Genomic DNA, 144,179 nt, shown 5'->3' with positions numbered 1-144,179 from the left:
GAGCAAGAGGACAAGTACATCAGAGTGTCTAGTTTGAGAAACAGACGCCTAACAAGTCCCCAACTGGCAGCATCAGTACCCGCAAAACAACAGTCTCAACATCAACAGTGATGAGGCAACTCTGGGATGCTTGCTTTATAGGCAGAGTTGCAAAGAAAAAGCTATATCTCAGACTGGCCAACATAAATAAAATATTAAAATGGGCAAAATAACACAGACACTGGATGGAGGGGGGGGGGGGGGGTGCTCCGGTACCACTTGGCGCTCCGGTACCACTTGCCGAACCGTAGCAGAGAGAGCAGTCTATTACCAAGGTGGCTAGAGTATTTGGCAATTTATAGGGCTTCCTCTGACACTGCCTGGTATAGAGGTCCTGGATGGCAGGAAGCCTGGCTCCAGTGGTGTACTGGGATGTACGCACTACCCTCTGTAGTGCCTTGCAGTCGGAGGTCTAACAGTTGCCATACCAGGTGGTGATGCAACCAGTCAGGATGCTCTAGATGGTGCAGCTGTAGAACTTTTTGACGATCTGAGGAACCATGCCAAAACTTTTGTCTCCTGAGGGGGAATAGGTATTGTCTTGCCCTCTTCACAACAGACTTGGTGTGTTTGGACCATGAAAGTTTGTTGGTGATTTGGACACCAAGGAACTTGAAGCTCTCAACCTGCTCCACTACAGCCCCGTCGATGAGAATGGGGGTGTGCTCAGCCAGCCTTTTACTGTAGTCCACAATCATCTCCTTAGTCTTGATCACATGAGGGAGAGGTTGTTATGCTGGCACCACACTAGGTCTCTGACCTCCTCTCTATAGGCTGTCTCATCGTTGTCGGTGATCAGGCCTACTACTGTTGTGTCATTGGCAAACTTAAAGATGGTGTTGGAGTCGTGCTTGGCCATACAGTCATGGGTGAACAGGGAGTAAAGGAGGGCACTTAGCACGCACCCTGAGGGGTCCCCGTGTTGAGGATTGGTGTGGCAGATGTGTTGTTACCTACCCTTACCACCTGGAGTTGGAAGTGAAGTGCAGGATCCAGTTGCAGAGGGAGGTGTTTAGTCTCAGGGTCCTTAGCTTAGTGATGAGCTTTGAGGGCACTATGGTGATTAATACAGCAATACAGCAGTTAAAATATATGTTTTGGACCATTAGGGCACTGCAGAGGGAAACATTGCTACTCAGCGCTCTCTCGTTCTCGCTGGCTTAATAAAAACAGGAAGTGGTGTTGTGTTGAAAGGCCTCCCCTGAGAGAAGCTGTAAACAAACAGGCCTGCTGGAACCCTCTACAGCACAGCACCATGCAAAGAAAACAGGAAGTGAGATCTGCCACAGTGGGAAGCGCACCATAGGACTGACGTCTAGGAGTAGTGTGTGTGTCAGCATGTATGACGGTGGAATTTAGGAACAAGTAGTTCCCAAAGCCCCATCAACCTTCTTCTTTGGGCCCATTACAGGAAGTTAAAGGATAAGTAGAATAAAAGCAGAGGTGGAAAAAGTATTACATTGTCATATGAGTAAAAGTAAAGATACCTTAATATAAAATGACTCAAGTAAAAGTAACCCAGTAAAATACTACTTGAGTAAAAGTCTAAAAGTATCAGATTTTAAATGTACTTAAGTACAGTGGTGGAAAAAGTACTCATTTTCATACTTGAGTAAAAGTACAAAGTAGAAGTAAATCCTACACATCAAATTCCTTATATTTAGCAAACCAGACAGCAACTATTTCCTTTTTTATAACTTTTTTTTTGACAGCCATGGGCACACTCCAACACTCAGACATAATTTACGAAGGAAGCATTTATGTTTAGTGAGTCCACCAGTTCAGAGGCAGTAGGGATGACCAGGGACGTTATCTTGATAAGTGTGTGAATTGGACCATTTTCCTTTACTGCTAAGCATTCAAATTGTAACTAGTACTTTGCGTGTCAGGACAAATGTATGGAGTAAAAAGTACATACTTTTCTTTAGGAATGTAGTGACGTAAAAGTAAAAGTAGTCAAATATATCAATAGTAAAGTACAGATACTCCAAAAAAGTATTTAAGTAGTACTTTAAAGTATTTTTACCAAAGTACTTTACACCACTGCTTAAACGAAAACACGTGATTTGCATTCGTATGCGCATCAAACTCCCAATGCAAATGTGCACCTCCCTTTTCTATTTTTTGTGTTATTACATAAAAACGAATCAGAATGCCGAACTCATGCCGGAAAATGTTTTTGCGGGGTGTGACGTAAAATGGAAGGCCCGGCATGCCAGCCTATACCCTATAACGTAAACTCAAACAGAAATAACTTCAAATGTGTAATTTCAAATTAAACCAAATCGTTTGAACTAAGGATGCATGATATATCGGTGAACACATCGGAATCGGCCGATATTAGCTAAAAATGTGATGTCTAATTTAACGCCGATGTTAAAAAACAATGTCAAAGACGCCACGTACATTTTGCACTACACATGTGTAGCGTGGTTCGTTCTGCGTTGTATGATTTACTTAGGACACTGCCACTCAAACACTGTCCCAGGTACTCACAAGTTACAATGGGTGCCCTAGTTAGCGAGCTCAGTGAAACTTGTTAACATAAATCTTTATATTGTCCACATTGTGACAAAACTTATGGTTGCATAACAGCACATTGTGTAACATTACCACGGTTTTATATTGAAAAAGTGCAGAGCCAAGGACAACATACCTCGCTAGCTGAAGGTCAGGAAAAAGAGAACAGGGGGTATGGAAATACAGATGGACCAAACCAAAATATACAAAACTTTTACAATCAAGTGTATTTACAATATAGATATGAAAAAGTGTTTGTACGCCAAAAAATTATATTAGCTATGCAGCTGTAGTTAAAAAAAAGAAGTAAAAACACACTGAATTATTATTATTATCAAATTATTAACATCCCCTCTTGACTTGGCCTATTCGAACTGGTCCTTGTGTGCAACTTGGTGCAAAATCTAGGGGAACAACATCACACATGCAACACAGCATTCCTAACCTAGCCCACACAATGTCTGCTGTGTGGATCGAGCAGTCAACAAGTTGAGCAGCCATTTGAAAGAGTAAGAAAACTTCAGAGAGACAACTCAAAGTCGAAATCCATTGAAGCCAAGATAATGGAATTCATTGCCCTTGACAGTCGTGGGTGATGTTTGTTTTCGCCGACTGGTCGAGCACTGGTACACACTACCAAGTGCGGTATTTTTCAGATGTTGCCCTATCGGAGTTACACAGTAATAGCGTCACTACTATTAGCTTCACGACATACATACATCTTTGCGTGTCAAAAAAGTCTGTAAACAAGCAAACACCGGCCACGAACAATGTGTTTACAATACCGCATTGGTAATAAAGCATCATTTGTTCGACCGCAACTTCTGGGGTAGCTAGCTTTAGCTTGGTACCTAGCTAGCACCAATACAACCAGCCTGAAAACAATGAAGAGTAGAAACTGCAGTCATTTTAATTATTTTTAGCAATGATTTAGGAATCCTTGTGAGTATGTATTAGATGGGTTGCCACTTGTTGTTTTACTATTGAATTTGAACTTATTAAATAGCTAGCCAGCTACTTAAACCTGTTGCCCAAAGCTAACGTTATAAGCAGCCAGCAAGCGTCATCTGGCTAGTGAGGCTCGACCGGACCGGGTTATGGGTTGTGAAGCTAGCCACAATAAGGATTACGCACAATAGTGGAATTTGCAGTTTGCCTTCAAAATGAAAGTACGTCATTGACATAGATGCAAATGAATACAAATAGTAGAATTATGCCATACTTTTATTTTAAAGGCTAAGCGCAAAGTCCACTACTGTGTCTAATCCTTATTGTGGCTAGCTTCACGTAGAAGCTAGGGTTAGGGTTATTTTAGATGATGACACCTAGCTATATAATTAGCTAGCTATCTATAACTATTGAAACAGATGTCATTTTGCTATGTTTTTGGGGAATAATTTTTTTTGCATCCATGAGCTAGCACTGTAGGTGTGCGAGACAACTTTACCAGCATCATAGCATATGTATCGATGAATCATTGACTTATGAAATAGAAGTGATAGTGTAATCAATGTGTAATAACTACATAAAAAAATTATGAACGCATTAAATGATAATGTAAAGTGCAGTCATATTCATGTCCTGACTGGTCAACAAGCTTATTTAACACTCAAATAGTGCTATTTGACGTCTATCTTTTTTGACACGCAAAGACCCAAACGGCGTTCCATAGAAATCCTGATTAAGAATGAAATGACGGAACAAATGAACAACGAAACAGCACAGCAAGTGAAAGCAATAGGTTTTGATTATGTTTAACTGGTAATGGGGACATACGTAAACGCCAACAAAATAACTTTTTGGTCAGTGTGGGATGTGTGTGTAACCTTTATTTAACTAGGCAAGTCAATTAAGAACAAATTCTTATATACAATGGCAGCCTGGACAATGCTGGGCCACTACTGCCCCACCCTATGGGACTCCCAATCACAGCCGAATGTGATACAGCCTGGATTCGAACCAGGGACTGTAGTTACGCCTCTTGCACTGAGATGCAGTGCCGTAGACAGCTGCATCCATGTGTGTGTGTGTTAACTATTTAACTGTACTAGAATGCTTAAAAGGCTGCAAAAAATTTTAATAACGGTTATCGATATCGTTTTTTTTGGCAAAGAAAATATTGGATATTGGTATCGGCCAAAAATGTCATATTGGTGCATCGTTAGTTTGAACTCATGACTACTGGTTTCAATTTAATTTTCAGCCCAACTTACAAGCAAATACTTGATGAATTTATTGTTACAAATCAGCTTGCAAGCTTGCTAGCCAACTAGCCTGCTAACGTTAGCACCACCTGCTAACGTTATCCCTACATTTGAGTCATTTGGTAGATGCTCTTATCCAGAGCAATTAGGGTTAAGTGCCTTGCTCAAGGACACAGACAAATGTTTCACCTAGTCACTGGCCCAACACCCTTAACCGTTAGGCTACCTGCCTCCCTGCCATTAGCACTACATGAGTCAGCCAGTTGCTATCAATACCTACCTAACAGCTACATTAAAGTAAACCAACGTTTAGGAAATACATAATGCCATCTAACCAGTTATCAAATAATGTTACCTGTATATGCAGTTATCTTAGCCAGCAAGCTAAAGTTAGTTATTTTAGCCTGCTAGCTAGCCTAGCCAGCTAACTAACTAGAGACTTATGGCATCAGCATGCTTCAATTCGGATGCTGGCTAGCCAAAGTTGTTTGGTGCAGTATTTTTCAATTAAAAAATGTGCATTATAATGAGTCATCTCTTGTTCAATGACAACAAAGACTTTATTAAAGAATCCCTACTGTTGACCGACGAAGGGGCGTATACTTCGGCTGCGAACTTCGCCTCCAGAAAAAATGTTTTTTGACCAAACAGCCAAAATAACCCTCATGGAAGTCAAAAACGAACAAAAACAAACAAAATGTAGTCAAAATATAACACAAACTCTACCGAGCTGTTTCAGCAGGGAAGCAAGTGGACGTCTTTACCGATTGACAGCTGAGTTAGCTGCCAAAGAAGAGCCAAGGACAGAGGTGCTTCGGAGAGAGAGGCTGTTTCACCGTCCAAGGGAGAGTCAGCTAATCCAATAGCGATATAGTGAGGTAAATTCAAAGTAGATAGATTCCAGAGGCAATAATCTAGAAACATTGGGCACAGGAGACAAGGAGAAGAGTCAACAATAAGACAGCCATCGGAGGAAGGCTCCAGCAGATGGAAAAGATCACAACAGCACAGTCAGTCAGCTACTGTAGCGTACTAGTTTCAAGCAAAGGTTGAAAAACTGGTAGCCTAGAAAAGTAGAAAAGTTCACTAAACAAAGTGGGGGACGAAAAACAAACAAAGAACAGATGAGGTACTCAACAACTAGATGAGGCAGGAATGATTTTCCACTTTAATTTTGAGCTAGCCTGCAGCTGCAGGAGAAGTCAGTGTTGCCTGGAGCAGCCGAGCAAGATCATGCAGCCCCCATGTGGGGAATCTGATTGGTTGTTTCAATCACACCTCCTCGTGATTGGTGGTTGTTGTTCACTGCCAACACTCGATCTGCATGGATAGTGGCTAATGTTATTCAGCTCGAGCTAGCTAAAGCAGAGTAGATTATTCAAATGGCGTTGAGAAATAGTGCATTGTGGGTAGTTTAGAAGATATTTGTAAATACGTTAATAAATATGTAAAAAAAACAAAAACATAAACATGTTTGTAATTATAGGTAACCAGATTGTTACTAAGTATTTTACCACACAGTGTTGTGACTTTTTTTCACACCAGAATATCTGGGGATCTCATTTTTATCCCAAGAATTTCTCGCAACCCCACCTCACGACAAACATAATGTCACAACCTTAAAATGGGAAAATTTAGATTTTTACATCAATAAATAACCTTCAATTCATAGGATTTTTGGTCTCTTATCAAAATGAAAAGAAACCAATAAATACATTTACTCAATAAAATGTTTTTCAAATGATCTTTCTCAAAAACATTTGTATATTGTGACACACCTGTACTCTTAATTGTATGATTTTTTGGGGGGCGAGCCCACTGCAGTTCCCCTGTGACCCCACTAAAGTCGCGACCCCGACTTTAAAAACCACTGCTTTAAAGGATGTGTAGATACTGGAGTTGTTAACCCATGTTATGGCATGATGTGTCCTTTCCGCTCTCACACAATACATAGGGAAGCAAATGTGAATTAGACTCATCCAATGTAAACAAACACACCTCACTATTCTCACTGTGTTGTTCACTATTTCCACCCCAACCAGTAGTGTTGTGCAACATTCTCATTGTTAGTAATATGGAAAGCACTGTCCAGTGTTCTGAACTATTATCACCCAATAGGGTGTGTCTAGTCTAAGTGTTTCACACACACACAAAGGTGCATTGTAACACCCAATCAGGTAGCATTAAACACACGTCACCACAAGAACCCCAACACATTTACCTCACAATCCAACCCAACCTCTAAGGAAATAGCTCCTTATAAAATGGGCCTCCACTTTTTAAAAACATAACAATTGGGCTTCCTCAACATAACAACATATCCTGATGATGATGAAGTCTCTGCATAGGTCGCATTCTGGCGCCGTGCTAGAACATCCATGACGGCCGCTCTGTCTATCGAAGCAGTTAGCGCATGCCAGGAAACTAATCAAGACGTACATTTTGTACAAGCTCCGACATGACCTCCTCCACTCCTCCGCAGCTGTTTTCATCCCCCACGCCCTGCCTCCCATGCATCCCTCTCTCTGCTCCTCCCCAAATTGGAGAAGTATGGGAGGAATTTAGTAAACACTGAGCGAGACGGGGGCGTGGGCGGCCCTAGAGCATCGTGGTAATGACCCCCGGAACGGAGCTCGTGATTAGATGAGAGCAGGATGAGGGCCATTAGGTGGTTGTTAGATTGTTGTTAGATCGTTGTGGTTGTTAGGTAGCTGTTGTGTGACTTTGCTATACAGGGAAACCTGTAATTACACTGTAGTGGTATTATGAGCGGCCAGCCAAAACGACAGGTCTAAACACCATGCTGCCGAGGCCTTCCCCTCGCCTTGCCATATCCTCCTCTACGGCAAGCCTGAACATGTCGGAAAGAAGGAGAGAGAGTGCGTCTGTGTTGGGACATGGGGGTTTATTTCGGCAGCATATTTCACATCAAAATCTGCTTGACACAACACGCTTTTGAGGAACAAGACAAAACACTTCACTATGACCACTTCTGCTTGCTTTAGGACAAGTTTTACGAGAACACCCACTCACTTAACTTGTAAAAAACACATATTGCTCAATAGGACTAAAATGCTAACTTCACAAACAGCTAAAAACACCTCCTAGCCGCCTTCCTTTCACATAACATCACATCCCACACAGACAATGCTGTGGTCTAGTTTCTTTATGACTGGCCTCACAAGTTGCCTCACAGGCTGATATACTGTATGTAGCTCTTTACTTTGTGGTATAGAAATTAGCAGGTAATAAATGAATCTCAAAAACAAACATCATTAATGAATTATTATGATTTCTTTACTATTTGACCATTCCATTTCTTAAATAGATACCAGAGAGAACAGTACTGTTAATAGGACTGGGTGAACATCAGGACACTCATATTCAAGTCCATTTGAACACTGGATGTCTTTCCATTGAAGTTCCCAGGAGGTTGAACATAGACCTACATGAAGGTCTCAGACCATTTCAGCGAGGAGCGGTGGTTGGGTGCACAGTGGACCCCCTAAACCCAATCCTCCACACACAGCAGACCAGAGACTCCCAGACCACCCAGGCAGAGATATGGGCCATCCCAGACCCCAGCACAGACCACCACCCACAGCCTCCATTGTTCTCCTTTCTGATTCCTTGGAACAGGTCCAGGATCAGCAGTTCTAACCTCATTACATCCTCCTAAAACGATTCCTATGAGAATGACCTTTGAACCCACCAGAGTCTATGGGAGGAAAATGAACAGACTGTAGTCTAAAATATGGGGGAATTGTGGTAACATAAAATGAAAGAGTCACTACAGATGCTAACTCAATTTTCTAAGTTTTCGGTCAGTAGTGAGGCAACAATCGTATAGTGTCTTTTACATGTTTATTTCGGACTTCCTTGTGTGACTTTGCTAGGTGTTATTGGTCAAATGTTTTTCCACTATAGCAGGCTACAGTTGACAGCTCCAAAGAAGCTGTGCGCGTGTTATATGTGGTTTTTATGTCGTTCATGATACCTTCGTATGACTTCCCTTTGTTATCATGTGACTCAGTGTTTGTCATACATACTGAAGAAAAATATGAACGCAACATGTAAAGTGTTGGTCACATTTCTCATGAGCTGAAATAAAAGATCACAGAAAGGATCCATATGCAAAAAAAGCTTATTTCTCTAAAATGTTGTCAAATTTGCTTATATCCCTGTTAGTAAGCATTTATCCTTTGCCAAGATAATCCATTCACCTGACCATGTGGCATATCAAGAAACTGATTAAAACTTCTTATGGCTGAGATCCCGTTAACGGGATCAACTTGACAACAGCCAGTGAAAGTGCAGGGCGCCAAATTCAAACAACAGAAATCTCATAATTAAAATTCCTCAAACATACAATTATTATAGACCATTTTAAAGATAAACTTGTTGTTAATCCCACCACAATGTCCGATTTCAAAAAGGCTTTACGATGAATGCATACCATGCGATTATGATAGGTCAGCAACTAGTCACAGAAAAACACAGCCATTTTTCCAGCCAAAGAGAGGAGTCACAAAAAGCAGAAATAGAGTTAAAATTAATCACTAACCTTTGATGATCTTCATCAGATCACACTCATAGGACTTCATGTTACACAATACATGTATGTTTTGTTCGATAAAGTTCATATTTATATCCAAAAATCTCAGTTTACATTGGGCCGTTATGTTCAGTAATATTTTGCTTCCAAAAAGTCTGGTGATTTTGCAGAGAGCCACATCAATTTACAGAAATACTCATCATAAATGGTGATGAAAATACAAGTTTAATTCATGGAATTAAAGATATCCTTCTCCTTAATGCAACCACTGTCAGATTTCAAAAAAGCTTTACAGAAAAAGCACACCATGCAATAATCTGAGTACAGCGCTCAGACACAAAAACAAGCCATACAGATACCCGCCATGTTGTGGAGTCAGTAATAGTCAGAAATAGCATTATAAATAGTCGCTTACCTTTGATGATCTTCATCAGAATGCACTTCCAGGAATCGCAGATCAACAATAAATGTTTGTTTTGTCCGATAAAGTCCATCATTTATGTCCAAACAACTCCTTTTTGTTCGCGCGTTTAGGTCACAATTCCAAATTCCCGAGGCGCAGGCCAGACGAAAAGTCAAAAAGTTCAATTACAGTTCGTAGAAACATGTCAAACGATGTACAGAATCAATCTTTAGGATGTTTTTAACATAAATCTTCAATAATATTCCAACCGGACAATTACTCTGTCTTTAGAAAGGAAAAGGAGAGCAGCTAACTCTCACAGGCACGCGCAAAACTGAGCTCAAGGCATTCTGCCAGACACCTTAGTCAAACAGCTCTTATTCTCTCCCCCTTCACAGTAGAAGCCTGAAACAAGGTTCTAAAGACTGTTGACATCTAGTGGAAGCCCCAGGAAGTGCAATATGACCCCAGAGACACTGTATATTAGATAGACAAAGACTTGAAAACCTACAAACCTCAGATTTCCCCCTTCCTGGTTGGATTCTTTCTCAGGTTTTTGTCTGCCTTATGAGTTCTGTTATACTCACAGACATCATTCAAACAGTTTTAGAAACTTCAGATTGTTTCCTATCCAAATATACTAATATGCATATCTTAGCTTCTGGGCCTGAGTAGCAGGCAGTTTACTCTGGGCAACTTATTCATTTAAGCTACTCAATACTGCCCCCAGCCATAAGAAGTTAAACAACATGATCATTACACAGGTACACCTTAAGCTGGGGACAATAAAGCCACTCTAAAATGTGCAGTTTTGTCACAACAAATGGCACAAGTTTTGAGGGAGTGTGCAATTGGCATGTTGACTGCAGGATTGTCCAACAGAGCTGCTACCATAAGCCGCCTCCAATGGCATTTTAGAGAATTTGGCAGTACATCCAACTAGCCTCACAACCGTAGATCATGTGTAACCACGCCAGCCCAGGACCTCCACATCCGGCTTCACCTGCGGGATCGTTTGAGGAAGGGGAGGGGGGTACTGAGGAGTATTTTTGTATTTAATAAAGCCCTTTTGTGGGGAAAAGCTCATTCTAATTGGCTGTGCCTTGCTCCTCAGTGGGTGGACCTGGCTCCCAAGTGGGTGGGCTTATGCCCTCCCAGGCCCACGCATGGCTGCGCCCCTGCCCAGTCATGTAAAATCCATAGATAAGGGCCAAATTAATTCATTTCAATTGAATGATTTCCTTCTATGAACTGTAATTTAGTTACCATTTTTGAAATTGTTGCATGTTGCATTTATATTTTTGTTCCGTAGTAACACGCCTTTCTCTGGATTGTACAAATGCAACATCATGCAGTCCCCATTCAGGCCTATTGGGAATTAATCAATGGGCTACTTGCACCAAGTACTCCAAATAAAAACCTTTTCGTTTCTATTCCATAAAGAGTGATTTATTTACCACCCCCCCAAAAAAAATTGTTACTGAATTCCCAATACAAGCTATAGTCATTATTTTGTGTAATTGTCACTGACTGGGACTATGGTGTAGCACACTCCACCCACAAGAAGCACATGTCCACCACATGTGGTTCCCTGCACGCCGCCATTTAAAGTATACATAATCTCTGGCATTAAAGGCAATGTAAACCATGGAGTTTACTGCCCAGATGGAAGGTAAGCGGACAATAATATGAATGCAGGCCTGTATACACATTACTAGCCATCGCAACACCACTGTCGTGAATTTAGGGTAGACATTGCGTGGTAGACATTTTTAAAACAACCATATGCGTATACAGTATATGGTGAAGAGATTAAGGGGACAGCTTTTTGACCGTTTACCTCTCAGCTTTGTGACAACACAACTCTTACCACTTAAATCAGGCTTCACATTCACCAATTATGGACCAACTGTCATGGACTCTCTGTCAAGTGCGTTCAAGATGGTGCGCACACACACACAAAGATAGAACATACACGCACGCACACATTGGACCAGGTTGTTACTGCAAAATATCAAATAAAGGTTAAAATAACAACCCCCCCACCCCACCCCACACACACACACACATCAACCTGCCAACCCCAACACAAACCCATTACACCACACACCCTTATATCCATTCCCACTGGACTGTAAAGCCAAACATCACTAATCCTCTATGCTGCTTGGTGTTCTCCTGTACTACCGGGGTGACTGACGTCAGGGCTTTGGAGGAGTGAGACAGGCTGCCCTCTCTCCCTACCTCCCTCCTTTCATCCCTCCCATATGCGACGGTCGTGGATAGGGCCAGCTGCCAGCGGGTCTGGTGCACAGCAGTAGCAGCATCTTAAAGGATCTCCCCGGCCCTAAAGGCTGTAAAGCCACTTAAGCGCTTTGGAGTGAGCAGAAGGCCTTAGATTAAACGTCACAGTCATCCCGCGACTACATCTAAGTCACTGGGCCACTAACTACAGCTAAACTCTCACCTCACAGCCTGGTAGGAACGAGTGTATTACTGTACCTATGTGACCTAGTCTTGTACAGAGAGGTTAGGAAATGGAGACCAGGGACGGCGGCATTTTGAAAGTTTGCAATTATGCCGCCTATTGATCTGTCTGTCTATATCGTCATTTGTATGGCTGTGTACCATGCGTCTCTAATACACAAACACACACATATGTACGCGCATACACACACACACACACGCCAAGAGAAATAAGGTGTATCCTAGAGTGGATGCAGTCATGTGTGGGTGTAACCTCCACTGTGCTTTGTTGTTCTTGGATAAAATGTTTCACCAAAGATATTTGTGCGGTTATTGTGTGTATTTGTTTGTACCTATGTGTTTTGTTTGTGTTCTATGTAGAAACAGAGCATTTATTTGCTTAATAATCCAAGCCAGTTATATAAAACAGAAAACACTATGGGTGGGTAATGAAACGTTGTGTTTATGTGAAAATCTGGTTCCTGACTTCCTGGCGCCTGATTATGACATAGTCACAACAGAATGCTGCGTTCCCATGTCACCAGTCAGGAAGAGAGGCTGAGAGGGCACGAGGTCACTGAGTGTTTGGGTGAATACTCTCTGCATGACGGGCTGCCAGGACCTCAGGCGACAGCAACTCAATGACTCCATGACTAACAGTTCAAAAGATAAAACAAAACAAGGAAACAGCAACTACAGTAGGGTCTACGCAGTTGATTGAAATTGACATGTTACATCAACAGTCCATTGAAATAATTTCTATTAATGCAGTTTGGGGGCAGAGATTAGCAAAAACCTAAGACTACGAGTAGCATGAAAAATAATCATAATCAGAAAGGCAATGAGGAAAGGGATACTATTGTATTTATCATGAGTAGACTAAACCGCTCATCAATCATTTCATTCAAAGTGGGGGATATCCTCACTCTAGTCAGAGTATTGATGAGGGAAATAGTTTCAAAATAAACCCCCATAGTGGTCGGGTTCCCCATTCACGCTCAATCGTTGATTGATCTCTAGTCCAATGAAAGCTCTTTGATGTGGGGAACAAAGAGCTCTGATTGGGTTACACAGTCTTGGATTGATGATGCGTGGAAATCCAACACCAATCCAAGTCAAACCGAGGGACAGTCAAAAGGAACTAGAGGTAGGTAAGGGGATTCCCCCATCCCACATGATGATCATTCAGTCTCTAGACCTACTAGAGACAACGATAATTGCACTATCAATTCAGTAAGCAAGTGACACATCTATACATGACTATCAGATATCATCCTCCCTTTCTTTCATCTGTCATCTTTCCCTTTCTCCCCCCCCCCCCCCTCTGGTTTGGGATAGACTACCTGACAGATGGACCTAGGATATCCGGGTGTGGGGATTTAGAGGATGGGGGGAGGGAGGGAGTGAAGACGCTTAGCTAAAACAACATTGCTAGATGACAGGTACAAAATCCTCCTTACGGGCAGAGAATCTGTCTGATTACAGAGATTGACGGATAACAGAGAGGTGGACAGGGGAGGAGAGGCGGGAGGGGTGGTGGGGAAGGATGGGCGGCAGGGAAGAGAGGGTAGGCGAGTAGAGGAGATGGGAGGGGGGCAGTTTTAGGTTTGGCAGAGAGCACCTGGTGAGGATTATAAAGGGGTGTAGGGGGGATGGAGAGCGAGGATAAGGGAGGGGGGTAAACCCAGAGCTCTTGTGTTCTCTAGTGCTTTGTTGGCACTTCTGTGGATTAGACTTGAGACACAGTGTGTGTGTGTGGAGGAACTGGGGCTTCCCACACACACACACGCACACACACACACGCACGCACGCACACACACAACCTTAAGTCTGCCCTTTCCCACCCAAAAAGCACAGTTACCTAAGCTTGCCATTTTACAGACGCCTATTACAAAGTGTTTCTCTTTGGTAAAAAAACAACACTATCTTGACACTTTAGACAGAAAATAAATGTCCCTTTAAAAGCATTATTTCAGTCAACCACTCAGGTGGTGATCTATTGGCCAGTAGGTAAGTGGTATAAAAGCTACAGGAGATGAGTGGCAACCAAAGCTATTAGAGAGGCCAGGGATGGACAAGTTTCTCTGTGCTTCATCAAACAGTCAAGTCTGAGTGAGACTAACACACACACCACACACACACAATAATAACAGAAAAGCGAGAGAAGGCGCCTTTGACCCGAACAGACTGAGGATGAGAATGGAGAGAGCAGTAAACAAACAGTTGAGTGAAAGGAAGAGGTGTGTATGCCAATCCCATCAGAGATAAAAGAAAAGGAACGAACAGTGGTGACTGGTGACAGGAGAGGACCACAGAGTGGTGAATTATGGGAGCTGACCTGGAGAGGAAAAATGGCGGGGGGTGGTGATGGTTGTGATGAAATAAACTAGTGAATAAAATGAGTGTCTCAGACATAGTAGACACTCCAATTAAGAGATATCAAAAGTGTGGTGATTTCTAATGATGAGTTATTCTTAGTGTTTATCAATCGTTTGTGCTTATAACTATTTGCTGTGGCCTACAGTATGCATGATTCCTAACCATGATTCCTATCTGTGGTATTCCATCTGGTCTCATGCTGACCCTACCTGGCCCTGGCCAGACCCAGAGCAGTAGGGGCCAGTAGAGGACAGGAGGACAGAGCAGTAAGGGCCAGTAGGGGACAGAGCAGTAGGGGCCAGTAGAGGACAGGAGGACAGAGCAGTAAGGGCCAGTAGAGGACAGGAGGACAGAGCAGTAATAGACAGTAGGGGACAGAGCATTAGGGGCCAGTAGGGGACAGAACAGTAAGGGACAGTAGGGGACAGAGCATTAGGGGCCAGTAGAGGACAGGAGGACAGAGCAGTAAGGGCCAGTAGGGGACAGAGCATTAGGGGCCAGTAGAGGACAGGAGGACAGAACAGTAAGGGACAGTAGGGGACAGAGCATTAGGGGCCAGTAGGGGACAGAACAATAAGGGACAGTAAGGGATGGAGCATTAGGGGCCAGTAGGGGACAGAGCATTAGGGGTCAGTAGGGGACAGAGCATTAGGGGACAGTAGGGGACAGAGCATTAGGGGCCAGTAGGGGACAGAGCATTAGGGGCCAGTAGGGGACAGGAAGACAGAACAGTAAGGGCCAGTAGGCTACAAGTGACTTTAACCAATAGAAACACCCCAAGCTAAAAAGACCATACAATATGCTAAAGATGGACAAACATTAATTACATGGCCTAGAAATGTGATTTGGGGACACGTGGAGAGTTGTCGGGGGCTGAGTGAGATGGTTTGGGTTAGGGAGGGGATGAGGGTTGAGGGAGGGAGAACGGGATATGCCAGCCACCACCCAGCTGGCACTTCCCGGAAGTCTGAGTCCCCAGCTGTCACCCACATGCTCCAAGGGTTCAGCAGGCGCCAACACACACACAGACGCACATAAACAAACACACACACATCACTGTCAGTGTCAAAAACAAGGCTTGTTCAAGCTCTACGCAGCCATTCAGTTTGGCAGTTGGTTGTTTATCCCTTTCTCTTTCACTCCACAGAGGGTAAAAAATTACAGAGAGAGAGAGAGAGAAAGAGAAAGAGAAAGAGAAAGGGGAACAGGACAGAGTGAGCCGGTGGGGTGCGTGGATAAAATCACTGAGGAAGCCAAGCCAGAAAAAAAAGTACACGCTTTTAGTTTTTGTTGTCCTAGGCTACCTGGCTAAAATGCTTGCTCGCTAACCTAACTTCCTTTCATGGGCAACGATGAACCAGCTAGTTAACATTAGCCTACTACATCTAGCTACATATTGAACTTCCATCCTCTCAGGTCAGGGGTACAAAGTATGAATGTGTGGTTGAAACAGAATCACTGCTATAATAATTGGCCAGTACGGAGAATTAAGTAAAATCACAAGTCCAATTCCCCATCTCCAGCCATGGCTAATTTAGGAAAGCGACATTTTTTGTTAACTAGCTAGCCACCGGAGTACAACAACAAAATGCAAAAATTCAAGTTCTGTCAATGACAGATATTTTGATGGTATTTTGATGTTATTGATGTGAAGCCAAATCCAAACTGGCTTCTCTTGACACTTGGTGCACCAGAACCATTCACAGTTGAGCTAAAAAAGTTTAGTTCAATGCTGATTGGTTATAATTTGATATATATTTTTTTATCAAGCAAGGCCAAAATGCTTGCTGGCTTTCCTTGTACACGTGTGGCTTGGGGTCGTTATGGGTAACAATCCTTCGTAGAAGTGCTTATATTATTACGTATAATTTTAATAAATTAAGATATGCAAGATTTATATACAGTACCAGTCAAAAGTTTGGACACACCTACTCATTCAAGGGATTTTGTTTATTTAAAAAAAAACTATTTTCTACATTGTAGAAATAAGACATCAACACTATGAAATAACACATATGGAATCATGTAGTAACCAAAAAAGTGTGCAACAAATCAAAATATATTTTAGATTTTAGATTCTTCAAAGTAGCCACCCTTTGCTTTGATGACAGCTTTGCACACTCTTGGCATTCTATTAACCAGCTTCACCTGGAAGCTTTACCTGGAATGCTTTTCCAACAGTCTTGAAGGAGTTCCCACATATGCTGAGCACTTGTTGGCTTTTCCTTCACTCTGCGGTCCAACTCATCCCAAACCATCTCAATAGGGTTGATTGTGGGTGATTGTGGAGGCCAGGTCATCTGATAAAGCACTCCATCACTCTATTTCTTGGTCAAATAGCCCATACACAGACTGGAGGTGTGTTGGGTCATTGTCCTGTTGAAAAACAAATGATAGTCCCACTAAGCGCAGAGCAGATGGGATGCAAAATGCTGTGGTAGCCATGCTGGTTAAGTGTGCTTTGAATTCTAAATAAATCACTGAGAGTGTCACCAGCAAAGCACCCCCACCACATCACAACCCCTCCTCCATGCTTCATGGGGGGGAACTACACATGCAGAGATCAGAGATCATTCGTTCAACTAATCTGCGTCTCGCAAAGACATGGCGGTTGGAACCAGAAATCTCAAATTTGGACTCATCAGACCAAAATGAATGATTTACACCGGTCTAATGCCCATTGCTCGTGTTTCTTAGCCCAAGCAAGTCTCTTCTTCTTATTGGTGTCCTTTAGTAGTAGTTTCTTTGCAGCAATTTGACCACGAAGGCCTCGTTCATGCAGTCTCCTCTGAACAGTTGATGTTGAGATGTGTCTGCTACTTGAACTCTGTGAATCATTTATTTGGGCTACAATGTCTGAGGCTGGTACCTCTAATGTCAATTAGCCTATCAGAAGTTTGTAAAGCTTTTCTGGAATTTTCCAAGCTGTTTAATTAAAGGCACAGTCAACTTAGTGAATGCAAACTTCTGACCCACTGGAATTGTGATGCAGTGAATTATAAGTGAAATAATTTGTCTGTAAACAATTGTTGGGAAAATTACTTGTGTCATGCACCAAGTTGATGTCCTAACCGACTTGCCAAAACTATAGTTTGTTAACAAGAAATTTGTGGAGTGGTTGAAAAATTAATTTTAATGACTCCAACCTAAGTGTATGCATACTTCCGACTTCAAATGTGTGTGTGTGTGTGTGTGTGTGTGTGTATGTGTGTATATGTGTGTAAGTGTGTATATATATATATATATATATGTATGGGGGATACCATCATCCCGGCTCTGCAGATTTAGCTGCGAGGAGACAGTCATCAGGTAATTTGTTCTGTTTTTGTTCACAGGTTCAGGAATGGCTGAAGATTTGCATATTTACTTGGCGCTAACTCTGCAAATAGCACTGCTAGGTGATTTGAAAAGTCATGGACAATCGATCAATAATATAATAATACTCTTAGCAAAGGTGTTTATCTTTGATTTACAATCTGTAGAAATGATGAGAATAGAAAGGTTCAGAACTTATGTGAAACATCACAGCACAGTATAAAAACAGGCTGCTAGAAATCAAAACTGAATGGTCTTCTAGCTAAAGGCTGGGACTAAAAACAAACAAAAGATAGTTTCAAATATACTTTCCATGAAATGTATATAGTATGTATAATCTGGAAGTGGAAGCCTGAGTATTGTTGTCCATTCGTTTACTACAATTAGGGGAGGGTTGGTATGGTTAGGGGAAAATAATAAAGAAGGAAAATATATACAAATATATATCATTAAAATAATATATATATTTACAAAAAAATATATGGGGGATTAGAAATGATGTAGACAACTACGTTGGAAGAAGCCACAATCTGCCATTTTAAAGCCTGGCTTCCCTTGGCATCCATGAATACAGGCCACTGAGAGTGACAGAAAGACAGAGAGAACAGATCCTAAACAGCTAGTGTAGTGTACTGGGGTGGAGTGGAGAGACAGGCAGGATATGTGGTTCACCAGAGTTGACCTCTGACCCATATGGAGCACGGCCACGACCCTGGACCAATCAAATGCCAGGAAGGTGGGAAGTCCACTGCTTCCTTATCACGGGGTTGGGGACAGAGTGTTCCACTAAACGGAAACCGCAAAAAAAACCACAGATAGCCATGCTACCCATGAGGTGTTATGAGAAAAGGGATTGTCGTGGAGGTGGGGCGTTTCTGGGAACTGTGGAAAAGTGCAGATGTTAACAGTTATGATAGTCACTAGGACAAAAAAAGGTTGTTGGGTTGAATAATAATATTATGCTACATTATTGCAAAACACTACACATGTACACATACTGTGCTATCACAACTCAAAAATATTTAACATAATTTGGACCAAATTCAATATTATCCTTCTTATGGACTCCTCAAAAATGTCCTGTCCTCTATAAACATATGCCACGAAACCGGTGGCTTCCGTTGGTTTCAGTGTGTACCTTGGCACTGTGACAATGTTTAAAATGCCTGACATTGATGTGCCAAAAGCACATCTTCTTCCCACTTCTTCTACCATAACTGTAATTGCAGCAGTTTACTGATGTAGGATCTTAATTTGATCTATATTGTAACAGCAAAAGTATCCTGCAGAAACATAATTTGAAAATTTTGTCCATAATGTTACTTGATTGCGGTTAGGTTATTATCTGGCCAGAAGTAGGCTATATGAAAGGTGCAATACTGTTAATATAACCATGTATTCGTATGGGTTTTAATTTAGTCCATAATGTTACTTGATTGTGGTTGGGCTATTAGCTGGCCAAACGTAGGCTACATGAAAAGTGCAATACTGTTAGACCGTGTATAAGTGTGGGATTTCAAATAATTTATGTAAATCGTGAAGCTCATTTCCTGTGGTGAAGGAAAATTCTCAACAACAAAAGAGTGATAAAATTATGATCCCACATCTGTAAGTAATGTTGTTCTGAACATACTGTATATTGGCTTACTCTATTTTCCTACTGACTCAAACAACCCACATGGTTCAGTGGGCCTAAATAGATCTTTGCTCTGTCTCGTACTGTTCAAGGTAATTACACAATTTAAAAACTAAGGATATGACCTTACTTTTCCCTGTAAGGCTGGAAGGAAACACTTTACAATTCCCTATATAGTGCACTAGTTTGACCTGAGCCCTATGAGCTCTGGTTAAAGTATGTCACTCATCACTACTTCACAGGAGCACCATTTGAACATGAACTTTAAAAAAATGTTATTATATCAAAATGTATTTTTGGTAGAAATGTCTTCTGGAACATGTGAACTTTCACGTGCCTTAATAACAAATGTGTATGGCATCTGTAAATACTAATACAACTGTTAAATTAGGAGCCTAGTTGGTTTCGCCACGGAAAAAGTCAGCAACCTTCCCACTAGCCATGATTGGCTAAGATAATGAGTGGGCTGGACATGCCGAGAGATGAGTTCGGAATGGTCTGCCATGTAGCACGCTCCTGTCTAACATGAGCTGGTCAGTATGTGTAGGTAATCCTTTATAACGCTGCTTTCCTGAAATATGCATACAAATATGCATAAGTGTTGCTCTACTTTTTCTGGAGGACCGAGTTTTGAAATCAGTGGAATTAGAGTATGATAGCTAAGGAGAGAAAACACAGAAGGCTGTTGTATAAAACACCTGTCTCCAGATTACATCTTCAAACTAAGGGCAAACATGGCATCCATGACAGAGAGGGAGAAGCGTCCATCCATGTATGACGGGTAAGATAGTCTAACTAGTTTCATTTTTAGATATTACGTTTCTAATTTTGTCAGAAAGTCGTTTTCATTTCAAGTTAAAGTGTACCGTTCGCTAGCAAGCTTATGTTAGCTGGCTGGCAAGCTAGCTAACATTACATGTATGATCTGTGCAGTAATATTACTTGTATCTCAGAGCCATTTGCATTGTCAGTTATAGCCTAATGTTAGATAGCAAACATTGAACCTGGATGGTTAGCTACCTGCAGATTCATGCAGGGTAGTAACATTATGAGTTGGGATTATGGTTCATTGTTTAGCTAGCTAGCTACATGTCTTTAACAAAAGTGTCCACTATGCAAGTCACTATTTCAATATAATGTTAATGTCACTGCGACAACTATTGATAGACGTAGCTGGTAAATTCTCTCTGGCTATCTACTCTGATTTCAGAACACTCTCGTCTGAGTGTGCCAGATCGCAGAATAACTGACACATTTATGAATGCTCAACACCCGTTGAATATGGCCGTGACAGTAAAAAAAAAAATAAAAAAAAAAAAAAAATATATATATAAAAATTAAAAGCGTAACTAAATTGTTGCCAGAAGCACAGTTGCAGTCACCAACGCTCTGGATGACATAAAAACAGCCCAACCTGCTCTGCTAGGGCGAGTAAAATGGTCAGTGAGACATTCTCTGATTTGTGTCTGGAAGTAACTAGCAAGCTAGCCAACGTTAGCTAGTTGGCTTTGGTGCTTGACTGCTGTTAGGTCAACGTGAACAATGCTGAATGGGTGTAGACAAAGAAGAGCTCTCCCAGACGGGTACCAAAACATTCTAGGGCAATTTTCTCAAAAGTGAGGTTACAGGTTTATACATTTTCAAAGCTGAATAACTTTCCCATTGTTTCTCAACTGTAGTGTATGATATACATTTTTTCTACATTTATTCAATGTAAAAAAACACAATTTCAAAGTTTGCTACATGAGACCGAATCGAGCCGGTCGGTCACATTTGACCCTGCTTCTCACAGTATGAAAATAATCCAGCAGCAACTTTAAAATGTATTATAATTAATGTGTGTTGATATATTTTTCATCAGGGCAAATCAAGTCAGACATTTTAAAGTTGAAATTAAACTTTAGAAGCTTTTAAAAAAATGGAATACATTACAATTTGTATTTCTTACTGTGCAGGAAAATTATCTGCAACAACTGAGTGAGCAAATGAAGATAGCAGATCGGTATGTAAGAAACGACAGGCATTCAAGTAGTATTTACCACAATTCGGGTTTCTAAGAAAACACTGACTAAATGTAGGTAATATGTGATAAACACTGCATAGCTAAAAATGCTTATATGCCTATTTCAGGGCAATTACAGTAGCTATTCTGGAATCTACCAATGTGTCAATGGTCTACATGTATGTAATGTAAAGTTTAGTCACACAGAACTTGAGAGAAGCTTGAATATAGACCCTTGGATTGGTTTATGCAACCTGATAAAGAGGAACTAGGCTAGATTGTAAAAGGAGCTAGCTATGGCTTCATGTTCATCTCTCTTTCGTCTCTCTATATCCCCTCAAATAGAAAAAAAGGAACAAGAAAAACAACTCAGGGATCAAATGACAAACAGATCACGCAAGAGCGGAGGTCCCTTTGAACCTCTCTACGGAAGTAAGCTTTTTCCCCCACTCTCTCTCTCTTATCCCCCTTCCCTCCCACCTTGCACCGGAGATGGGCTTTCAACACACAAAGCCCTGGAAAAACAGACCATGAGGGCCTGAGCCCTGGCCTTGTCTGTAGAGCAGAGGTGTCACGACACTTTGTGGATCCTGTCTACACCAGGCAGTCACTGTCTCCCTGAGCCTATCCCAGGTCTCTGTACTAAAAGGGTCAATAAGAATAGCCTGCAAACTTTGATCATTAAAAATGGCCACACACTCATTCACAGAAAGCTCAAATTGAATCTAAGTTACTGAGAATATATATTCAGTTAAACTATTTCAAGCAACACTTTCGTATGTAGTTGCGAATATCTGCGAGTTACGTTGGGCTGCGGTCAACACACAGCAACCTTCCTTCCTCCCCTCCCTGAACAACTGAGATAGTGGATTATGAAGTATTATTTTGCTTACTTATCTAAACTGAGAGAAAAAAGGTTTAGAACCTAAAAGGGTTCTTCTGCTGTCCCAACAGGGGAAACCTTTTTGGTTCCAGGTAGAATCCTTTTGGTTCCATGTAGAACCCTTTCCCCAGAGGGTTCTACATGTTTTTAAAAATGTTATTTAACCTTTATTTAACTATTCTACAAGTAACCCAAAAGAGTTCCACCTGGAAACCAAAAACGGTTCTAGCTGGAACCAATACCAGCCGAATAACTATTTTGTGACCTTTTTTTTCTAAGAGTGTAGTAGCTTCACATCTTCTGCAGTAGAAGATGAAGAGCTGTCCATATTTGGGATTCACCCTCTGACCACTATACTGTATGTGTCTGTGCAGAAGGCAGAGCAAAAACAAATAAACAGAATGTAAAACCAACTGGAACAAACAGTAAGCTAACAGTATGCAGGTGTGTCGCGGTTAACCTATCCAATCTGCCTATTTGAACAGGTGTCACTGTGTGTGTGTGTGTAGTACGAGTACCTGGGGATATGAACGGATCCTACTGAGTATAGGGCAGAGGCCTTTCCTTGTAATCTGATCAGTGTGGCGCCCCTCCTCTCCTCTTCTATACCTCGTTCCACTCCCTCCTTTGTCCCAGTCCGTGTTTATCTGTTCATCCCCTGAAGGAGGTTACAGGGAATTTCCTAAAAGATAATCCCTCTGCTTTTAGCACCCGCCAACCAGGAGTTAAAGGAGGAAGTGGTAATGATAACCATTCTCCTCTCCTGTCTCTGTGTGTCTGAGAGGGAATGTCTTTACCATGTGTGCCCCCAAGTGATCATTTCTGCCTGACTTGCGCCACACACACACACACACAAATTTTTCTATCCTTGTTTTCCATTCAAAACATTATTTTCCCTAACTCTAAACCTTAAAATGGCCTTTGACGTCGTGGGGACATGTACCTGCATGCCGCTGTTACTTTTTTGCTTACACACACACACACAGCCTTGTAACATGCATTCTAATAGTCAACAAGAACATCTGTGTCAAAGAGAACCCCCACCAACAACAACAGGAAGCCCTGCCTACAGGAAGTCATTAAAGGGAAGTTATGGGTTTACACTGCTAATAACACACACACACACACACACACACACACACACATGGGTGGGAGTGTGTTTTTTGCTACAGTATAATGCTGAGGGGAAGTAAGGATTGGTAGAAATTCTCCATGAAGTTCTCCAACTGAAATGAAGCCAATCGATGCACATGCTGAGGTGGAAGTGGGACAAAGAACCTGAGTGTGAGTGACTGTGTGTTAGTGAGTGACAGAGTGTGAGAGTGTGGGAGAGTGAGAAAGAGACAGAGTGAGAGAGTGCATATAGTATCTTCCTGACTAAACTTTGCATGAAACCCCAAATCCTCCCCAAAACACATCTCCAGCCCTCTCTCTTTAAGGGCTGCACCACTTTATATAAAAGGGAGGGGGAACCAGAGAAACGAGGAAGGATGTGGTACAGAGACCAAACAGGAGCCAGCGCAGAGCACCCCTTTGTGTGGCTTTTTACAGCCTCCACCCGCCGGCGAGGGACCGCCTCAGTGTGAACCACATCTCGGTCACACTGGAAACGTCAACAAGACCACGCCAACTTCACAGAGGAACTGACTAAAAACATACATGTACAGTGCAGAAAGTATTCAGACCTTTTTACTTTTTCCACATTTTGTTACATTACAACCTTATTCTATAATGGATTAAATAAAACATTTCCTCATCAACCTACACACAATACCCCATAATGACTAAAGCTGTTAACCTTTGCTATTTTGCTATTTTTATATATATATATATATATATATATATATATATATATATATATATATATATATATATATATATATACACACTGCTCAAAAAAATAAAGGGAACACTAAAATAACACATCCTAGATCTGAATGAATGAAATATTCTTATTAAAGACATTACATCAAAGTTGGATCAGCCTGTAGTGTGGTTTTCCACTTTTAATTTTGAGTGTCACTCCAAATCCAGACCTCCATGAGTTGATCAATTTGTTTTCCATTGATAATTTGTGTGTGATTTTGTTGTCAGCACATTCAACTATGTAAAGAAAAAAATATTTAAAACAAGTCAAAATGAGGCTCAGTAGTGTGTGTGGCCTCCACGTGCCTGTATGACCTCCCTACAACGCCTGGGCATGCTCCTGATGAGGTGGCGGATGTTCTCCTGAGGGATCTCCTCCCAGACCTGGACTAAAGCATCCGCCAACTCCTGGACAGTCTGTGGTGCAACATGGCATTGGTGGATGGAGCGAGACATGATGTCCCATATGTGCTAATTTGGATTCAGGTCTGGGGAACGGGCGGGCCAGTCCATAGCATCAATGCCTTCCTCTTGCAGAAACTGCTGACACACTCCAGCCACATGAGGTCTAGCATTGTCTTGCATTAGGAGGAACCCAGGGCCAACCGCACCAGCATATGGTCTTACAAGGGGTCTGAGGATCTCATCTCGGTACCTAATGGCAGTCAGGCTACCTCTGGCGAGCACATGGAGGGCTGTGCGCCCCCCCCAAAGAAATGCCACCCCACACCATGACTGACTCACAGCCAAACCGGTCATGCTGGAGGATGTTACAGGCAGCAGAATGTTCTCCACGGCGTCTCCAGACTCTGTCACGTGCTCAGTGTGAACCTGCTTTAATCTGTGAAGAGCACAGGGCGCCAGTGGCGAATTTGCCAATCTTGGTGTTCTCTGGCAAATGCCAAACGTCCTGCACGGTGTTGGGCCGTAAGCACAACCCCTACCTGTGGACGTCAGGCCCTCATACCACCGTCATGGAGTCTGTTTCTGACCGTTTGAGCAGACACATGCACATTTGTGGCCTGCTGGAGGTCATTTTGCTGGCAGTGCTCCTCCTGCTCCTCCTTGCACAAAGGCGGAGTTAGTGGTCCTGCTGCTGGGTTGTTGCCCTCCTACGGCCTCCTCCACGTCTCCTCATGTACTGGCCTGTCTCCTGGTAGCGCCTCCATGCTAAGGACACTACGATGACAGACACAGCAAACCTTCTTGCCAAAGCTTGCATTGATGTTCCATCCTGGATGAGCTGCACTACCTGAGCCACTTGTGTGGGTTGTAGACTCCGTCTCATGCTAGAGTGAAAGCACCGCCAGCATTCAAAAGTGACCAAAACATCAGCCAGGAACCATAGGAACTGAGAAGTGGTCTGTGGTCCCCACCTGCAGAACCACTTCTTTATTGGGGGTGTCTTGCTAATTGCCTAAAATTTCCACCTGTTGTCTACTCCATTTACACAACAGCATGTGAAATTTATTGTCAATCAGTGTTGCTTCCTAAGTGGACAGTTTGATTTCACAGAAGTGTGATTGACTTGGAATTACATTGTGTTGTTTGTGTTCCCTTTATTTTTTGAGCAGTATAATATATATATATACATATATACATACATACATATATATACATACATACACACACACACACACAGAAATATCTGAAAGACCCTTTGCTATGAGAATCGAAATTGAGCTCAGGTGCATCCTGTTTCCATTGATCATCCTTGAGATGTTTCTACAAGTTGGAGTCCACATGTGGTAAATTCAATTGATTGGACATGATTTGGAAAGGCACACACCTGTCTATATAAGGTCCCACAGTTGACAGTGCATGTCAGAGCAAAAACCAAGCCATGAGGTCGAAGGAATTGTCCGTAGAGCTCCGAGACAGGATTGCGTCGAGGCACAGATCTGGGGAAGGGTACCAAAAAAAATGATCTGCAGCATCGAAGGCCCCGAGACATCATTCTTAAATGGAAGAAATTTGGAACTACCAAGACTCTTCCTAGAGCTGGCTGCCCGGCAAAACTGAGAAATCGGGGGAGAAGGGCATTGGTCAGGGAGGTGACCAAGAATCCGATGGTCACTCTGACAGAGCTCTAGTTCCTTGTGGAGATGGGAGAACCTTCCAGAAGAACAATAATCTGTGCAGCACTCTACCAATCAGGCCTTTATGGTAGAGAGGCCAGATGAAAGCCACGCCTCAGTAAAAAGGCATGACTGCCAGCTTGGAGTTTACCAAAAGGCACTTGAAGGACTCTCAGACCATGAGAAACAAGATTTTCTGGTCTGATGAAACCAAGATTGAACTCTTTTGCCTGAATGCCAAGCGTCATGTCTGGAGGAAAAAGCACCGCCCATCACCTGGCCAATACTATCCCTACCGTGAAGCATGGTGGTGACAGCATAATGTTTTTCAGCGGCAGGGACTGGGAGACTAGTCAGGATCGAGGGAAAGATGAACAGAGCAAAGTACAGAGAGATCCTTGATGAAAACCTGCTCCAGAGCGCTCGGGACCACAGACTTGGGCGAAGATTCACCTTCTAACAGGACAATGACCCTAAGCACACAGCCAAGATAATGCAGATGCATTTGGGACTAGTCTCTGAATGTCCTTGAGTGGCCCAGCCAAAGCTCAGACTTGAACCCAATACAACATCTCTGGAGACACCTGAAAATAGCTGTGCAGCGACGCTCCCAATCCAACCTGATAGAGCTTGAGAGCTCTGCAGAGAAGAATTGGAGAAACTCCCCAAATACAGGCGTGCCAATCTTGAAGCATCATACTCAAGAAGACTCGAGGCTGTAATCGCAGCCAAAGGTGCTTCAACAAAGTACTGAGTAAACAGTCTGAATGCTTATGTAAATGTTATTTCAGTTTTAATTTTTAATACATTTGCAAAAATGTCTAAACCTGTTTTTGCTTTGTCATTATGAGGTAGTGTGTGTAAATTAATGAGTGAAAAAAACAATCAGTTTTAAAATATGTCTGTAATGTAACAAAATGTGGAAAAAGTGAAGGGGTCTGAATACTTTCCGAATGCACTGTAGATAGATATGGAGATGAACACACATTTATTGTATATGTATTTATAAAGAGGGGCCACTCCAGTGCTATCCACATCTTTGACTGTCGCTGGAAAAGTTAACAAGACCACTGGCTTCACAGAGGAACTGACACGGACTGTATACTTGTAGATTCTGCTGCTACTGCTTGCCATTTGAGGTCTAGGCAAGGTTACTGTAAAGCACTTTGTGTGGAAAAGCCCATGATCTGGGTCGATGGACCATGAAACAGAGTGAGTTTTGGATACTTGTGGGCTTTTATAGAGCAACTGCTGATGTAAAAATGACACATGGAGACATGCCTGTGCAATATGTTCAATTTATTTAGTTCATAGTATGAAAGGGAACGCATGAGAAAATATGCCGTACACTATACAACAGTGGGGGTATATGGTCATACACACACACACAGGCGCTTCATCAGCACATGACATAATGCATAGATTCTACTAATAAATGCTAGTACAAGAACCCATAGCCACACACACACACACACACACACACACACACACACACACACACACACACACACACACACACACACACACACACACACACGAGAGGGAGAGAGGTGTAAGGAATGCATGTTTATGGTGGCCTGTCCAGGAGAAGGAGACCAGAGGAATTGGACAGTGAAGGGAGCCCCTGCCTGGCCCAGCACGCTCTGCTCCCTTCACTGTCCACAGACAGACAGACCGGCTGTTTTCATAGCTGCAGCTGTGCTGTCTTGTCCTCCGCTCCCCTTCATCAACCTTTCATTACGGAGGGGCCTCACAAAGATCTTCCAAACTCACGCGCACACACCGATGAACATATGTACACACTGGTATACGTACAAAAACTCACCCCAGTCCCTAGCCAAAAAGCTTTGGTTTAAGTGTCCCAGACACACTGTGCTGTAGGATTGAATAATCTTTAAAAGAGTGGCGAGATAGAGGGAGGATTTGATTAAGACGATGACCCCTGAGAAAGACCACCAAGGTGGAGGTTAAGGATCCCCACATTCCCTGTCCCTCCCCGAACACACACACACACACCAAACACACACAGGACCAAGTCATAGGGAGGAGTGTGTGTCTGTGGAGAGGGAGGTGGGTGACCTTAGGCTGAGGCGACAGGGGATCCGCTCTCACCTTCCCTCTCTTCCTCCACCCTCTCTCTCCTTCGGTCCATCTCCTCCCCTCGCACCTGCAGCAGGATCTGACTCTGGTTGAATAAACACTCCTTCAGTTTGTCCTCCGTCAGGGTGAGACGTTCTTCCAACACAGAGACAGTCTATGGGGTAGGAGAGGATCACACACCAGTTTTAAACTAAAAGTCTTTCACGACTATGTCAACACATCACTCATTTCAACATCTAACTCTGTATCATCTGCTGTTCTTTCATAAACATTACAATTGAGTTGCCAGATTGGGCTGGAAGGGGAAGTATTTTACGGTTGCCAGATTGGGTTGAAATGAAGTGGTTTAGCCAGGGCTGCCAGATTTGGATTAAGAGTTAAGGGACTGACCTGAGTGAGGACGTCAAGCTGCTGGACGATGCGTTCCAGGGTGCTGCTGAAGTTCATGGGGAGGTCTGAGCGCATCTCCAGAGGGTACCTCATCCCCTGTTCCTCCTCCCTCCTGCCTCCCATCTGCCCGGACTGGGACCCAGATATCGAACCCTGTCCACTACTGTGGCAGTCTTCATTGGGGTTGAGGCTGGTACTGGCAATCCGTCGTGCTGGCAAATTGTTTGCATGGCCGTTGATAGCCTTGAAAGAAAGAGGGGAGGGTGAATGCAACAGCTGACCAGGCTTGATTGATTTTGAAGTTAACATTAACTTTAAGGACCTCACAACTGAATTTGAGGGAAAGCATTGCAATTTATGACGCAATGGTTTTCTTGGTGCGGGGACTTCTGACCTGAACAGGACCTCACAACAGATCTGTGGTTCCGTAGACGTCATGTGAGAGGGCTATTAACCAGGTAGAGACTGGTTTTATGAGACAACTTAATCTAGCCGGCTTCATCAACAACCCATTGACAATACGTAGACCAGAGATCATCAACTAGATTCGGCCGCAAGTAGATTTTTTCATGAGCGGAGGGTCAGGGGGCCAGAACATTTTTTTTAAATGTTTTTTTTTAACCTTTATTTAACTAGGCAAGTCAGTTAAGAACAAATTCTTATTTTCAATGACAGCCTAGGAACAGTGGGTTAACTGCCTGTTCAGGGGCAAAACGACAGATTTGTACCTTGTCAGCTCGGGAGTTTGAACTTGCAACCTTTCGGTTACTAGTCCAACGCTCTAACCACTAGGCTACCCTGCCGCACCATAATTACTAATCATTTGTAGACAGCAAATCTAATGCAAGAAGCCCAAACAGACATAATATTTGAATAAAATAGAACCATTTCAAACCTTGTTTACATTTGTATACGATCATTTACCTTGACTGTACAAAACATTAGGAACACCTGCTCTTTACATGACAGAAAGCTATGATCCCTTATTAAAAGGTCACTTGTTAAATCCACTTCAATCAGTGTAGATGAAAGGGGTGAATGAGCAATACAAAATATTGAAGTGCATTTGAATCGGGTATGGTTGTAGGTGCCGGGCGCCCAGTTTGAGTCTGTCAAGAAGTGCCACACTGCTGGGTTTTTCACACTCAACAGTTTCCTGTGTGTATCAAGAAGGGTCCACCACCCAAAGGACATCCAGCCAACTTGACAAAACTGTGGGAAGCACAGGTACAAGTCAATATTAGGAACATGTTCCTAATATTTTGTAGACTCAGGGTCTCTCTCTCTATTATGCGGGGGTATACATTGGAACAGATTTCCAAAATAAAAATAACTGATTTTCTGGTGTTTTTACAGTCTTATATCCAACAATAAAACAATAAACAATTACAATGTAACCTTTTGCTCAGAAAACTTGGGGGGCCAAATAAAATCCCCCATGGGCTGCCAGTTGGGAAGCCCCGACCGCTGCCGGATGAGAAGCCCCGACCGCTGCCGGATGGGAAGCCCCGACCACTGCCGGATGGGAAGCCCCGACCGCTGCCGGATGGGAAGCCCCGACCGCTGCCGGATGGGAAGCCCCGACCGCTGCCGGATGGGAAGCCCCGACCGCTGCCGGATGGGAAGCCCCGACTGCTGCCAGTTGGGAAGCCCCGACCGCTGTCAGTTGGGAAGCACCGACCGCTGCCAGTTGGGAAGCCACGACCGCTGCCAGTTGGGAAGCCCCGACCGCTGCCGGATGGGAAGCCCTGACTGCTGTCAGTTGGGAAGCCCTGACTGCTGCCAGTTGGGAAGCCCTGACTGCTGCCAGTTGGGAAGCCCTGACTGTTGCCAGTTGGGAAGCCCTGACATAGAGGAAGTGGTTACAACTGTAATGCTAATGACAAAACATGGCAAATGTGTTAGTTCATGAATCCTATAAGCTGTAAAGCCTAGCCAGTCTCTCCCCCTCACTCTCCCCTCCCACTCTACATCCCTCCCTCTGGCCAATAATGTTTTTACAGTAGAGGAACGGAGACTATGAGAAGAGAGAGACTCTGCTCAAGAAGGCCAAGGTAACATCTCTAAAAGACAATCCCCCTCACGTAGCACTCACGTCCGTAGCCATGAAATGCTTTAAAAGGCTGGTCATGGCTCACATAACACCATCATCTCAGAAACCTGGACTCACTCCAAATCACCGCAACAGATCCACAGACACACTCCACACTGCTCTCTCCCACCTGGACAAGAGGAACACCTACGTGAGAATGCTGTTCATTGACTACAGCTCAGCGTTCAATACAATAGTGTCCTCCAAGCTCATCACTAAGCTAAGGACCCTGAGACTGAACACCTCCCTCTGCAACTGGATCCTGGACTTCCTAATGGGCCGCCCTCAGGTGGTAAAGGTTAGCAACAACATATCCGCCACGCTGACCTTCAACACAGGGGCCTCTCGGGGGTGCGTGCTTAGTCCCCTCCAGTACTCCCTGTTCACCCACGACTGCGTGGCTACGCACGACTCCAACACCATTATTAAGGTTGATGACGACACGACGGTGGTAGGCCTGATCACCGACGACGATGAGACAGCCTATAGGGTTAGAGGTCAGTGACCTGGCAGTGTGGTGCCAGGACAATAACCTCTCCCTCAACAAGACGACAGAGTTGATTGTGGACTACAGGAAAGGGAGGGCTGAGCACACCCTCAATTATCTCCTACACATCAACTCAGTACTGGTACCTGTGTATATAGATACTCATTGAGTATGTATTCCTTGTGTTATTATTTTTCTATAATTTTATCTGCATTGTAGGTAAGGGCCTGTTATTAAGCATTTTGTTGTTAGTCTACAGCATGTGACAAATGACATTTTACTTGTTAACTTGAGCGGTTATGACCCGAGAGACTTGGGGAGTAGGACTCATTGTATTGGCTTGCTCCTAATAAAACAGGCACACAGTTAAAAAACAGGGTCAACGAGTTGGAGAACTTTCCTACATATTCTGAGACCAAATCCATACCTCCTGAAGCAAGATGAACAATAGAAACTAGCTGCAGCCCGTCCTTAGAGACAGTAAATCATTGAATTTTATACATTTTATTCAAAAGGAATTTCATTATTCAAAGCAGGCTCACGTGTTCCTGCTTTGGAAACACAACCCAAGACCACGCAGACAGACAAGGATCAACACGATCTACAATGTTGCTCCAACACACAGACTTCAGATCACTGCTAGCACACAGACAAAGATACAGACAAGATGTGTCCCTGTGCTCCAACGGCCCCATACAATACACATACACATGGACACAGACAAAAACAACGTGCTAGCGAGCTTCCTGGGCAGGGTAAGGGAGGTACAGGGGCGAGGAGATAGAGATAAAGAGAAGGAATGAGACAAGAGGAGAGGAAGGAGGTGGTGAGTGGGGGCTTAATGCATGGAGGAATCGATTCCTGCCTTGTTTCCTGTGCACTTACATCAAAGAGTCTTGGGGGGGAGAAGAGGGTGGAAGGGAGAGGAAGAAGGGCTTGGTCCTGACTGGAGGTGAACAAAGCTGTCAGTGTGTGAAGAGGGACTCCAACTGGACTCCTTTCCATCTCGCTTTTCCCTCCCTTTTCCCCCTCTCTCGGTTTCTCTCTCTCTGACCCCCCCTGGGCCGCATCTGGGAAACATCTGTTGTGTTCATTAATGCTCAGCAGACCCAGACCTGACTCCATCCATCTCTCTTTTCGCTTCCTCTTGCGTCTTTCCCTTCTCTTGCAGGAAGTTGGAGAGCAATCAGACATTAAGAGTCAGCATACCATGTGTCAATCACTAAACACACACACTGTGCTCGTTTGCCATGTCATGTGGAATGGCGAGACACGGCTCATTGCCACAGCAAGCAAGGCCATCGGTGGCATTCTGCCAGCTCGGCTGTCTGTTCGGTTGGTCGGTGGGAGAAGAGTGGGCGAACAGAAACATTAATCAAACTACAGAACCATTCCCAGATTGATAACAGAGCTGGAGCACAGTCTGTCTGATACCATTGTAACACTTGGTCTGATACCATAGTGTTAGTATGTAATATTATGAAAACTTAAATCCTGAGGTTGGCAACTGAAGGCCGTTATCTGTTACTATTACAGAAGGGCTGGCATAATATTCTGTAACATACCCGCGGGTAAAGGGTAAGAGTACTGTTTTAATATCAGCTCCCTAAGCAAGTGTCGTTGACAGAGTCTATTCTCAGAAATGGATAACGTATAGCAATATTAGATACATATGATAATTGTTTACAACAATTTTTTTAAACGCTTGTGATGTTTCCATTAGCAGCATCTTCAGCCCATATAAGGTCATGCCACTCTGTCTACAGTGAACACTCTGTCCCTGATTTTGAAGTGGACTCAGGTGGACAGCCAGCGCCAGCAGTGTACCCAATTAATGCCAATGACCAATTCATTTAGCTCCCTGTCCTCGCCAGCCACTAGCCAGCCTCTCCATCTCACCCAGACGATTAGAAATGAGTACGTCTAAAATGACAGACTATTCCCTATGCACTGCACTACTGTTGATGAATACCCTATGGGCCCTGGTCTAAAGAAATGCACTATAAAGGGAATAGGGTGCCATTTGGTACTCATTCTATATTTATGAGCTACTCCAGCAGAGTGGTCTGAGAGAGAAGAAACAATCAGAATAATTGTTATAGGCTGTGTCTGTTGTTGCTGTGGGATATATAGCACAGCAAATATATAATTATAGTGTTGTTGTTAGGGGGGGTAAGTTGATTTCTTACTTTCTCTTGTGGATTTAGACAGCTAACATGCCATGTTACCAAACTAGTTTGATTGAGTTGTTGACTAAAGTGTTAGATAGATTAAAGGAAAATAGATAAACACACATACACAACTGGTCAAAAGTTTGGACACACCTACTCATTCCAGGGTTTTCCTAATTTTTACTATTTTCTACATTGTAAAATAATATTGAAGACATCAAAACTATGAAATAACATATGGAATCAAGTAGTAATCAAAAAGTGTTAATGTCAAAATATATTTAAATGTGAGATTATTCAAAGTAGCCACCCGTTGACAGTTTTGCACACTCTTAGCATTCTCTCAACCAGCTTCACCTGGAATGCTTTCCCAACAGTCTTGATTATGTTTCCACATATGCTGAGCACTTGTTGGCTGTTTTTCCTTCACTCTGTGGTCCAACTCATCCCAAACCACCTAAATTGGGTTGAGGTCGGGTGATTGTGAAGGCCAGGTCATCTGATGCAGCACTCCATCCCTCTCCTTCTTGGTCAAATAGCCCTACACAGCCTGGAGGTCAGTTGGGTTGTTGTCCTGTTGAAAAACAAATGATAGTGGGACTAAGCGCAAACCAGATGGGATGGCGTATTGCTGCAGAATGCTGTAGTAGCCATGCTGGTTAAGTGTGCCTTGAACTCTAAATCACAGACAGTGTCTCCAGCAAGGCACAACCACACCTCCTGCATGCGTCACAGTGGGAACCACATATGCGGAGATCATCTGTTCACCTACTCTGCGTCTCACAAAGATACGGAGGTCGGAAACAAAAATCTCAAATTTGGACTCAGACCAAAGGACAGATTTCCACTGGTCTAATGTCCATTGCTCGTGTTTCTTGGGCCAAGTAAGTCTCTTCTTATTGGTGTCCTTTAGTAGTGGTTTCTTTGCAAAAATTTGACCATGAAGGCCTGATTCACACAGTATCCTCTGAACAGTTGATGTTGAGATGTGTCCGTTACTTGAACTCTGAAGCATTTATTTGGGCTGACATTTATGAGGCTGGTAACTCTAATGAACTTATCCTCTGCAGCAGTCTTCCTTTCCTGTGGCAGTCCTCATGCGAGCTAGTTTAATCAAAGCGCGTGATGGTTTTCGCGACTGCACTAGAAGAAACTTTCAAAAGTTCAACTTTTTCTGGATTGACTGACCTTCATGTCTTAAAGTAAACGGACTGTCATTTCTCCTTGCTTACTTAAGCTGTTTTTTCCATAATATGGACTTGGTCTTTTACCAAACAGGGCTATCTTCTGTATACCACCCCTACCTTGTCACAACACAACTGATTGGTTCAAACGCATCGAGGAAAGAAATTCCACAAATTAACTTTTAACAAGGAACACCTGTTAATTGAAATGCATTCCAGGTGACTACATCATGAAGCTGGTTGAGAGAATGCCAAGAGTGTGCAAAGCTGTCAAGGCAAAGGGTGGCTTCTTTTAAGAATCTCAAATATATTTAGATTTGTTTAACACTTTTTTGGTTACTACATGACTCCATGTATTATTTCATAGTTGATGTCTTCACTATTACGGTACAAGGTAGAAAATAGTAAAAATAAAGAACTTGAATGAATAAACACATAGGCAAGTAGAGCAGAGGGCCGCTACGCTCTGTCCGCCTGCTGATGGGGAAGGGAACATTTCCTCGTCACAGGATGCCATGGTAACACCATTAGTCAGCCTCAGAGAACAAGGAAATGGGTTGTTAATTGGATTCGTTCTGACATTCTTGATTTCTTGTTTCTAGTTTTTGATGATTTATTATTTGTGCATTTGTTTGACAATTTACTGCACTGTTAAGAGCTAGTAAAAAGCATTTCAATGAACCCACTATAACATCTCCTAAACTGTGTACGCGAACACCACACTTATTTGGATTTTAAATCCTTATGGAAATCAAAGGAGGCATTATCTCCCTTGACCCCGCCCAGGTTCTGTCTCACACACTGCAGTCATTTTGACCATCTTCCTTTATGAGTCTTGGAGATCGAAGCGTTTGTGGGCGTTCGTAGCAATGAGTACCTGGGTTCAAATACTATTTTGGGTCTTTCAAATACTTGAGCGTTTGTTTTAGCCTAGTAGTTCTCAAACTTTGGGGGGGGGGGGGGGGCAGAGGACGGTGCCAAGTCCAGCTATAACAGGGTGTAATTTCAAAACCGGGTAGTGCATCATTAGTTCCTCTTGTCATGTTAGTAATTTATATTTATAACGTGTCAGAAATGTCTAAATCAACTAGCCCATGTCAGCTAACTTTTAAACTTTTTTTTGTCACTCAAATATCACATGAAAACACATTAGACAGGGCAAAATGTATAGACTTCCAAGAAATGTGCTTTAAAACTGCAACATTTTCTTTGCACCCCATGACGAAATATGTAGAACTGCTGGAAATAAGTTTAAACCTGCAAAATTCTCTCCACCAACAAGAGGGGTGTAAACAGTGTGTCATGAACAGTGCTTGTGCCCATCGAAATCGACGTGGCACGCGGGATGTTCCCCAATGCTGGAAAGGGGGCCACGTGTAAAAAATAATATGTTTCAAAACCACTGTTTTAGCTCACCTGTAGTGATAGGTGGGCAGGGTTAGCACTTTCAGGATTTCTCTATTGGTTGCAATGCAACAGGCAAGCTCAATCAACTCCAGCTAAAGTATTTCAAATAACTATTGAACCAAGGTCTGCTGGAGGGGAGCTGGCTGGCCAGGTTAAAAGTGTCTACTCTCTGGCCTCAGTCAGTCTGTGTGTGTGTGAGATACGCGGGTCAGCGGTTTGTTCACCCGCAGTTGCTACAGCCCGACTCTGTGATAAAGTGAAAATCTGGAGGTCAGCACCCGACCCTAACCTGCGAACATAGAAAATACGGATGGCAGAACAATTTTGACAGGCCTTTTTTAGGTAAGCCTGTTTCTGCTTATAATGTAATCTTGTCTATAATTAGATACATGCAGCTTCTCTTCGGTCAGTGCTTGTTGCTCTAGAAGACCAAGTAAACATTTACACATTAGAATAATGTAATAAAATCGACAGAATTATCAGTAAGTTTGTTTTCTCTTTTATCTCTGCTTCTCTTGCCCAACAAAGACGTTTAGGGACCGGGGAGAAAATGCTAAAAAAAACTAATAAAATTGGAAAAAATGTCCATGTAAAATGTCCAAGTGACATCAGTTTGACCGGTTTTAAAGGAAATTAAAAGCTATTGAAACGACCCAACGTGATTTCTTCGGCTTAGATGCATATTTTGTGTGGTTGAAATACTATCAGCGTGTATGATGCTGATAAAGATACCACCTTTACAGAAGGTCCCTAAACGCACACTCAGATTAAAGAAATAAATCATATTTTTCCACTCCTGTTCCGGAGTCAAAATTTACATTAGGTTTATATTTTTACTGCAAGAAATGCTTAATTCTTCAGGAGTTATTATAATGTGAGAGGCTATAGACCTACAGTCGGTGTCCAGATTTCAGATGGGTTAAGTGGAATAGTAGCCTATCTGAACAGTACAGTTCACTTTATGTGTCATTTTGAAGTCTCCATCTTGTGACTGTAGAATTTGTATAGCGCCTCACAAATCATCACACATAACACTGCTATCATCATCTTTTACCACTTCACCAAACATTAGACTAATGTTCTGGCCCTTCTATTCATTTTGAACACTATTTCACAGCTTTTCTCTTATTGAATTAAACTCCTACATTTTCCTTTCTGCCTCAGTGGATCGACGTAAAGTTCCCAAAAGCATTTGTCAATTGTTGTGTATTTGACATGCTACAGTTAGGCCCTAAAGCTTCGGCTACGTACTAACGGCAGATAAAAGATAATGAAAGACAAAACCTCAATGTAGCAGTATACAAGTTGCACAATAATTCTACATTCATGGATTTGTAATGCATAGTTGTTTCTTTATTTAACCCACCACCAACCAATGGCCATTCAGAGACCGATCCCTCTTCTTCTCACGCATACACACTAACTTGACCATGTTTTCAGCTACCATCAGGATACACACTAACTTGACCATGTTTTCAGCTACCATCAGGATACACACCAACTTTACCATGTTTTCAGCTACCATCAGGATAAGATGGCCAGGGGAATAGAACCAAGTACAGCTAGGCTGCTTAGCTTGCTTTGTTCATATTAGTGCCCAACATATCCTTCATTAACTAACCTTGCTATATAATATCTGTAATACAGTACAAAATCTATATCTAACTTTAGCTAACACAACAACAACACCCTAAGTTTCTCTTGTCCTGCAGTTAGTGGATTGTTATTTAGACTGCATAACAAGTACGTGGTCACCCCAGGGTGAATGAATAGCCTTATGGTCTGCGTTCCCAAATGGTACCATATTCCCTATTTAGTGTACTACTTTTGACCAGAACCCATAGGGCTTTGGTCAAAAGTAGTTCACTATGTAGGGAATAAGGTGCCATTTTGGGATACAGTCATAGCTCTGGCTGGCTGGCTGCTGGGGTGATATCAAAATATGGTGTCCTGTTAAAGTAGGCCATTTCCTGTGTTGGGACAAGCCACAGCTGTCCCGTCACCTAGTCAGGTGAGGCTCAGAGGGCTCTAAAGCTCTATTTCCTGTTGGGCTCTACATATTAACAGTCTGGGCAGCAGAGCGGATGGAGGGATCCTTTTACAGTACAGCTAGGCTACCCATTGCCCTCATCCTCTTTCATGCAAACAAAAGCGCACAAATATAACCGTGAGCATGTACACAGACAAATTGTATACATTTAAATCTCCCTTATCTCAATCTCCCTCACAAACATCTCCAGCAGATGTGATCTAACTTGATATTGTGTCGGTGTTTCAGCTTGTTTTGAAAGAAGAGGAAACCGGAGGTGGGTCTTGTGGCTGTGAAGAAGAGGCCACTTCCTCTTTATCCCTCTCTCCCCCTCAGCCCATCCCGCCCTCTTTCAGTCTGTATCTTTTCTCTACCTCCCTCTTGCCTCAGACATCTGAAATGAGTCCTCCCACACATGGGCTCAAATATCCTGTTCCACAGATGCCATAAAAAATAAAGACAGCACTGCATTTTATAAGCAACTCTGTGCAACTAAGTGGTTATGTCATGTTGTGATTGTAACCAGGTCGAGGGAGGTAGCACGGGGCACAGAGGGAGAATGGGAACAGTAAACAACCGGCCCCGGTAATAAAAACAGCACTGACTGAGCCGTCAAGGTTCAATGACAGGTGGACTGGTATCGCCATCTCACGGACACAACTCTCTCTTTAAATTCTAACCATCCTCTTTTATCTAGAACAAGTATCCTTAGTATTTATCTCCATATTGCTGCCCTGTAGGCTACCTAAAACTCTGACAAGAGAAAATGCTGTGAAGGGACCTCTGATGCCAAGGCAACATGGCAAACAGTAGAGAAAGATAGATAGAGTATTCCTGAAAAGGAGCAGCAACGTGAATAGGAAAGGAAGGAGAGAAGGGAAGAGAGCGAGAATCTTGGCAGAAGAGATGCAGACAGACAAACAAGGGAGAACAGATGAGGCGAAGAGGTGTTCTGACCCAGTTCTGGAGGAAGGAGGGATGAGATGTCACCCATTCCTACTGAGAGAAGACTGATGACTCATCACCAACAGAGAACAGACACTACAACACAGGAAACACAGCGGAGGCGTATGCTTCTCTGAATGTGTCTCAGTGCTCTACTGGTACCACTGTAACCATGTTCCATGTGTTACTGTGCTAGCAAAGCTATGAAGCAGTCCAGTAATATGAAGAGAGGCGGGCACGATCATGTGCTACTGAAGCAACGAACCGTCCTGCAGAGAGAGAAATGCATTAACACAACCAAATATCAACCTTGATGTAACATTTATGTAGCAACACTGCATGGACATGAGATTTGCTATGACATTGTGATCTATGCTAAATTGTTCAGCTGTTGTCATTTATATTGTGTAACAGCATAACATGCATCTGTCCTGAGACAAAGCGATACAGGCTGTTATGTTGTTACCCATTTGCAGCGTTGTTATGGTGATAGCACCGTTGTTAGTGCTACCAGGGAACGAGGTGGACGATTATTACGCTGCTCTTCTCAACATCAGAACCAACTCCTCCATTCAATTCTCTCTAAGATGTATGCACACTTGCGGACGAGTCCTGATGTGGATTTGAGCGCTGCTAAATAACCATGGCAACCCACCCAGATCTCTTCACAGCTCTTCAATCCAGAGCTAGTCATTTGTGTCGAATTGTAATTGTTAAGGTTTATACAGAACATGAGCAAAAGTATGTGGACATTAACTGCTCTTTTAACATCTCATTCCAAAATCACGGGCATTAATATGGAGTTTGTCCCCCCTCTGCTGCCATGCTCCACTTTTCTGGGAAGGCATTCCACTGGATGTTGGAACATTGCTGCAGGTACTTGCTTCCATTCAGTCACAAGAGCATTAGTGAGGTGGGGCACTGATGTTGGGCGATTAGGCCTGGCTCGCAGTCGGCGTTCCAATTCATCCCAAAGGTGTTTGATGGGGTTGAGGTCAGGGCTTTGTGCAGGCCAGTCAAGTTCTTCCACACCAATCTCGACAAACCATTTCTGTACGGACCTCGCTTTGTGCACGGGGGCATCGTCATGCTGAAACAGGAAAGGCCCTTCCTCAAACTGTTGCCACACAGTTTTAAGCACAGAATCATCTAGAATGTAATTGTATGCTGTAGCATTAAGAATTCCCTTCACTGGAACTAAGGGGCCTAGCCAGAACCATGAAAAACAACCCCTGACCATTATTCCTCCTCCACCAAACTTTAAACTTGGCACTATGCCTGCGGCAGGTAGCATTCTCCTGGCATCCGTCAAATCCGTATTTGTCCGTCGGACTGCCAGATGGTGAAGCGTGATTCTTCATTCTAGAGAACACTTTACACCACTCCAGCCGAAGCTTAACATTGCGCATGGTGATCTTAGGCTTGTGTGAGACTGCTCGGCCATGGAAACCCATTTCATGAAGCTCCCGACGAACAGTTATTGTGCAGTTTGGAACTCGGTAGTGAGTATTGCAACTGAGGACATACGATTTTTAGGCGCTAAGCTCTTCAGCACTTGGGGGACCCCGTTCTGTGAGCTTGTGTGGCCTACCACTTCGCAGCTGAGCCGTTGTTGCTCCTAAACGTTTCCACTTCACAATAACAGCACAGACAGCTCAGCAGGGCAGAAATTTGACGGACTGACTTGTTGGAAAGGTGGCATCCTATGACTGTGCCACATTGAACGTCACTGAGCTCTTCAGCACGGGCCATTCTACTGCCAATGTTGGTATATGGTGATTGCATGGCTGTGTGCTCAATTTCATATGTCAGCAACGGGTGCAGCTGAAATAGCCGAATCCACTAATTTGAAGGGGTGTCCACATACTTTTGTATATATAGTGTATCCAGTTGTCAACCGTCGGCCAGGCATGCGTCGGCCAGGAATGCGTCGGCCAGGCATGGTTCAAGAAGAATGGATTGATGCAACTGGGATTAACAGTACTGTATGCTACTCAATAGCTACATGGGTTCAATTGTAAAGTTGTGTCTGAGGCTGCCATTGTTAACATGTATGATGTTGTTAGCCATACAGAGGTGCAGGTTAAAAAAGGACAGGATATGGAGTGCATACCTACAAATAGCTGCTTTCAAAACATTCACCAGGTAGCCTATTGCTTCACTTCAAATTGTAGAGGTCGTTATTGTTGCTGTTTGTGTGCCGTTGACAGAGGTCAGAGTGTCAGAGTGTTAAAAGTTAACGAGACAGCGCCATTGACGGCTCATTCATTCAATAACCTTGTTTAGTTGGAGCGGTTGTTATTGTGTTGATATGCCTGCCACTGGCGGCAGAATTCAAATAGATGCTTCAGTGTGGCTGTGTACGAAACACCACCCTGTTTCATATATAGTGCACTACTTTGGATGGGCCCTGGTCAAATGTAGCGCACTATATAGTGAATAGCGTGCCATTTGAGACATACCCTAGGTGTTTGGTTGTGACTGTGTGTGTAGCAGGGATCTAGGACACCAACCCTGCATCCTGGTCTTTCTAACATAACAGTAGGCCAATGACGAGTCATCGTAAAGGGAAGTGGAGGTTAAACGTCCTGCAGGGCGCCATCCCTGCTCGCCAGTCTCACGCAAACACACCAGGAATATCAGAGGCTGAGTTGTCTCACACACCGGTCTCATTCTGTGAGTGTATACATCTATCTATCACCTATATGGGTTGAAACAGGGCAACAATGTAGTGACTGAAACCATAGAGAAGGAGAGAGAGAGAGGTGTGAGTCATACTCGTTGTCAGTGACTGCTGTGCTGTTTTAATCATACCGTGGAGTGTATTTCAAATCCAACAACATTGACATAACAGCCCCTTTGCTGAGCCTCAGCCTGCTCCAAGCCTGTGATGTGTTGTATGTCAGGTTGGCTACTCTGACAGCAAAAAAATCAAGAGTTTTAGTGCAGAGAGTATTGTATTCATTATAAATCAAAATGTTGTCATAATGCCTCAATGCTAACGTACCTCAATGCTAACGTACCAAAACTTGGATGTATGTTGTGCATAAAAACATCAAAGAAACATTGTTGTAATAAGTGGACACTAATCCATATTAGAAGCCAACCATGATGCTTTACCTAGAATTCAAAGCACATAGGAACAAACTGTCTCAAGCTTTTGGTAGAGACCCATCTGGAGATGCTTTTCAATAACAATACCAGGTCTGCCACAGCAGAAGAGAGAACGAGAGATGAGGGGGAGTGGTAACGTGGTTTTACATAAAAAGGCAAACACAAACACACAGTAGATACAGTGTGTGTGGGTTGCAGACAGTGCTGGGTTCAGGTCAGCCTTGTAGACTAATAGTAGCTGGCGGGCTGTGGCAGATACAAATTGTGGTGTGTGTGTGTGTGTGTGTGTGTGACACAGATGAGCGAGGCGGGCGGCAGGCAGAGGGCAGGCAGCGAGCAGTGCCGTAATGCATCAGAGCAGGAAGCTATTAACATGGCATTACCAGGCGGATGAGGATGAGGGGCAGGAAATGACATTCTGCTGCCAAACCTCTCCCCAGCCTCCTCCTCTCCTGATGTCACAGCACTCCTTCTCCGCGGGTAATTGATTATTACGGCCTTCCATAGGCTCAATGTCTGTATGTGTGTCTGTGGCGCACACACACACACACACACACACACACACAGCTAGATGACTAAACCCACATTTGAGCATTCCCCCTGCTGTGAATGACGCAAAATATTTAGAAGTACTGTAGTCAGAGATATTAAAGTCACTACAAGGCCAGCCAATGAGCTAGCTGCTGTTAGCTTGCATAATGCTGCATCCAATAAAGGAGCTTAAGTCAATTGATAATGTTATTCCGGCAACACTTCCTATGACCTTCTACATAAGCATGTATAGCTAGCTACTCATAAGCATGCCATAAACCCAGAACTCAGGCATCTAGCTGCTAGATTCTATCGTTATATAATAGGCACTAAATTCACACAGCCTGAATGTGAACTGTCTGAGTTTGCCAACTGGCTCCCTGTCAGATTTAGTTTTTTGACAAATGTGAGTGTTTGTTGTGAAATGTTGTTGGTGTCTGAGTGTTTTAGTAGTGATGACTTGACATGTAACACAGGGTTTTGACTAGATAGTATACAGCTTATGTCAGAATTGACTTTTGAATGCAGATTAGGAGAATAAACAAAGCAGGTAAGGATAATTATATTAAAAGGAAAAGGGGTTAGCTAAAATGTAAAACATTTCAATTTTTTACAACAATTTGACATAAGCTGCATCTTATCTACCCATGACCGTAACACAGCTCCTACAGACATACAGTAGTAAATGTTCCCTGACCTGTTCCTTGACTAGTGGTCAATCACTAATAACACTACAGGCACTTCACTGTCCCAGCTATCTTCCAAACTGAAAAGAGGGCCAGGAGGTGAGACAATAGACAGTCATGTATTATTAAAAACATGCATGATGCCAACAGTCACACAGAGAATGCACCAGGTGAGAAGTGGTATCATGGTAGTTTATTTTGATGCCCTAGTAAATGAGGTACAAGCCTAAGTAACATAACCCAATTGTACCAATTTAGACAACATCAAATAATACATTTCCTACAACGTGCAATTCAAACTTCATTACAACTCTATTGTTTCTCTGACATTTAGCCTATGTGATGGTTCAACCCTCTCAATATGAAAGAGGGGGTAGATAGAGGAGAGAATTAAAAAAACATTTTTTACCTTTATTTAACTAGGCAAGTCAGTTAAGAACAAATTCTTATTTTCAATGACAGCCTAGGAACAGTGGCTGTTCAGGGGCAGAACGACAGATTTGTACCTTGTCAGCTCGGGAGTTTGAACTTGCAACCTTCCGATTACTAGTCCAACGCTCTAACCACTAGGCTACCCTGCCGCCCCAATAGACAGAGCAGATAGAGAAAATATAGAGAATAGATAGAGAGTAGAAAGAAGGGAGATAGAGGGGAGAGAGAGAATAAATAGAGGGAGAGAGAGAATAGATAGAGACAAACCAAAACAAACAAAGGCAAAGTCTTCTCATGCTTTGTTGATTTCAAAAATGCCTTCGACTCAATTTGGCACGAGGGTCTGCTATACACATTGATGGAAAGTGGTGTTGGGGGTAAAACATGACATTATAAAATCCATGTACACAAACAACAAGTGTGCGGATATATATATATATATATAAACGAATTGGCGCGGGCACTAGAAGTCTGCAGCACCCGGCCTCACCCTACTAGAATCTGAAGTCAAATGTCTACTGTTTGCTGATGATCTGGTGCTTCTGTCACCAACCAAGGAGGGCCTACAGCAGCACCTAGATCTTATGCACAGATTCTGTCAGACCTGGGCCCTGACAGTAAATCTCAGTAAGACAAAAATAATGGTGTTCCAAAAAAGGTCCAGTCGCCAGGACCACAAATACAAATTCCATATAGACACTGTTGCCCTAGAGCTCACAAAAAACTATACATACCTTGACCTAAACATCAGCGCCACAGGTAACTTCCACAAAGCTGTGAACGATCTGAGAGACAAGGCAAGAAGGGCATTCTATGCCATCAAAAGGAACATAAAATTCAACATACCAATTAAGATCTGGCTAAAAATACTTGAATCAGTCATAGAAACCGTTGCCCTTTGTGAGGTCTGGGGCCCGCTCACCAACCAAGACTTCACGAAATGGGACATATACCAAATTGAGACTCCGTGTACAACGTAGAACACCAAATAATGCATGCAGAGCAGAATTAGGCTGATACCCAGTAATTATCAAAATCCAGAAAAAAGCTGTTAAATTCTACAACCACCTAAAAGGAAGTGATTCCCAAACCTTTCATAACAAAGCCATCACCTACAGAGAGATGAACCTGGAGAAGAGTCCCCTAACCAAGCCTGTCCTGGGGCTCTGTTCACAAGGACAGCAACACAATTAGACCCAACCAAATCATGAGAAAACAAAAAGTTAATTACTAGACACATTGGAAAGAATTAACAAAAAAAACAGAGCAAACTAGAAGGCTATTTGGCCCTAAACAGAGAGTACGTGGCAGAATAACTGACCACTGTGACTGACCCAAAATTAAGGAAAGCTTTGACTATGTACAGACTCAGTGAGCATAGCCTTGCTATTGAGAAAGGCCGCCGTAGGCAGACATGGCTCTCAAGAGAAGACAGGCTATGTGCTCACTGCCCACAAAATGAGGTGGAAACTGAGCTGCACTTCCTAACCTCCTGCCCAATGTATGACCATATTAGAGACACATATTTTCCTCAGATTACACAGATCCACAAAGAATTCAAAAACAAACCCAATTTTGATAAACTCCCATATGTACTGGGTGAAATTCCACAGTGTGCCATCACAGCAGCAAGATTTGTGACCTGTTGCCACAAGAAAAGGGCAACCAGTGAAGAACAAACACCATTGTAAATACAACCTCTATTTATGCTTATTTATTTTTCCTTGTGTACTTTAACCATTTGTACATTGTTACAACACTGTATATACACATAATGACATTTGCAATGTCTTTATTATTTTGAAACTTCTGTATGTGTAATGTTTACTGTACATTTTTTATTGTTTTTCACTTTTGTATATTATCTACCTCACTTGCTTTGGCAATGTTAACACGTTTCCCTTGCCAATAAAGCCCCTTGAATATAATTGAATAGATGAGAAAATAGATGAAAGTAGATAGATGAGAGAAGAGAGTGTAGAGAGAATAGATCAGAGAGTAGATGAGAGAAGATAGAGAAGAGAATAGATGAGGAGAGAATAGATAGAAGGTAGATAGAGGGCAGAGAGAATAGATGACAGAAGAGACCGTAGAGAGAGAACAGAGAGGAGAGAGAGCGTAGATAAAGCTGTCATTATGAGCGGTTAAGGGCTGATGGCGTAAGAGAACATTGTTCTAACCAGAGCCATATTCCACTCTGCAAACACCTAGAGAACAAACACCCTGGATCCTACACACAATCTAACAGATGCTGATAAACACACAGATTCTCAACGTACCCGCAAACACACACACACACACACACACATTTATTTTAGATGACACATTCAGGTAGGCCTAACCTACATTTTGCAGCACACTAAGTCCCCATATGTGATCCATTCGTCTTTGTTTAACTAGCCCCACCTCTGTTTGCTCCTCCGCTCCTCCCACCCGTTCCCCTCGGGCTGCACAATGTCCTGCCTGCTTCCGCCCTTCCCTCCACACACGCCTTGTTCCTTTCTATACTTGGCACGATACTTATTACACCACTCCATTTAGATGCTTTAGGTAATGGGCGTAGATTCATTCTTCCCTTTATTTTTGTTCATTTCTGTAACTTTCTATTCCCCTTCTCCAGCTCTTCCACATATTGTGCTGCAGTCAGCACTTTTCCTTCCTCCTTCTGCACCCTCTCTCTCTCTCTCTCTCTCTCTCACACACACTCTCTCTCTCTCTCTCTGCTACTTTGTTTCTCTACCTCTACCTTGCGTGCAATAGGACATTCATATTGTTTGTTTGTCTGTTAGTAACCAATATGAACTCTTCACTGCCTGTCTGGCAGGTCCAGATAGTCAGAGGAACTGGAAACAAACAGAAGGCCAACTCTGACTAAATGTCACTGAGGGGAAGTTACAGACTTAGCTCGTGTTGGCTTGGCTTATGTGCAATACATTTTACGGCCTACTCTTTTCTCATAGAAACTAGGACACTACCAAACTGCTCTGTTTCCATCACGACGTGATAACTGTGGATTAAAAGCATTTAAACAAAATTGGCATGAATCTGATCTAATATGAAATTGCATGAAGCAAAGAGTAGCATGAATGCTGATGGCTTTCAAGGCTGAAGTGTGGAGGAGGTTATGGCCATGCAACCTCGTCAGGGTTAGGAAGTGAATGAGTGTCATTGTGGCATTGCATTAGATTAGCCCTTTTTAAAAGTCCCTTACAAAAGATTTACCTGCATTCTTCACAATTTCTGCATATTCTCACCCAATTGCCCCACACTATATACATGCAGTAGCTTCTACTGAAATCACAATCTGCTTAAACAACCTATAAACTGTAAGACTCAAAGCAGGCTTTGCAACAGTGGGTTAATTTAACACCTTTTAGTGCACACAATCAGTCATGTAAGCTAGATACAGTAATAGAAACATATCTGAACTCCTTTAAATAGGACTGAATACTGTCATCAGAATGGCCGATGCAGAGCTGACAACTAGAGTTCAACCACAAGATCTTAACTTTGAGCTGTGAGTGAGCCAGTCTTATGGTCATGGGTCATGTGTCGGTTTGAAGTTGCACGGACGCAAAAGGTACGCAATACAGTAGGTCTCATGGTCTGTAATGTACTGTAGGAGCAGGCAGCGAAGCAGACGTGGGGGGAGTCAGAATACTTTTTAATGGACAACCTTGACAGCCCGACACAGAATGTGAGCATGTTCCAAAATGTACAATTGACTGACTTCACTGACAGAAGAGCCATGCATGTACGTCCGCGTGTCTGCGTGAAATCAAAGTTTGTCACGTACACAGATTAGCAGATGTTAAAGCAGGTGCAGCACAAGGCTTTTGTCTCCAGCTCCAGCAGTGCAGTACATGTTTAACAGTACGATACTAAACACCCAAATAATCCCAATAATAAAAAATAAAATCAGGTGAAGGTCAGAGTCTGGAATAGAGATATAATAGTGTGTATACCTATTCCAGTTGGACTGGAGGAAGCTCCAGTGAAGTGATTGACAGGTGAAAGAACACGCTGTGCCCCCCCACGCCCTTCAGAGAGTCTGCTGGGGGGAGGGGGGGTGCAGACAGCAGTCCTTGGTCTATCATACAGGAGACACACTGGTGGCACAGTGTTGGGGACAGAGATCCTATAATTCATGTGTTCTGTGTGTAATTCTATGGTTGGGGTGTTGTACGTGCACTGTGTCTACTGTATGTACTGCATACATGTAGGATAAATAGGGAAGGGCTCTGTGTGAGTGGAACAGGGGAAGAATAGTGTGTGTGTGGAGGGGTGGGGGGGTGTTGTTGCAGTCAGCTGCAACGTGACATCCTCTCCCTGCACTGCTCAGCCATCCTGGTCTTGAAAACCATACCCGAGACAGCTGTTAAACTGGAGCATTTGAAAACTGTGCGAGGCAATGCTGTTGTCTGGAGAAAGTACAGCCACCCAGTGGCACTGGGGAAACTGAGGATCCATGGGATGTTATGTGACCGTCCTTTCTATGTGAGCAGAGAACAGTAGCACACTAGAGCTGCAGACTGAAGAGCCGAACACTAACAGACAGGAACAGCAAAACATGACAAACTACAGACCGCTAACAGACAGGAACAGCAAAACATGACAAACTACAGACCACTAACAGACAGGAACAGCAAAACATGACAAACTGCAGACCACTAACAGACAGGAACAGCAAAACATGACAAACTGCAGACCACTAACAGACAGGAACAGCAAAACATGACAAACTACAGACCACTAACAGACAGGAACAGCAAAACATGACAAACTACAGACCACTAACAGACAGGAACAGCAAAACATGACAAACTGCAGACCACTAACAGACAGGAACAGCAAAACATGACAAACTACAGACCACTAACAGACAGGAACAGCAAAACATCCATTATTCTTTCTCTCTGATCCTATGCTGGCACTAGTAGTATCAGTTCAGAGGTCTTCATCCTCTTCCTCTCCACTTCCTCTCCCTGGCCTAGGGTCAGTAGTGGTACATTATTCATAATGCAGATTATAGTGTTTCTAGTTTCGTCTTTTTTTTAGCTTGGCGTTCACCGGGTACATACTGTATGACTAAATTCCACGTCTACACATCTTGTCCACATTCTGCTCGTTGTGGCAGCACCATTTCAAACAGTCAAATTCCTGTACATGGAAATGCATGTGGCGAATACAGGTGATTCTGATGTCAGTCTACAGGGGGCCTGGCTGAGGCTCTAAATGGGGCTGACATCCACTCCCCCATTACACAACAGGACACCCCCCTCTCGCAACAGGTAGGGCACATTACCCTGGTTCCGCAGTGTGTGTACATTGACTATTCTAAATTCCAGTAAGTAATGGGTTGCAATGTAGAATTATTCTGTTTAATTCTCAATCTGTTTTAATCCTAGCCCCGTCTGCGTATGACTAAATTGACACACTATGCACTTTAACAGGTGTTGCAGTAAACAAAGGAAACTACAGTTCTTTCGCATTGTGACCAAAGCTGATTAATCCAAATGCCCAAAATCCCTGATCGCCCCAGTTCTCCATGACCAACATTCCCATCGCGTTCCCCCAAGCTGATGGCAGCAAATTGCGGGGGACAATCTACTGTGTCTCCCCTCTCTCAAGACCTTCTCTGGAGAAGAGGCATCAACAACTACAGAGGAGAAGCTAAGGATTGCATTTGTACAACACTTTTCTCTAAGTTTCAATGTGCTTCACATTTGTAAGGTGGGAACTCTCCAATGTGTAGCACCCATCTGGGTGAGGTAGTACAGTGGGCAGTTTGTGTCAGAACACTCCCCACAGCAGAAAGTTTTCACACGGTGAAAGGAAGAACCAGTTGGTACTGGAACCCTGGTTCTTTCTGCCAAACAACAAGTGAGAAAGGAAGTAGGATGAAGACCGCCACCCACACCAACACCGGAACGGCGGGTATCAAATATGGCTGCTTTTTGAAAGGGTGTATGGACCCCCCTAATTTTAGCTTCCCAACTCCTAGAGGGTGGGATCGGCTTCCCAAGAGCCTCGTAAATAACTGGGAAAGTCAGCGGCCTGCCGGAAAGAAACAGCAAGAGAGGGGACCGCGCTGGAATGGCGAGGCATCCTGAGAATTTGAGGAAAACTGACTCAGCGCACATATATTTAACAGGAGCATCACACGCTCCTGTTTCATACATGTGCACGCACACACACAAATGTGAAGGGACGTGCAGCAGCCCCTGCACCCAGTCACCCACATAGGTGTCAGGTAAGGTCAAGAAAGAGGAGACATGAGGTTAAGGAAAGAAGAGGATGAGGGGAAAAAAAAGAGACCGATGAGAGGAGAGGGGGTTGAGTGATGAGAGAGAGAAAGGGATGTTCAAGGAGACCAAGCTAAAAAGGTGAATGTCAGTAGAGAGAGAAAGAGATGTTCAAGGAGACCGAGCTAAAAAGGTGTGTCAGAGAGAGAGAGGAGATGGGGAACAATAAAGAGAAGAGAACTGGGAGGCGAAAAGAACCTGGGAAATGAAAGAAAGCAGCAGAGGAGGGAGAATAATTATCCAGAGTTGGAGGAGAGGCCCAGTCAAGACTCAGAGGCTAGTAAAACAGGACAAACTGAGCCTTCAGTGTCCTGACTCCTGTCCACCCACCCAATCAGCCACCTCCACAAGGTCAGGGGTCAACCTGAAACAGAACTTGCTAGGTGGAACACACACAGGTCTGATTGTATTGTACAGTGATGAGCGAAAGGGAGACTTGTTTGAGCCTAATGAACCCTGTAGGATTGTCTTCCATAATATTGGCCTGTGTATAATATAGGCCTGTGTATAATATAGGCCTGTGTATAATATTGGCCTGTGTATAATATTGGCCTGTGTCAGGAATCTTGTTCTTTCCAATGTTTTCGCTGCCGTCGGAAAAATCTGAAAAACACCCCGTCGCACGTCATTCAGCCTTTAAACCATATGTTCGGTCAGCTATGTGAAGGTAATTTGATTTAAGCTTTAATCTGATTGACATCAATCACATCAGTCTCTTTGTCTGGACCTTCCTAACTGATTGCCCTCACATGCACCATTCCCTAAATAACTACTGCAAAAGCATCACAAAGGCCGCAGAGTGGGGAACTCTGACAACGGTCACGCAATCAATCCAGAAGTATACCACTAATTCCCTACAGAGTGAAGTTTCTAAAAATAAGAGGGGTAGAAATAGAACACACACTATATCGGTGAACATATCGGAATATGACGATATTAGCTAAAAAAATGCCATTGTCTAGGTTAACGCGGATATGAAAAAGAGATGTCAAAGCTGACGTGCATACCTATATGTCAAACACAGTTCTATTATAGAATGTTGTATGTTCTGAATTTGCACGTGCAAGCCAAGCGCCACCACTACTATCACTAGCACTGTCAAAGTTGTAAAAAAAAACTCAAGCAAAAACCGGCCTCGAACGATGCATTATTTGTTCGACCGTAACTCATGGGGTAACTAGCTAGCTTTAGCTTGGTACCTAGCTAGCACCAATACAACCAGCCTGAAAACAATGACCAGTAGAAACTGCAGTCATTTTCATTATTCTTAGCAATGATTTAGGAATCCTTGTAAGTATTAGCTAGGTAGTCACTCGTTGTTCACCTATTGAAACTCAACTTCAGTTCATGAAAATAAATAGCTAGCCAGCTACTTAACCCTGTTGCCCAAAGCTAACATTCTAAGCAGCCAGCTAGCTTCATCTGGCTAGTGAGGCTCGACCTGACCGGGTTAAGCGTTGTGAAGCTAGCCACATTAAGGATTAGGCACAATAGTGGAATTTGCGGTTTGCCTTCAAAATAAAAGTACATCTTTGAAAGTGATGCAGAAGGTTACAATTGGTGGAATCATGCCATATTTAGACTAGATAATGTTAAGAGTCCCGCAATATGAGCTACGATGCTAGTGTTCTCTGGGTGTCACTGAGTAGACTGACACCCCATGTCATTGATCCACAATCCATAGGTAAGGCTGCACGGTGAAATAAGTATGCCTCCAATGCAATTCTAAAGTATAACACATTCAGTGCGATTTCAATAGATTTGTCAAATTAACAAATTGTTTTTTGATGATTTTATATAACATTCCAACCTCGTTTAGAATGATCTATTGAACTGTGGCATAATTCTACAATTTGTATTCATATGCATCACTGTCAACGACACACTTTTATTTTGAAGGCTAACCGCAAAGTCCACTATTGTGGCTATTCCTTATTGTGGCTAGCTTTACGTAGATGGGTCCGACCACCATTAGTCAAATAAGAACTGTCTTATAAATTAGGTTAATTTTAGATGATAACCCCCACCAACATAGTTAGCTAGCTAACTAAAGCTACTGAAACAGGATGTCGTTTTGCTATGTTTTTGGGGAAGAACATTGTTTGCATCCATAAGCTTGCTAGCTTTTTTTATGACCTGCACTGTAGGTGTGCGAGACAACTAACAGCATCATAGCATATATATATCGATGAATCGTTGCGACATATGAAATACGAGTGATAGTGTAATCAATGTGTAATATCTACGTACAAAAATAAACACATTAAATTATGTGACGTGCAGTCATATTCAGGTCCTGATTGGTCAACAAGCTTTTATGACACGTCAAATAGTGTTGTTTGACATGTATCTTTTTGACATAAATTAATACATTTTCAATGATGGCCTACCCCGGCCAACGCTGGGCCAATTGTGCTCCGCCCTATGGGACTCTCAATCATGGCTGGATGTGATACAGCCTGGATTCAAACAACTGAGATGCAGTGCCTTAGACCGCTGCGTCAATGTGTCTGTGTTAACTATTTAACTAAAATGCCGCGTCCATGTGTCTGTGTTAACTATTTAACTAGAATGCTTAGAAGGATGCTAAAATGTTAATATTGGTTTCATTTCTTTGGCAAGGAAAATATTAGATATTGGTATCTGCCAAAAGTGTCATATCAGTGCATCACTACTTTTTGGTCAAATTCACAGAAACTATATGGTCATACTGTGTAGTGTGACCGTGGAGGGTAAATGCAGACAGAGAGAGAGAGATTGGTGAAAGAGGGAAGAAAAGAGAAACTGAGGAAAGTGGATAGGGACTGACAGTAGGGTACGTGGCCATATGGAGGTTGAAGAGTGAGTGAGTGAGTGAGTGAGTGAGTGAGTGAGTGAGACACGAGGACAGAGGGAGGTTAATCGTCCCAGGTAATTTGGACAGCGAGCCAAGTGCGGCTTTACATCACACAGAACATACAGTTAACCATGCTAAAGTATATAACAGGAAGGAGGTAGGAGGTAGGAGGGAGTGAGAGGGAACAATGGACGAAGAGAGACTGGAGAGAGGGATAGGTTAGCGATGGATAGAGAGACTGGAGAGAGGGATAGGTTAGCGATGGATAGAGAGAGACTGGAGAGAGGGATAGGTTAGCGATGGATAGAGAGAGACTGGAGAGAGGGATAGGTTAGCGATGGATAGAGAGAGAGACTGGAGAGAGGGATAGGTTAGCGATGGATAGAGAGAGAGACTGGAGAGAGGGATAGGTTAGCGATGGATAGAGAGAGACTGGAGAGAGGGATAGGTTAGCGATGGATAGAGAGAGAGACTGGAGAGAGGGATAGGTTAGCGATGGATGGAGAGAGAGATCAAGGGAGAAATTGATTTAGAGGGGGGATCCGGAGGGATGTTATCATTATGCTTAATTCTAGGGCAAATATATGTATATCTTTCTGCATGTCTAAGCATACCTGACTGGTGGTTATTTTTCTAAAGAAACTAAATATGCTTCTCTGCCTATCTGCTAATATCTGGGTAAAAGATTGAAAGGAATGTGAGTCTTATTTCAGCAACTTGATTGGAAGCCTGAAATGGCTTCTTGGTAGCTAATTATGAAGTTGGCTTCAGCTAGCCCAGATTGGGAACCTGAAGCCAACTTCATAAAATTGCTAGGTGGCTAATAGTAAAAAATAAAGTCATTTGAAATAGGACAGATCTGAGGGGTCACATGCCCCTGTGCCCTTCTGGGCCTGACACCTGAACTGTGCTGTAGATAAATCTCAAAACAAACTGCAACAATGTTTGGTGTCAAGTAAAAGCTTGGTTCTTCGGAGGGAGGGTATGTGATGGGACATGTGAAAGACCGCAAGGCACACATTATATACGAGATGGGATGGTGGATTGCACAAAGGGTGAACCAACATATCAGTACCTGAAAAGATTTCAATCCCAAACCCTGCGAGGAACCATGCTGAAAGCTTTCACACAAAACAGAGGAAACAGAGTCACCATCTAGACTAGTCCTCATTCATTCAATGTGCCTCTGCCAGGTACACAAGTAGAAAACAAGCAATTCACACATTCAAAGAGTATAAACATTTTGGTAAAAGCATTGACTGAATACTTGGAAAAGCATCAATACACAATAAGTTGCCAAAGGGTCGCTATGCTGGATTTGACTTGAGCTGCCTTACAAATGCCTCATAATCCCCTTTAGCTCTTGAGCTAATACCAAACGGAGTGTAAAGCACCTGTGGGAACCCACTACTCGCTGTGTAAGCCAAGAGCTAATTTCCCCAATGTAAAACAATGGGAGCACTAAGCTAGGCTAGCCCAGCTAATAACCCTCAGACCATGCTCCAGTCCAAGCTATTCTAACCTTTCCTGGGTTCCCACACATTTTGGGCTCACTCCCCGCAACAAACACTTAAGAGGCCTAAGCATCTTTAATTCAGGGGTAAGTTTAATGCTGATACTTAAGCAGAACAACACACAAATGAAAACACAAAACAAAAAGGGCATTCCATTAGTATGAAAAATATCTTTTCGCTGGGCAAAATAAACTTTTTGGGCAAAAACTTCACTTTTTTCTAGCCAAAACGTCAGAGATCATAGAAACGGGTCATTAGTCCAGATTGAACTACCACAGAACAACAACCAAACCACTTTTCCTCAGGATCTCACACCAAAACATAAATCCTCCATAATATCTTACTAGAACTGGTTCGATTATGGATGATCTGATTCTGACCTGGATCTGTGAGTGGTTTGGCAGGTCTCTGAGAGGGACGTCACAGGGGGTAGCATGTTAGAGTTAGTCACCAGGATATCAGGATCAAACAAGTGAGGCCTGGGAGGAATGAGGAGCCTGTGAAGGGCTCTTTCACTCCACTCTCATACACTGGCTGGCCCCTAGCTTCCTCTCCGTTAGTTTCCCCATGCAGCATCAGACCACTCGTCTCAAGGGCTCACCACACCTCAGACCACTCGTCTCAAGGGCTCACCACACCTCAGACCACTCGTCTCAAGGGCTCACCACACCTCAGACCACTCGTCTCAAGGGCTCACCACACCTCAGACCACTCGTCTCAAGGGCTCACCACACCTCAGACCACTCGTCTCAAGGGCTCACCACACCTCAGACCTCTCTGGTCAGAGAGAGGAAGAACACCATTTTATAATGCATTTGAAGGGGAAGTTCTCTCTCCATTATTTTATTCTATTAAAACAGTGAGACGTTTCGGTCAGACCTTCATTAGACAGACATTGACGTTGCAAGCCTTTGGACAGAAGGGGTTAGAGGTCATATCCTAACCTCTCAGATTTCAGACAACAGGATTAGAGATTCAAGGTCATTCCCTACGACTAAATGGGCTGAAGTTGAGCCTGTGAGGTTAGGAATGGTATTCTATGAATGAAGTAATAGTTCAAGGGAATGGGGTTAGGGTTAAAGTTCATATCCTAAAGAGGGTGATAATAACATCCACCCAGCCGGTAGGGTTTGAGTTCAGGTTCATATAGACAGTGAATGGGGTGTACAGTATAAGGCATGGAGTTCAGTTTAGAGCAGTGGTATTCACACGTTTTCAGCAGGGAACCCATTTTGTTCACCAGAATTTCCGGGGACCCCCTCCCAATTCTAATGATCCAACCTTAAAAATCAGTAAATGTATATTGTCACATCAACAAAACCTTCAACTCATTACATTTACTCAATAAAAAGTGATTTTTTTCAATACTCTCTCAATAACATCTCAATAAAATAATCAGTACTCTTAATTTTTACTTCCCAAAAATTCCCCCTGGGGCCGTGACCCCAACTTTGAATACCACTGGCTTAGAGGATCCTCTGTCACTCACTGCTTAGTTTGGACAGGTACTAGTCTGAGCATCATACACCAACCTGACAGAGTAGAGTCAAGGCAGCAGTCAGACCTTAGGGAGTGGGAAGACCGAGACACTACAGGACAAAGCAGGGAGGGAAGGAGAAGGTCAAGAGACCATGAGTAAAGAAGCGAGAGAAAGTGAGGACAACAAGATTGAGAAAAGCAAAAAAAGGAACAAGAGAAAACAGAGGAGACAGCACATCAAACAATGAAACCTACCAAACACTTGAGGGGGCCAGGGAGAGAAGGGAAGGGTGATTGGCTCTTGGCTGAGTAAATGGGTGGGTGAATGGGGAACAGAGAGATTAATGACTTCTAAAAACAGGTGGACCGTGGGTTGGCTGCCCCTCTGATGGGGGTTAACCTGGGACCCCCGTCAGTGTCGGGTGTCTGCCATACCTCCGGATGGAGCGGACGAAGCCCGTGACCTCCTAGCCCTCTCCCCTAACAGGAAAGCGGATTTGTTTTCCTATCCCTTTCCCAGTAATCCTCCCCACACACACACACACACACACACACGAGGAAAATAGATTTGGATATAGATAAGGATTTGACATTCCGCTCCTTTCCTTTTTATGCATGAAATAGATTGAATTTGGATAATCACCCCAGGCGTGCGTGCGCACGCACACAAATTTCAACGCACAAACGCACTCAAAATAGCATTAAAAAAATGTCCCTCGATCCAAGAGCACATAAACCACCCTTGCAACCCAACTCCCATCGACCTTGGCCTGCAGTCACAAGTCTGCAGGCAAAAAACACTTCTCTACGGATTAATTAGTCTGTTCTCCCCCACGCAGGAATAAACCCACTTCAAGCCAATGGCAGAGTTCTACTTTTGATCTACCCACACAGTTCACCAGGCCACGTCCTCTCCCCTTCTCTCTGCCTCCACACTGGCTAATCACAAGTAGCACAGCAGAGGCAGCCTAACTGACGTTCACAGAGAAGTCAAATAGATACATATCGCACTGATACATGGCTGGTGATGGTGATGAAAAAATATACAGAATCAATAGTTACATATTGGGATATTATTTTAGACGATACATAGTTTCGTTTTGACATGCTTGTTGGCTGTACCTGCACCAAAACTTCAGCATTTTCCCTTCATTGCTTGTTCCCCATCTTTTTAAATAGGGACACAATTTGTTTTCAGCACTTTTATTTCCATGACTGATCAAAACTCATGGTTCTCTGTTGTCCCTCTGCACCAGACATATGGTGAGCAACATGCTTGAACCTCAAATCACACTATTCATTCACAATACATATAGAAACGTGAGCGTCGCAATAAATTGCATATCGGCACATAAGTATTGTGATATTTTGGTATTGTGACGGCCCAAACTGTTGATTGGTGTTTAAATGGTTTAGGGTCAACAGCCATGTACCAGGGAAAAGATAAAGCAGTGCCATGTAAAACCGCACAGCTGGTGAACTGCAGGGTGCTTCCGTTTTGGGGAGGGGTCACAGTGTTGTGGCCTGGTGATATTTATGGATGCCAGCTATAAGGAGGTGCCATGGAACCCCTCACTCAGCTACTGTACATATACATGATTCACAAATAGACTAACGAGGTCTCAGAAATACACAGATGTACTGTACAAACTGTGGTGCTTTACAGGGAATTTTATTATTAAGGTCATGAACTACTACTAGCTCGATGGCCTTCGTATCCTCCTATACACATCATTAGAAAAAGAGATGGAGAAGGAATGAAAAGGAGAAGAGGTTTCAGCCAGTGCTTCAGACAGCAACCAATAACCATGAGGAATAGCTCCACTACTTCAGTGAGCAGATTACATTACAATCAATATCTGTACCATCATCAAAATCACAACGCCTGTCCTGACTGACACCAGTTCTATTCTCATCTTCTAACCAAGGTAGCGAGAGATAAAAATCAGTCAAAAAAGACAGAGGGAGAGGAAAAACAAAGAGTGCTTCATTGGCCTTTGAGGTCCCCAGCCGACAGAATACCTTTAATAGACCTGTGGGGCTATATTTAGCCCTCCTGTGTCGACTTACTGTCAGCGCATTTCAGCAGAGGCCCCTTCGGACACAGCATGTACCCTTGAGAGAGCAGCAGAGAGAAAGAGAGCGGGAGGGAGGGAGGGAGGCAGAGCCTTGTGTAGCTGAGGTGATAGCTGAGCTATACTCGTACAGTACAGTTAAAACACACCTGTAGAGACCCTTCAATGATCAGAAGGCAAAGGAAGGTTGAGAAGCAAATTCTGATTAGTGAGACATAGCCAAAGCACACGAGAGAGAGAGAGACACACTTGGCTTTACTTTAACCTTAAAGGAAAAGGAAGTTTGGCTGCAAGCACTTGGCTAAGGAGGGGAAAGAAAAGCCTAGTTTAAAGACAGCCGTTCTGCCGTCCTAGGTGAGACCAAAAAAAATGCGGCCCATCAAAGAATAGTCCCAGTAAACAAAATGACATTAAATTTTTTTTAATAAAATACGTATTTTTCCAGATGTTGAAGTTAAATTAAATTTAGATTCTGAATGAAAGGTGAAAAGATGTCTTTGAAATCAGGTTCATTTTCATTTCTGGAAGAAAGTTGAAAATGTAATTTACAGTGGTTGCTCCACTAAAAGTTTTGAAATTATGCTGCAGGATTTAGAGGTAATTTGTTGTTTAGTACGGTACCTTGCGTCACCACTTAATTTCTCAGGACCAGCGCAAGGGGGAGTTAGAACACTGATTATGCTTTTGGGTCCTACTGTGTCTCTGACAATGAATGGGCGACATAAACCTAAATAGAAAATAATTGTGTACGACTTCAATATTACTTACTAAAACTGTTGTTACACTAAGGTTTTTAACCATTTTATTTTGGTCTTACTGTAGTACTGTAGGCCACTCCCAACTGGGAATGCTGTACAGTGCCTGAGTGGTGCAACGGTCCAAGATGCTGCATTAGCAGTGCAAGCTATGAAGCTACAGATGCTGGTTCAATACCAGTGCCCGTCCTCGACTGGGAGACCCATGAGATGACTGTAGACTTCTGGTTTCTCTCCCTCTAAAAACAGAAATAAATCATTCTAAATAACAAACTGTCTTTATTTACAAGTTAGTAACAATGTCTCACCCCATGTTCAGAATGGCCTTTTTCCACACTCATTTTAAGTTATTTGAAAACAAAGCGATTATTATTAATTTAGAATGATATAAAAGCTTGTTGGATATTCTCACAGATATATTATTAACCCTGTAATTAGCAGGACAATATACATTTTTCATATTGTTCATGGCTCCTGAGTGGCACACAATGGGATTGCCTTGCAGTTCTCCAGCTTTATCCACTGAAAGCGTGCAACGTTCAAGGCACGAGGGCAGGGGGCACGGGATGGGCCGCAGGACCTAGCCCATGGGGAAGGGAAGAGGAGGAAGCGGGAGGGGGGTGGACCCCCACCCCGCCACACTGGCAAAACTTTAACCCCTGCGCACGGAACCCGCTAGCGGGCTGAAATTCCACAATTTCGCTACATAAATAGTCATATTAAACATTCATGAAAATACATGTGTCTCACATGTATCGAAAGCCTAGAATCTTGCTAATCCAACTGCGTTGTCAGATTCAAAAAAGGATTTACTGCGAAAGAATACGATGCGATTATCTGAGCATAGAGCCCCATATTTTTTTTGATTTTTTAACCAGCACAGGGGTAACAATCACAAACTGCATTAAAATAAATCGTTAACCTTTGACGATCTTCGTCTGTTTGCAATTCCAATGCTCATTGGTACACAATGAATGATCTTTTGTTTGATAAAATCAGTTTTTATAGCCTAACACAAAACATTGTGAACCGCTTGTGTAGTGAATTCCATCTCATTCCATTTTCGACGACACATTCCAGGTAAATCACCCCCACAGAACGTGACCTTTCCAGTCATGTTTGGTTTCACTGCAATCAACTGGTTTGTTTGTAACACAATCAAACCTGATGGGCCATTTCGCGGGATGTATTGACTGAAAGAAACCGATTTGAAGACAACAAGTAATGACATCATTGTGCACCAATGATTTGCCCGCTGTTTCGTTGATTGACTGTCTTTTAACCCAATGACCACTGATCGTCTTGAAATCTAGCTGGGTAGATGGCCAATGAGCTGGGCTAAATGGCAATACGCCATGTTTATGTGTTGCAAGACCAACCCATGTAGTAAGCGCCAGCGTAAAGAGAGTCATGCGCTATTGAATTTTCATACCGGAATGAGAAACACATATTACGCATTGCATTGTTTGGTGAACGCGCAGATTCAGCTGTTTATACATCAATCATTATGGCGACTAAGTCAAGTCTAGATATACAGATGTACACACAACTTTAGAATAAATTGACTGGGAAGGTGAGACAGATTGTTGTAGGACGCTTCATTTAGCCATTGTGGAGGAATGTTTTTTGAACGGGAGAGGACATCTTTTTGGACTGGTAAGTTCTTATCATGCTAATGCCCTTGTTTGAAATTAATAATATAAAATATTATTTGTGATTTTTATTTTAGAAGCAATATATAAACATTTAATGTCATGAAATGTGAGATGCTTGTCTGCCGCCCCACCCCAACCCACATGAAATAGCCTATTTGAGGCTGTTGAGGAGAGGGCAGGACAACAATGGCCAAAGTGAAATGGAGACAGTAGATACAGCTGGTCTGTTGTAATATAATAAAGACAGTAGATCTAGCTAAAATGTCATAATATAAAAGAGACAGTAGATCTAGCAGGTAATAATAATAATAATATATTCAACCTAATATATTCAACATATCTGTTTATACAGGTCTCATATATGAAACTATTCTAACTGAACATTTTCTTTCACAGTGACACTGACTACAAATGAGAGTCTTATCCGGTGTCCTGTGTGAATTTAAGTATGCTCTCTCTAATTCTCTCTTTCTCTCTCTCAGAGGACCTGAGCCCTAGGACCATGCGTCAGGACTACCTGGCATGATGACTCCTTGCTGTCCCCAGTCCACCTGGCCTTGCCGCTGTTCCAGTTTCAACTGTTCTGCCTGCGGCTGTGGAACCCTAAACTGTTCATTTTTACTCTTGAGGTGCTGCCCTGTTGCACCCTCTACAACCACTGTGATCTCCACCCGGCACAGCCAGAAGAGGACTGGCCACCCCTCATAGCCTGGTTCCTCTCTAGGATTCTTCCTAGATTTTTGCCTTCTAGGGAGTTTTTCCTAGCCACCGTGCTTCTACACCTGCATTGCTTGCTGTTTGGGGTTTTAGGCTGGGGCAATATAAATAGATTTGATTTGATAGAGGACTGAGGATCTTCCAAATATTGAAAGTGTGTAAATAGTTACCCATGTTATTTTGTAAATGTATATATATTTTTTTTCATACATTTTTTAAATCAACTTAATTTTTTTCTCCTCAATTTTTTTGGGGGGGAGGTGTGTTAGAATACCATTTTGGTATTTTGTAAATAGTTATTTGTTTCAAAATGTATACCTTCACCAATTTGGCCACTTGGGTACATTTGGGCTATTTGTGTGGGACACCTGGGTGACTTCATGATAAATGTCATGTAGCACTCATTTTGGAAGTTTTCATTCTGAAACTTTGCACAAGTACTGTTGCCCTCATTTTTCACTGAAATTGTCCCCATCATCCTATCTGAATGTTTGTTTTATCTTGTTCATTTTAAAAGATACAAAAATAAAAATTTTATGTTTTCTTCCATTGTTTTATCTAAACCAGATCTAGTGTGTTATATTCTCCTACATTCAATTCACATGTACACAAACTTCAGAGTGTTTTCTTTCAAATGGTACCAAGAATATGCATATCATTGGTTCTCTGCCTGAGCTACAGGCTGTTAGATTTGGGTATGTCTTCAGGCGGAAATTCCACAAAGTCAGGGGGGAGAGTTGTAAGAGGTTGAGAAGCCCTCATGTTCTCCACTCATTACCTGTATTAACTGCACCTGTTTGAAGGCATTACCTGTATAAAAGACACCTGTCCACACACGCAATCAAACAGACTCCAACCTCTCCACAATGGCCAAGACCAGAGAGCTGTGTAAGGACATCAGGGAACAATTGTAGATCTCACCACGTGGGGCTTCAATGATCATGAGGAAGGTGAGGGATCAACCCAGAACTACACGGCAGGACCTGGTCAATGACCTGAAGAGTGCTGGGACCACAGTCTCAAAGACAACCATTAGTAACATACTACGCCGTCATGGATTAAAATCCTGCAGCGCACGCAAGGTCCCCCTGCTCAAGCCAGCGCATGTCCAGGCTCGTCTGAAGTTTGCCAATGACCATCTGGATGATCCAGAGGAGGAATGGGAGACGGTCATGTTTGGAGGAAGAAGGATGAGTACAACCCCAAGAACACCATCCCAACCGTGAAGCATGGAGGTGGAAACATCATTATTTGGGGAAGCTTTTCTGCAAAGGGGACAGGACGACTGCACCGTATTGAGGGGAGGATGGATGGGGCCATGTATCGCGAGATCTTGGCAAACAACCTCCTTCCCTCAGTAAGAGCATTGAAGATGGGACGTGGCTGGGTCTAGAAAATCTTTGGAGGGAGCTGAAAGTCCGTATTGCCCAGCGACAGCCCTGAAACCTGAAGGATCTGGAGAAGGTCTGTATGGAGGAGTGGGCCAAAATCCCTGCTGCAGTGTGTGCAAACGTGGTCAAGAACTACAGGAAACGTATGACCTCTGTAATTGTAAACAAAGGTTTCTGTACCAAATATTAAGTTCTGCTTTTCTGATGTATCAAATACTTATGTCATGCAATAAAATGCAAATGAATTACTTTGTGTTAGATTCCGTCTCTCACAGTTGAAGTGTACCTATGATAAAAATTTGACCTCTACATGCTTTGTAAGTAGGAAAACCTGCAAAATCTGCAGTGTATAAAATACTTGTTCTCCCCACTGTATCTCTGTATTTTGAACTTTGTGGATGGGGCCTCCCCAGTGGTGTAGCTGTTTAAGTCAATGCAAAATGCGTTGCTACAGATACCCGTGCTGGCCGCCACCGGGAGACCCATGAGGTGGCTTTTGGTTTTAAATTAGAATCCTCTATATGTAATTATTATACTGTCATAATTTATATACTGTCGGCGACATGAGTCTCACTAGTGTTGTAATGTGCTGTTAAAAGTGGTGTAGGTCTTATTTAAAGAGCATATTGAAGTTAGAAGCAATAGGATTTGAAGCAATTATTTTAGCACAGTTTCGCGCTGCTCTGAGACAATTAAACCCCGGTCTCCCAGGTGCCTGCATTCTCTAGTACAGCCATTATTGAAAGCTATCAAATGCTTCTCAAAGATGCCCTCTGGTGGTCAAACTAGCACTAACTAGCATAAAATGGAACCAGTGGTTCACACTTAAATATCGTGCCATAGAACTTCTGTGGCACCATGCAAGCTGCGCCGTAGTACGCTGAAACTTTTAAAGGACAAACCACTATATAGACATCTATGTTTGGGCCAAATCAAGGCTGGTCCGGACCGGAACAAAACTTGAAACAAACGTCTATGATTTAAGATTTGGTCCGGAGATAGACCAAAAACCAACGTCTAGACAGGACCAAAAGGCATCAGCGTCGGTCCGTGCTTACAGAGTTACACGGAACCCAAACCGGCTGCGTGCGTGAGCCATCGTGCATAAATTTGTCTCCCTACACCAAACGCGATCATGACAAACAGGTTAAAATATCAAAACAAACTCTGAACCAATGACATTAATTTGGGGACAGGTCAAAAATAATTAGAAACATGTATGGCAATTTAGCTAGTTAGCTTGCACTTGCTAGCTAATTTGTCCTATTTAGCTAGCTTACTGTTGCTAGCTAATTTGTCCTGGGATATAAACATTGAGTTGTTATTTTACCTGAAATGCACAAGGACCTCTACTCCAACAACTAATCCACACATAAAACAGCCAACCAAATCGTTTCTAGTCATCTCTCCTCCTTCCAGGCTTTTTCATCTTTGAACTTATATGGTGATTGGCATCTAACTTCCATAGTATTACCACGACAACCGGCAACAAAGTTTCTTTCAATCACCCACGTGGGTATAACCAATGAGGAGATGGCACGTGGGTACCTGCTTCTATAAACCAATGAGGAGATGGGAGAGGAAGGACTTTCAGCGCGATCTGCGTCAGAAATAGAAAGGAGTTCTATTTTAGACCTTGGAGTCGCAGAAGCTCGTTGGCGCGCAATAATTGAACAACGTGGATGTCTGAATGTATTTTGTGACGCTCGCGCACGCGACGTGTCCGGTCTGGTCAGCATGTTATTGACTACAGCAGGGATGGGCAACTCCATCCCTAGTCAACACAGCTGATGAAACTAATTGTATTATAAAACTAAAGATCATGATTAGTAGATTATTGGTTTCAGCTGTGTTAGCTGAGGCAGGGGCAAAAGTGTGCCACCAATCCGGCCCCAGTGTACTGGAGTTGCCCATCCCTGGCCTACAGTGTTGCCTGAAATGTAAGCTTAGGTATGCCCATCCATGTGGTAGGCCCAACATTTTTAAAACAAGCCATTGAATTGGCTTTATAAATCCTGATTCTTGTGACTAATCAATTTAAGCTCAATATCAGCAACCCAAATGTATTAAGATGAGTTAACCTGAGCCTATTTGCAATGTGTTTAAACATCGGGAAATGTAGAAGTAGCATTCTCTTCTTCGCTATGATCAGCTTGAAAAAAATATACAGATACAAACTTGAAACTGATCATGACAATTTAGCCCACGGGATGAAACTCCGGGACAGCAGTTGTGAGGGGACTGATTGTCCATGTCATGTATTTATTTTATTTAACCAGGCAAGTCAGTTAATAACCAATTCTTATTTAGTGACGGCCTACACCGGCCAAACCTGGACAGTGCTGGGCCAATTGTGCACTGCCCTATGGGACTCCAAATCACAGCCGGTTGTGATACAGCCTTGATTCGAAAAAGGGTGTCTGTAGTGACGCATCAAACACTGAGATGCTGTGCCTTAGACTGCTGCGCCACTCGGGAGCATTTTACTTCAACCGGTCCTGTTTTTAGGATACACTACATGACCAAGAGTATATGGACACCTGCTCATCAAACATCTCATTCCAAAATCATGGATATTAATATGGAGTTGGTCCCCCCTTTGCTGCTATAACAGCCTCCACTCTTCTGGGAAGGCTTTCCACTAGATGTTGGAACATTGCTGCAGGGACTTGCTTCCATTCAGCCACAAGAGCATTAGTGAGGTCAAGCACTGATGTTGGGCGTTTAGGCCTGGCTCACAGTCTGCATTCTAATTCATCCCAAAGGTGTTCGATGGGGTGGAAGCAACCAAGAACAGACCATTTTTACTCGCTGTAGCACTCAGTGGTCCTGTTCTCTGAGCCGTTGTTGCTCCTAGACTTTTCCACTTCACAATAACAGCACTTACAGATGACCAGGAGAGCTCTAGCAGGGTAGAAATTTGACAAACTAACTTGTTAGAAAGGTGGCAACCAATGACAGTGACACACTGAAAATCACGGAGATCTTCATGAAGGCCATTCTACTAAAAATGTTTGTCTATGAAGGCCGCATGGCTGTGTACTAGATTTTATACACTAGTGTGGCTAAAATTGCCAAATCCACTAATTTGAAGGGGTGTCCACATGCTTTTGTATATATAGTGTGTTTGTTAACATCTCGGTGGATTTTTTATTTGATTGGGCGACCATTTAGGTTAAGCTATTTGACCTGAGAAGTTATGTAAAAAGTATCTCATTATATTGTCATAGATTTTATCTCCAGCCTGTAGACTACAGGAAAGGCCACATACTCTTTCTACTATATCATATTCTGCTACATGATTTACCTTAGATACATTTTTCTGACTAAATGTTGGAGTGCCTCAGCGATTCGTATCTCCAAAAGTACCCCAGAGAGGCGTGCTTGGAATCGACAAGATAAATATTTTGCGCCGCTGCCTTTGACAAAGTGGGCACTGCTTATCATAGGGCGCCAACAGCGCTCACCTAAAAAAAAAGCCCATACGCCACTGGTTGAGAGAAATTGTCATTGTATTTGGGCAGAATTATTTGAGTTTTTCTGTGTTGTTGGAGATGGGTCTTGGTCAGTTTAGTTCAGAAAATGCCGGCCTTGTCAAACCATGTGCAGCCACCTAATCCTGCCTCATACGCAGACCAGCATTGGGTATTCCAAGGCAGCAGCACAGCCCTCAAGCAACAGCCTGCCTGCTTTCTCTGAGTGAGTGCTCACTGCATAAGGGGGAGATGAGGAAGAGAGAGACTGAGTGAGGGAGGGAAGGAGAGACCGAGAAAACCCTACTAAATTAGTGATCAGGCTTGCCCCGCCTGCATCTTTGATGAATGAGATCATGTTTGGCCACTCACATGATGCCAACGCCACAGCGACTGCAGTGTGGGCTGCTTGGAGAGAGGGGGCCGATAGAGGAATACCAGATGTATACAGCTTCTTGTGACGTTTTCCGTTTTGTCCCCTCCGTCACCAGATGATTGACTAGTTGGGAAATGTTGCGTAAACCCCAGTTACAGGAACACCACCTCCGCAATAAGTACATCACAGAACAGCAAAAAGGACAATGTCGATATGCAGGCCTTTGTATTACTCAGAGGAGAGATGGTTCATTCGATCAATATCTTTACAGGACCTGAAAAGACAGAGCATTCATTGAGAGAAATCATGTTCATGTTGGCACATCAGAAGTCTAAGTGCATAGAACATACACAGAATATTTATTTTAAGCATAGTGTTGTCATGACGTTGGCCTGGGGGGGTAGGTTTATGACAATTATAAATACCTATTCCCCCTCCCTCTCTCTACTGAAGTTACATTTGCAAAACCCTTGGTTAACAGAGATTCTGAGAACATCAGAAGGTGGGGGGAAACTATATTCTGGTAATCCGACCAATGGAACATATGCGGTGGTACTTAATGAATATGATGTCAGTTCGTTTGTCATCCGAGACATTTTCATCAATGATAAGATGACATAACTCTGATGTGTAGACTTTCCACTGTAGAGTTATCGGATTCACATGGAATTGTTGTTCAATTTAAATGTTTGAATATGAAATTATTCGTGATGGGATGAAATGTGATTTTAGCTTCTAAAATGTGAGATTTGGGTTTTCATAAGACAGGGCTCTGCTCAAATCAGTGGCCGCCCCTGTGAAGGGACATGGGCTATAAAACTTTTCAAACACGCCCTCCTCTCCCTTCCTTTATAAGCCCTTGACGACAATATAACCTCCTCTTCCGAGGACGACGGTCCTATGTTAGAATGGTTCAGATAATAACTACAGAACGAAGCCAACATCAGCGTGAGCTTTGGTTGCGAATGGTATGAACTTTGAACTCTTATTCACTACAGAAGTGATACCTCCTAGCCGTTGAGTTAGCAACAGCAGCTGCAAACGAGGGTTACGAAGGAACAGACCGAGTATCCCGTCTATCACCCAACGACGTTACTACAACGTATTCAATTGACAACCAGAGACATTCTTCAAAGGACTCGGTTGGGCAACACGGCCTTCCATCTACCACCAACCTACCAAAGCGCAGCTCAGAGTAAATATTTATTGCATTTTCCTTTTCCAAATGGGCGGTAATTTAGAATGCATAAGATACTGTATTTACGATAGCACAGCTTCTTCCCTTTGTTCCTCAGTCTTCCCGCTCTTTCACTCAAACCCAGCCCCTTTTCTTTTGTGTAACCAGCTGTCATATCTGTTCCGCCCGCTAGGGAGGTTTTCCTTTACGACGTCATTTGTAATCAAGTTATGATTGAATTGTGTAATTAGTTAGGTATTTAGTAAATAAATGATTAAACACAATTTTGTATTGCTGATTCAACTTGTTAGCTAGGGTTCGTGCCGATAACCAAGAATTTACAACTTTCAGATGAGACTGAATTAAGATGAGGATTAATATTGATTGCTATTGATGTAAAATATTACTAGGTCTTTAAGAGTTTATTCGGAAGATAACAGCTCTATAAATATTATTTTGTGGTGCCCGACTCTAGTTAATTACATTTACATGATTAGCGCAATTAGGTAATATTAATTACGGAGAAATTATTTTATAGAATAGCATGTCATATCACTTAATCCGGCATAGCCAAAGACAAGACAGTGTTCACTCCCAGGCGGTTAGGAGGAAGTCTAAGATAGAGCTTGGACAATATGGGCCATTAGAACAAGATAATTGATAGCTAAAAAATTGAAAGCAGTAGTGGTAGTTTCAAGGTTAACACAAAAAAGTAAACTGGTGCACACTAATGTTGTCATGATAATTGAGGCAAATATATCATAATACAGATGATTTTTTAGGGCCTATAGTAGTTTGGTACACATCCCTCAGTGTATTTCTCTGTACATAGAGTTCACTCTCACGCGGTTAGGAGGACATCTCTGCGAGCTGTCCTCTCCTGGTAGAAAGTGAACCTTGCTCCCCTGGGGACTGTGTGTGTGTGTGTGTATGTGTGTGTGTGTGTGTGTGTATCTGAAGCCACTTCCATCATGTCTGGTCACTCGTGCTTTTCTATCCACAGCACTTAAATCTGGTATCCACACCTCTGGGCCAGCCAATATCCTGTATTTCCTGTTCCTACTACACAGGACGGAAGCTTTGGTGCTGGCAGATTCTTGTTTACACGGTAGCATGACAAAATTAAAAAAAATGTATTACATTATATTGCCATTTGCTCTGGAATAATTTCACGCCTGCCTACTTCATGTAGTTCAGTTGATGTGATTTCAATTGAATGCAATTTCAGTTGACACTCAAGGTACACTCCCTTTGTCTCAGCCACAAACCCAGAGAGGAGGCGGAGTGAGATGACAGACAGGCAGGCGAGGGACACAGCAGAGCAGTGGAAAAACATGAACGCACCATTTGCCTTTGAGTCATCCCCAACACACACACACACCCCCCAGGGCTTCCGGGTGGCGCAGCAAAAACCCTGGTTCAAATCCAGACTATATAATGCCAAGGAAAGAGGCATTGAGTTTGAAGGTAGGCCTAAAGATACATCCACAGGTACACCTGCAATTGACTCAAATTATGTCAATTAGCCTATCAGAAGCTTCTAAAGCTATGACATCCTTTTCTGTAATGTTCCAAGCTGTTTAATGGCACATGTCATTTAGTGTATTAAACTTCTGACCCAATGGAATTGTGATACAGTGAATTCTAAGTGAAATCATCTGTCTGTAAACAATTGTTGGAGAAATTACTTGTGTCATGCACAAAGTAGATGTCCTAACCAACTTGCCAACACTATAGTTTGTTAACAAGAAATTTGTGAAGTGGTTGAAAAACAAGTTTTAATGACTCCAACCTAAGTGTATGTAAACTTCCGACTTCAACTGTACATTAACTTATTTTTTCGCCCTCAATCTGAGCGCTCTGGGGCAGGTTTTCATCAAGGATCTGTACTTTGCGCCGTTCATCTTTCGTTCATCTTTCCCTCGATCCTGACTAGTCTCCGAGTCCCTGCTGCTGAAATACATCCCCACATCCAGATGCTGTCACCACCATGCGTCACCGAAGGGATGGTGCCAGGTTTTCTCCAGACGTGACACCATAGTACCCTCCAAGCTCGTCATCAAGCTCGAGACCCTGGGTCTCGACCCCGTCCTGTGCAACTGGGTACTGGACTTCCTGACGGGCCGCCCCCAGGTGGTGAGGGTCCTCAACACTGGGGCCCCACAAGGGTGCGTTCTGAGCCCTCTCCTGTACTCCCTTGTTCACCCACGACTGCGTGGCCACGCACGCCTCCAACTCAATCATCAAGTTTGCGGACGACACAACAGTGGTAGGCTTGATTACCAACAACGACGAGACGGCCTACAGGGAGGAGGTGAGGGCCCTCGGAGTGTGGCGTCAGGAAAATAACCTCACACTCAACGTCAACAAAACTAAGGAGATGATTGTGGACTTCAGGAAACAGCAGAGGGAACACCCCCCTATCCACATCGATGGAACAGTAGTGGAGAGGGTAGTAAGTTTTAAGTTCCTCGGCATACACATCACAGACAAACTGAATTGGTCCACTCACACATAGAGCATCGTGAAGAAGGCGCAGCAGCGCCTCTTCAACCTCAGGAGGCTGAAGAAATTCGGCTTGTCACCAAAAGCACTCACAAACTTCTACAGATGCACAATCGAGAGCATCCTGGCGGGCTGTATCGCCGCCTGGTACGGCAACTGCTCCGCCCACAACCGTAAGGCTCTCCAGAGGGTAATGAGGTCTGCACAACGCATCACCAGGGGCAAACTACCTGCCCTCCAGGACACCTACACCACCCGATGTTACAGGAAGGCCATAAAGATCATCAAGGACAACAACCACCCGAGCCACTGCCTGTTCACCCCGCTATCATCCAGAAGGTGAGGTCAGATCTATTACATGTATCACTAGCCACTTTAACTATGCCACTTTGTTTACATACTCATCTCATATGTATATACTGTACTCGATACCATCTACTGTATCTTGCCTATGCTGCTCTGTATCATCACTCATCCATATATCTTTATGTACATATTCTTTATCCCCTTATACACAGTGTAAGACAGTAGTTTTGGAATTGTTAGTTAAATTACTTGTTGGTTATTACTGCATTGTCGGAACTAGAAGCACAAGCATTTCGCTACACTTGCATTAACATTTGCTAACCATGTGTATGTGACAAATACAATTTGATTTGATTTGATTTGGCATTCAGGCCAAAGAGTCACGTCTTGGTTTCATCAGACCTGAGAATCTGGTTTCTCATGGTCAGAGTCCTTTAGGTGCCTTTTGGCAAACTCCAAGTAGGCTGTCACGTGCCTTTTACCGAGGAGTGGCTTCCATCTTGCCTCTACCATAAAGGCCTGATTTGTGGAGTACTGCAGAGATGTTTGTCCTTCTGGAAGGGTCTCCCATCTCCACAGAGGAACTATGGAGCTCTGTCCAAGTGACGGTCGGGTTCATAGTCACCTCCCTCACCAAGGCCCTTCTCCCCTGATTGCTCAGTTTTCCTAGAGCTGGCTGCCTGGCCAGAGTATTGGTGGGTCCAAACTTCTTCCATTTATCCTCTCTGGGATATTCGGCACGGTAGCGTCCCACCCCGCCAACAGTCAGTGAAAGTGCAGGGCGCCAAATTCAAAACAAAAATGTCATCATTAAAATTCCTCAAGTATTTTACACCATTTTAAAAGATAAAATTCTCGTTAATCCAGCCACAGAGTCTGATTTCAAAAAGGCTTTACAGCGAAAGCACCACAAACAATTATGTTAGGTCACCACCAAGTCACACAAGTCACTGCCATTTTTCCAGCCAAAGAGAGGAGTCACAAAAAGCATAAATATAGATAAAATTAATCACTAACCTTTGATGATCTTCATCAGATGACACTCATAGGATTTCATGTTACACAAAACATGTATTGTTCGATAAAGTGCATATTTATATCCAAAAATCTCATTTTACATTATATTCAGTAGTTCCAAAACATGCAGTGATTTTGCAGAGAGCCACATCAATTTATAGAAATACTCTAAATAAACATTGATAAAAGATACAACTATTATGGAACTTTAGATAAACTTCTCCTTAATGAAACCAGTGTCAGATGTTTTTTTAACTTTAAGGAAAAAGCATACCATGCAATAATCTGAGTACGGCGCTCAGAGACCAAAACAGCCAAAGAGATATCCGCCATGTTGTGGAGTCAGTAAGTCAGAAATAGCATTATAAATATTCACTTACCTTTGATGATCTTCATCAAAATGCACTCCCAGGAATCCCAGTTCCACAATTAATGTTTGATTTGTTTGATAAAGTTCAGAATTTATGTCCAAATGCTTCCTTTTGTAAGGGTGTAAACAAATTCAAACGTGAGTGCAGCCAAAAGGTCGGACGAAAAGTCCAAAAAGTTATATTACAGGTCGTAGAAACATGTCAAACGAAGTATAGAATCAATCTTTAGAATGTTTTTATCATAAATCTTCAATAATGTTCCAACCGGAGAATTCCTTTGTCTGTAGAAAAGCAATGGAACGCAAGCTAACTTTCACATGACCGCACGTCACGAGCCCGTGGCAATCTGGCAGACACCTGGCTCAATCCCCTCTCATTCGGCCCCCCTTCACAGTAGAAGCATCAAACAATGTTTTAAAGATTGTTGACATCTAGTGGAAGCCTTGGGAATGCTGGAATGCTGCAGAAATGTTTGGGTACCCTTCCACAGAGCTGTGCCTCAACACAATCCTGTCTCTGAGCTTTACGGACGATTCCTTCGACCACATGGCTTTGTTTTTGCTCTGACATGCACTGTCAACTGTGGGACCTTCTATAGACAGGTGTGCCTTTCCAAATCAATTTACCACAGGTGGACTCCAAGTTGTAGAAACATCGCAATAATGACAAATGAAAACAGGATGCACCTGAGGTCAATTTCGAGTCTCAAAACAAAGGGTCTGAATACTAATGTAAATAAAGTAGGTTTTTATTTTTAATAAATTAGCTAACATTTCTAAAAACCTGTATTCCCGTCATCATAGTACTGTATGTAGATTGATGAGGAAAACATGTAATAAAATTTAGAACAAGGCTGTAACGTAACAAAATGTGGAAAAAGTTACAAATGCACTGTATGTGGTAACATGTTTCATGCCAATAAAGCCATTTGAATTGAGAGAACGAGAATAAGAGGGCAAGAGAGAGAGAGAATGACAAAATGAGCCAGAGAACAAAGGGGAAGAGAGAACAGGCAATTAAGTAGAAAGCAATGAGAATCTACATGAATTGAGTCATGTCAAAGTGCGTCACAATTTACCCCATAGATTTACGCACGCAAGCATACATGACACTGGCATGTAGCCTCATCGGCATAGGTACACTGTACCCCGCCACACACACACACACACACACAAGTCTCCAGGACATAAACACATGCATACGCACAGCCTATAACATAAAAGCATACACACACAGATGGAATCACCCTGAAATAATGACAGTGGGTAAAGACCCCCTCCAAGCAGAATTCAGCCCCTCCCTCCCTCACTATGCTTGTTAAGGAAGCAACATTAGGAAACACTAACCCAGGGCAGGAAGATACTGTGTGGGTTTGGAGGATATCTAGTAGTCCTCCCCAGTGATGGGAGCTGACAGGGAAGGACCAGGGGGTGAACCACCCTTGTCCCTTCATTCAGTACAGGCCTCTGTTAGCTAACAGAGTGTGTGTGTGTTAGTCTGGGAGATGCTTTTCTTTCGCTCCTTCACTTTCTCTCCCTCTCTCTGCTGGCAGGCACGGGCATCCACTCGGCCACGCTCTGGCGACACACACAGGAAGCTAAGCCAACCTCACACACAGAGAGAGAGAGCCCGACAGAGCGAGAGAGAGCCCGACAGAGCGAGCGATAGAGAGCCCGACAGAGCGAGCGAGAGAGAGCCCGACAGAGCGAGCGATAGAGAGCCCGACAGAGCGAGCGAGAGAGAGCCCGACAGAGCGAGCGAGAGAGAGCCCGACAGAGCGAGCGAGAGAGAGCCCGACAGAGCGAGCGAGAGAGAGCCCGACAGAGCGAGCGAGAGCCCGACAGAGCGAGCGAGAGCCCGACAGAGCGAGAGAGAGCCCGACAGAGCGAGAGAGAGCCCGACAGAGCGAGAGAGAGCCCGACAGAGCGAGAGAGAGCCCGACAGAGCGAGAGAGAGCCCGACAGAGCGAGAGAGAGCCCGACAGAGCGAGAGAGAGCCCGACAGAGCGAGAGAGAGCCCGACAGAGCGAGAGAGAGCCCGACAGAGCGAGAGAGAGCCCGACAGAGCGAGAGAGAGCCCGACAGAGCGAGCGAGGCCGACAGAGCGAGCGAGAGCCCGACAGAGCGAGCGAGAGCCCGACAGAGCGAGCGAGAGCCCGACAGAGCGAGCGAGAGGCCGACAGAGCGAGCTCTGCCCGACAGAGCGAGCTCTGCCCGACAGAGCTCTGCCCGACAGAGCGAGCGAGAGAGAGCCCGACAGAGCGAGCGAGAGAGAGCCCGACAGAGCCCGACAGAGCGAGCGAGAGAGAGCCCGACAGAGCGAGCGCCCGACAGAGCGAGCGCCCGACAGAGCGAGCGCCCGACAGAGCGAGCGCCCGACAGAGCGAGCGCCCGACAGAGCGAGCGCCCGACAGAGCGAGAGCCCGACAGAGCGAGAGCCCGACAGAGCGAGAGCCCGACAGAGCGAGAGCCCGAACAGAGCGAGAGCCCGACAGAGCGAGACAGAGCGAGAGCCCGACAGAGCGAGACAGAGCGAGAGCCCGACAGAGCGAGACAGAGCGAGAGCCCGACAGAGCGAGACAGAGCGAGAGCCCGACAGAGCGAGACAGAGCGAGAGCCCGACAGAGCGAGACAGAGCGAGAGCCAGACAGAGCGAGAGCCCGACAGAGCGAGACAGAGCGAGAGCCCGACAGAGCGAGACAGAGCGAGAGCCCGACAGAGCGAGACAGAGCGAGAGCCCGACAGAGCGAGACAGAGCGAGAGCCCGACAGAGCGAGACAGAGCGAGAGCCCGACAGAGCGAGACAGAGCGAGAGCCCGACAGAGCGAGACAGAGCGAGAGCCCGACAGAGCGAGACAGAGCGAGAGCCCGACAGAGCGAGACAGAGCGAGAGCCCGACAGAGCGAGACAGAGCGAGAGCCCGACAGAGCGAGACAGAGCGAGAGCCCGACAGAGCGAGACAGAGCGAGAGCCCGACAGTGCGAGACAGAGCGAGAGCCCGACAGAGCGAGACAGAGCGAGAGCCCGACAGAGCGAGACAGAGCGAGAGCCCGACAGAGCGAGACAGAGCGAGAGCCCGACAGAGCGAGACAGAGCGAGAGCCCGACAGAGCGAGACAGAGCGAGAGCCCGACAGAGCCCGACAGAGCGAGAGCCAGACAGAGCGAGAGCCCGACAGAGCGAGACAGAGCGAGAGCCCGACAGAGCGAGACAGAGCGAGAGCCCGACAGTGCGAGACAGAGCGAGAGCCCGACAGTGCGAGACAGAGCGAGAGCCCGACAGTGCGAGACAGAGCGAGAGCCCGACAGAGCGAGACAGAGCGAGAGCCCGACAGTGCGAGACAGAGCGAGAGCCCGACAGTGCGAGACAGAGCGAGAGCCCGACAGAGCGAGACAGAGCGAGACAGAGCGAGAGCCCGACAGAGCGAGACAGAGCGAGAGCCCGACAGAGCGAGACAGAGCGAGAGCCCGACAGAGCGAGACAGAGCGAGAGCCCGACAGAGCGAGACAGAGCGAGAGCCCGACAGAGCGAGACAGAGCGAGAGCCCGACAGAGCGAGACAGAGCGAGAGCCCGACAGAGCGAGAGACCGACAGAGCGAGAGACCGACAGAGCGAGCGCCCGACAGAGCGAGAGCCCGACAGAGCGAGCGCCCGACAGAGCGAGCGCCCGACAGAGCGAGCGCCCGACAGAGCGAGAGCCCGACAGAGCGAGACAGAGCGAGACAGAGCGAGAGCCCGACAGAGCGAGACAGAGCGAGAGCCCGACAGAGCGAGACAGAGCGAGAGCCCGGCAGACAGCGAGAGAGAGCGAGAGCCCGGCAGACAGCGAGACAGAGCGAGAGCCCGACAGACAGCGAGACAGAGCGAGAGCCCGACAGACAGCGAGACAGAGCGAGAGCCCGACAGACAGCGAGACAGAGCGAGAGCCCGACAGACAGCGAGACAGAGCGAGAGCCCGACAGACAGCGAGACAGAGCGAGAGCCCGACAGACAGCGAGACAGAGCGAGAGCCCGACAGACAGCGAGACAGAGCGAGAGCCCGACAGACAGCGAGACAGAGCGAGAGCCCGACAGACAGCGAGACAGAGCGAGAGCCCGACAGACAGCGAGACAGAGCGAGAGCCCGACAGACAGCGAGACAGAGCGAGAGCCCGACAGACAGCGAGACAGAGCGAGAGCCCGACAGACAGCGAGACAGAGCGAGAGCCCGACAGACAGCGAGACAGAGCGAGAGCCCGACAGACAGCGAGACAGAGCGAGAGCCCGACAGACAGCGAGACAGAGCGAGAGCCCGACAGACAGCGAGACAGAGCGAGAGCCCGACAGACAGCGAGACAGAGCGAGAGCCCGACAGACAGCGAGACAGAGCGAGAGCCCGACAGACAGCGAGACAGAGCGAGAGCCCGGCAGACAGCGAGACAGAGCGAGAGCCCGGCAGACAGCGAGACAGAGCGAGAGCCCGGCAGACAGCGAGACAGAGCGAGAGCCCGGCAGACAGCGAGACAGAGCGAGAGCCCGGCAGACAGCGAGACAGAGCGAGAGCCCGGCAGACAGCGAGACAGAGCGAGAGCCCGGCAGACAGCGAGACAGAGCGAGAGCCCGGCAGACAGCGAGACAGAGCGAGAGCCCGGCAGACAGCGAGACAGAGCGAGAGCCCGGCAGACAGCGAGACAGAGCGAGAGCCCGGCAGACAGCGAGACAGAGCGAGAGCCCGGCAGACAGCGAGACAGAGCGAGAGCCCGGCAGACAGCGAGACAGAGCGAGAGCCCGGCAGACAGCGAGACAGAGCGAGAGCCCGGCAGACAGCGAGACAGAGCGAGAGCCCGGCAGACAGCGAGACAGAGCGAGAGCCCGGCAGACAGCGAGACAGAGCGAGAGCCCGGCAGACAGCGAGACAGAGCGAGAGCCCGGCAGACAGCGAGACAGAGCGAGAGCCCGACAGACAGCGAGACAGAGCGAGAGCCCGACAGACAGCGAGACAGAGCGAGAGCCCGACAGACAGCGAGACAGAGCGAGAGCCCGACAGACAGCGAGACAGAGCGAGAGCCCGACAGACAGCGAGACAGAGCGAGAGCCCGACAGACAGCGAGACAGAGCGAGAGCCCGACAGACAGCGAGACAGAGCGAGAGCCCGACAGACAGCGAGACAGAGCGAGAGCCCGACAGACAGCGAGACAGAGCGAGAGCCCGACAGACAGCGAGACAGAGCGAGAGCCCGACAGACAGCGAGACAGAGCGAGAGCCCGACAGACAGCGAGACAGAGCGAGAGCCCGACAGACAGCGAGACAGAGCGAGAGCCCGACAGACAGCGAGACAGAGCGAGAGCCCGACAGACAGCGAGACAGAGCGAGAGCCCGACAGACAGCGAGACAGAGCGAGAGCCCGACAGACAGCGAGACAGAGCGAGAGCCCGACAGACAGCGAGACAGAGCGAGAGCCCGACAGACAGCGAGACAGAGCGAGAGCCCGACAGACAGCGAGACAGAGCGAGAGCCCGACAGACAGCGAGACAGAGCGAGAGCCCGACAGACAGCGAGACAGAGCGAGAGCCCGACAGACAGCGAGACAGAGCGAGAGAGCCCGACAGACAGCGAGACAGAGCGAGAGAGCGAGAGCCCGACAGACAGCGAGACAGAGCGAGAGAGCGAGAGCCCGACAGAGCGAGACAGAGCGAGAGAGCGAGAGCCCGACAGAGCGAGACAGAGCGAGAGCCCGACAGAGCGAGAGCCCGACAGAGCGAGACAGAGCGAGACAGAGCGAAACAGAGCGAGACAGAGCGAGAGCCCGACAGAGCGAGACAGAGTGAGAGCCCGACAGACAGCGAGACAGAGCGAGAGCCCGACAGAGCGAGCCCGACAGAGCGAGCCAGAGCCCGACAGAGCGAGACAGAGCGAGAGCCCGACAGACAGCGAGACAGAGCGAGACAGAGCGAGAGCCCGACAGAGCGAGACAGAGCGAGAGCACGACAGAGCGAGACAGAGCGAGAGCCCGACAGAGCGAGACAGAGCGAGAGCCCGACAGAGCGAGACAGAGCGAGAGCCCGACAGAGCGAGACAGAGCGAGAGCCCGACAGAGCGAGACAGAGCGAGAGCCCGACAGAGCGAGACAGAGCGAGAGCCCGACAGAGCGAGAGCCCGACAGAGCGAGAGCCCGACAGAGCGAGAGCCCGACAGAGCGAGAGCCCGACAGAGCGAGAGCGAGACAGAGCGAGAGCGAGACAGAGCGAGAGCGAGACAGAGCGAGAGCCCGACAGAGCGAGAGCCCGACAGAGCGAGAGCGAGACAGAGCGAGACAGAGCGAGAGCCCGACAGAGCGAGAGCCCGACAGAGCGAGAGCCCGACAGAGCGAGACAGAGCGAGAGCCCGACAGAGCGAGACAGAGCGAGAGCCCGACAGAGCGAGACAGAGCGAGAGCCCGACAGAGCGAGACAGAGCGAGAGCCCGACAGAGCGAGACAGAGCGAGAGCCCGACAGAGCGAGACAGAGCGAGAGCCCGACAGAGCGAGACAGAGCGAGAGCCCGACAGAGCGAGAGCCCGACAGAGCGAGAGCCCGACAGAGCGAGACAGAGCCCGACAGAGCAAGCGAGCGACAGACAGCGAGACAGAGCGAGACAGAGCGAGAGCCCGACAGAGCGAGAGCCCGACAGAGCGAGAGCCCGACAGAGCGAGAGCCCGACAGAGCGAAAGCCCGACAGAGCGAAAGCCCGACAGAGCGAGAGCCCGACAGAGCGAGAGCCCGACAGAGCGAGAGCCCGACAGAGCGAGAGCCCGACAGAGCGAGAGCCCGACAGAGCGAGACAGAGCGAGAGCCCGACAGAGCGAGACAGAGCGAGAGCCCGACAGAGCGAGACAGAGCGAGAGCGAAACAGAGCGAGACAGAGCGAGAGCGAAACAGAGCGAGACAGAGCGAGAGCCCGACAGAGCGAGACAGAGCGAGAGCCCGACAGAGCGAGAGCCCGACAGAGCGAGAGCCCGACAGAGCGAGAGCCCGACAGAGCGAGAGCCCGACAGAGCGAGAGCCCGACAGAGCGAGACAGAGCGAGAGCGAGACAGAGCGAGAGCGAGACAGAGCGAGAGCGAGACAGAGCGAGAGCGAGACAGAGCGAGAGCGAGACAGAGCGAGAGCGAGACAGAGCGAGAGCGAGACAGAGCGAGAGCGAGACAGAGCGAGAGCGAGACAGAGCGAGAGCGAGACAGAGCGAGAGCGAGACAGAGCGAGAGAGCGAGAGCGAGAGAGCGAGAGCGAGAGCGAGAGAGCGAGACAGAGCGAGAGCGAGACAGAGCGAGAGCGAGACAGAGAGAGAGCGAGACAGAGCGAGAGCGAGACAGAGCGAGAGCGAGACAGAGCGAGAGCGAGACAGAGCCCGACAGAGCGAGAGCGAGACAGAGCCCGACAGAGCGAGACAGAGCCCGACAGAGCGAGCGAGAGAGACAGAGCGAGACAGAGCGAGCAAGCGACAGACAGCGACAGACAGAGCGAGACAGAGCGAGCAAGCGACAGACAGCGACAGACAGAGCAAGCAAGCGACAGACAGCGACAGACAGCGACAGACAGAGCGAGCCAGACAGACAGAGCGAGCCAGAGCCCGACAGACAGAGCGAGCCAGAGCCCGACAGACAGAGCGAGCCAGAGCCCGACAGACAGAGCGAGCCAGAGCCCGACAGACAGAGCGAGCCAGAGCCCGACAGACAGAGCGAGCCAGAGCCCGACAGACAGAGCGAGCCAGAGCCCGACAGACAGAGCGAGCCAGAGCCCGACAGACAGAGCGAGCCAGAGCCCGAGCGAGCGACAGACCGAGCGACAGACCGAGCGAGCGACAGACCGAGCGAGCGACAGACCGAGCGAGCGACAGACCGAGCGAGCGACAGACCGAGTGACATGGATGAATGGGATCTGCATATTCAGTAGGCATGTTGTTCCCACATCATGTAGTGTGATAACATTAACTCAACACACCATCTACAAAGATGCTGGATGCTACCAACAATGCCATGTTAAACTGTCTGTCAGCAGCACGCCCATTTAGGCCAATCTGGCATGAACGAACACATGAACAAACTCATGAATTAATGAATAAACTACATATTACTCTTCAACAACCACAGAGAAGCCCAAGCTGCCTACAGTACAGTGCTGCTCTGTTTGTCAACCTAAAACAGCTTGCTGGTATTGTGAACTCCTTTGAGTGCATTGTGGGTCAGGGCACTGCAATGGAGAGCACACATAGAGAAGGTGTTGATAATGCTGTTGTCACCAATGACACAATTAAACACTGGTCTGTATCCCCACCTGGTGGACTATACATGTTACACATCATGAAGTCTACCTGGGAACCTCAGACAGAGCGAACACACACACACACAATCAAAGGACTTGTTCATTAGGGCACACAGTAAAGGCAAATTAAAACTGTTTCTTATTGGAAAAGACCCTGTTTCACACAGTTTTGGAGCAGTTCCTTTGGTTTCAAGCCTACTGAAGATGAATCAGTTATAGCCATATGAAACGGACATCTGACTGTGCTGATTGGCTGTGAGGGAGATCGTGCTGGTGGGTAGAAGGGTTCTTACCGTAGTGGCTGTGTAGAGGGTCTGGCCCACCTCTATGACAGCCGGGGCAGTGGTCTGGGTGTCTGCCACCATGGGACTGATCTATGGGGAGGGAGGAGAACAATGGTCACAACAGTGTGAAACATTTGGAATACAAACACCACCTGTATGCAATGCATTATGGATGCATTTATAGGAATATGAATTGTACATGTCTGAATCAAATGTGAAGTCAGTGAGAAGATGATTGTGTTTATCCATGTGTTGTTATGTCTGTGTTGCCCTCTGACCTCTATAGCCCCAGACTGGGCGGAGTGGAGGTGTGGTCCTCGAGGGTAGATGTCTGTCAGGTGAGGAGGGGGGTCGGGGCTGACCCGCTGGCTGTGTCTGCTCAGGACCTCACGGTAGTCAAAAGAATCAAAGTTGGTCTTCCACATTAAAACCTGGGGGTGGTAGGTAGCCTCGCGGTTAAGAGCGTTGGAAGGTCGTTGAGCCGAAAGGTCGCTGGTTTTCTAATCCCCAAGCAGACTAGGTTAAAAATCTGCCGATGTGCCCTTGAGCAAGGAACTTAACCCTGATTGTTCCTGTAAATGGCTCTGCTAAATGACAAATGTAAATGTTGATAGATGTGAGCCATTAGGGCAGGAAACCAGCTCATCATTGCAAATAAGTAGATTTTTTATTTAACTAAATCAGTTAAGAACAAATTCTTATTCACAATGACAGCCTACCCCGGCCAAACCTTCCCCTAACCCGGACGATGGGAGAATATGATAGTAGATCTCTGTATACTCCGGACAGACTACCTTCATTTTTCCAATAAGAAGACTGATCAGATTTAGATTATGCAGAAAAATATTTTGCTGGTGTTCCCTACTGAGCTATCTGCTTCCCTTCATACCATGAACACAGTTAGTCCACCCACCTGAGCATCACAACCCCCTGAGGCAAAGAAGTCTCCTCCCCTGGAGAAGGCCACAGCCAGGACAGGACCCTAGGAGTCAAAACAACTAGAACACTTGAAATCACAGACACTACAACATCAGATAAGACTAGAGACCATGACAGCTCCTTGCTTCAGATGTTCAGATCATAGAATTTTAATTACTAATAATAATATAGCAATTCTATTTCTATAGTTCAGATGGGTATGTCTATAGAAACGTGTGTGATCATACACACGTCCTCAGGTTCTGGGCTAATAAAGAATGCCAGTAAAGAACAGGAAGACTTGCACACCGTATACGTTCCCAATTCACTGCTTTACTGACTATATTTCCAAAGCGGATCTTTGTCAGGTCGAGTGCTCACAGCCCACCTCACATGACCATTACACACACACAACACATGGTGGGTGTGGAAACAATTAACTTTAATTAAATCACTGATGCACATAAAGGATTGGTCATCAAGAATTATCTTTGGCATCATTCCGTGTTCCACAGAAGACGTGGTATACTGGAACAAGTGTATTTGTGGTCTATGCTATATAGGAAAAACTAAATGAGCTCTGAAAACATGGATAGCAAAACAAGGAGTAAAATCAGGACTAGAGGTCGACCAATTATGATTTTTCAACGCCCCCCAAAAAAAGCTGATACGGATTAATCGGACGATTTATATATATATATTTTTTGGTAATAATGACAATTACAACAATACTGAATGAACAATGAACAATTATTTTAACTTAATATAATATATCAATAAAATCTATTTAGTCTCAAATAAATAATGAAACATGTTCAATTTGGTTTAAATAATGCAAAAACAAAGTGTTGGAGAAGAAAGTAAAAGTGCAATATGTGCCATGTAAAAAAGCTAATGTTTAAGTTCCTTGCTCAGAACATGAGAACATATGAAAGCTGGTGGTTCCTTTAAACATGAGTCTTCAATATTCCCAGGTAAGAAGTTTCAGGTTGTCGTAATTATAGGACTTTCTCTCTATACCATTTGTATTTCATATACCTTTCACTATTGGATGTTCTAATAGGTACTTTAGTATTGCCAGTGTAACAGTATAGCTTCCGTGCCTCTCCTCGCTCCTACCTGGGCTCGAACCAGGAACACATCGGCTACACCAGCCTAATCGCGGGAGATGATATGATCGGTGTCCAAAAATGCAGATTACCGATTGTTATGAAAACTTGAAATCGGCCATTCCGATTAATTGGTCGACCTCTAATCAGGACTCTTAATTAGAGAAAGCCTGTGCATAATCATGGAGGCTCATCACAATATCAGCTCTCAGAGCAGTACACTGGTATCGAGCTTCCAGAGTAATCTAGTTTTTTTGGTGGGGGGGGTTTAACTGTTGCCTTGGTTTAAACTTGGACCCATATGACCATATGTACCTGTGTGATTAATTATAGATTGACTATGTGCAAAAGTGAATTGCATTGTTTCCACACCCAACAAGCGTCATGTGCGTAATGGTCATGTGAGGTCAAAAGCGTATATTTGGGGATGTGAGCACGCAGTCTGTTTGACCTGATGAAGATCCGTTTCGGATCGAAACGTAGTGACTAAAGAGGTGAATTGGGAGCATAAACAGTGTACGGGCCTTCTTGTTCTTTTCAGATGGGCGTGTCCACATACTGTAGCATAAAGAACAGCCTTAGCGTGGTCCTAAGTGTGGCCTAAGCATTACCTTGTGTCCGTGGAGGGTGTAGATGAGGCGTCCCTCCAGCAGGTCCAGGATCTTCACTGTGCTGTCACTGGAGCCACTGATCATATAGTTTCCAGACGGGTGGAAGGAAAAGCAATTGATCCCTGCACTGTGGACTGATACCAAAAACAGAGGTTTGTGTGTGCAGACATTGAACCTGGCCTCTCTAATACAGGAAGATTGGTTGCCAGGTGTGTTTCTAGTAAAGTACACTCTAAAATAGAAAAATGTTGGGCAACCAGGCTGTCATTCAGTAGAATTCTTAAGCCTTTAAAAGCTTGTTACCTTGGTAATGCTGGAGCAGTTTGTTTGTCCGTATGTCCCAGATCTTCAGCGTGTTGTCTGCTCCTGAGGATGCTATGCAGGTGCCACTGGTGTTGAAGTCTACAAATGTTGCTGATCTAGGAAGGTGGAGGGAATAGGCTACTACTTAAAGGTGTCAACCATGTTAGGTGGTTCCAAATATAAAATGCAATACAACAGCACCACCAAGTGGTCATGTAGAAAACCCTTAAAAGTGGTTAGACTCCCCTCCCCCCGATAGACAGTCATGTTACATCAACATAAACTGACTTTATTTTATTACAAAAGCCAAATAAAACAATGACAGGTTTAGCACAGCCTTCAAATATATAAAATAAGTATATTTCTTACCCTCCATACTCTGTGAAGCAGTTGATGCACTGTTTGGTGGCGGTGTCCCACAGTCGCACTGTGCGGTCGTCACCACAGGAGGCAATTAGACGGCCGTCAGGAGAAAACCTGAATGACAAAACAGTTATAGCGCAGACAGACCAACACAATCTCCATCAGTTGTGATGGAGGAGAAAAAATGATGTCGAATCAGTTACATTTCGGGATATTATTTGAGGGTATATCATATAGTTTGACAATATTGCAATATTAATTTTGCGCTAGTTGGCTGTACCTGCAACAAAACTCGCAGTATTTGTCCTTCATAGCTTGTTCACCATCTTCTTAAATAAAGAACCAATATGTTTTCAGCACTTTTAGTACCATGACTGAGTATCATGACTAGTTCTCATGGTTCTCTGTTGTCCCACTGCAGGAAACATATGGTGAGCAACATTTTTGGAATATGGAAAATGTCCAATCTGTTTCCCCCTTTAGGGACTGCAGGGTTCAAATCCCAGTGTGGCCGCATCACTTACAAAGTTACATACATAAACTTTCTGGAAGAGATCTTCCCCTTTCAAGCCGATTTGATACACATCTAGACGCATGGGGCTCCGATACCATAAGTTTTCAGTTTGAAACTATTCCTTGTGATTAGAGGAACAAATCGATGCAGATCTGTCCAAGCTCACCTGTGTGTGTGTGTGTGTGTGTGTGTGTGTGTGTGTGTGTGTGTGTGTGTGTGTGTGTGTGTGTGTATATATATATTATATTTATCTATATGGTGTATGTAGGCACCTAAGCAGAGCCATAAAGGAAACTGGGCAGCAAACCACCCCATTAAAAGTTAGTGGAGGGGGGGGGGGCAATGTTTGCTTTTTGTCTCTCACTCAACATCAACAGAACAAAGGAGATGATCATGGACTTCAGGAAACAGCAGAGGGAGCACCCCCCCATCCACATCGACGGGAAAGCAGCGGAGATGATGTAAAGTTAAGTTCCTCAGCTTACACCTCACAGACAATCTGAAATGGTCCACCCACACAGACAGTGTAGTGAAGAAGGCACAGGAGCGCCTCTTCAACCTCAGGAGGATGAAGAAATGTGGCTTGTCATCAAAAACCCTCAAACCTTTACAGATGCACAATTGAGAGCATCCTGTCAGGCTGCATCACCGCCTGGTATGGCAACTGCACCGCCCATAAACGCAGGGCTCTCCAGAGGGTGGTGCGGTCTGCACAACGCATCACCGGGGGCAAACTACCTGCCCTCTAGGACACATATCACACCCAATGTCACAGGAAGGCCAAACAGATCATCAAGGACAACAACCACCCGAGCCACTGCCAGTTCACCCTGATACAATCCAAAAGGCGAGGTCAGCACAGGTGCATCAAAGCTGGGACAAAGAGATTGAAAAACAGCTTCTATCTCAAGGCCATCAGACTGTTAAACAGCCATCACTAAACACAGAGAGCCTGCTAAAAACGCCTCAGTGAACTGAAAATTTATAACGTTTGAGCCGATTTTCTGACCAATGAATGCTACATTTAGGTCAGTATGGGGTCCCGCAGACCGATGCATATCGATGAATCGTTATAGCCCTACTTTATTGTGTAAACCAACCACAAACACATACAGACAGTTGTTGGTTCAGTACCTGGCGCAGCGGACCCAGTTGGTGTGCTGGTTGAGTGAGTAGACAAAACGTTGTCTGTGGACACTCCACACCTTGACAGACTTGTCGTCTGATGCAGTCACTAGCCTCTGGCCGTCGTGAGAAAAGCTGACACTGCGTACTGTAGCCGTGTGGGCTTTGAACACCATCGACTCTCCTTTACTGAAAAACACACAAGAAAGAAAGAGAAGTGCTCAGAGAGGGAAATATGGGTAACAAACATCTAAAAGCAATACACTAAGGTGAATTTAGTAGGTAATGTTCAATGCTGTGCGAGGAGACATTAAAGTTAGGTAGGCACTAGCTACAGAATACAATATCTCAGGTTGTTCAAATGTCAATGAAGTTGGCTAGTCTAGGTACTAGCTAAAGGTTGTTGCGATCTTAATGACAACTGTCAGAGACTGCATGAAAGTGGCATCTAAAGCCAGGTGTGGGTGTGGTCCTCTGTTGCTCAGTTGGTAGAACATGGCTCTTGCAACACCAGGATATTGAGTTCGATCCCCGGGATATCAGGTGCTTCTCTCTCCACTCACATGCTGGGCGTCCACAGCCGTACAGTCTTGTCCTGGGATGCAGAGACGACCAGATCTCCTGCAGGGGAGAACTGGACCCCTGTGATGATATCTTTGTGTCCAAAAAAACGGAACGCCCTGGCCTTAGGGTTCAGATTCCAAATCATCAGGGTCTTATCTGCAGACCCTGAGGCTGAGAGGAACATGGATGGAAACACAATGAACATGAGATGAGAATGAATTATATATATTTCCAGATAGTTAAGACTAGCCTGGTCCCAGCTCTGTTTCTGTTCTTGCCAACTCATCCTATTTCACAAAACAAAGCATCCTTCACTCATGCTGCCAAACATACCCTTGTAAAACTGACCATCCTACCAATCCTCGACTTTGGCAATGTCATTTACAAAATAGCCTCCAATACCCTACTCAACAAATTGGATGCAGTCTATCACAGTGCAATCCGTTTTGTCACCAAAGCCCCATATACTACCCACCATTGCGACCTGTACGCTCTCGTTGGCTGGTCCTCGCTTCATACTCGTCGCCAAACCCACTGGCTCCATGTCATCTACAAGACCCTGCTAGGTAAAGTCCCCCCTTATCTCAGCTCGCTGGTCACCATTGCATCTCCCACCTGTAGCACACGCTCCAGCAGGTATATCTCTCTAGTCACCCCCAAAACCAATTATTTCTTTGGCCGCCTCTCCTTCCAGTTCTCTGCTGCCAATGACTGGAACAAACTACAAAAATCTCTGAAACTGGAAACACTTATCTCCCTCACTAGCTTTAAGCACCAACTGTCAGAGCAGCTCACAGATTACTGCACCTGTACATAGCCCACCTATAATTTAGCCCAAACAACTACCTCTTTCCCTACTGTAATTTATTTATTTTGCTCCTTTGCACCCCCATTATTTTTATTTCTACTTTGCACATTCTCCCATTGCAAATCTACCATTCCAGTGTTTTACTTGCTATATTGTATCTACTTTGCCACCATAGCCTTTTTGCCTTTACCTCCCTTATCTCACCTCATTTGCTCACATCGTATATAGACTTGTTTATACTGTATTATTGACTGTATGTTTGTTTTACTCCATGTGTAACTCTGTGTCGTTGTATGTGTCGAACTGCTTTGCTTTATCTTGGCCAGGTCGCAATTGTAAATGAGAACTTGTTCTCAACTTGCCTACCTGGTTAAATAAAGGTGAAATAAAAAAATAAAAAATAAATAAATTGTGAAGCCAAACATGACAATTCAATAAGGAGCTGGTAAGGGAGCAGAAACAGACTGGTTAGTAGGCTAAGTAAAGACATGATGCAATAGGGATTTGTGGTGTGTTGTGGATCTATACCCAGCTGTTTGTGTTTGGAATTGAAGTCTGCACAGGTGACAGCATCTTTGTGGCCCTTGAAGTGTCGCTCGAGGGTGGGGTCCTCCTGCAATGACAGAGTTCACCACAGGGTCAGGTATGGCTGGCATGCCAAAGTTGCCAAGTATGAGAAAACATTGAATGCCATACTATACCACTAAAATTGTGTTAGCTAAATGTACTAGTTAGGTTGAGTTAGGTTGCATGCTTTAGGTTTAAGGAAACTACTTCGAATGCGACTTGACTTTAATTAGTTATGCATTACAGACAATCAGTATTTTTTCGAAATGGTAGCCCAATTAATTAGCTACTGCAAGTAACTTTGAGTAATTTCTAATTAAAGCTCTGGATAAACTCGGCTGATGACATGCCAATACTGCCTATCCAACAACCAAGATAAGATACTAGACAGCTAGTTAAATCCTATTAGCTAACTACCTTTCAGATAACTAGCTAGCATGCTTATCGGAAGGGCAGTCAAGCTTTAGTTAGCTCGCGCCACCGATATAATACCAAAGTAAACAGCACACTTACCATAACTGATGCCATTTAATACATTGATTACGATAATCCTTACATTTGCGGTGCATTTGATTTTTGAAAGATTAGCTGGGAAAGTTGGTGCATCCAACTCATGACTTCCATCTGTCTGCCAGTCAAAGTGAAAAACATAGTGCACGCCCAATTCCTCAGACTTTGCTAGTCGAGCGCCGATACGCTAATCAGCCAACTTTTATCAACATACAAACACGACTTTGGCTCATGCAGTTAACCTTAATCAATTCCACAGAAGCCTTGGTTAAATCAGCTAAATATGAGTGAAGTTGTTGTTAGTTAATTGCTACTAGCAACCACTGAGCTGTAATAAGAACTAGCAACTCTGTATTTAGGAGAGACATGCCGCACATTTGCTAGAGCAACAGCCGCGAGAAAAAAGAAACAACCAGGGAGGAGTTAAGCGTATTCTGCTGCTACGCAACTACATCAAACTGTGGAACGGTAGAAACCGACATCGTTAAAACAGCGTCATTGATTGGTCAATGGTTGCTCTCGGCTCAATCAGCGCCAAGTTTGTTAAACTTGGAACTTTGGGTTTGGTTTTTCTCTATTCCGTTTGAAAATATGTCGACAAAGAGCAGTATCGGCAACACGGAGGTAAATATAGCTAGCTATAGTTTTTTAGCGAGTTGTACATGTAACAGCCCAGGTTGGTGGGTGGCAATGGTGCTGTTAGCTATCAAGGCATTGCCAAGCCAACAGTGTTTCTGTTGAGCAGTAACGTTAACCCCTTCTGCTGTTTGTAACGATATTAGCTAGTTAAATTAGTTGATTGAGGAAAACGTTACGTAACTATTTTAGCCATCATAGCTAGCTAACGTTAGATCTTCGGTCATCAAATTAGCTAACTACTGTAGCTAGCTAACGTTAGCACGTTATGCTTCCAAAACGTGTCTTTTTAATGAGCTCATGTTAGCTAATTTCCTGGGTTGACTTGACAGACACCTTTCATAAACATGGAAGGGTATGACCACGGATAAAACAAGGAATATTTGGTATGACTATGACAGAACAGTTCAGCTGCTGAAAGGGCTGCTTTGTCCAGTGGGAGACATTGCTAACTAGAGTTAGCTAGGCCTTTATGTAGGCTCACTGGAGAAATCCTATCTCAATGGGTAATGTAATGTGCTTAATGTTTTCAACAGCTTGGTAAAAAAGGAAGTAGCTACCATGACAACACAGCAAATCACAAATGTTTGTGTATTCCCCATCTCACAGTACATGAAAAGGAGAATACCTCAGAACCCCAAATATCAACATGTGAGGACAAGGCTTGACACAGGTATTATTCCACAACACAGGTTATTCAAGTGTTCTAGCATTGGCTACCAGTGCCAAAGGACTCAGAGATGCATCATATTTATTGACATTTATCAGTAGATCGTATTGATGTATACATAATCTTTGCTTATCTTCAATGTTGTGAAACCTGTTGTCATTTGAAAGGATGCAGCCTGACGAAGTATGTGGAGAGGCTGGAGGAGATAAAGAAAAGTAAGTTACATTTCATTACAGACTTTTGAGATTGGGTCAGGGCGGTTAAGAAATCTTAACTTCCGAGTGGTGCAGCGGTCTAAGGCACTGCATCGCAGTACTAGATACGTCACCCTGGTTCGATCCTGGGTTGTATCACAACCGGCCATGATCGGGAGTGCCATAGGGCGGCGCATAATTGGCCCAGCGTTGTCCGAGTTAGGGGAGGGTTTGGCCGGGGTAGGCCGCCATTGTAAATAAGAATTTGTTCTTAACTGACTTGCCTAGTTAAATAAAATTAAAATGTACAATTAAAAGGGAGTTGAATGGCGACAAGTGTGGGCGGACTGGAGTTCCAACTACATCGAGCCGCTGTCAGTCGATACTTGTAAACATTTAAAATCTTACCGTGTTCCTATGTTTGTCCTGAGTAAAGTCGGGCCTTTCTTTGTTTCTGGAAATCCATACTTTTTTATCACAAGTTTTGGTGCCATATTAGAGCAACGAATATGTTGAAACAGGCGATGGTTGTATTTCACAAAAGTTTTCCAAGAAAGGCCCGACTTTACACAAAACAAACATAGGTATGTAAGTGTTTAAGATTTTACAAGTATCGACTGACAGCTACTCGATGTAGTCAGAACTCCAGTCCGCCCACACTCTTCGCCATTCAACTCCCCACTGGGCAAAATCTGTTTGTTTCCATGTAATTTCAACAAAAAAATTAAATGTCATGATGTTGAATCAACATGGAAACTGATTTGGATTTGCAAAAAGTAATCAACGTAAGGGTCTTTTTAACAGCCAACTTTTAACCTAAATCCAATGACATGGTGAATGAAATGTTTTGTTAATTTTATGTTTAATTCAAGTTAGTTGACAACTCAATCAAATGTTAATCAAAACAAGACATTGAAATTATTTCTTTGTCCGGTGGGTCTCTTGAGAGGTGAGATTTCTCAACAAGGCGCAGGGGGCCTCATTAGGCTTGTATTGGCTGAAATCTACAACATGACTGTCACAATTGTTTTTTAGCTCCAGTTCAATATTGCCAAACAGGTGTACCTGCATTTTGTCCCTATATAAAAGGAGCAGTGGACAGTGTGGACAGGTGTTTTACTTCATGCACTTTCATGGGTAACCCGGAGAATTTTTATTTTATTTTACCTTTATTTAACCAGGCAAGTCAGTTAAGAACAAATTCTTATTTTCAATGACGGCCTGGGAACAGTGGGTTTAACTGCCTGTTCAGGGGCAGAACGACAGATTTGTACCTTGTCAGCTCGGGGGTTTGAACTCGCAACCTTCCGGTTATTAGTCCAACGCTCTAACCACTAGGCTACCCTGCCGCCATGTCCTGCTGATATTTTACAACCTGGTGACTGGGGATATCTGAGAGAATAAGCACTTTGTCTGTTGTGGCCATTTTGTTTCTGGCTTTTCTGATTTCTCAGGGATAAGCAACACTGATTCCTTCATTCGGCAGTGGGTGATTGTGTTGTTCACAATAATTTATCTGTCAGGGCTGATGTAGGAGGTATTAGGCTACATTGTGCGGGTGCCAACAGAGACAGAGGATGGTGTGATAGTCAGGTCACACTTTGGCCAATGCCAATGTTAAAAGAGGGCTGAGCAGCCAGTATTGAGCACAGGTGTCTTACCATCTCCCCCAGAGCTGTAATGTTATGGAGATGGACACAATGGAGTTGAGATTTAGTGATATGTTGGGACAAGGGGAGGATGAGCAAAGGGTTGACATGCATGACCCAGGTGAGATATACTGGTGAGGGGCCTGAGATTGACTTGGTACTTGTAGGATAGTTGTAAGAGAACATCCTCAGGGTTTCTCCATGTCTTTTGCTCTCATTTGAGAGAAACTGAAAATGTATTTGATTAGATTACAGGTACAGAAAGGATGAACTCTTCAAAAGGCTTAAAGTTACAACATTTGCACAGTTGGTGAGTGAAACATTATTACGTCAGTGATGGCCAAGACATGTTTTTTATTCTCAGTTACATCTGCTTTTTTGTTTTCATGGAAGTAGCCTACATGTTATTCAATCACTTTATCTCATAATGTTTTTAAATCAGGTAATTCAGGTAGCATCGGTTTCAGACCTGAATGAAAGTGTGAGTGATGGAGAAACACCAAGGCTGGAAGGTAAGAATATTTTTGGGGGGACAAATAGGGCGCTATTGATGTTTTGTACCATTATCGATTTGATCTGGAGCCCCAGTTTCCATTTTAAATTAACTGAGAATTCTCATTCTCTCTGAGTCAAATCAAAATGTTCTTCGTAAATAATAGGTGTAGACTAACAGTGAAATGCTTAATGATGTGTCCTTTTTCAACAATGCAGAGTTAAATATATAAAATGGAAATAGTGACATGAGGAGTAAATACACAGTGAATAATGAATAACATGGCTATATACAGGGAGTACTACTACCAAGTCAATGTGCAAGGGTACGAGGTAATTGAGGTAGCTATGCGCATATGGGTAGGGTTAAAATGACTAGGCATATGGGTAGGGTTAAAATGACTAGGCATATGGGTAGGGTTAAAATGACTAGGCATATGGGTAGGGTTAAAATGACTAGGCATATGGGTAGGGTTAAAATGACTAGGCATATGGGTAGGGTTAAAATGACTAGGCAACAGGATAAATAATAGACCGTAGTAGCAGCGGGTAACCATTTTGATTAGCTCTTTAGCAGTCTGGTTTAGCAGTCTGGTTTAGCAGTCTTATTTGGGGATAGAAGCTGTTCGGGGTCCTTTGGGTTCCAGACTTGGTGCACTGGTACCGCTTGCCATGCGGTAGCAGAGAGAACAGTCTGTGACTGGAGTCTTTGACAATTTTTAGGACCTTCCTGCAGTTGCCTTCAACGTTGATTTGAATGAACATTGAGGCAGTACTGTAACTGTACAGCAACATCACTATGCTTTATTTCCACCTGAAGCCGACATGGAGCGTCTGTCTGAGCAGACCAACGGTTCCCCCCTGCCTACGCCCACACCTGCTCAGTTTTTCGACAACAACAATGACGCAGGGGACGCTGGCTACTCCCCCAGGTCGACACTTCAAAGGTAACTCCCAGCACCCCACTTTGAACAGCATCACACACACACACCAGGATTTTCCCTACCAACGACACACCTGTTCTCAATGACTTCCACTGATGTGTACTCTCACTCAAAGCCCACATACATAACCACAACCCCAGGCACAGCTGTATCCCTCTCAGCATTCAACCCACACATCTATCTGAATATCCCAGCAGAGTTCTCTCCCCCTCGACAACCCTCCTACCCCTTCATTGTGTACGATATTTGATAGCAGCTTTTTCCCTAGGGTCCAAGCTCCATTGCCCTCTCACTAGAACAGAAGGTTGTAACTCTATCGCCTCCCTAAAACCATGGCATTAGATCACCTTCACTGGCAAGCTAAACCTCCACAGCCTGACTAAAGTGACAGAGCTGGGATTGTACAGAATACTGTAACTGATGATTGCAATGTCACAGACATTATAGAATGAAAATTATGTCATTCACAATATACTCTCAATATTTTGAGTTGGAATGTTTGGTGTTTTTTCACATACAGAAAGTGTCCCTGACCAGTGTATACCCTGTCACTTTTGACTCTCACTACAGTGTAATAAGCGGGGTGGGAGAGCTGGATCTGGATAAGAACGGTCAGAAGACAGTGACTCTGACAACCGTGTCCAGCCCTCGGCTTCCAGATGGACCCTACCCAGACTGTCCCTACCTGCTGCTGGACGTCAGGGACAGAGAGCAGTACGACCAGTGCCACATCATCAGCGGTAGGGGGACCATAGAAATCTAATTCCAGGCATAGAATGAATAGATTTCAGACACTAAATATAATTTATGGAATTCTGAGCCTTACCCCACCAGGGGCTTTGTAAATGCATAGTATATCTGAAATGGAAATGATATCCATCATCAGGATTGCTATTTCATGATATCATCTTTTAGAATTGAGATTATATTGGCCAGAACTTTGTAACCAGAGTTCAAATGGTGGCAGTAGTTATGAAACTTATAGGACAGGATATTAACTGTTTGTCCTTGATGCTATTGTTTTAGGAGGCTTTTCACTCCAATGTAATACTGTACGTATTTGTGACATCTCACGTTTTTTTTCCCTCAGCATACAGTTTCCCCATCGCAACCCTCTCAAGAACAATGAATCCCTATACCAAGGAGGTGCTGGATTATGTATCCTTCCACCAAAACAAATAACTGTATTATTATTTCATAACTCGCATTACCAGGCAATCTGAAATGGGCCAAAACACACTAGTAAAATATCCATATACTGTACATGTTTGAATATCCATTTGTTTGCTTCACTGTTGTACTGTGATCCCATTAATCTTGACTTGATGTAGAAAAATGTTTCTGGTAAGATCATCATCGTATATGATGAGGATGAGAGGATAGCTGCCCAGGCAGCCACTGCCATGTGTGAACGGGGCTTCCAGAACCTCTTCATGCTATCTGGAGGTCAGTTGGTGTTGTATTGTGGGCAAGTAATAGCTCAAGTGGAAGCTTTGGAATCAGTGCAATGTCACACTCCACTGCCCCCCAGGCCTGAAGGTGATTGCGCAGAAGTTTCCAGAGGGGATGACAACAGGCACCATCCCGGCATCGTGCCTCCCGTCTCCCAAGGTGACAGCGGGCAGAAGGCGCTATACCCACAGACAGGTTTTCATGCCAGCCGATAGGAAGTGGAGGTTCACCTCAGACGACATGGCCAACATCCAGGCACACTTGGAGGAGATGCTCGTTCCCTCGGACACCAACAGTAAGACACATTTAACAGCTAACAGGCTCACAGAAAAGACCGTTAAGACTCCAACGGGAAGGCTATGCCAACAGCTAACTGACTCCAACAGGAAAGCATCACTCCCTGATCTGTTGCTTTGGGTAGTAACAACAACCTACCAGTAGATGGTGATAACATGTAGAAAAAGCAAACAGCTGGGATGGACTTTTGGTAGCCCCCCTCCCACACACACACACACCTTGTGCAACATTTTAGTGGCCCCCCTCTTGATGGTGAATAGAAATATACAATTTAAAGATAATTTCCTGCAATTCTACACGTTTTGCCATGTAATATGGTATATGAATGACCATGACTAACAAAATCAACAGGGGGCCCCTGAGGGCAGGGCACTGCCCTGCGTTTAGATAGTCTAGTCAGCTAACTACCAATCTAAAAATTGGCTAATTTAGTGACTGTCAGTGATTGACATAACAAGAAAAACTGCTGTATGATGCACAAACACATTCCAAAATTGCACCTGGTCTATTCTACTATTCCTAAGCGACCGCTTATGCCTGGAGCCAACTGGGTGTTTGTTCCAGCCCTAAACACCCCATTAGCTCAAAGGGTTGGCCACCCTTGACAATGACGTAGAGAATAATTTCCTGAAAGCATGTTACTTTTTAGAGATGTGACTGTCTTTGTGTGTGCGTTTTTCTAGGCCGGTTCAGCAGCCGCATGTCCACCAGCAGTGCCCAGTCCAAAGCATCCAGCGCTCGGAGTCTACACACTTCCTCTTTAGCCGGCTCTGAAACCGCCAGATCCCAGAGCAGCCGACCGTGGAAATAACCCTTAACCCAAATAAAGTCTTATTTCACTACCACCCCCCATGTGCCCCTCTGTGAAAGGGCCACCAACCAAACCCCCCCCTCCCCCAGGAATACCCAACTGTTGTCCTCAATTGGTGTGTTGATTTTGAATTTGTTGCACAATGAATATAAAAAAATGTCATCAGTGATCGTAAGATGATAATTTATGTATTTGCCTTGCACTCAATTATCATAAACTTGCAGATGTTGCTTTCCTAAAAATGACTTCAGTTCGCGCTCTGGCTGTCTCTGTGTGTGTGATGCCTGTCATTGATAAAAACCAGTCAGCCATTGATCGTGTCCATCTCCATCAACCCTCATTAACTTAAGGTCATTTCACTTGGTAGCAGGGTACTAAAATTATATCCCATATGCTTTGTTGTACATTACAAATAACCAGAGGTGATGATTGTTGTTTGAGGGCATTCTCTATTTTAAGAGGTGAAATGTAATATTTTTTATGTGATATTTTCTAAGGGGAACTTCCTCCTGGAATATTGTGATATAATATGAAGTGAGATGCTCAGAAGCGCTACATGTTTGTGTCTGTTCTCATAAGATTTGGTGATGTCATGCAGCCTATGATGAAACATCATCATGGTGGAGTAGGGCATTATGGGATGGTAGTCATGGTTATCCCGAGGAGAACATCTTGATACGTCCGATAAATGTGAAACAGTATTTGTGCTTTGAGGTTGTGAACTTTGTTGTATTTTCTTTGTCAGCGATTTTTGAGGTGAAGATAAATTGCAGGGTCTTGTGCATTTACTGTAAAACGTGGTCTTTTGAGGAGTACAATACCTTTGAGGCTGACGTCTGGCCTGTTTGTGTATATCAGATGCAAGACAACTGTCGTTTCTACTCCTGACAATGAACTGTCAGTCATTACGCTCCATCCATTAAACTGGTTGGTCTCAGTTTAGTTTTTGTATATTAAATAAAACGCACAATGTATATTCTGATGTCATTCTGGTCATTTTGTTGAGCATTTTACTGACGTGGTTTCTAGTGCACTCTTGTGGACTGGATGGTATCATCAGCTTGAGCTAGATACTGTATATCTACAACAGTACAGACAAACATAACTTTGTTTTACACAGGCATTCACATGACCGTATCAAAGAGAGATATACAATTGGTTAATCTGGAATGTATACTGTAGTTGTCATGGTGACCCCTCTAGTTGGTGTTGTCCTTGGTGTGCTCCATGATGGCCATCAGAGCCAGCCAAGCCTCCTTGGCAGTAGGGATGATCTGATTGGCTGGCAGGATGAAACCATAGCGACCGGTGTCTCTCAGCTCAAAGGTGTAGGAGTACTTGATGCCCTGGTTGTAGGACCAGTCAATACTGATGCCACTGGCTCGGTCTAGTGGAAGATAAGCACATGATTTGTATACGTTGTGGCTGCATTGAGCCTAAGATGTAAGATGCCTTTCATGTATTTTCAGTGACTTAGTGAAAGTGAGTGGCCCGTCACTTACATATGGTGGTCATGACGCTGCCGTATCTGAAGGAGGTTCCGTACAGGCTAGCCAGGCCAGTGATGGCCTTCCTAGCCAGGTCGTGCTGTGGGTGAAATGGAAAATAACATCAAGAGACCTGTACAGCTTTTGACAATTTATTTTCGATGGCAAAACGTTTCCTTTTTGTGTACATTTAAATTGACCTGTCAAAGGCCTTAAGCAAAACCAGTTGTACCCTGTTTGATTATATAAAAGTGCATTATTAGCTCACATACAGATGACTGAGACATGGCTAAGGGCCAAGGGAAGGCAGGAAGCCTGTCTCTGCCAGACTCACCAGTTCTCTCTGGTCGTTGCAAGTGGTTGCAGTGTAGCCGTAGGGGTACATGAGCCTCTGGGAGTAGCTGTGGATGTCGATGAAGGCCTTCAGGTTGCCATGAGACTTGACAAAGTCCATGATGGACTTGACCTCAGACTCTGAGTGAGCCTTGGGCCCGCGGTAAGTCTGATCGCAGGGGTTACCGCTAGAGCCAGCGGCTAGGGAAAAAGAGTGGAATACAACCAACATCAGGCCAGGGACAGTCCAATCACAACATTGACACACTTCCTTTAAACTGTAAGTCACCATAGGGGAGTAGATCATTTTCTCAACAACAAAAAAAACAATGTATTTAAGCCTGACAATTAAATAAGGCAGAATCCTGGGGATCCCAAGGAGTGCACATTTAGTTTTTTGGCCCTTACACTACACAGCTGTTTCAGATAATCAAAGCTTGATGACGAGTTGATCATTTGAATCAGTTGTGTTTTGCTAGGTCAAAAAACTAAATGTACACCCCTTGGGCTCCCCAGGACCGGGTTTGGGGAAAGGCTGTCGTAAGGCAACCTGTATCGTGGACAATTTATGCAATTTTAAACAATGTGTCGAGCATCATTCAAGAAGCCGATAGAAGACATAGCTTACTTCCAAAACCAGCATCCCAGTTCCTGTTGAGGTCAGTTCCATCACAAGAAGAGCCAGGGTTTGGCTTCCTGGTCTTACGCCACATACGGTTCTGTGGAACAGAAAAGGTCAACATATTCAATGGTTTGGTAAGTATCCATGCGCATTCACTCTGACACAATGAACTCACAGTTTTGTGGCTGTAGTTGTAGCCATCTGGGTTGGTCACAATCTCCAGGAAGATATCCATGTTGTCCAGAATGGCAGTGAGTGGGGCGTCATGTCCGTAGTCAGTCACAATCTGGTGGTCATTGAAACAGAAATATCTATGCACATTATCATACTGAACAGAGAATACCTGGGCTCAAGGGGGCCAATTCAGCAACCTGTGGGAGTAGGAATGTCCCAGTGGGTATTCAGAACCGGAATTTCCTGTGATGGGTATAAAGAGACTTAACTCCCTTCATGAGCCCTAGGGTTGGATTCCTCTACATGAGTCACAAGCCAAACTCCAGTTTGCTTTTAAGCATAGCAAATATACTGTAATGACCCCCTAGCCTTCATAACACATTTTTTCCAAGGGCCCTATAGCCTTCATTACACTATAATTGCTATTCTTAGCAGAAAACAGGAGTTTGCTTTGTGACTCATGAGCATGTGGGGGAATCCAACCCAGGGGCTCTGACTGGAAAGAATGAGACTAGAAGTTGATCACCTTCTTGGCGAACCAGGTGCCACTAGCCTGAGTGATCCATTCTCTGGAGTGGATTCCAGTGTTAATCCAGATGCCACGACGGTTGGTGCCACCAGTGCTAAACTATATGAGAGAGAAGGGGAGCATTAACTTTATCAGGTGCAAAGAAAATCCATGATAATGTTCAAACACCAAAAAAGTATTGAAAAACGATGACTTACTTTGAGCACATTCAGAGGGCGGCCCTCATAGCTCTGACCAATCACGATCTTGCTGACCAGTTTGGGGTTCTCAGCCACCAGCATGTCCTGAAAACTGTAGATCTGGAGAGAGAGAGAAATCATCTTTAATTTGAACCAAATAGCTCTGAGGACTGAAGTTTTAAAACAGGGCTGATATTATTGTTATAACAGTGTTATGCCAGACGTTATAATAGCTGATAAGCAAGAACAGGTGGTCTTGGCTGTGTGATTGGGTACTAACCTCATCCCCGTTGTGGTAGTTGGTGTAGTTGTAGTCATCTGTGGTTCTGGGCTCAGTGGCACGTGCAGCACTCAGCCTCTGCTCCTTCTCCTCGTCCAACATAACCTGAGAGACAAGGGGCAAAAGGTTTCATACTGCTGATCACTCTCCTTGGTTCATTCAACGATGATTAGATTTCAGGGGGATAACTTTGGTGGCACCACAGTCTGTCCACTTATTACCTTAAGAATAACAATGACTTTAGAGAGGCAGATGAGCTCTCTTTCCTCCCCAGATGAGAAAGGTGTCCTACTTCACCTGTAGGTCCTTGATCATGACGGAGTACGGGATGTCTTCAGTCTCCAGGAAGGCCTTGACGGTCTGCAGGCTGGTGAAGGGAACTCTGATGTCCACAGGAGTGGAGAGGTCAATGGGCTCCATCCACACATCCAGCTGGGACAGAAGAGAGGGGAGTGGAGTGAAGGAGAGAGGAGAGAGAGGAAGGAGAGAGGATGCAGGAGAGAAGGAAGGAGAGAGGATGGAGGAGAAAGGAGAGAGAAGGGAGGAAAGAGGATGGAGGAGAGAGGAGAGAGAAGGGAGGAGGAGAGAGGAGAGGTAAGGGAGGAGAGAGGAGAGAGGTAGGAGGAAAGGAACATGCAGATGAAAATAGAAAATGGACTGGTTGTACAGTTTGAGGGGTTCTGTTCTGATCATTCTACACTTGATTGTTTTTATTTGATACTTGATATTTGATTACTTGATATTTGATACTTGATTGTATTTATCAGAAGTACGTGATTCACATTATCTCATAGGATGATCACTGTTATCATTCCCAACCTGGAGATGTTCCATCTCAGCCATGTCCTTCAGGAGAGAGTGCTGGAACTCATCCTTCCCAGTGATACGAAGCACCTGGTGCCTTTAAAGATATTACAACAACGATGTTATCATCCCTAATAATTAGAATTAAGAGACGGGGAATCTTATTAAAAAAAGGGTGTTTTAATCCATTTATGACAGTCAACAAATCATATGTCATTACCCTTTGCTCAGCTACCACTGCTGTTCACAACAAGTTGAAATCACTTAATCAGTCAATCAATCAGTCAATCAATCAAATGTATTTGTAAAGCCCTTTTTTACATCAGCAGTTGTCACAAAGTGCTTTCTTTTCAGTACTGTTTGATGATCACTCACCCCTCAAAGGTCTCCTTGCCGATAACGGCCACAGACAGTGCAACCAAGACGAGCAGCACCTTCATCGTACCTAATACAGTAGAGCCACACACCCTGCCCAGCACTTTTTTACCTTGGTTTGTAAGTTGATGTTATCTTCAGGTGTTTTGTCGTTTTCCACAACGACTCTGATGTAACACTGATGGTATGTATTTGTGGAGCAGATTCTCAGAAGTTTGATGAAAATGGACCAGATTGTCTAGTTCTTATCCTCCCATTCCATTTACTTAGTTCGCCTGTGTTTGTATCCCTACACTGTAAAAGCTATGCCCCCAAGGGTCGCCGCAACCTTTTTTGAGAACTGAGTCAGAGAGTCTATTTGAGCATATACTGTATACTCACATGAAGAAGAAAGGAGATGAGGAATAAGTCAACAAAGACTGTGTTTACACAGACAGCCCAATTCAGATATTTTCCCACTCGTAATTGGTCTTTTCACCAATGAGACCAGTTCTTTTGCCAATAATTGGGCAAAATATCAGAATTGGTCTGCTTGTGTCTCCTTTAAAGACAAATCTGTCACCGATTATTTGTAGTTTATCTAACAAGCTAACTAACTAACTACCTAACTAACTAACTAATACAAACCACCGTACATGTACATTCAACCAGGTGAAATGTGTTTCCGATCGGTTAATCACACCCATTAACTTTCTAAACCACATGACCTGGGCAATCCAGCTGAACGTCTTTAAACCTTTGGTAGGCCGCAAGCCTTGGAGACAGAGAGACACCACAACTGTTTATATGGCACACCACTCCCTAGAAATGTCCACATTTCCCACGCCCAAAAGGGTGCTTATTTTCATTGGTAAAACCATAACCAGTTTTCTAGCATGGGCACCCTATGTGAGAGATACACATAAACAACTTATGCAACCCAAAATGATACAACATATGAACTTTACATTTTTCATTGGCGGAATCATTAAGTTGTCCAGTAGCAGTTCATGTCATCATTTGAGTTGGGAATATGAAGAATACAAAAATAGTTATCCTCACTTTACTCTCTATGGACTCGTGTTCTTTTTGTTGTAATACATTATAATGACCATGTTAAGACCTTCAACCATAACAACCTTTCTCTTTGCTTCATTTCAACATCACCTCAAGTAAAATGAAATAGAAGACAAAATCAGGTATAACAGTTGACATTTATTCCTCTGTTTGTGGCCTGTAAACAACCTTAGTGGATTCACAGTGTCCATTAGGTTGTCATGGTCACTCCTCTAGTTGGTGTTGTCCTTGGTGTGCTCCATGATGGCCATCAGAGCCAGCCAAGTCTCCTTGGCAGTAGGGAGGATCTGATTGGCTGGTAGGATGAAACCATAGCGACCAGTGTCTCTCAGCTCGAAGGTATAGGAGTACTTGATGCCCTGGTTGTAGGTCCAGTCAACAGTGATACCACTAGCCTGGTCTGGAAATGACAAGAAAGAAGGGAATAGACCATAGTTTCTGTTTTTAATTCACAGAGTATGTACCAGCATACAAACCATAGGATAAGAATATTGTAAAAACCTTGGTTAGGTTATACAGATGGGGTGTACTCATGTTGGCAGAATGAGCTGGACTACATTGGAATGGAATGGGATGGGAGCCATTAAAGCAGTGAACATTTTTAGCTGGTGTTTGACACTTACAGATGGTGTTGATGGTGCTGCCGTATCTGTAGGAGGTTCCGTACATGGAAGCCAGGTCAGTGATTGCCTTCATGGCCAGGTCGTGCTGTGACAAGATAATACTAGTCATGTAAAAGTACCATGCTCGCGTCACCCTTCCCCCGGTGAGGCCACATATGGTGGAGAATGCTGGCAGGGCACTCCCTAGTGGAACAAATGCCACAAGTTGTTACTAGACATGTCAAAGACAACTAGTTGATGGTTGCTAGACTCACCAGTTCGCTCTGGTCCTTGCAGGGGGTACTGGTGTAACCGTAGGGGTAGAGGAGCATCTGGGAGTAGGAATGGATGGACACGAAGGCCTTCAGGTTGCCGTGAGACTTTACAAAGTCCACAATGGACTTGACCTCAGACTCAGAGTGAGCTTCGGGTCCGCGGTAAGTCTCAGAACAGGGACTGCCACTGGAGCCGGGCTCTACTAAAGACCAGAGAGGAGACAAATGGTAAAGAAAGATTAGTGCCCAACTAAACATTAACAGTAAAATACTATCTCACCAAGGGCAAGGAGATACCATTTTAATTGACAAAAACTTTAGATTTGGTATCTTATTCAATTTGTCACCTCTGAATCTATTGTATTTGAATATAAAGTGTTTGCAACATTCAAGTGACAAGGAAAAGTATACCTCCAAAACCAGCATCCCAGTTCCTGTTGGGGTCAGTTCCAACACAGGAAGAGCCAGGGTTGGGCTTCCTGGTCTTACGCCACATACGGTTCTGTGGAAAATTAACAGTCATCGTGACTCATGGTTTGTTTGGTTTTGTCTAGTGCATAGCTGTGAGCAGCAGGTGATGATGTCAGAACGAAGTCAAATGACAAAGCAGGACACAACACTGAAACACTTTGAAAGCAATATTAGATAGATGATATTTGGTAATAGAGATTCAGATCACGCATACATATGTAATATGTAGTTAGTAATCAAAGAGGATGACAGTGGCTGTTGTGTTCAACTCCCTAGTCTGATATGTGCCCTTTGACCTTGTAAAATAATCACTGAAAAAAGAAGAGGTCAATTGAAATGGAGAGATGACATTGTAATCAACATTTGTGATCAACCTAGAAATGTAAGGGCATTTTCTATTGTGATGAGAGACTCACACTATTGTGAGTGTAGTAGTAGCCATCGGGGTTAGTCACAATCTCCAGGAAGATGTCCATCTTGTCCAGGATGGCAGTGAGAGCGGCGTCACGTCCGTAGTCGGTCACAATCTGGATATGGAAACAGAAGGTTAAAGTGATACATGTGTAGATGAAGAGAGGGGAAAGGTTTAAAGACTGTGGTGGAGAAAACACCGATGAACCTTCTTGGCGAACCAGGTGCCGCTAGCTTGAGTGATCCATTCCCTGGAATGGATTCCTGTGTCAAGCCAGATACCAGGTCTGTTGGTTCCACCAGTACTGAACTAGAAAAGAGAGACGAAGGGGGTGTAAAGAACACCTACTACAATCCTCAAATACTGTAAACTTGATACACATTTAACATACAACCATGTAACATGTACCAAAAAATAGGGCCTCGTCCGGGATTAGGAAAAATCTACCTTCACTGACTTTTCACTTGTCATTTTACTAGTACTCTTTACAAGGCCATAGCAGATAAAACATGCCACTCTCGTCAGGAACTTACCTTGAGCACATTCAGGGTGCGTCCCTGGTAACTCTGGCCAATCACGATCTTGCTGACCAGATTGGGGTTCTCAGCCACAAGCATGTCCTGGAAACTATAGATCTGATGAGATAGATAGAGAAAGAGACAGAGACAGAGAGAGGTTGTTACTGTCAATTTGCGGTTGTTGACATAAGCTTTTCATGAATCCTTATGTTCTGCTTTTGAATGTTTTATGAACTCCTTATGTCAGGACACTTCAAATAAGGTGTTCCCCAAAATACTGTAGGTTTCAACAACAGAAAACAGTGTCTTGCATTGCTTACAGAATTCTTAGGTAGGTCTTACGATGACAGTATTAATGATGTCTCACTCAGTATGAGTTCAGAGTGATCATGTGAAATGGGCCAATTCTCCATGATACTTGTGTGATGGGTTGGTACTTACAGTTGAAGTCGGAAGTTTACAAACTTGGGTTGGAGTCGTTAAAACTAGTTTTTCAACCACTCCACAAAATTCTTGTTAACAAACTATAGTTTTGGCAAGTCGGTTAAGACATCTACTTTGTGCATGACACAAGTCATTTTTCCAACAATTGTTTACAGACAGATTATTTCACTTATAATTCACTGTATCACAATTCCAGTGGGTCAGAAGTTTACATACACTAAATATGTTTTAGGAATTGTAATTATGAGATTTCTGTAGTTTGAATTTGGCGCCCTCTATTTTCACTGGTAGTTGTCATATCAATCCGGGAATCCATATCAATTACCGGGATTGCAGCCATAACAAGTTAAAATAAAGTGGTGATCCTAACTGGCCTAAAACAAGGCATTTTTACTAGGATTAAATGTCAGGAATTGTGAAAAACTGAGTTTAAATGTATTTGGCTAAGGTGTATGTAAACTTCAGACTTCAACTGTACATCAGCAATGTCGTGGTAGTTGGAGTAGTCGTAGTCATCGGTGGTTCTGGGGGCAGCGGCACGTGCACTCAGCATCTGGTCCTGCTCCTCGTCCAACATAACCTGTCATAACGGGGGTCAAAAGGTCACTACAAGGCTTTATAACACTTTACAATGATTTATAACACTATTATGAAACAATATGTAGTTATCCCATATGACTTATCCAAATCTCTTTTGATCATTGTGAGCACAGATAAAATTGAGCTGTTGCACATAATCTTATTTAACCATCTTATTTATTTACTGTAAGTCATGACATGGATATACTATTTCAAGACATAGTAAAGACTGAAGTAATCTCCCTGAGCTCAGTCACTTCCTCCTGGACTCCTACCACCCCATAATTATATTGTGTGTGTCTGTATGATCCTACCTGTAGGTCCTTGATCATGACGGAGTACGGGATGTCTTCAGTCTCCAGGAAGGCCTTGACGGTCTGCAGGCTGGTGAAGGGAACTCTGATGTCCATAGGAGTGGAGAGGTCAATGGGCTCCATCCACACATCCAGCTTGGAGAGAGGAGGGAGGAGAGAGAGCAGGGTAGGAGAGAGAGCAGGAAGGATGAGGACAGAAGACAAGTTGACATGTTAAGCCAACATAGCAAGCACTTTGAACAGCTATTGAAAAGGAAATGCATGGTCAAGTTAATATTTATTGTTATTTTTACTTTTTTAAATTTTTTATTTTTAACCCATCCGTAGCTTTTTTTGTTTTTAAAGCTTTCTTGTTACATATACACACACATTATATATATTACATTTCACATACTACATAAATGGTACTTTCATATACAGCATTCACCTGACAAAGATATATTTTACATACATACATACAGTGCCTTGCGAAAGTATTCGGCCCCCTTGAACTTTGCAACCTTTTGCCACATTTCAGGCTTCAAACATAAAGATATAAAACTGTATTTTTTTGTGAAGAATCAACAACAAGTGGGACACAATCATGAAGTGGAACGACATTTATTGGATATTTCAAACTTTTTTAACAAATCAAAAACTGAAAAATTGGGCGTGCAAAATTATTCAGCCCCTTTACTTTCAGTGCAGCAAACTCTCTCCAGAAGTTCAGTGAGGATCTCTGAATGATCCAATGTTGACCTAAATGACTAATGATGATAAATACAATCCACCTGTGTGTAATCAAGTCTCCGTATAAATGCAAATGCACTGTGATAGTCTCAGAGGTCCGTTAAAAGCGCAGAGAGCATCATGAAGAACAAAGAACACACCAGGCAGGTCCGAGATACTGTTGTGAAGAAGTTTAAAGCCGGATTTGGATACAAAAAGATTTCCCAAGCTTTAAACATCCCAAGGAGCACTGTGCAAGCGATAATATTGAAATGGAAGGAGTATCAGACCACTGCAAATCTACCAAGACCTGGCCGTCCCTCTAAACTTTCAGCTCATACAAGGAGAAGACTGATCAGAGATGCAGCCAAGAGGCCCATGATCACTCTGGATGAACTGCAGAGATCTACAGCTGAGGTGGGAGACTCTGTCCATAGGACAACAATCAGTCGTATATTGCACAAATCTGGCCTTTATGGAAGAGTGGCAAGAACAAAGCCATTTCTTAAAGATATCCATAAAAAGTGTAATTTAAAGTTTGCCACAAGCCACCTGGGAGACACACCAAACATGTGGAAGAAGGTGCTCTGGTCAGATGAAACCAAAATTGAACTTTTTGGCAACAATGCAAAACGTTATGTTTGGCGTAAAAGCAACACAGCTGAACACACCATCCCCACTGTCAAACATGGTGGTGGCAGCATCATGGTTTGGGCCTGCTTTTCTTCAGCAGGGACAGGGAAGATGGTTAAAATTGATGGGAAGATGGATGGAGCCAAATACAGGACCATTCTGGAAGAAAACCTGATGGAGTCTGCAAAAGACCTGAGACTGGGACAGAGATTTGTCTTCCAACAAGACAATGATCCAAAACATAAAGCAAAATCTACAATTGAATGGTTCAAAAATAAACATATCCAGGTGTTAGAATGGCCAAGTTAAAGTCCAGACCTGAATCCAATCGAGAATCTGTGGAAAGAACTGAAAACTGCTGTTCACAAATGCTCTCCATCCAACCTCACTGAGCTCGAGCTGTTTTGCAAGGAGGAATGGGAAAAAATGTCAGTCTCTCGATGTGCAAAACTGATAGAGACATACCCCAAGCGACTTACAGCTGTAATCGCAGCAAAAGGTGGCGCTACAAAGTATTAACTTAAGGGGGCTGAATAATTTTGCACGCCCAATTTTTCAGTTTTTGATTTGTTAAAAAAGTTTGAAATATCCAATAAATGTCGTTCCACTTCATGATTGTGTCCCACTTGTTGTTGATTCTTCACAAAAAAATACAGTTTTATATCTTTATGTTTGAAGCCTGAAATGTGGCAAAAAGGTCGCAAAGTTCAAGGGGGCCGAATACTTTCGCAAGGCACTGTATATACACATAAATGTACTGTACATACATAGACACATAACAGTGGCAGTCGATGCAGTTTAAGATGAGGGAGGACGATATTTTTTTTTATGAGCCTGGCCTTTTTTCTATTACAGTCTATTGGATGACTGTCATTCATATTCCATTCACCCAGCTCAATGTAACATCGATAGGTTTAGGCTAGCTACTAAATCATACACAAATTTTCCCTATACCCATAATGACTTTGCTTCAACCTAGCCTATGAATGAAAGTTTATAACGTATGTGCACAGGTTGAGAGAAATTAGAGTAATCAAGGTGACAGACATTGACATATTCAATACCACTGTCACGTATACTCCCTCTCCGGCCGCTTGGTCATCAGGCTGCTGATTATACCTGTCACCATCATCTCGCGCAGCTGCACCTCATGACACTCACTTGGACCTCCTTGATTATCTTCCCTATATCTGTCACTCCCCTTTCTTTATGTGTTATTGACTCTGTGCGTTGTTTGTGTTTCGTATTTATTGGTTTGTTTATTTATTAATTAAAACACTCATTCGCACATCGTTACAACCACCTTGCACAATCTTGCCTGCATCTAGCTGATCTAGGGTGTTATCATTAGTCCAACTGTTGCAAACAATAATTTCTGTTGGACGAATTCAGATATGTTTATCCCCGTTTCGTTCCATTTGCTTCCGTTTAAGATTTTTTTTTCAACAGAATCGGCAGAAAGAATACACCCCTGATCACACGCAAGCACAATTCACTTTCATAACAACCACACACAAACAGCATGATCCTTTTGATCGTTGGATAATTCCTTCACGCATCTATGTGCGCATAAATGTACTCCTCTCACCTTTTCCTTTCGTGCACAACACATCAGCTGACTGTGACCAGACGAAAAAACCTTTCCAAGCCTAACCTTCATATCATAACCGTTAACTGCTACACACAGCCTATATCGTTGTCACCATATTAGCTAACGTCAAGTCAACATAGGTACTAGAACTAACGCTTTTGTAAACTGGCTACAATCATACAGTAAAGTGTACAAGCAGTTTAGCAATTACACCGGTGGGCCCCGGTGGCAATAAATTAATAAAAACAAAAGCTTACCTTGACTTGGAAGAGTTCCAGTGTTGGATAGCCATAGCCAGTGAGGTAACATAGCATCCCTCAATGTTTGAGCAAGGTGTTTGAGTAGGCTCAAATAGCTAGCTGCATTCGATAGCTAAGTAAGTGAAAGTGAAAAGAATAAGAAATATAGCTTGCTCTCTCTCTGTTCCTTTCTTGGTTTTTCTTAATTTTTGAAGAAATACATTTGTTTAAAACTGTTCAACTACTGTCTTTCTCTCTCTTTGAATCAACTACTCAACAACTTTTTATGTACTGCAGTGCTAGCTAGCTGTAGCTTATACTTTCAGTACTAGATTCATTCTCCGATCCTTTGATTGGGTGGACAACATGTCAGTTCATGCTGCAAGAACTCTGAGAAGTTGTCATAATTACTGTTTAAGTCTATGGAATGGGGTGAGAACCATAATGTTTTCTATTGAAGTCAATGTATCCAGAGGAGGAAGGAAACTAGGTGTCCTCTGGCTGCACTATGGTGTTACCCTATAGAGTGCTTTTGAGGATACCGTAGACCTTCATTGCAAAACAATGTGTTTGAATCAATTATTTGGTGACATCTGAATATATTTAGTATAGTTTTATCTAAAAAGGATAACTTTCACAATTTTCTAAAAATGAAATTCACTTAGGAGGATGGTCCTCCCCTTCCTCCTCTGAGGAGCCTCCACTGACATACATGCATTAGATTTTACTATGGTATACATTATATGTAGTGTTTTCAATTATACCATCACCGATCATGAGCTCTTTAATCCCACCCCTCAGCTACTGTCAGCCCATCCCACCGGTCACAGATCGTGGACCACCCTTGTTTGGTTTCCATGTGTCATACATTTTTCAAATATGGTGTGATGTTTTACATACATTTTCAACCTGTAAAAAGTACAGGTGACCATTTGATTAATTGTTCAGCAGTCTTATGGCTTGAGGGTAGAAGCTGTTAAGAAGCCTTTTGGACCAAGACTTGGCCCTCCGGTATCGCTTGCCATGCGATAGCAGAGAGAACATTCTATGACTTGGGTGACTGGAGTCTTTGACAATTTTTTGGGCCTTCCTCTGACACCGCCTGGTATACAGGTCCTGGACGGCAGGAAGCTTGACCCCAGTGATGTACTGGGCCATACACACACCCTCTGTAGCGCCTTGCAGTCAGATGCTGAGCAGTTGCCATACCAGGCGGGGATACAACCAGTCAGGATGCTCTCGATGGTGTAGCTATAGAACTTTTTGTGGACCCATGGCAAATCTTTTCAGTCTCCTGAGGAAGACAAAGTGTTGTGCAAGTTCTCCCACTTAAAAATATGAGAGAGGCCTGTCATTTTCATCATAGGTACACTTCAACTATGACAGACAAAATGAGAGAGAAAAAATCCAGAAAATCACATTGTAGGATTTTTTTATGAATTTATTTGCAAATTATGGTGGAAAATAAGTATTTGGTCACCTACAAACAAGCAAGATTTCTGGCTCTCACAGACCTGTAACTTCTTCTTTAAGAGGCTCCTCTGTCCTCCACTCGTTACCTGTATTAATGGCACCTGTTTGAACTTATCAGTATAAAAGACACCTGTCCTCAACCTCAAACAGTCACACTCCAAACTCCACTATGGCCAAGACCAAAGAGCTGTCAAAGGACAACAGAAACAAAATTGTAGACCTGCACCAGGCTGGGAAGACTGAATCTGCAATAGGTAAGCAGCTTGGTTTGAAGAAATCAACTGTGGGAGCAATTATTAGGAAATGGAAGACATACAAGGCCACTGATAATCTACCTCGATCTGGGGCTCCACGCAAGATCTCACCCCGTGGGGTCAAAATGATCACAAGAACGTTGAGCAAAAATCCCAGAACCACACGGGGGGACCTAGCGAATGACCTGCAGAGAGTTGGGACCAAAGTAACAAAGCCTACCATCAGTAACACACTACGCCGCCAGGGACTCAAATCCTGCAGTGCCAGACGTGTCCCCCTGCTTAAGCCAGTACATGTCCAGGCCCGTCTGAAGTTTGCTAGAGAGCATTTGGATGATCCAGAAGAAGATTGGGAGAATGTCATATGGTCAAATATATATATTTTGGTAAAAACTCAACTCGTCGTGTTTGGAGGACAAAGAATGCTGAGTTGCATCCAAAGAACACCATACCTACTGTGAAGCATGGGGGTGGAAACATCATGCTTTGGGGCTGTTTTTCTCCAAAGGGACCAGGACGACTGATCCGTGTAAAGGAAAGAATGAATGGGGCCATGTATCGTGAGATTTTGAGTGAAAACCTCCTTCCATCAGCAAGGGCATTGAAGATGAAACGTGGCTGGGTCTTTCAGCATGACAATGATCCCAAACACACCGCCCGGGCAACGAAGGAGTGGCTTCGTAAGCATTTCAAGGTCCTGGAGTGGCCTAGCCAGTCTCCAGATCTCAACCCCATAGAAAATCTTTGGAGGAAGTTGAAAATCTGTGTTGCCCAGCAACAGCCCCAAAACATCACTGCTCTAGAGGAGATCTGCATGGAGAAATGGTCCAAAATACCAGCAACAGTGTGTGAAAACCTTGTGAAGACTTACAGAAAACGTTTGACCTCTGTCATTGCCAACAAAGGGTATATAGTATTGAGATAAACTTTTGTTATTGACCAAAGACTTATTTTCCACCATAATTTGCAAATAAATTCATTAAAAATCCTACAATGTGATTTTCTGGATTATTTTCTCTCTAATTTGTCTGTCATAGTTGAAGTGTACCTATGATGAAAATTACAGGCCTCTCTCATCTTTTTTAAGTGGGATAACTTGCACAATTGGTGGCTGACTAAATACTTTTTTCCCCCACTGTTCATAGGGGCAATATCAGAATATTGGTATCTTCACAGCTAAGTATGCAGAGCTGAGATTGTTGTATGCCCCCCCCCCCCCCACACACACACACAGTGAGGGAAAAAAGTATTTGATCCCCTGCTGATTTTGTACGTTTGCCCACTAACAAAGAAATTATCAGTCTATAATTTTAATGGTAGGTTTATTTGAACAGTGAGAGACAGAATAACAACAACAAAAAATCCAGAAAAACGCATGGCAAAAAAAAATTTGCAAAACCCTTGTTGGCAATCACAGAGGTCAGCATTTTCTTGTAGTTGGCCACCAGGTATGCACACATCTCAGGAGGGATTTTGTCCCACTCCCCTTTGCAGATCTTCTCCAAGTCATTAAGGTCTCAAGGCTGACGTTGGGCAACTCGAAAACTTCAGCTCCCTCCACAGATTTTCTATGGGATTAAGGTCTGGAGACTGGCTAGGCCAGGACCTTCTTGCCCGCTATAATCACCATTCTATTGATGGCACGGCCCCATTGCTTGGACCTTAAACTTTTTTTTATACTCATCACCATTATTAGGTGTAGGGGTCCTGTCTTCGAGACCCTTTATTTATAGATTTCTTGCCCGCTATAATCATTATCTCTTAATGGCCCTATTGCCTGGACCTTCTTTGCCGCTCAAACCTCTACTGTGCTGGGATTAAGATTACACTACCCTTCACAAAGCTTCTGCGGGATCGGTCGCGTTACCGCACTGGACGCCTCGTGGCGCCCATCTCCGACACTCCGGATTTGGGGATCTGAAACCGGCTCCCTTTCGATCGGCCGGGGGCAACGGAGGCCATCGCCCCCTCCCTTCCGAATGGTGTTCGCCCATCTCTTAGGACCGACTGACCCATGTTCAACTGCTGTTCACATGGAACCCTTCTCCACTTTGGCCTTCAAAGCTCTCGTTTGAATATTTGCTACTACCACCATTAATGTGCTTCTTCTTGAGCCACTCCTTTGTTGCCTTGTCCGTGTGTTTTGGGTCATTGTCATGCTGGAATACCCATCCACGACCCATTTTCAATGCCCTGGCTGAGGGAAGGAGGTTCTCACCCAAGATTTGACGGTACATGGCCCCGTCCATCGTCCCTTTGATGCAGTGAAGTTGTCCTGTCCCCTTAGCAGAAAAACACCTCCAAAGCATAATGTTTCCACCTCCATGTTTGATGGTGGGGATGGTGTTCTTGGGGTCATAGACAGCATTCCTCCTCCTCCAAACACGGCGAGTTGAGTTGATGCCAAAAAGCTCCATTTTTGTCTCAGCTGACCACAACACTTTCACCCAGTTGTCCTTTGAATCATTCAGATGCTCATTGGCAAACTTCAGACGGGCATGTATTTGTCCTTTCTTGAGCAGGGGGACCTTGCGGGCGCTGCAGGATTTCAGTTTTCACGGCGTAGTGTGTTACCAATTGTTTTCTTGGTGACTATGTTCCCAGCTGCCTTGAGATCATTGACAAGATCCTCCCGTGTAGTTTTGGGCTGATTCCTCACCGTTCTCATGATCATTGCAACTCCACGGGGTGAGCTCTTGCATGGAGCCCCAGGCCGAGGGAGAGTGACAGTTATTTTGTGTTTCTTCCATTTGCGAATAATCGCACCAACTGTTGTCACCTTCTCACCAAGCTGCTTGACGATGGTCCTGTAGCCCATTCCAGCCTTGTGTAGGTCTACAATCTTGTTCCTGACATCCTTGGAGAGCTCTTTGGTCTTGGCCATGGTGGAGAGTTTGGAATCTGATTGATTGATTGATTCTGTGGACAGGTGTCTTTTATACAGGTAACAAACTGAGATTAGGAGCACTCCCTTTAAGAGTGTGCTCCTAATCTCAGCTCGTTACCTGTATAAAAGACACCTGGGAGCCAGAAATCTTTCTGATTGAGAGGGGGTCAAAAACTTATTTCCCTCATTAGAATACAAATCAATTTAAAACATTTTTGACATGCGTTTTTCTGGATCATTTTGTTATTATTCTGTCTCTCACTGTTCAAATAAACCTACCATTAAAATTATAGACTGATCATTTCTTTGTCAGTTGGCAAATGTACAAAATCAGCAGGGGATTTTGCAACCTGTATGGCGCAGCTGTCAACATTTTTGTCCTCAAATGTAACTGGTATATTTGTCTATTTATGCCAATCTTTTTCAGACAATTTTTGTCTTTCATATGTGGCAGACAAACCAGTTCCCTACATTCTCCCTCTTCCACTTGCCTCTTCCATTTTTATGGTAATACTGCAATCAGTTGGTTTGAACAAACATTCCCATATATTTTTGATAGCTGAATATGTGACATAACTTCATAATATTTTTTATCAATCAGAATATTTGAGTTTAACCATAATATTTGTTGTAATATTTGTTCTGTTTTTTTCTGGGGGATAAATTTACAATTGTAACCAGCTTTGTATGGCTTGTTTAAGAAAGGGTGATAATTTGAACAAAGTTTTATTTTCAATTAATCTGAAATGAGAAGTTGCAAAAAGCCCATTTTTGAACAAAGGATGAGCCTTTCTTAGTAATCTACTGGAGAACCAGTTTGGGTTTAAGTATAATTTATGAATGTGTGAAGCTTTTAGTGAGAGGTCTAATGCTGTAATATTTCATCCTTTCATATTCATTATATAAAAAGGCATGTTTAATTATGTTTGGCTTAGCATTCCAAATAAAGTGAAATATTCTTTACTCATATGATTTAAAAAACGAATCGTCTGGAGTAGGCAGCACCATAAGTAAGTAAGTAAACTGTGATAGGACCAAAGAGTTAATCAATGTGATTTATCCATAAATATACAGGTATTTACCTTTCCATGGATGCATCATCTTGTCTATTTTTGCTAACTTTCTATTGAAATTGGTTGTGGTAAGTTTGTTTACATCTTTAGAGATAGGAATACCAAGCATGTCTACTTCACCATCATCCCATTTTATTAGTAAACTACAGGGCACAGTAGTGTAAAAATTGTGTCATTTGAAGATCCAATACTTAATATGGTACACATATCATGATTGGGTTTTAGTCCAGAGAGGCTAGAAAAGTGATCTTCAATGAGAACATACAGGGATCCAGATTGCGGACTTATGAAGAAACTTGAGTTTTTGGCATACATTGACACTTTTGTTTTTTTCTAACCCCTTGATGTTCTTGTTGGATCTGATTTTAATAGCTAGCATTTCAATAGCCATAACAAATAGATATGGAGACAATGGACAGCCTTGTTTTACTCCTCTTGACAGCTCAAATCTTTCTGAGAAGTAGTCATTATTTACTATTTTACAACTGTGGTTGCTATACAGTACATAACTTTAACCTCTACGGTCTGATATACTTCTACTGGTATACCACCAAACCCTGGGATTTTTCCAGAATGAAAATATTTAATTGCTTCAAGATGTTTATCCTCTGTAAGTTGGACTTTTAATATTTTTTTAATTTCACCTTTATTTAACTTCACACGGGTCTTTCTGTACATTTGTTAATTTTACATTATTATTATTAGGGGGACAATCCATACAGTTAGCATCATTCAGTGGAGATGGAGGAGACTGAAAAGAAAACATATGCTTAAAATATTTAGCTTCCTCTTTCAAAATATAATTTGGTGAATCATGGATGACTCCATCATCTGACTCCGTCAGAGTTTCTGTAAATTCTTTTTGGTAGCATTTCTATGTTGAAGATGAAAGATTTAGTGCATTTTTCAAAATGTTCCGTCCAGTTAGCTTTATTTTTACAATAAATTACATTTCATCGTTCTTGAATAAGTTCTCATTTTAATCTAGTTCTAATTATTTTTGTTTTTCCTCTAACTTATTTTGTGCCGCTATTGTACAATTGTTATTGCTATCTACCTCCACTGTTACTTCCTCTATTTTCTTTATTAGTCTAATCTTTTTTAATCAAAACTGTTTTTGTTTGAATGTTTGAGTATTGTATTGAACGGCCTCTAAACGTACATTTGAAAGTGTCCCATACAATAAGGGGATCTCCAGTACCTATGTTGTGCAGAAAAAAAATCTAATTATGAATTATTTTGTGTTGGTTAAGAACAAATTGTCATCCAGTAGGTTTTGATTAAATTTCCAATATCCCCACCCCCATCATCATGGAAATTCTGTAAGAGTTATGTGGAGGCCAATTAGATGGTGGTCCGTTCCCATTCGGTCTTTTGTACATTTTGATGCCAGCAAGAATGACACAAGGAAGTAGTCAAGATGGCTAGTTTGATTAAGCCTCCTCCATGTACTGTATATCTCACTAGGGCAGGGTTTTTTAGCCTCCATATATTCACTAGCTCTAATGTATCCATGATCTTCGTGATCTCCTTAATTGCATGAGGGTGATAGTTTGTAATGTCATTTCTTTTACGATCCTTTGAGGTATTTGTAACCGTATTATAATCTCCCACCATAATAATAGATGGATTTGTTACTTGTGAGCTCAATAGATTATTGTATATATTTTCACAGAAGTGTGGATCATCAATTGTTGGACCAGATTAATTAGCCAAATCTGTTTTTGGTCCAATAGCATATTTAAAAGGATCCATCTTCCTTGAGGATCTGTTTGCACAATCGGATCAAAATGATTATCACATGACATTATCTCCCCCTTTGAGTTTCTTTGCCCATGACCATGACAAACATATTATTTATCCCTCCCAGGCCTTGGACTAGTGAATTAATATGAATTCATATTGTGGTCATTGCAATGTTTGTCAAACTTCGTATTGAAATGGAAATGCCAATGCAGTAGGCTATAGTGTATTGAATGAGGTGGTGGGGTTAGATATATGTGGCTTCAGTGGTGGATATGATGATGATGATGATGATGATGATCAGTGTCATTGTCATGCCACACCTGGAGATGTTCCATCTCAGCCAGGTCCTTCAGCAGAGCGAGCTGGACCTCATCCTTCGCAGTGATTCGAAGGACCTTGTCACTGCAAAGACAGGAGAACCATTCAGATTTGAACTATGCTTGAGTAATCGTCCGAGAGGGAGGTTGGAGTTGAGAAAGGGAGAAGTCGAGTAGCATAGACTGTGGTGAAACGTCTGCTTAGCAACATAATGACTTACAGTTGGAGTCAACCTTGACCATAAGCTTTGTTTCCTCTCAACAGTTAAAATTGAGTAGCCATCTTTAATGATTCATTTGAATTTACTGAAAAGTAATAAAGCCTGACTGTCACACAGATTGAAAAAGCAACTCATGTCTACAGAATCACAGAGGCAAGCAGGACATATGTTTATACTACCCTTCCTATGGTTCAGTTAAGCAAAAGACCCGAGGGGGTGTGGTATATGGCCAATATACCACGGCTAAAGGCTGTTCTTATGCACGACATATCGCGGAGTGCCTGGACACAACCCTTAGCCGTGATATATTGGCTATATACCACAAACCCCCAAGGTGCCTTATTGCTATTATAAACTGGTTACCAACGTAATTAGACCAGTAAAAATAAATGTTGTCATACCCCATGGTATACCGTCTGATACACTACGGCTTTCAGCCAATCAGAATTCAGGGCTCGAACCACCCAGTTTATAACAATCTTTATATAGCAACTACTGGTGATATATCAAACATGACACCAAATAGAATTGGACATATTCCCCAAAATGAGTACCAACCATTGGTGTATCCACTCACCCCTCAAATGTTTCCTTGCCGAAAATGGCCACAAACAGCACAGTCAAGACCAGCAGCCCCTTCATCATTGCCAATAGAGTAGAGACACACACCTTGGCCACCACCTTTTATGCCATGGTCCTGGTCACATGACCTTGCTTAAGGGGACTTGCGTATGATGCCTGCTGCTTTGCTTCCCATGCCAGCCAGGAGATCCTGGGAAATACCAGATGGGTCGTTTCTGTACCTTTGCCATCATTTGCTTTAGTTTGAGTTATCTAGAAAAATACATGTATTTATGAATAAATCTGAAACACAAACAATAACTTTTAAGGCTTAATGAAGCCATTATAAACCCTTTCTAAAGCCTATATAAATACTTCAGAAAGCAATCATAAGAAAATTCCAATAACATGTTATGAAGTGCGGCAAAAGGGCCACATTTGGCAAAGCACCAGATGTAGGCCAATGCATTTGTGTCAGCCTGTATTCAGGAAGTTGTGCTACAGTACTGCCTCGTTAGTGTCAGATTCAGCAACACTATAATTAGCAGAGTTAAATTAAAACAGAAAGCGCAACATAGTGAAATGGAACTGTTTTATGATAGTTAGGCTGCAGCCTGTGTCACAGCCGGCCTTGACCGGGAGACCCATGAGGTGGCGCACAATTGGCCCAGCATCGTCCGGGTTAGGGGAGAATTTGGCTGGCCAGGATTTCATTGTCCCATCGCGCTCTAGCGACTCCTTGTGGTAGGCTGGGCGCATGTAAGCTGTCTTTGGTTGCCAGCTGTGCGGTGTTTCCTCCGACACATTGGTGCGGCTGGCTTCTAGGTTAAGCGAGCAGTGTGTTAAGGAGCCGCGACCTTCGCCTCTCCCGAGTCCATAGGGCAGTTGCAGTGATGGGACAAGACTGTAACAACCAATTGGAAATCACGAAAAAGGGGTAAAGTACCAAAAATAAAATAGATACAGTGGCTGCTTGCTTTCAAAATATCACTTGTCAAATTATTTTTCCTCATGTCAGATTGAATTGAAAGGTTCTATTTGGTGTCTACTGTAGGAACGCTGTAAGAGGTAGGAACATTCATTGTTTGCTGGGAAGGCAGTTGAATTATTAAGACATCATTTGACAAACTGTTCAATTACCTTTAGGCTGTGTTTGGTTGATATAGGCCCTCTCATTTGAGACCGAAACAGTATGCACTACCAGATCTCTCTGCCCTCCCTCTGTGCCCGTTCTAGAAAGGGTAACTGTAGTCTATTTTATGCAATCGAGCTGATAACAAGAATGACACATTAAAGATACTGTACATGTTGGTTTTTCCATATCTAGAAGTAAATCATTAACTTAGACAGGCACACCCACAATACATTTGTCTAAAAGACAGCAATACATTTGTCAAGTAGCACTGCACACAAAATCCTGTTAGAATGCATTTGAACCAAGATGTATCGATTGTCGTTGGGAGAAGGAGAAGAGGACCAAAGAGAAGTGTGGTACGTATTCATAACACATTTTAATAAAGATAAATACTGGAACAAAAACAACAAACAGTTCTGCAAGGTGCACCAAAAACAGAAAATACCTACCCACAAATCCCATGTGGGCAAGAGCTACCTAAGTATGGTTCTCAATCAGAGACAACGACAGACAGCTGTCCCTGATTGAGAACCATACCCGGCCAAAAACAAAGAAATACAAGAACATAGAAAAAAGAACATAGAACGCCTACCTTAGTCACACCCTGGCCTAACCAAAATAGAGAATATAAGACTCTCTATGGCCAGGGCGTGACACATGACCTTATTTTGTCTAACAATATTTTGTTTTGAAGTTATTTTTTCTCTCTCACATGCAAGATTACTCTGCATACCAACTGGCAAAGACAGGGCATACAAAATCATGCCTGCATCGAAAGAAATTACATTTGAATTTATCATGAGTTTGATAAATTACACAAATCATCCCCTTATGATGATTTTATGATTATTTATACAGTTGCCTAGATACCCACCTGTTTTGCAGTTTGTCTGTAACACAGTTACACAAGGCCACAAGCTGTGAAACACCCAAGGCCTTCTTTTAAAAGGACAGCAAAACAGATGCACATGACGTAGGATGTCTCTAAACCACATCATTACTACACACTTCCTGCATCTGCATGATAAGTATGTGCAGGTTTAAGATTGGGAGGGATGGCTATATAGTAAATGTAGCTGCTATCCATGACTGTGTCAAGACTCAACCAATCAACCAGAGGGTCGATGTATAATCTGCGTGACAGACACACTATTAATCTCTGTCATAAATGTGAAATGTGTTGCACACGACAAGTGTTAATACCAAGTTGCTGCTCCTCTGTCTAGTATTTGGTCAAATATCACCCCAAAAACTATCAGCATATACTGTAAGAGGACACATTTAATTGTAAATAGTATATACATTGACTGTAAACACTAACAACAATAGGCTCATGACTGCCTAATATATTTGCTCCACCAGAACCAATACAACCACACCCAACAAAACAGCATTGAAAGGATTAACCTGTAGACTACTGTGGTTTCCGTGTTCATTCATTTAGTTTTATTGTTGAGGAGGCCCCCCTTGCTAAACGATGATTGGCTGTCCGTACTTTATTGGTTGCTCACTCAATTTCAATTGGTCCAGAATTGAAGAATTTGTATAGCGGAAGCCTTTCATAGTAACAAAGCAATGAACGGGACCGTTCCGGAAGAAGTGGTGGCAGAATAAAACCGATAAACTTTCGGTTGTTTCTAAAGATAAGTGTCAACGTAAAGTGAGTCCAAGTTTTTGTGTATTTACTTTGAAAGTTTACGGCGGGTCTAAACCAGCATAGCCTACAGCGGGGAACTGAAAATGGAGGTAGAAAAGGAAATCAAGAAGGTAAGTCCTCATGCCTGTGTATAGTTCCAGATAAGACATGGCAACGCCCTTAGAGGTGTATCCTACAACCTAGTAAAGTCAGCAAGGAAGATGGCTCGTTCTGTCATTAAAGACAGTAACTTTTGCTACATAGACTACCGTTTGACTGTAAAATACTGGATGTGTTAGCAATATGTAGCCAATTGCTAGAACCTTCGAACTTCTTGCTTCTGTGCAAGGTCAGTTTATCAAATAAAACAAACCCGTAGTTGGTCTAATATGTTTTGACATTGTTCGCATCCTAACCATTGGTGTCTTTCTCTCAATATCATGTTCCAATAATCTGATTCTGAAGGTGAGGACGGACGTCCCGTCTCCCACGCGCGACCACTCATCAATGATACCGGTCTGATGCAGCAGACAGCATCGTTTAGATACAACAAAGCACCTAACTACTACATCGATTGAGTCACTCAATTGTATTTATAGCATTATAACAAAGGACCATTCTCTGTTAATTCAACTGTCAAGAGATTAAGAGAGATTAAGGCATGAGAGTGGAGTGGGGGCTCCATGATTCCAGCCCTTAACTGTCAGCTATCATCAAGGTCCACGCGCCTGTACAAAGGGAAAGCGTCGCAGTAATGGCCTTTAAGATTCAGTAGATTACCAGCGTGAAGCCGCGATAATTACTAGATCACTAATCATAAATGTGAGACCCCGATAATTGTCAAACTGCTAATGACCTTTGATCAAAGAAAACTAATTGTTTTGATTGTCTGCTCGATTATCTTCAAAGAGTATCAATAATATGACTCTGTTAATGCATTCTGAAGGCATCAAGTTCTCAAGATGTATTTGGGCCCTTGCTCATAAGATCATCTGGCATTTGAAATTCACAGATTTTCTGGACTGTGGCTACTTTCCCTTGTCAACCTGAGACACCTCATGGCAATGTGTCATTGGTCATGTTCCCTTGATCAAACTTTGCATGCATCAACCAATGGCTGCATGCTACATCATTGACTGACAGATTGCTATCACATATGTGGTTAGCTTATTTACATGTATACAGTGCCTTGCGAAAGTATTCGGCCCCCTTGAACTTTGGGACCTTTTGCCACATTTCAGGCTTCAAACATAAAGATATAAAACTGTATTTTTTTGTGAAGAATCAACAACAAGTGGGACACAATATTATATTGGATATTTCAAACTTTTTTAACAAATCAAAAACTGAAAAATTGGGCGTGCAAAATTATTCAGCCCCCTTAAGTTAATACTTTGTAGCGCCACCTTTTGCTGCGATTACAGCTGTAAGTCGCTTGGGGTATGTCTCTATCAGTTTTGCACATCGAGAGACTGACATTTTTTCCCATTCCTCCTTGCAAAACAGTTCGAGCTCAGTGAGGTTGGATGGAGAGCATTTGTGAACAGCAGTTTTCAGTTCTTTCCACAGATTCTCGATTGGATTCAGGTCTGGACTTTAACTTGGCCACTCTAACACCTGGATATATTTATTTTTGAACCATTCCATTGTAGATTTTGCTTTATGTTTTGGATCATTGTCTTGTTGGAAGACAAATCTCCGTCCCAGTCTCAGGTCTTTTGCAGACTCCATTAGGTTTTCTTCCAGAATGGTCCTGTATTTGGCTCCATCCATCTTCCCATCAATTTTAACCATCTTCCCTGTCCCTGCTGAAGAAAAGCAGGCCCAAACCATGATGCTGCCACCACCATGTTTGACAGTGGGGATGGTGTGTTCAGGGTGATGAGCTGTGTTGCTTTTACGCCAAACATAACGTTTTGCATTGTTGCCAAAAAGTTAAATTTTGCTTTCATCTGACCAGAGCACCTTCTTCCACATGTTTGGTGTGTCTCCCAGGTGGCTTGTGGCAAACTTTAAACAACACTTTTTATGGGTATCTTTAAGAAATGGCTTTCTTGCCACTCTTCCATAAAGGCCAGATTTGTGCAATATACTGATTGTTGTCCTATGGACAGAGTCTCCCACCTCAGCTGTAGATCTCTGCAGTTCATCCAGAGTGATCATGGGCCTCTTGGCTGCATCTCGGATCAGTCTTCTCCTTGTATGAGCTGAAAGTTTAGAGGGACGGCCAGGTCTTGGTAGATTTGCAGTGGTCTGATACGCCTTCCATTTCAATATTATCGCTTGCACAGTGCTCCTTGGGATGTTTAAAGCTTGGGAAATCTTTTTGTATCCAAATCCGGCTTTAAACTTCTTCACAACAGTATCTCGGACCTGCCTGGTGTGTTCCTTGTTCTTCATGATGCTCTCTGCACTTTTAACGGACCTCTGAGACTATCACAGTGCAGGTGCATTTATACGGAGAGTTGATTACACACAGGTGGATTGTATTTATCATCATTAGTCATTTAGGTCAACATTGGATCATTCAGAGATCCTCACTGAACTTCTGGAGAGAGTTTGCTGCACTGAAAGTAAAGGGGCTGAATAATTTTGCACGCCCAATTTTTCAGTTTTTGATTTGTTAAAAAAGTTTGAAATATCCAATAAATGTCGTTCCACTTCATGATTGTGTCCCAATTGTTGTTGATTCTTCACAAAAAAAATACAGTTTTATATCTTTATGTTTGAAGCCTGAAATGTGGCAAAAGGTCGCAAAGTTCAAGGGGGCCGAATACTTTCGCAAGGCACTGTATGGCACTAGTCCACTCTTACTGATCTTCATTAATCAGTATCCTAAAGGCATCATTATCTCCCTAATGGGCTTCTGGGAAGAGAGGCTTGTAGGGTGTTCCTGAGAAGTTTAAGTAAACATTGACAATTTATACTGAACAAAAAATATAAACACAACATGTAAAGTGTTGGTCCCGTGTTTCATGAGCTGAAATGAAAGATCCCTGAAATGTTCTATACGCACAAACTTATTTCTCTCAAATGTTGTGAAATCATTTCCTTACACCCCAGTTAGTGAGCATTTCTGCCTTGCTGAGATAATCCATCCACCTGACAGGTGTGGCATATCAAGAAGCTGATTAAACAGCATGATCATTACATAGGTGCACTTTGTGCTGGGGACAATAAAAGGCCACTCTGAAATGTGCAACAATTCTACAGATGTCTCAAGTTTTGAGGGAGTGTACAATTGGCAAGCTTACTGCAGGGATATCCATCAGAACTGTTGCCAGAGAATTTAATGTTAATTTCTCTACCGTAATCCGCCTCCAACGTTGTTTTAGAGAATTTTGCAGTATGTCCAACCGGCCTCACAACCACAGACCACGTGTAGCCACGCCAGCCCAGGACCTCCACATTTGGCTTCGTCACCTGCGGGATCATCTGAGACCAGCCACACTGACAGCTGATGAAACTGTGGGTTTGCACAACCTGAAGAATGTCTGCACAAACTGTCAGAAACTGACTCCGGGAAGCTCATCTGTGTGCTTGTTGTCCTCACCAGGATCTTGACCTGACTGCAGTTTGGCGTCGTCACTGACTTCAGTGGGAAAATGTTCACCTTCGATGTCCACTGGCATGATGAAGTGTGCTCTTTACAGATGAATCCCGGTTTCAACTGTCCCGGGCAGATGGCAGCGTGTATGGTGTTGTGTGGGTGAGCATTTTGCTGATGTCAACATTGTGAACAGAGTGTCCTGCGGTGGGGTTATGGTATGGGCAGGCATAAGCTATGGACAACCAACACAATTGCATTTTATCAATGGGAATTTCAATGCACAGAGATACCGTGACGAGATCGTGAGGCCCATTGTCGTGCTGTTCATCAACCCCCATCACCTCATGTTTCAGCATAATGCACAGCCCCATGTTGCAAGGATCTGGACACAATTCCTGGAAGCTGAAAATGTCTGTTTTTACACAGCCTTCATACTCACCAGACATGTCACCCATTGAGCATGTTTGAGATGCTCTGAATTAGAGGTCGACCGATTATGATGTTTCAACGCCGATACCGATTTATTGGAGGACCAAAAAAAGCAGTTTTTAAAATGTATAATTTTTTTAATCTATTTTATTTTTTCAATTAAATTTATTTGTAATAATGACAATTACTACAACTACTGAATTAACACTTATTTTAACTTAATATAATACATCAATAAAAATCAATTTAGCCTCAAATAAATAATGAAATATGTTCAATTTGTTTTAAATAATGCAAAAAGAGTTTTGGAGAAGTAAAAGTGCAATATGTTCCATGTAAAAAAAAAATTTAAAAAAAAAAGTTAACGTTTGAGTTCCTTGCTCAGAACATGAGAACATATGAGACATGTTTCATATGAGAGTTCAATATTCCAAGGTAAGAGGTTTTAGGTTGTAGTTAATATAGTATTTATAGGACTATTTTTCTCTCTCTACCATTTGTTTTTAATATACCTTTGACTATTGGATATTCTTATAGGCACTTTAGTATTGCCAGTGTAACAGTATAGCTTCCGTCCCTCTCCTCGCTTCTACCTGGGCTCGAACCAGGAACACATCGACAACAGCCACACTCGAAGCATCGTTACCCATCGCTCCACGAAAGCCGCGGCCCTTGCAGAGCAAGGGGAACAACTACTCCATGTCTCAGAGCGAGTGACGAATGAAACACTATTAGCGCGCACCCCGCTAACTAGCTAGCTATTTCATATCGGTTACACCAGCCATTAGGCTGATAGGCTTGAAGTCATAAACAGAGCTGCTGGCAAAATGCATGAAAGTGCTGTTTGAATGAATGCTTAGGAGCCTGCTGCTGCCTACCATCGCTCAGTCAGACTGCTATATCAAATATCAAATCATATAATTAAGTCTAACATAACACACAGAAATATGAGCCTTTGGTCATTAATATGGTCGAATCCGTAAACTATAATTTCAAAAACAAAATGTTTATTATATCAGTGAAATATGGAAACGTTCGGTATTTTATCTAACAGGTGGCAGCCCTAAGTCTAAATATTATTGTTACATTGTACAACCTTCAATGTTATGTCATAATTATGTAAAATTCTGGCAAATTAGTTCGCAATGAGCCAGGTGGCCCAAACTGTTGCATATACCCTTACTCTGCGTGCAATGAACGCAAGAGAAGTGACACAATTTCACATGGTTAATATTGCCTGCTAACCTGGATTTATTTTAGCTAAATATGCAGGTTTAAAAATATATACTTCTGTGTATTGATTTTAAGAAAGGCATTGGTGTTTACGGTAAGGTACAGTCGTGCAACGATTGTGCTTTTTTTTGCAAATACGCTTTTGTTCAATCATCCCCCATCGTTGCATCGATTATATGCAACGCAGGACACACTAGATAAACTAGTAATATCATCAACCATGTGTCGTTAACTAGGGATTTATGATTGATTTAGTTTTTTATAAGATAAGTTTAATGCTGGCTAGCAACTTACCTTTGCTTCTACTGCATTCGCGTAACAGGCAGGCTACTCGTGGAGTGCAATGAGGCAGGTGGTTAGAGCATTGGACTAGTTAACTGTAAGGTTGCAAGATTGAATCCCAGAGCTGACAAGGTAAAAATCTGTCGTTCTGCCCCTGAACAAGGCAGTTAACCACTGTTCCTAGGCCTTCATTGAAAATAAGAATGTGTTCTTAACTGACTTGCCTAGTTAAATAATAATAATATATTTTTTTAAATGGGCAAAATCGGCGTCCAAAAATACTGATTTCCGATTGTTATGAAACTTGAAATTGGCCCTATTAATCGGCCATTCCAATTTAATCGGTCGACCTCTACTCTGAATCCAGTTCAATATCCAGCAACTTCGCACAGCCATTGAAGAAGAGTGTGACAACAGGCCACAATCAACAGCCTGATCAACTCAATGCGAAGAAGATGTGTTGCGCTGCATGAGGCACATGGTGGTAACACCAGATACTGACTGGTTTCCTGATCCACACCCCTAAAGATGCATATCTGACCAACAGATGCATATCTGTATTCCCAGTCATGTGAAATCCAAAGATTAGGGCCTCATGTATTTCAGTTGACTGAGTTCCTTATATGAACTGTAACTCAGTAAAATCTTTGAAATTGTTCCATGTTATTTTTTTAAAATATTTTTGTTCACTATATATTTTCAGAAGAGAGGAAGCAAGCAAGGCTGTTTGACTTCTGAATACAGAAAATATGAGATGGACACTGCAGAGCCTTACAGTTGAAGTCGGTAGTTTACACACACCGTAGCTAAATACATTTTAACTCCGTTTTTCACAATTCCTGACATTTAATCCTAGTAAAAATTCCCTGTCTTAGGTCAATTAGCATCACCACTTTATTTTAAGAATGTGAAATATCAGAATAATAGTATAGAGATTGATTTCTGCTTTTATTTCTTTTCTCACATTCCCAGTGGGTCAGAAGTTTACAAACACTCAATTAGTATTTGGTAGCATTACCTTAAACAATTTAAATTTAGGTAGATTTCTACAAGCTTCCCACAATAAGTTGGGTGACTTTTGGCCCATTCCTCCTGACAGAGTGGGTGTAACTGAGTCAGGTTTGTAGGCCTCCTTGCTCCACATGCTTTTTTAGTTCTGCCCACAAATATTCTATGGGATTGAGGTCAGAACTTTGTGATGGCCACTCCAATACCTTGGCTTTGTTGTCCTTAAACCAGTTTCCACAACTTTGGAAGTATGCTTGAGGTCATTGTCCATTTGGAAGACCCATTTGCGACCAAGCTTTAACTTCCTGACTGATGTCTTGAGATGTTGCTTCAATATATCCACATCATTTTCCTCCAACATGATGACATCTATATTGTGAGGTGCACCAGTCCTTCCTGCAGCAAGCACCCCCACAACATGATGCTGCCACCCCCTGTGCTTCATGGTTGGGAAGGTGTTCTTTGGCTTGCAAGCCTCCCCCTTTTTCCGCCAAACATGACGATGGTCATTATGGCCAAACGGTTCTATTTTTTGTTTCATCAGACCAGAGGACATTTCTCCAAAAAGTACGGTCTTTGTCCCCATGTGCAGTTGCAAACCGTAGTCTGGCTTTCTTTATGGCGGTTTTGGAGCAGTGGCTTCTTCCTTGCCGAGTGGCCTTTCAGGTTATGTCGATATAGGACTCGTTTTACTGTGGATATAGATACTTTAGTACCTGTTTCCTCCAGCATCTTCACAAGGTCCTTTGCTGTTGTTCTGGGATTGATTTGCACTTTTCACACCAAAGTACGTTAATCTGTAGGAAACAGAACGCGTCACCTTCCTGAGCAGTATGACGGCTGCGTGGTCCCTTGGTGTTTATACTTGCGTACTATTGTTTGAGTTCTTTTGATTTTCTCATGATGTCAAGAAGCACTGAGTTTGAAGGTAGGCATTGAAATGCATCCATAGGTACACCTCCAAATGATGTCAATTAGCTTATCAAGCTTCTAAAGCCATGACATTTTTTTGAATTTTTAAAGGCACAGTCAACTTAGTGCATGTAAACTTCTGACCCACTGGAATTGTGATACAGTGAAATAATTTGTCTGTAAACAATTTTTGGGGAAATTACTTGTCATGAACAACTTGCCAAAACTTTGGTTTGTTAGCAAGAAATTTGTGGAGTGGTTGTAAAACGAGTTTTAATGACGCCAACCTAAGTGTATGTAAACCTCCGACTTCAACTGTATGTCTGACTCACCAATAGCTAGGCTTCCCTTTCTTTATAATCATTTACTATTGTTAAAGATGCACTATGCAGATATATCTCTGCCATTTCCTGGTCGATAAAATTCTAATAGTTCGCCTTATTTCAGTTGGTGACACAACAAGCAACTATAGTGTAGTATCATTGTACCGTCTAAACCTCTGAAATATATTTTCCATAACCAAAAATATTGTATTTTCAGCTGTTTGAATCTTGTGCACCAACCCAAAAGTAAAAGACTCAAAAAAGTAAACTTAAAAATGGGAAGTATAGAAATAGCGCGCAGAACAGATCTACCGCTTCTTAGACTTGCTTTCTATTAGAATGACAGACCTATACTATAACACACATTTTATATGTGAATTTTGTCAGGTCGCCAAAAAGTGACCTATTGCAGCTTTAAGTGGAGAAAAGGGGGTGATGGTTAATGTAAATATTATCTACAGGTCACACACTTATAAGCTCTAGTCTGGCTTGAGCTTGGCATTCCTCTTTAGAGGCCGGCTGCTCATTCCCAAAGGCCGAGGGGGGCTCACTGCTCCACTTTCAGGGCTCCCTGAGCCAAAAACGGCCTTCACCAATCAGGAGAGTGTGTTTTTGCGTCCCAAATGGCACCCTAATCCGTATGTAGTGCACTTCTTTTGACCAGGGCCCATAGGGCACTGTATAGGGAAAAGGGTGCCATTTGGGATGCAACCCTGGAGAGGGGCTCAACCCTGGAGAGGGGCTCTCTTTCAGCATTGTGGATTACTTGACCGTATAAGGGCTCAGACAGCAGTAACGTGCAAGACAGACAACACTGGTGTTTGAAGTAGAGAAGGTAGTCTGAGTGATACGAATGTGAAGGGGATTCTACAGTATGCGCTGTGACTAAACTCTGGAATTAGGCCTATAGCCTAGTGAGTCTTGTTTAGTTGGCAAGTAGCCTAACATCCAAAATAGGCACTGGAGGTAAACTAATCAGAACAGAAGAGAATGCATGCAGAATGGTTGAGAAAAGTGGGCTGTTGCTTGACGCATCAAATCTGGAATATATCTGAGGGGGGATTAGGGATTAATGGGACATCAGTTTCTGTTTTTATTTTATTTGTTGTTAGGCCTGTTTTAATACGCAAATGTCAAGGTGACGCTGTACATCTACAGAACGCTGCAGATTCTGCTAACAAGGGTATTTGAAAAGGCCATCCCAAAAACAATTAAGCCTAAATAGTGACTGCACCATATGAACTTCAGTAAATATCAAGCCCTGGCTGGTATGAAGTAATTTCTAAAGACCACGTACGTCTGTTAATCTAATTAATGTGCTGTGTTCTGTCTGTTGGCAGATGACCCTGGGCCATGAAATTGGCGCCGGGGCGGCGTGTCTGAAATGCAAGGACAAGTGTGAGGGGTTTGAGCTACACTTCTGGAGGTTTGTACTGTATTGTTGTCTCTGTGCTGTATACTTAATATCATTTTTCATATATTGAATTCAAGATAATCCAGACCTGATGGGGACAACAACAATGCTTATTTTCTCTTAGCTTCAAGACAACAGGGAAAGCCACAGGCCCTGAAAGCATGTTGCAACCGATCATTGTTGTCTACTATTACAGTTTTTGTGCTCTTAAATTTGAAATAACCTTAATGTCCTACATTACTGATTTCTGGACTTACAAAGCAGTCTTTATGTGGACCAATGCCTCATGAAAATAGGTGTCCCCCACTGTCCTCAAGTCAAGCCAGCATTCCTGCTTCCCCCGACAATTATCCACACTCAGCTAGCTTTCCTGAAGACATCACAACAGGTGCCCCGGTGCCTACTTCAGTGGCCAGTTGCTATGGCAACACCTAACTGCCACAATTCCTTCCGTCTTGGTCATGGTCAGACGTGCAGGGCAAGCCCAGTCTGTGGAAATAAGAACGGAACAGGAAAGACATTCTGTGTTATTTGATGTCATTTGATCCTAAGGTGACGACATCACTCATCCCACCTTAGCTGAAGTGTGGTGATCTCACTTGTTCACTATCCTGCCTCCCACAACTCTACTTACTCACAAGCTTGTGACTGTTTCCCGAAAGTCATGAATATTTCCGATTCCTCTTCCATGACCACTGATCTGAAAAGATGTGAAAGCAATAGGGTATCTATCTAAATGCCTGGGCCTTTGACCTGCTTTACGCTATAGGGCAGGTGTATTCAACTCTGACCCTATGAGGTCTGACGTCTGCTGGTTTTCTGTTCTACCTGATAATTCATTGCATGCACCTGGTGTCCCTGGTCTAAATCAGTCCCTGCTTAGAAGGAAACAATATATATTTTTAAAAGCAGTTGAGGTTCAGTGATGAGTGTCAGGGCTGTATGGCCTACCTACTGGCCACACGCTGGTTGAACATTGTTTTTCCACGTCATATCAATATAATGTTATTGAACCAACGTGGAATAGATATTGAATTCAAGTCTGTGCCCAGTTGGTAGAGGTTTTCCTAGTTAGGTGATCATAAAGGAAACCTAAACGTTTTTGAGAGTACTTAGACCCAACCATACGTCTAGTCTAACATATTCCCCATTGACTTTCCCCATCACAGAAAGATCTGCCGGAACTGCAAGTGTGGGCTTACGGACCACGATGTGCAGATGAACTCTGATGATAACAGGAAGGTGGGCAAGCTGTTCGAGGATACCAAGTACACTGGCCTCATTGCCAAGCTCAAAACTGACGGTGTCCCCACGTACAAGGGCAACCAGGTCACCTTCTCCATCTCTGCCAGCCCCATGTCAGGAACCGCTGTTCCATACAGTCCCCAGTCTGCCCACAATGTGCCAGCCAATGCTGGCAATGGGGATGGAGCTGGCTATGGGTCCGGGGCTGGAGCTGGGGCTGGCTATGGGTCCGGAGCTGGAGCTGGCTATGGGTCCGGGGCTGGACCCGGAGCTGGCTATGGGTCCGGGGCTGGAGCTGGGCCCGGAGCTGGCTATGGGTCCGGGGCTGGAGCTGGGCCCGTGGCTGGCTATGGGTCCGGAGCTGGGCCCGGAGCTGGCTATGGGGCTGGGTCCGGAGCTGGGGCTAGCTATGGTGCTGGGTCTGGAGGTGGAGCTGGGTCTGGACCCGCTACCATGCCCAAACCTGGGGCAATCAGAGCCACTGCTGTGTCAGCCAATGTCGTACCTGTCAGGAAGGATGCCGTGCCCCTGAAGTCTGTTACCTACGAGTGGGCTCCTCCAGGGGTGAAACAGCACATGGTAAGGGTATAACAACAGTTCATCTTCAGTAACATAACAGTATAACTACTGTTTCATAGAATTAGAATACCTATGACAATCCCAGGGTTGAGAACACCGGTCTAGAGGAACTTTGCCAGTATTGTTTCCTCGGTTTCTGTAAGGGATGTCATCGTGGCCTAGCCTAGTAAAAAACAAATGTTTTAGGTTGTCTGATTTTAACCAGGCTAATCACTAGAAAGACTGTCCACCAGAGGTCACACTTTGTATCTTCATATCCCTCAACAAGTATGTGTTAAGTAGTGGTAGTTAGGGAGAGGTTGTAAGATGTCATATAACAACTGGTTGCCTCTCCCAATCTCTCCCTTAACAAGATCAGCACAGCAACACAGCTTAATATTAGTCACGAGCCCAGGGAAGACTGAGTTAGATCTTCACTGCCTCTCTCTAGCTCTCTTTTTGTTTTCACTTTCTCTCTGTTTGTTCCTGACTCTTCCTCTTTCCTTTTCCTAATTTTTGTCTGTTTTCTCTCCATGTCTTTCCTTCCCTCCCTCTCTCTCTTCTCCTCCCTTAACAAAGTCCTAATTCTCTCTCCTTTGCTCTCCAATTGACCGTCAGGCGGTACGCTACATCGAGCTCCTGCCCCCAGAGAGGCGTCCCATAGCGGGCACGGAGGGTGCAGCCTACCGCCGGCAACAGATGGCAGTGCAGCTACCGGAGCATGACCAGGATCCGGCCAAGTGCCATGAGCTGACCCCTGCAGAGGTCAAACAGATGCAGCAGTACGTCCGCAAGTATAAAGACGAGGCCCTGGGAGTGGGAGACATCAAACTGCCTGAGGAGATGATGGGTCAGGAGGGAGGACCAGGACAGGGAGCGCCAGGCATGGGAGGACATGGGATGGGAGCCCCTGGGCTTCCAGTTGGGGCTGGGGGATCCTTTGGTCCTGGAGTTGGGGCTGGGGGATCCTTTGGTCCTGGAGTTGGGGCCGGGGGATCCTTTGGTCCTGGAGTTGGGGCCGGGGGATCCTTTGGTCCTGGAGTTGGGGCTGGGGGATCCTTTGGTCCTGGAGTTGGGGCTGGGGGATCCTTTGGTCCTGGAGTTGGGGCTGGGGGATCCTTTGGTCCTGGAGTTGGGGCTGGGGGATCCTTTGGTCCTGGAGTTGGGCCTGGGGCATCCTTTGGGCCTGGGGGATCCTTTGGGCCTGGGGGATCCTTTGGGCCTGGAGTTGGGTCTGGGGGAGCCTTTGGGCCTGGAGGTCCTGGTCATCCAACAAGGCCTGGGTCTGGGAGTATACTCGGGCTAGCATTACAGGTTCAACCTGGGATGGGGGCTGGAGGTTACCCTGGGGCAGGAGAAGGTGGACCAGGAGACATGGGCACTGCTGCCACTGCTGGGGCCATGGGTACTCCGGGAGCCCCTGGAGATCACCTGGCTGGACCCTGTGGACACTATGTAAGTATACTCTCCAATCGTAGTGTGAGATATTGTGACTGACTAACAGTGGGTTGTTATCCTCAGATTTGGTCCCCTTCCTTCCTACTGTATGTATTTTATCTCTTCCTTCATCATGTATATTGAATAGAGCCTTTTGATTAGTCACTGTTGGTGCATTCTGGTTCCCTGATTTTGATCTCTTTCTAATGCCCTCTCTCTTCATCATGGATTTAAAAGCCCTGGAAGCATATGACCCCCCCCCCCCCCCCCCCCCCCCCTCACTGTCAGACTCACTTCAGACACGTGGCTTTGTGAAGATACGATTAGATTAGAGAGACTAGAGAATGACTGAACAAGGGAGTGATTTTCTCAGAGAAGCCGTAGATGAACTCTGATGGATAAGTGAAGTGTGTGTTGTCAAACTATACTTCAACTAACTTTCATATGAAGTACAGTGGGGCAAAAAAGTATTTAGTCAGCCACCAATTGTGCAAGTTCTCCCACTTAAAAAGATGAGAGGCCTGTAATTTTCATCATAGGTACACTTCAACTGACAGACAAAATGAGAAAAAAAATCCAGAAAATCACATTGTAGGATTTTTAATGAATTTATTTGCAAATGATGGTGGAAAATAAGTATTTGGTCACCTACAAACAAGCAAGATTTCTGGCTCTCACAGACCTGTAACTTCTCTGTCCTCCACTCGTTACCTGTATTAATGGCACCTGTTTGAACTTGTTATCAGTATAAAAGACACAGTCACACTCCAAACTCCACTATGGCCAAGACCAAAGAGCTGTCAAAGGACACCAGAAACAAAATTGTAGACCTGCACCAATTCTGGGAAGACTGAATCTGCAATAGGTAAGCAGCTTGGTTTGAAGAAATCAACTGTGGGAGCAATTATTAGGAAATGGAAGACATACAAGACCACTGATAATCTCCCTCGATCTGGGGCTCCACGCAAGATCTCACCCCGGGGGGTCAAAATGATCACAAGAATGGTGAGCAAAAATCCCAGAACCACACGGGGGGACCTAGTGAATGACCTGCAGAGAGCTGGGACCAAAGCCTACCATCAGTAACTCACTACGCCGCTAGGGACTCAAATCCTGCAGTGCCAGACGTGTCCCCCTGCTTAAGCCAGTACATGTTCAGGCCCATCTGAAGTTTGCTAGAGAGCATTTGGATGATCCAGAAGAAGATTGGGAGAATGTCAGATGAAACCAAAATATAACTTTTTGGTTAAAACTCAACTCGTCATGTTTGGATAACAAAGAATGCTCAGTTGCATCCAAAGAACACCATGCCTACTGTGAAGCATGGGGGTGGAAACATAATGCTTTGGGACTGTTTTTCTGCAAAGGGACCAGGATGACTGATCCGTGTAAAGGAAAGAAAGAATGGGGCCATGTATCGTGAGATTTTGAGTGAAAAGCTCCTTCCATCAGCAAGGGCATTGAAGATGAAACGTGGCTGGGTCTTTCAGCATGACAATGATCCCAAACACACAGCCTTGGCAACGAAGGAGTGGCTTCGTAAGAAGCATTTCAAGGTCCTGGAGTGGCGTAGCCAGTCTCCAGATCTCAACCCCATAGAAAATCTTTGGAGGGAGTTGAAAGTTCGTGTTGCCCAGCAACAGCCCCCAAAAATCACTGCTCTAGAGGAGATCTGCATGGAGGAATGGGCCAAAATACCAGCAACAGTGTGTGAAAACCTTGTGAAGACTTGCAGAAAATGTTTGACCTCTGTCATTGCCAACAAAGGGTATATAACAAAGTATTGAGATTGACCAAATACTTATTTTCCACCCTAATTTGCAAACAAATTAATTAAAAATCCTACAATGTGATTTTCTGGATTTTCTTTTCTCATTTTGTCTGTCATAGTTGAAGTGTATGAAAATTGATGAAAATTACAGGCCTCATATTTTTCAGTGGGAGAACTTGCACAATTGGTGGCTGACTAAATTATTTTTTGCCCCACTGTATATGTCCGTCACTGATGCTAGAACCAAGCTAGCTTTTCATATTATGTATATTTATTGCCGTGGATACGGTCTCTACCTTTTCTCTCTGTCACTCTCTCTCTCTTCAATGTCCATATATTCAAGGAAAATATGCTGGGGTTGAAATGTAGAACAGTCTCACATTTGAGTTGAAATGTATATTCTCAGCAGAGAATACTGTTGGCTAGTGTAGAATGAGAACAGGCAGTCAAATCAAATCAAATGTTATTTGTCACATACACATGGTTAGCAAATGTTAATGCGAGTGTAGCGAAATGCTTGTGCTTCTAGTTCCGACAATGCAGTAATAACAAGTAATCTAACTAACAATTCCAAAACTACTGTCTTGTACACAGTGTAAGGGGATAAAGAATATGTACATAAGGATATATGAATGAGTGATGGTACAGAGCAGCATAGGCAAGATACAGTAGATGGTATCGAGTACAGTATGTACAAATGAGATGAGTATGTAAACAAAGTGGCATAGTTTAAAGTGGCTAGTGATACATGTATTACATAAGGATACTGTCAATGATATAGAGTACAGTATATACGTATGCATATGAGATGAATAATGTAGGGTAAGTAACATTATATAAGGTAGCATTGTTTAAAGTGGCTAGTGATATATTTACATAATTTCCCATCAATTCCCATTATTAAAGTGGCTGGAGTTGAGTCAGTGTCAGTGTGTTGGCAGCAGCCACTCAGTGTTAGTGGTGGCTGTTTAACAGTCTGATGGCCTTGAGATAGAAGCTGTTTTTCAGTCTCTCGGTCCCAGCTTTGATGCACCTGTACTGACCTCGCCTTCTGGATGATAGCGGGGTGAACAGGCAGTGGCCACAAGATGGAGCCAGAAGTGAAAATATGAGTGAATCATTTTGAATAGTTTTGCATATTGATTTGTTTAGTATGGTTTTGAAGCGTGATGAATAATGTTCCATCTAAACAGGGTTTTGGTTCATGCAAACCCCTACAGACTGCCTGTCTGTCTTTCTACCCGTCTCTCCCCATATGCAGTTAGTTATTCCAACTGAATTAATATTTGGATTTATGGGAGCTGTCAGGCAGTGTCTTAAATCATAATCATCATTATGCAGTTTAAGTTTATAATGGCACAAAATACCAGGATGAGGCTGTGCTACAGGGCCAATGTTTTAGTGAGGGCATTGCTAACGAAGGTCTTTTCTCTTGTATTCCTCTCTCTCACCTTCTCCTTCTATTCCCCTTCTTCAGTCGTGCCACCAGTGCCAGCTGACCATGCGTCAGGGTGAGCCTGCAGTGTACGCAGAGCGTGCTGGCTATGACAATCTGTGGCACCCAGCCTGCTTCGTGTGCTGCACCTGCTCAGAGCTCCTGGTCGACATGATCTACTTCTGGAAGAAGGGACAGTTGTACTGCGGACGCCACTACGGAGACAGTGAGAAGCCACGCTGCGGGGGCTGTGATGAGGTGAGGGGTTGGGGAGGCAGGGATGAGAGCGGTCAGAGGTGAGCAAAGAAGGGACAGCTGTACCACGGACGCCACTGAGGAGACAGCGAGAAGCCCAGCGGTGGAGGCTGTGATGAGTATATGTTTGAGATCCATTAAACACATTGTGGAGCAAGAATGTCGGAGCTGGAGTATATTTTTAAATATGAGAGGAAAACTAAAAGAATCCTTTCCCAATTCTACCTCCCCATGTTAACCTGGTCTGTCTGTGTGTCTGCAGCTGATCTTCAGTAATGAGTACACGCAGGCCGAGGACCAGAACTGGCATCTGAAGCACTTCTGCTGCTTTGACTGTGACTGTGTGCTGGCTGGAGAGACGTACGTTATGGAGAACAACAAGCCTGTCTGCAAGCCCTGCTACATGAAGAGCCACGCCGCGGTAAGGAACGAGAGGGAGAGTGTGTGTGTGTGCGTGCAGTACATGGGTGATACCTTGTACAATGTGTATTGTATACATGAGATACAGTTTTAAGTCTGAATTTTATACACACCATAACCAAATACATTTAAACTGTTTTTCACAATTTCTGACATTTAATCATAGTAAATATTCCCTGTTTTAGGTCAGTTAGGCTCACCACTTTATTTTAAGAATAAGATATGTCAGAATAATAGTAGTTATTTATTTCAGCATTTATTTCTTTCATCACATTCCCAGTGGGTCAGAAGTTTACATACACTCAATTAGTATTTGGTAGCATTGCCTTTAAATTGTTTAACTTGGGTCAAACGTTTCAGGTAGCCTTCCACAAGCTTCCCGTAATAAGTTGGGTGAATTTTGGCCCATTCCTCCTGACAGAGCTGGTGTAACTGAGGCAGGTTTATAGGCCTCCTTGCTCGCACACGCTTTTTCAGTTCTGCCCACAATTTGAGGTCAGGGCTTTGATGGCCACTCTAATACTTTGACTTTGTTGTCCTTAAGCCATTTTCTCACAACTTTGGAAGTATGCTTGTGGTCATTGTCCATTTGGAAGACCCATTTGCGGCCAAGCTTTAACTTCCTGACTGATGTCTTGAGATGTTGCTTCAATATATCCACATCATTTTCCTTCCTCATGATTATGATATTTTGTGAAGTGCACCAGTCCCTCCTGCAGCAAGCACCCTCACAACATGATGCTGCCACCCCCGTGCTTCACGGTTGGGATGGTGTTCTTCGGCTTGCAAGCCTCCCCCTTTTTCCTCCAAACATAACGATGGTCATTATGGCCAAACAGTTATATTTTTGATTCATCAGACCAGAGGACATTTCTTCAAAAAGTACGATCTATGTCCCCATGTGCAGTTGCAAACCTTAGTCTGGCTTTTATATGGTGGTTTTGGAGCAGTGGCTTCTTCTTTGCGGAGCGGCCTTTCAGGTTATGTCGATATAGGACTCGTTTTACTGTGAATATAGATACTTTTGTACCTTCACAAGGTCCTTTTCTGCTGTTCTGGGATTGATTTGCACTTTTCGCACCAAAGTACATTCATCGCTAAGAGACGGAATGCGTCTCCTTCCTGAGGAGGAAACTATAGTTTGTAGGACAAGAAATTTGTGGAGTGGTTAAAACACTTAGGTTGGAGTCATTAAAACTAGTTTACATAAACTTCCGACTTCAACTGTAACTGTGCTAGATACGTGTGTGTGTGTGTTTAAACAAACATCCCCTCTCTCTCCAGGTGTGTACGGCCTGTCAGAACCCAGTGGAGCCCGAGGCCCAGCGCGTGTCCTACGGGGAGTTCCACTGGCACGCTGAGCCTCAGTGCTTCCAGTGCTCCTGCTGTGCTAAGTGTCTAATTGGAGAGCGCTTCATGGCCATACAGGGAATGCTCTTCTGCTCTGTCGAGTGCAAGAAGAAGACCATGACCTAGAGAAGACCGTGACCGCAGTGTACCGTACAGCAGCTCAACCTTCTCCGGCATCCCGACCACAATCGTAATTTGAACTAAGCCTGGTCTAGAATACAAACAATAGTCTAACAATGAAATTATTAATTAGACTTGACCACAAGAGCTTAGCTAATTATTTTCAGTTTCCAAGTTCCTGATGGGATGGGGAAAATAATGCCTTAAATCTATTGATTTGTCTTCTCTTAACAAGATTCTCCTCTACATCTTCTCTCTACATGCACTGTTTTGTTCCATCTCTTTGTTTACTGAGATTCATTTGGTTGGAGTTTTTTTTCAGAACACTTTCCTTCTTCTGAGTTTAAAGCAGCTATGGATGATTTTCAACTCTGTCTACTCAAGTATTTTTTTTGGTATTGTATCAGGATCCCCATTAGCTGTTGCGAAAGCAGCAGCAGCTACTCTTCCTAGGGTCCACAGAAAACATAACTTGTCTACTAATGTTCTGTACCATGTCAAGAACAGTGTCCTTCTTTGGGTTGTTCTCAAATCCAGCTGCTTTCTCTCTAGAATGTACTACTGAACTCGAAGCAGTATTATGATTAACAATTGCTGTGTAATAGTATTACAATACGTGATACTTTATGTGCAGTATTTCTGTTCTGCAGGAAGCAGCCTTTCAGTGTTGTAACAGGCTATGCAGACTATGCAATGTGACCAACTGATTCTCTCCAACCCAGTCCTGGAGAACCCCTGATAACGCAGGCTTTCACAAGTGACATTATTATGGACAACATCACTGAAATGTGAAGGCAGGTGATGTCATATATTCAGAACATCTTAAAATGATGATGTACTTTGGAGGACCAATGAAATGATCAGAAATCGTTAAGTAGTTATCTGTACTGTGGCGTCAACTTATCTACTGCCTTCTCTCCTTCCTGCAGTCTTTTTATATTATAATCGGTTTCCCTCGCAGTCTTCACAATAAGTGCCATTGACTTTCCTTTATTTCTCTTGCACTTTATATTTTATCCTCACACTGTAACAACCTAATAAAGTTTTTTGCAATGATTAGTCTCCCGCTTGGTTCATACTGGCAGACGGGACCTTTAACAGTCAATACTACTAGGGGTGTTAACGACACAACGCTTTGCGTTGCGTTCTTGCATGTGTGTATGTTATTGCGTGTGTGTTTCCCTTTCCAACATACCTACCTAGCATACTCAAACCCCCTCAGGGACCAGTGTCGCTAGCAGGCTAATGTGGCAGCTATAATACTTCACACGGGTGGAACAGTGAACTCTGACATGGACCCCCACCCCACCCACCCACGGGGAAAAAAGGCTGTGTGACTTTGTTCCACCCACTTTTGTGGAAGTGGTGCACAATTCAAGGACGCCCCATTTTTCTCAGGGTCCATTGTCTTTTGTGGCAGCCGGCACCAAAACAATGGCTTTCTTCCCCATGCCGTAGTTTCACCTCCACTAGGCTTACAGTCAGTAGTAGGGTGTATCCCTCTCCTGACCTCTACACATACACAGCAACCCCTTGCTATATGCTTTCAATAGCAGGGGAACACCATCTAATGAATTAGTCTGTGCATAGTTAGGGAGGGGTTTCAATCATTCCCTTTAATGTCATATTCCATATTCCTAACAGTGAAATGCTTACTTACAGGCTCTAACCAATGGTGTGAATAAAAAAGGTGTGTGTGTGTGTACATAAGTAAAGACGTAAAGCCATTTGAAAAGAGTAGCAAGGCTAAAAACAGACACTTGTTAGTCAGGCTTATTGAGGTAGTATGTACATGTAGGTATTGTTAAAGTGACTATGCATATATGATGAACAGAGTAGCAGAAGTGTAAAAAGAGGGGTTGGCGGGTGGTGGGACACAATGCCGATAGCCCGGTTAGCCAATGTGTGGGAGCACTGGTTGGTCGGGGCAATTTAGGTAGTATGAACATGACTGTATAGTTAAAGTGACTATGCATATAAGATAAACAGAGAGTAGCAGCAGCATAAAAGAGGGGTTGGGGGGGCACACATTGCAAATAGTCCAGGTAACCATTTGGTTACCTGTTCAGGAGTCTTATGGCTTGGGGGTAAAAACTGTTGAGAAGCCTTTTTGTCATAGACTTGGCACTCCGGTACCGCTTGCCATGCGGAAGTAGAGCGAACAGTCTATGACTGGGGTGGCTGGGGTCTTTGACCATTTTTAGGGCCTTCCTCTGACACCGCCTGGTGTAGAGGTCCTGGATGGCAGGCAGCTTAGCCCCAGTGATGTACTGGGCCATACGCACTACCCTCTGTAGTGCCTTGCGGTCAGAGGCAGAGCAATTGCTCTACCAGGCAGTGACGCAACCATACTCTCGATGTTGCAGCTGTAGAACCTTTTGAGGACCTCAGGACCCATGCCAAATATTTTTAGTTTCCTGAGGGGGAGTAGGCTTTGTCGTGCCCTCTTCACGACTGTCTTGGTGTGTTTGGACCAATCTAGTTTGTTGATGTGGACGCCAAGGAATTTGAAGCTCTCAACCTGCTCCACTACTGTCCCGTCGATGAGAATGGAGACATGCTCGGTGCTCCTTTTCCTGTAGTCTACAATCATCTCCTTAGTCTTGGTTACGTTGAGGGATAGGTTGTATTCTGGCACCACCCGGCCAGGTCTCTGACCTCCCTATAGGCATTCTCGTCGTTGTCGGTGATCAGGCCTACTACCACTGTTGTGTCGTCAGCAAACTTAATGGTGTTGGAGTCGTGCCTGGCCATGCAGTCGTGGGTGAACAGGGAGTACAGGAGGGGACTGAGCACGTACCCCTGGGGAGCTCCAGTGTTGAGGATCAGCGTGGCAGATGTGTTGCTACCTACCCTCACCACCTGGAGCCGGCCTGTCAGGAAGTCCAGGATCCAGTTGCAGAGGGAGGTGTTTAGTCACAGGATCCTTAGCTTGGTGATGAGCTTTGAGGGTACTATGGTGTTGAACGCTGAGCTGTCGTCAATGAACAGCATTCTCACATCCTTTTGTCCAGGTGGGAAAGGGCATTGTGGAGTGCAGTAGAGATTGCATCATCTGTGGATCTGTTTGGGCAGTATGCAAATTGGAGTGGGTCTAGGGTTTCTGGGATAATGGTGTTGATGATAGCCATTACCAGCCTTTCAAAGCACTTCATGGCTACGGGCGTGAGGGCTACAGGTCTGTAGTCATTTAGGCAGGTTGCCTTTGTGTTCTTGGGCACAGGGACTATGGTGGTCTGCTTGAAGCATATTGGTATTACAGACTGCTCCCCCTCGTCTTTCCGGAGTGTGCTCTTCTATCTTGCCGGTGCAGGGTGTATCGCGTGAGCTGAATATCCATGTCGTCATTCAGCCACGATTCGGCGAAGCATAGGATATTACAGCTTTTGATGTCCCGTTGGTAGGATATTCATGATCTTATCACGTCTAGTTTATTGTCCAATGATTGCACGTTGGCAAGTAATATTGACGGTAACGGCAGCTTTCCTAGTTGTCTTCTGCGGGTCCGGACGAGGCATCCGGCTCTTCGTCATCTGTGTCGCTTCCTTTTGCAAATAATTGGGATGTCTGCCCTGTGGGGTGTTTGGAGAATATTGTTTGAGTGTTATTGTTGTTGTTGAATAAATGTTCGTCCAATCCGAGGTGAGTGATCGCTGTCCGGATATCCCAAAGCTCTTTTCTGCTGTAAGATGTGGTTGCAGAAACATTATGTACAAAATCATTTTAAAATATAGAGAGAAAAAAACACATAATAGCACAATTGGTTAGGAGACCGTAAAACGGTGGCCATCTTCTCCGGCGCCATTTTCTAGACTGTCTGCATATTTCAAGACATGGCATGTGAGGGTGCAGTGAGATACCCAATGAGTTGGACGATACTTTTCTCGTCAATCATCTTAAATCTTTTTCTTAACTGGAAATCAACCAATCCTCCATTAAGACAATGGAAATGTCAAATGCTTTAATATCTAAATATTGAAAGTGTGTTGGCCACGGACAGAAACAAAATGGTGCAGTTTGAGACCATGTTGCGGAGAGTGATGCGGGCTCTGGAGATGGAGGTGTGAGTAGCTAGGTCTGAGCAGGTGTGATGTCATTGATGTTTGTGTGTGTTTGTAAACTCAGCAAAAAAAGAAACGTCCTCTCACTGTCAACTGCCTTTATTTTCAGCAAACTTAACATGTTTAAATATTTGTATGAACATACGTTTCAACAACTGAGACATAAACTGAAAAAGTTCCACAGACATCCACAACTAACCGAAATTGAATAATGTGTCCCTGAACAAATGGAGGGTCAAAATCAAAAGTGACAGTCAGTATCTGGTGTGGCCACCAGCTTATTAAGTACTGCAGTGCATCTCCTCATGGACTGCACCAGATTTGCCAGTTCTTGCTGTGAGATGTTACCCCACTCTTCCACCAAGGCATTTCTGGGGGGAATGCCCTAGCCCTCACTCCCCGATCCAACAGGTCCCAGACGTGCTCAATGGAATTGAGATCCGGGCTCTTCGCTGGCCATGGCAGAACACTGACATTCCCGTCTTGTAGAAAATCACGCACAGAAAGAGCAGTATGGCTGGTGGCATTGTCATGCTAGAGGGTCATGTCAGGATGAGCCTGCAGGAAGGGTACCACATGAGGGAGGAGGATGTTTTCCCTGTAATGCACAGCGTTGAGATTGCCTGCAATGACAACAAGCTCAGTCCGATGATGCTGTAACACACCGCCCCAGACCATGATGGACCCTCCACTTCCAAATCGATCCCGCTCCAGAGTACAGGCCTCGGTGTAACGCTCATTCCTTCGACGATAAACGTGAATCCGGCCAACACCCCTGGTGAGAAAAAAACACGACTCGTCAGTGAAGTGCACTTTTTGCAGGTCCTGTCTGGTCCAGCGACGGTGGGTTTGTGTCCATAGGTGACGTTGTTGCCGGTGATGTCTGGTGAGGACCTGCCTTACAACAGGCCTACAAGCCCTCAGTCCAACTTCTCTCAGCCTATTGCAGACAGTCTGAGCACTGATGGAGGGATTGTGCTTTCCTGGTGTAACTCAGGCAGTTGTTGTTGCCATCCTGTACCTGTCCCGCAGGTGTGATGTTCGAATGTACCGATCCTGTGCAGGTGCTGTTACACGTGGTCTGCCACTGCGAGGACGATCAGCTGTCCGTCCTGTCTCCCTGTAGTGCTGTCTTAGGCCTTTCACAGTACGGACAATTTCTTGCCCTGGCCACATCTGCAGTCCTCATGCCTCCTTACAGCATGCCTAAGGCACGTTCGCACAGATGAGCAGGGACCCTGGGCATCTTTCTTTTGGTGTTTTTCAGAGTCAGTAGAATTCCTCTTTAGTGTCCTAAGTTTTCATAACTGTGACCTTAAATGCCTTCCGTCTGTAAGCTGTTAGTGTCTTAACCACCGTTCCACAGGTGCTTGTTCCTTAATTGTTTATGGTTCATTGAACAAGCATGGGAAACAGTGTTTAAACCCTTTACAATGAAGATCTGTGAAGTTATTTGGATTTTTACGAATTATCTTTGAATGACAGGGTCCTGAAAAAGAGATTTCTTTTTTTGCTGAGTTTAGATACAATCTGTATGAAAAGAGGCTCTTGTTTGGTTGTTAACAGCCTCTCTGTCCAGTAGTTGCTGCAAGGCAGCCAGTCTAGCTTAAGGGGGAAATAGTGGTCTCTCTAAGCAAGAATACAATGTACTGAAATTGAGTGTGATGATGCCTGATTTTGATTTAATCTCCCACGTTCTTCATGTAATGTTGACTCATCGCTATCTTACGCAAGTGGTGGTATAAATAATCCAGTGTGCATGGTTGGCTGTCACACGCATTCATGTACGAGATGATGATCTACGGTAGACTGGGAGGCCAGCCTATATTCTCAGAACAATCCAGAGATGTTGAAATGGAAATATCAAGTACATCCAATCCATGATTACATACATGTGGAGTCAAAACCTGCATGGAGTTTATTTATGGAAGGGGGAGATACCATAGGCTGTTTAGCCTGGATACGCACAGTACAGTCTGCGTTTGTGTTCAGTGTGGCCTGACGACAGGGCATACATACAGGGCAATGGGACACAGTGGACAATGAGGGAGAAGAGCGAGGGGACAACAGTGGTACCCTGGGACATGCAGGCATCTTATGGAATGTGACAGCAATGTATTCTTTTAATTTTAAGCTGTCAACTCTTCCTGCCTTTCTATCAGGAGGAATCATCCATCTTCCACAGGAGAGCACCGCAGGCAGTGTGCCATGCATCTGGCTCTCATCGCAGAGGGAGACCACAGCAGTCAACAGATCATCTCTTCTCTCCCTGTCAGCACAGGGTGGGGGAAAATAACTTCTCCTCTACCTCGGTCCTAGGCAGTGGTGTCAAGTACTTAAGTAAAAAATATTTGAAAGTACTACTTAAGTAGTTTTTTGAGGTATCTGTACCTTACCATTTATATTTTTGACAGCTTTTACTTCACTACATTCCTAAAGAAAATAAATGTGCTTTTTACACCATACATTTTCCCTGTCACCCAAAGTTACATTTCAAATGCTTAGCAGGACAGAAAATTTGTCCAATTCACACACTTATCAAAGTAACGTTACTGGTGATCCAGACTCACTGGCAGACTCACTCAACACATGCTTTGTTTGTAAATTATGCCTGAGTGTTGGAGTGTGCCCCTGGCTATCCATATGTAAAAAAAAAAAAAGATTGTGCTGTCTGGTTTGCTTAAGATATGGAATGTATTTTTAATTTGATACTTAAGTATATTTTAGCGATGACATTTACTTTTGATGCATAAGTATATTTAAAACCAAATACTTTTAGACTTCAACTCAAGTAGTAATTTACTGGGTGACTTTTATTTTCTATTAAGGTATCTTTACTTTTACTCAAGTATGACAATTGGGTAGTTTTTCCACCACTGGTCCTAGATCAATAGAGGACAAGGGGTCGGGGGGGACTCTTTTGTATTTATTGTATATAAATACAAAAAAAGTGTATATTGTATATTTATTTATTTTCATACAAAACATACACAAACCCAGCAAAAAAAATAAACATTCCTTTTTCAGGACCCTGTCTTTCAAAGATAATTCGTAAAAATCACAGCTCTTCATTGTAAAGGGTTTAAACACTTTCCCATGCTTGTTCAATGAACCATAAACAATTCTTGCAGGTACAGGATGGCAACAACAGCTGCACGAGTTACACCAGGAACCTACAATCCCTCCATCAGTGCTCAGACTGTTCGCAATAGGCTGAGAGAGGCTGGATTGAGGGCTTGTAGGCCTGTTGTAAGGCAGGTCCTCACCAGACATCATCAGCAACAAAGCTGCCTATGGGCAAACCCACTGTCGCTGGACCAGGTAGGACTGGCAAAAAGTGCTCTTCACTGACTAGTCGCGGTTTTGTCTCACCAGGGGGGATGGTCGGATTCACGTTTATCATCGAAGGAATGAGCGTTACACCGAGGCCTGTACTCTGGAGCGGGATTGATTTGGAAGTGGAGGGTCCATCATGGTCTGGGGC

The 144,179-nt window shown here is 43.9% G+C and overlaps 5 protein-coding genes across 11 annotated transcripts; 2 read left to right on the top strand and 3 right to left on the bottom strand.

Annotated features, from left to right (window-relative positions):
• Positions 1 to 27,847: 27,847 nt before the first annotated feature.
• poc1b (POC1 centriolar protein B) lies at positions 27,848 to 88,170 on the bottom strand. Its single transcript, XM_021576649.2, has 12 exons — positions 87,823 to 88,170; positions 87,271 to 87,355; positions 85,934 to 86,105; positions 85,380 to 85,559; positions 83,738 to 83,845; positions 83,369 to 83,484; positions 83,066 to 83,199; positions 81,341 to 81,409; positions 80,706 to 80,858; positions 80,437 to 80,517; positions 28,837 to 29,079; positions 27,848 to 28,600 (listed from the first exon to the last, which is right to left on the bottom strand). The coding sequence occupies exons 1-12, from the start codon at positions 87,835 to 87,837 to the stop codon at positions 28,427 to 28,429; spliced, it is 1,530 nt and encodes a 509-aa protein (XP_021432324.1). The 5' UTR covers positions 87,838 to 88,170; the 3' UTR covers positions 27,848 to 28,426.
• Positions 88,171 to 88,310: 140 nt separating this feature from the next.
• On the top strand, positions 88,311 to 95,946 carry cep41 (centrosomal protein 41). 2 transcript variants are annotated; one of them, XM_021580291.2, is made up of 11 exons: positions 88,311 to 88,443; positions 89,065 to 89,128; positions 89,293 to 89,340; positions 91,217 to 91,278; positions 91,411 to 91,480; positions 92,281 to 92,407; positions 92,975 to 93,144; positions 93,495 to 93,562; positions 93,736 to 93,850; positions 93,936 to 94,151; positions 94,837 to 95,211. In XM_021580291.2, exons 1-11 carry the CDS (start codon positions 88,411 to 88,413, stop codon positions 94,962 to 94,964), a joined length of 1,101 nt encoding a protein of 366 aa, XP_021435966.2. In that variant the 5' UTR covers positions 88,311 to 88,410; the 3' UTR covers positions 94,965 to 95,211. The 2 variants fall into 2 exon arrangements, with proteins under 2 accessions (XP_021435966.2, XP_036814771.1); XM_036958876.1 differs by having other exon boundaries at positions 88,324 to 88,443; positions 88,992 to 89,128; positions 94,837 to 95,946.
• Positions 95,947 to 95,965: 19 nt separating this feature from the next.
• Positions 95,966 to 100,810, bottom strand: LOC110499537 (carboxypeptidase A1). Its single transcript, XM_021576675.2, has 11 exons — positions 99,748 to 100,810; positions 99,388 to 99,469; positions 98,866 to 99,000; positions 98,569 to 98,673; positions 98,307 to 98,408; positions 98,107 to 98,208; positions 97,582 to 97,692; positions 97,413 to 97,503; positions 96,786 to 96,985; positions 96,467 to 96,551; positions 95,966 to 96,351 (listed from the first exon to the last, which is right to left on the bottom strand). Exons 1-11 carry the CDS (start codon positions 99,810 to 99,812, stop codon positions 96,164 to 96,166), a joined length of 1,266 nt encoding a protein of 421 aa, XP_021432350.1. The 5' UTR covers positions 99,813 to 100,810; the 3' UTR covers positions 95,966 to 96,163.
• Positions 100,811 to 100,921: 111 nt separating this feature from the next.
• cpa5 (carboxypeptidase A5) lies at positions 100,922 to 117,340 on the bottom strand. Of its 3 annotated transcripts, none has more exons than XM_021576668.2 (11): positions 116,138 to 116,359; positions 115,343 to 115,424; positions 104,419 to 104,553; positions 104,004 to 104,105; positions 103,097 to 103,198; positions 102,771 to 102,872; positions 102,568 to 102,678; positions 102,092 to 102,182; positions 101,681 to 101,880; positions 101,427 to 101,511; positions 100,922 to 101,203 (listed from the first exon to the last, which is right to left on the bottom strand). In XM_021576668.2, the coding sequence occupies exons 1-11, from the start codon at positions 116,203 to 116,205 to the stop codon at positions 101,016 to 101,018; spliced, it is 1,266 nt and encodes a 421-aa protein (XP_021432343.1). In that variant the 5' UTR covers positions 116,206 to 116,359; the 3' UTR covers positions 100,922 to 101,015. The 3 variants fall into 3 exon arrangements, with proteins under 3 accessions (XP_021432343.1, XP_021432334.1, XP_036814763.1); XM_021576659.2 differs by having other exon boundaries at positions 101,681 to 101,883; positions 116,138 to 116,358; XM_036958868.1 differs by lacking the exons at positions 115,343 to 115,424; positions 116,138 to 116,359 and adding an exon at positions 117,262 to 117,340 and having other exon boundaries at positions 101,681 to 101,883.
• Positions 117,341 to 118,786: 1,446 nt separating this feature from the next.
• Positions 118,787 to 137,690, top strand: tes (testis derived transcript (3 LIM domains)). Of its 4 annotated transcripts, none has more exons than XM_036958830.1 (8): positions 118,787 to 119,023; positions 127,970 to 128,055; positions 129,213 to 129,664; positions 129,695 to 129,867; positions 130,465 to 131,301; positions 134,532 to 134,747; positions 135,007 to 135,165; positions 136,449 to 137,690. In XM_036958830.1, the coding sequence occupies exons 1-8, from the start codon at positions 118,997 to 118,999 to the stop codon at positions 136,638 to 136,640; spliced, it is 2,142 nt and encodes a 713-aa protein (XP_036814725.1). In that variant the 5' UTR covers positions 118,787 to 118,996; the 3' UTR covers positions 136,641 to 137,690. The 4 variants fall into 4 exon arrangements, with proteins under 4 accessions (XP_036814725.1, XP_036814734.1, XP_036814729.1 ...); XM_036958839.1 differs by having other exon boundaries at positions 129,213 to 129,867; positions 130,465 to 130,768; positions 130,799 to 131,301; XM_036958834.1 differs by having other exon boundaries at positions 129,213 to 129,867; positions 130,465 to 130,789; positions 130,820 to 131,301.
• Positions 137,691 to 144,179: the final 6,489 nt, after the last annotated feature.

The sequence above is a fragment of the Oncorhynchus mykiss genome, chromosome 2 (assembly GCF_013265735.2).
Source record: "Oncorhynchus mykiss isolate Arlee chromosome 2, USDA_OmykA_1.1, whole genome shotgun sequence".
In the NCBI taxonomy this organism is placed as follows: domain Eukaryota; kingdom Metazoa; phylum Chordata; class Actinopteri; order Salmoniformes; family Salmonidae; genus Oncorhynchus; species Oncorhynchus mykiss.
Note: the sequence above shows the minus strand (reverse complement) of the source record. Positions and strands in the feature narration are given on the sequence as shown.

Bases quoted from the DNA above. Each gene is read 5' to 3' on its own strand.
- poc1b (XM_021576649.2), bottom strand. The intron at 86,106-87,270 runs GTATAGATCCAC...TGTTCCTCTCAG, and splicing joins TTCCAAACACAAACAGCTGG to CCTCAGGGTCTGCAGATAAG. The intron at 81,410-83,065 runs GTAATGCTTAGG...TTTGACTCCTAG, and splicing joins ACACCCTCCACGGACACAAG to GGTCCTGTCCTGGCTGTGGC.
- cep41 (XM_036958876.1), top strand. From the start codon at position 89,017: ATGACAACACAGCAAATCACAAATGTTTGTGTATTCCCCATCTCACAG. The intron at 92,408-92,974 runs GTAACTCCCAGC...CTCTCACTACAG, and splicing joins CCCAGGTCGACACTTCAAAG to TGTAATAAGCGGGGTGGGAG. The intron at 94,152-94,836 runs GTAAGACACATT...GCGTTTTTCTAG, and splicing joins CGTTCCCTCGGACACCAACA to GCCGGTTCAGCAGCCGCATG.
- LOC110499537 (XM_021576675.2), bottom strand. From the start codon at position 99,812: ATGAAGGTGCTGCTCGTCTTGGTTGCACTGTCTGTGGCCGTTATCGGC. The intron at 99,001-99,387 runs GTTGGGAATGAT...CTTCTGTCCCAG, and splicing joins CTGAGATGGAACATCTCCAG to CTGGATGTGTGGATGGAGCC. The intron at 97,693-98,106 runs GTGATCAACTTC...AATGACCACCAG, and splicing joins GCACCTGGTTCGCCAAGAAG to ATTGTGACTGACTACGGACA.
- cpa5 (XM_021576659.2), bottom strand. From the start codon at position 116,205: ATGATGAAGGGGCTGCTGGTCTTGACTGTGCTGTTTGTGGCCATTTTC. The intron at 104,554-115,342 runs GTGTGGCATGAC...CCTCTCTCCAAG, and splicing joins CTGAGATGGAACATCTCCAG to CTGGATGTGTGGATGGAGCC. The intron at 101,884-102,091 runs GTATACTTTTCC...TCTGGTCTTTAG, and splicing joins CTGGGATGCTGGTTTTGGAG to TAGAGCCCGGCTCCAGTGGC.
- tes (XM_036958827.1), top strand. From the start codon at position 118,997: ATGGAGGTAGAAAAGGAAATCAAGAAG. The intron at 119,024-127,969 runs GTAAGTCCTCAT...GTCTGTTGGCAG, and splicing joins TAGAAAAGGAAATCAAGAAG to ATGACCCTGGGCCATGAAAT. The intron at 129,868-130,464 runs GTAAGGGTATAA...ATTGACCGTCAG, and splicing joins CAGGGGTGAAACAGCACATG to GCGGTACGCTACATCGAGCT.